The following is a 144,179-nucleotide window of genomic DNA, read 5'->3' on the forward strand; positions in this document are numbered from 1 at the left end:
GCAATTGGACATCCCTCTCACGATCCAGGACTGCTGGCTTCCAACTGCTCACCTGCCTGCCTTCCTGATTGCCCCTAACCGCTTCTATCTGCCAGCTGGATCACCCCTAACCACTCCCCTGCCAGCCTGATTGATGCCTAACTGCTCCCCTGCCAGCCTGTTTGCCCCTAACTTCCCTCCCCTTCACGCCTGGTCACCCCTAACTGCCCTCTCCTACAGGTCTGGTCCCCCCAACTGCTCTCCCCTGCAGGCCTGGGTCCCCCCCAATTTCCCTTCCCTGCAGGCCCGGTCAGCCCCAACTTCCCTCCTCTGCCAGCCTGGTCATCCCTAACTGCCCTCCACTGCAGGCTTGATCACCCCAACTGCCCTCCCTTGCAGGCCTGGTCCCTCCCAACTGCCCTCTCCTGCTGGCCTTATTGCTCACAACTGGCCTCCACTGCAGGCCTGGTCCCTCCAAACTGCCCTCTCCTGCTGGCCATCTTGGGGTGGCCATCTTGTGTCCACATGGGGCAGCCATCTTTGACCACATGGGGCAGCCATCTTGTGTGTTGGAGGGATGGTCAATCTGCATAGGATAGAGGCCTGGTGCATGGGTGGGGGCCGGCTCGTTTGCCTGAAAGGTGTCCTGGATCAGGGTGACTGTTCCCTTGGGGTGTGGGGTGGCCTGGGCAAGGGGCCTGTGGTGGTTTGCAGGCTGGCCACGCCCCCTGGTGACCCAAGTGGAGGCCCCGGTATCTGGGGTTTATTTACCTTCTATAATTGAAACTTTGTAGCCTGGCGCGGAGCCAAGCCTTCTGCTTACTCTGTGGCAGCAGCCATTTGTGTGGAACTTATTTGTCTTCTATAATTGAAACTTTGTAGCCTTAAGCAGAGGCCTGGGCCAGCCAGAGTGTGCAGAAAGCTTGGCTTCCTCCATTGCGGGGGGCAACCCTAGCCTCCTGCTCTTTCCAGCTCCGTGGCTGCTGCCATTTCTGTTTGGATTTATATATCTTCTATAATTGAAAATTTGTAGTGTTGAGTGGAGGCCTAGGCCGGCAAGGGCAGGTGGAAAGCTTGGCTTCCTCCATTGCCGGGGAAACCCAAGCCTCCCTCCTGCTCTCTGTGGCCGTAGCCATCTTGGTTGGGTTTATTTGCATATCCATTCCTGATTGGCTGGTGGGCGTAACAGAGTGATGTCTAATTTGCATATTACTCTTTTATTAGATAGGATAATGAAAGATTAGTTTATTACTGTGCACATGTGTGTAATATTTAGAGTTATCACCATAGATTTCTGTGCAACTTAACTCACATTATAAATAAAGGTCTTATTAATTTACAAGTTTTTAAAATTTATAAGTTGGCCAGTATCTCATAGCTAAAGAGAAAACCAATCATCCTTTGTGACATTTGATGAGAGTGTGGCATTTGATTTTCATTTGGTAACTTTATTCCCAAACATGGGTGTATCAGTTAGTGGAAAAATTAAGCCCTATAAAGCAATACATTCCCCTAGTAGGGCCTAGCACAGCATTTTATAAATTATTATATTATCTTTTTTTATCCCATTTTTGGAATCTTGTTTTTAAATAGCAGAGTATATAATTTTAAGTTAAATCTGATGAACACCACCACCACATTTTATAGTTGTTAGAGACATCACATTTTATAGTTGATAAAGGTACAGGACTAATAATTTCTTCACAGATGGGAAGAGGACATAAAAATTCAATTCACTGTTGACTCCTAGTAACATAGTAAGATGTTCAATTTATAGTATGTTTTCATAAAACAGAATTAGCTCATATCCAAAAAAACTAGATGAAGTAATTCTAAAACATATCTTTGAGTTAATTCTCTTTGACCCCATGTATGCTTGCTTTGGAATGTAACCTCTGTGAATTCTCTGTAAAATGTGCAAATAAAATGGAGTCATTGTAAGAATGAAGTTAGAAACAGCAAGCGAAATACTCTGTAAATGCTGAAATATTTTATAAATGTTATGTTTTATTTTATTTTTTTGTGTATATTGAATAAGATATAGAGATTCCTCAATTTGATTTAGGACTACTCATTTATAAGGAAGGAAAATTTCCCAGACTTACCACACCAAAGTAGATGAAATTTATAGTTCCTAAAGCTCTTGAATAGAGATATTACTGATTTACAAATGCCTTTCTTCTCTTCTTCTTCTTATTTTTTCTTCTTCCTTTCTCTCTCTGTCTCTTTGTCCTCCCCCTCCCCTGCTGGCCCTATCTTCTTCTCTTACACAAATCCTACCCTGAAATAGAATCCATTAAATCACTCATGAGAAGACAAAAGTAGTCCCCTAAGCTGAGACTAACCCACTAATACTCTACTGTGCAGCTACCATGGGTATTTTACTAGAATCTTTATGTTTAGACTTTAAAACATCCTTGTTTGAAAGACACTACAGATGCAGGTGTTTTCTCAAGGATGCTTACCCTGCTGATTATATCTAGAGGTTGATTTTAGTTCAAGTTGTTGTTACAATAAGAGCCTAAGGAGGCAGGTGAACAGGGCTGCTTAGTTCCTATAGCCAAGCAGTCCCTTAGCCTCTCTTTCACAGAAACGTGTGTCAGGGTAATCATTCATCCATTGTTCAAGGTCTGCTGGTCAGTCCTGGAACCTCCTGGCCCCTCATCAACTGAGTAGTATATTGGATTCTGCCCTCTCCCAAGTTACATATCTCTGGATGCAGGACCCTGTAATGCTGGTGGTCTTGATCCAGCATCTAGAAGGGTTCAGGAATCTGAAGAAGTGCTGTAAACTAAATAAGAATCCAGAGATGAAACATAATTTTGGAAGACATTTGGGGGCCAGAGGAGCTTGGCTGAAGAAACCAAGTTTTCTCTTATCTCAGGACCCATTGCTTTTTATTAGCACAAATTGTCCTAAGGCAAGGTAGATATACACTTCAAAAGATAGGGTTTGGTACACAGAATCCATTGTCAGATTGGAGAATTTGCCTACGGCTGTTCAGATGTTTGGCCAGGAGGAGGCAATAACATGTAGATTAAGATGCCCTCAGCTGTCTGGCAGAAGCAATCATTTTATGCATCCTTTTCAGGTTTGGTGAAATGCCCTCAGCCATCTCCAGATGATTCAGCCCTGCTGACATGCTGGAATTGGCTTCCGGCAACCCTGGAGAAAATCAAGCAACCAAGTGTGGCACAAACCAAGCCATCTTCATTAACTTGGAGCAAATCTCCATATGAGTTACTTTTCAACAAAATGGCCAAATTAAGTGTTGTGTTTAGGGTTTAGGAGAATCCTGGTTTAACTTCAAAGACTTTGATCAATCCACACTGAAGTGCACCACAGTGATAATTATGTAATGGTACTATGTTAAACTCATAGTTATTGATGAATAGTGCTTGAGCATCCTCTTGATGAACATATTGTGTTTCTCTTTCTTTCCTTTTTTTTTGGTAAATAATTATGAGATTGACCACTTACCCACCTCTAGGATGATTTTAGCTGTCATTCCTTCAATGGGATTGGGATTGTTGTCATTCACAAAGCTTCTTTGATGTTAAGGGTGCAGTCTTGGTAATGAGTAAGAGATTTGTTGCTTGTTTTTTTTCTCTCGATATATGACTCATTTAAAAAATTTTTACTTTTCTATTACAGTTGACATTCAATATTATTTTATATTAGTTTCAGGTATACAGCATAGTGGTTAGACAATTATATAATTTACAAAATGATCTCCCAATAATTCTCATACTCACCTGGCACTATACATAGCTATTACAATATTACTGACTATATTGTATATGTTGTACTTTATATCCTCTATTGACTATTTTGTGTACATATATCATTAATTAACCTCAATTTTGACCTCATCAGGACCTTGGTCAATCTATCAAGAAGCAGAGAGGCTTCCAAAGTGTTGATCAAATCAGGAGACTCTTTATTTTTTTTATTTTTTATAATATATTTTATTGATTTTTTACAGAGAGGAAGAGAGAGGGATAGAGAGTTAGAAACATCGATGAGAGAGAAACATCGATCAGCTGCCTCCTGCACACCCCCTACTGGGGATGTGCCCGCAACCAAGGTACATGGCCTTGACCGGAATCGAACCTGGGACCTTTCAGTCTGCAGGCCAACGCTCTATCCACTGAGCCAAACCGGTTTCGGCAGCAGGAGACTCTTTAACACATATGTGTGGACACAACATGTTTACATACATTTATAAATTTGTAACCAGGGAAATGTGCAGGTTTTACATATAAAAGACTGTTTTACCTTGATGTCTTGTATGTTGTATAAAACAAAGAGGTGAACAGCTTTCTTTCTTGGATACTTGAGATTTAAAAAGGTACAAGAAATATCAGACTAGAAAAGTAACATAATAGGTAAGGTATGGTTATTGTTTATAATGAAAAATTCCCGTACTTCTGTGTACATCTACATAATACTTAATATTCCTGAGCACCATAAATTATTAGCATTTTGCATCATAAAGTTGTAATGCATTGTTTGTGTTGGTCAGCTTCCAACAGCTGAAGGGAAAACCAATCATTCACTGAAGTGTTTATTTAATGGAAATTGGCTATTTGATTTTCATTTCAGTAATTTCATTTGTAAAGGTAAGAGCATAATAGAAAAATCCAGTTTTCTCTTCTGAATATTATATCAGTGTCATGGTAGATTTAAAATTATAGTATGGACCAAAAGAATGTAGACAGAAATAAGAAGTACATTGAATAATTACACAGATAAAATAAGAAACTTGGCAAGTGACTTATGTGACATGCAAAGCAGCTTGGCAAATGTGGTTGATGAGTGAAGAGGAAACTGGTTGTCAGGTTACGTCAGGAAAGGGATCTGCAGGAGACTGTGGGAGCAGAGGAGCTTGTTAAATAAGCAGAGTATTAAAACCATTGGGAAATTCTGAGTGCCATGGTTAGAAGGAAGCTGCAAGCAGATTTTACTAATTCATTCATTTATCTGTAGACACAATGAGCACCTCTGACTGTGCCTCTCACTGTGCTAGGCGGTCTCTGTCTCTAGTGGGATGGGATGGATATAAGATTCTGAATCTTGGGAGCTCTGAACATGGAGCAGAGAGGTAACAATTGAAACCATGAGTCAGAGTATGAAGATGGAGCAGAATAAAAGGCCAAGAGTGAGCCCCGAGGAAGCTCCAAAAAGGTCAACGAGTGTTAAGTATTACTAGACGAGTAGAACTTATAGAGTAAAAGTTGAGTAAAAGTTGAATGAGAGGTGAGAAAGTTGAGATGTTTGGATGATAAATTAATGGGGAAAGTGAATTCAAGTGAGAATTTCTTTTTTGTTTTGTTTTTCAAGAGGAGAGAATTGTGCAAAGGGGGAAATGCAAGAAGAGAAAGAGGACCTTAAAGAATAGGAGAGAGTAAGATTGCCTGGTGAAGAGGAGCATAGAAACAGGGTCTAGGGAATAAAGTTGGTTTTGGGAGGAGGAAAGATAGCTTAGGAGGTAAGGATCATCTATACTAATAAAAGCCTAGGTGGCCCTCGTGCCCTTACGTGACATCATCACAAGATGGCCATCCCCACGTCATCACAAGATGGCCACCACAAGATGGCTACAACAAGATGGCTGGCAGGGGAGGGCAGTTGGGGGCAACTGGGCCAGCAGGGGAGCAGTCAGCATCAATTGGGCCAGCAGGGGAGTGGTTGGGGGCAATCAGGCTGGCAGGCAAGTGAGTGGTCCCAGATTGGAGAGGGTGCAGGCTGGGCTGAGGGACAACACCCCCCCCCCCCCCCCCCCCATGCATGAATTTCGTGCACCGGCCTCTAGTGTAGACATAAATATGGTTGTAGTTTAGAGGATGGTGGTGCAGGAATTGGAAGTAATAGCTTGAGAGATAGAATGAAGTTGGGAAAGAAGCAGGAGGAGCTGCAAGAAGCAAGATTTCCTAAGGAAGAGGGTCACAGCTCTGGTTCTGATCCACTGAATGATAGACATCACAGGACGGTGGATAATGTAATCAAGGTGAATGATGGGAAGGTGGTCTTAACCAGTGATGGAGAGGAGTAATCTCCAGGGGAGGATGTTGGCACAGTCCAGGCAAGAAATAGCTGGTTAGTAACTGAAGATAAAGCAGAAGGAATCATTTTAAAAAATAAGAATATAATAGCAAGATTTGTCAGCTGTCCAATACAGTTGTCACTAGTCATGTGTGGCTACTAGCACTTGACATATGGCTAATCTGAATTGCACTGATATGCTATGATGTAAATTATGCAACAGATTTTAAAGACAACATGAAAAAATATTCCAGTAATACATTTTATATTGATTACAAGTTAAAATGATAATATTTGAGATATTTGGAGTTAAACAAAATTTATTATCAAAATTAATTTCACCTTTTCCTTTTTCCTTTTTAAACATAGCTTCTAGAAAATGTACAATTACATATATGGCTCATATTATATTTTTGTTGGGAAGTATGGTTGGAAGGTCAGTAAGACTGGGGTGGCCACTAGGATACAGAGTATTGGTACAGGGTAGAGCTGTAGAAAAACAATGATAAACCCTTTGTACCACATTTAATTTGAGTTGGTAATCAGAAATGCAGGCAGTGATACTTGTCAATGAAGTGCTGCCCAGCTGATTCAAGCAGCAGGCTCAGAATGCATTTCGTTGTTACCTGTCTGCTATGGTAAATATCTACCCTCTAAGTGGTACAACTGGAACAGGTAGTGGGTTGGTTAATGGAAACAAAACAAAACAAAACAGTGAAAGAAGAGATTATAAGCTGGTGTGGCTCAGTGCTTGGGCATCGACCTATGAACCAGGAGGTCACCGTTTGATTCTCTGTCAGGGCACAGGCCCGGGTTGTGGGTTCGATCCCCAGAAAGGGAGTGCAAGAGGCAGCCGATGAATGATTCTTTTTTATCATTGATGTTTCTATATCTCTTTCCCTCTCCCTTCCTCTCTGAAATCAATAAAAATATATTTGAAAAAACATAACGTGTCCAAGCACAATTTTAATAATTTCTTTTAACTTAAAACATAAGCATATACTCATCCATTGGTTGGTTGCTGGTTGTAGCAACATGGCCTTTTTAAAAAATCATAATGCATTTTCTATCATTATCAGTTTTAGTTTCTTCAAATTAGAGGGGCAAGTTTTTTTTAAAAAATAAAATATATATATATATATTTTATTTCAGAGAGGAAGGTAGAGGGAGAGAGAGGTAGAAACATCAGTGATGTGCTGCCTCTTGCACGCCTCCTACTGGGGATTGAGCCTTCAACCCCGGCATGTGTCCTGACTGGGAATCAAACCGTGACCTCCTGGTTCATATGTTGATGCTCAACCACTGAGCAAGACAGGCCGGGCCAAAGGACAGGTTTTTTAACCAACCTAAGAACAGAATCTAGAGAGACTTTGATGAGTTTTTCTCAGCCTTTCACTGTTTTCTCATCTATACCTAATTCGATTTTAAATATTAAAGTGTTTCCAAAAGCATTCAACTTTTTTTCCACCCTTGTATTTATCAGTTTACCTAAGTTTTTATTACACAGGTACAAGTAAAAGTGGTATGAACATTTTGGTGACATGCCTGACTGACCCTTGGTATGTATACAATGCAGTGATGAGAGAAAAGAAAGAAATGAGAGAGCCGCCCCAGCCCTGGTCAGGTACATGGGCATCCGTCAGTGCACTTCAGAGTGTGAACGGGGGTTGGCTAAGAGAATTTCTTCAGTGCTAGCAAGGAATGACAGGCACTGGTGTTTGGAGTTCAGAAGGCAGGAGGAAGGATTCTGAAGCGGCAATGCCTGGACCGGCACTGCAGTGGGCAGTAAGAGGGTACAGTGATTGGGGAGTTTGTCCCAACAAGGAGTGAAAGGACACAGAAGGCTTCCATCTATTGACCACTCCCTTCTCTTGTGCCCACCCCCTGCAGGCACTATTTCATGGAATGCTCAGTGTCCCTCATTTCCAGATGAAGTTATTGAGCAATCTCTGAAAACAATAGAGCTTGGATTAGAACGTTGTTCTGTTAAAGTTGAGATGTGAGAGAAAATAGAAAACACACCCTTTGTTTAAAGAGACAGCTGAAGGGCAGCACAGGACTTCAATGAATAATATGTTGTTTACGTGTGTACTTACTAGTTGATGCGGCCCCCCGAGCCACAAACGAGTGTGGTGACCTTAAACAGCTAACATGAAAAGCTTAGCCTTCCAATTTCTGAAGTTATTGGTTTTTAGCTACTCTGTTTTCTTTTTGTAGGTTTCCAAGGTTGCTCTTTTGGGCTTGATTTTAGAAGCATAATTATAACTCTGGTTCAAACTTCTGGACCATGTAATCAAACACAGGCTAGTCATGGCGGAAAACACACAGCTCTTAGCTCTGCCTGCATTGACAAGGAACATGGTTGGATCCAAATTCAACTGAGTGGCATGTCTTTGTAGTGGCAGCTTTCCCCAAAATACCCCCAAAGAAGATCCATGCAGCTGCGGGAAATGGAGACAGTCAGTGGGGATGGGAGCCAGCCTCTATAGCAGCATTAAAAAAAAAAAATAAAAATCCAATGAAATCATTTAAATATCTGGATCCTATTCCAAGAGAAAAGTTTTGTTTTTTTGTTTTTTTCCTGCCTGGTGGAACTACCAATGCGTTATTTATTTGTTTAGATTTGTGCTGTTCTTGAATCCAAATGGCACCTCAGCAAAATGACATCTGCTCCAGAGTTACTCCAGGAGCATCAATCCCCTCTAAAGGCTGGGTATTAAAGCTGTGAATGAATTTATATTTTTATAGTAACTTTGAGAGGGGAATGGAGATATTATCTCTCATGATCAGAGTTTTCTTTCTATAATAGGATTTAATCTCTTTCTTTTTTCTTTTTTTTTTTTTCTTGGAAGAAGGTTCTCCAGCCCTAATCAAGCTTCAGCTGACTGTGGTCCTGGCCAACATCTTGGTTACAACCCGGTAAGAGACTCTGAACCACCCAGATAAGCTGTTCCTGAAAGACTTAATACCAAACTAAATCCTTTGTCTATCGCACCCCCAGACTTGTACTTTATATATATATATGTTCTGGAAGAATCCAGGAACGTGCGTAAATACAATGAACAACAGTATCTGCAAACGGATAGAATGATTTTTTTAAAAAAAATTCTGTTAACCCTCCAAGTTAAAGTGTTCAGTTTGCCAGCCAGATCTTGTAATAAATGCAAACCCACCCCTTGGGTTTGTGTTTGAACTATCAATACAGTTATTAACGATGCACCATGAGGTGAAGGCCAGTGGTTGTCAATATTTCCCTTTTCTTTCTTTCTTTTTTTTTTTTCTGGAATATTCTCTACTTCTTGGTGCATCAAGATGGAAACCCAGGTCGGCTTGGACTAGATGTCACTTTAGAGGGCTCCACTCACAACCCAGGAGTATTTCCTCCACGCGCCAGGTCTTGGATTTCCCCACGATGGCCGTGTCCCCAAACCCCGTCCTCAGCTGTCATTCCACCTGGGTCGTCCCCGGAGCCATCTGGCTTCTGACGTGGTTCTGAGCCCACAGATAGCGCAGGCGGCCGCGCAGATTAGCATCCTCGGGCGGGCGGCCCCTCCTGCAGTGGTTTCTCCTGCGGCTCCCCCGGCTCGGCGGCCGGTAGTGCAGCCCGCCCCGCGGCTGCGCCCCTCTCCTCTGGGTGGCCCCCGCGCGCGGGCGGACACTCAGTCCACCCGGGAAGGTGAGCCGCCAGGAGGCTGCTGCGGAACCCGCCGACCTCCCGCAGCGCCCGCCAGCCCGGACCCGGGCGAGCAGACAAAAGAGGCCGCCAGCGCAGGGAGGCAGGGGCTGCCGAGGGGACGCGATGGCCGGGCGAGGAGGCCGGGCGATGCTGGCGCTGTGCGCGGCGCTGGCCGCCGGCGGGTGGCTGCTGGGCGCCGAAGCCCTGGAGCCCGGGGCGTCCGCGGCGGGCATGCGGCGGCGCCGGCGGCTGCAGCAGGAAGACGGCATCTCCTTCGAGTACCACCGCTACCCCGAGCTGCGCGAGGCGCTGGTGTCCGTGTGGCTGCAGTGCACCGCCATCAGCAGGATCTACACGGTGGGGCGCAGCTTCGAGGGCCGGGAGCTGCTGGTCATCGAGCTGTCCGACAACCCTGGGGTCCATGAGCCCGGTGAGCGCGCCCATCCCTGGAGGAGAGCGGCAGACGGTCGCACTGGTGGCGGTTGGGGGGCAGGAGGGAAAGGTGGGCCCTGGGGTGGCCTGTGGAAAGGGGCGTCTTGGCGCGGAAGGTGGGAATTAGGGGGGCGGATGGAGATGGGGATGAACCTGACCTAGAGCGCTGTGGCTTGCTGGGTTCCAGTCTCTGCTGTCCTCCGTCCCTTCCCAGCCCCCAAACCCTCCCCCAGCAGTTAGGCCACCTTTGGGGGAGCTTAGGCCGGAGAGGGTAGGAGCACGGGCTCGCCAACCCAGCGGCCACTCTCCCGTTGCTGTATCCAAGACCCGAGGGGATAACGGAATCCTTGCAGACAGGTGTAGAAAGCTAAGGTGCAGAAGGCAGGGACTTAGAGAAAAGAGGAAGAGTCGTTTATAGGTATTTCCTAATCTCCAGAGGGCCAGCTTTATGGGATTCCGCAGGCTCTCCGTACCCTTCTCTGCCTCTACGTGTGTATTACGCACAGGGGCACTGTGGATGCTCGCGGAATGTAAAGGATATTGGCAACATTGGGTGGTGGTGTGTGCAGACCCGGAGGCCTCCTCCCAGGATGGGAAAGTGGCCTTGACAGGCATTCGGATTTTGAAACTGGACTCGACCTTTCTCAGAAAAAAGAAATATTTCCATTTCCCCCGCCCCTGCTTTTGACACTTGGCAGAAGTGGTTGGTGACCAGGTTTTTATTTCAGATGTTGTTCCCTTATACCTATCTTATGCATGTCCATCCAGAGTATTTTAAGGCACGTTTTAATTTATGTTAAATGTGATTTATTTAGTATTTATTAGAGGTACTTAAAACAGTGTTCTTGGGGCTTTTTTTCATGTTTCTACTCTTAAGAGTTATAATAAGGCCTGGTTTTCTGATAGTAAAGGAACTATTAATTAATCTTGGCAGATTTTTCAAGGAGATTATATGAAAGCTCACATTCACTTTTGTTGGCTTGTTTCAAGTGTAGCAGTAAAAATCTGTCATAATATTACTGTTAGAATGCAATATGCTTTTGAAAATGAAAACAATACTTATTTTGCTTGAATATCTGGAATGGATGATTTGACAAGATTTGTAAATTTCTCTTTCAGATTGCAAGCTCTGTGAGGTAGGGACAGTATCTCCTAGCCCACATCTACACACAGCAGGCACTCAGTGTACAGTATTAAAAAAAAAAAAAAAAGATCAGTCATTTGCTGAATAACACACTATTTAAAAATATGTTCTATTCTTCATAAACACAAAATACACAGATTTAACTGGTTTTACAAAGGCGAACTCAGAAATGTTTTTACATTATAATTTCTTTATGATTTCTTTTTTTATGTATATCTTATTGATTTTTTACAGAGAGGAAGGGAGAAGGATAGAGAGTTAGAAACATCGATGAGAGAGAAACATTGATCAGCTGCCTCCTGCACACCTCCTAAAAGGGATGTGCCCGAAACCAAGGTACATGCCCTTGACCGGAATCGAACCTGGGACCTTTCAGTCTGCAGGCCGACGCTCTATCCACTGAGCCAAACCAGTTAGGGCTATAATATCTTTTTAAATGAAGTGAATTTTAAGTTCATGGAATTACTTATTAGTCGAATACAAAATGTCTAGTCATTTTATTTTTATTTATTTCATTATTTTTTTGAGAGAGAAAAACACTGATGTGAGAGAGACACATTGATTGGTTGCCTCATGCACACGTTCAGACTGGGGCAGAGGATCAAACTTGCAACCCTGTTATGTGCCCTTGACCAGGAATCATTGTATTTTTAAAGGTAGAAACTATTATGAACACTAAGTAATCATGAGGTTAATTTCCCTCCCACCCACCCCAGTTTTAAGAGGAGATAAGTAAGCTAGAAATCTTTGGGGAACTAGTGTTTAATAAACACAGTTCAACTGAGTAAATTTGAAAGGTCTTATTGGCTTTATCCAACAATTTATGAATTGGACAGCAGAGAGAAAGGAGCTCTGAGGAGCTGTACAAAATGAAGACTTCCCACAGAAGGAAGCGGGAACAGGGAAGTTATAGGCAAAAAAGGCGAGTTGGTTATTGCAAAGTTACTTTCCTTTAAGGGTTGGCAAGGGCTTATCAGGCAGTTGACCTAACTGGTGCTGATCAGTCAGGTGATTCCAGATTGACTGGTTTAAGATTCTATTTCTGAGAGAGCTGAAACTGTAGTTGTCTTGGTTTGCTGACATGAGGCTTAGCATAAGTGACTCCATTTTGGGCCTGTTGTATTATTTTTAACACTAGCAAATGGAGAGGTCTGATTAGTATATACGTTTGATAGTACTGGTATGCATTAACTTTTTTAGAAGGTTTTGGAGAAATGAAATTGTTCATTCTTAGATGGCCTTCAAATTCCTTTCAGATGAAGATATTTCAAGAAACGAGAAAGGAATACCCATACTTATTCTGAGGTAGAAATAGATGCTTTCCGTTTTTTTGAGCACCAGCACATTCTAGGTGGACCAGTTTCTATGGGATGTGCAGTGATACACAAGCTAGTCCTTGCCCTTTGGGGAACAGGGAATCAGGAGTTTTAAGGACAGTAGAAAGGTATGTAGGGCTGCAAGAACTACATGGTGTGGAAGGACTGGGTAAAGGAGAACAGAGACATTCGGTCAGGGGGATCTTGTCATTGAAAAGTGGATGACAAGAAAGTAGGAAATATATTTATAGAACGCTGACTATTGAAATTTACCAATTCCAGTGTGGTTCGTGTAGGATCCATGTTTTAAGTGCCCCCTGCTTTTGAAAGAGAGCAACTGCCTTAACTATTTTCACCTTATCAGTGCTGTTTTAACATGTGATTAAGCTAGTAGGAAGTGATATGTAGCTTGACAAATTCGTTTACTAGACTAAAACTTGATGAAGTTGCCCATATTCATTTTACCTTCCCAGTAAGAGAGAGGTATCAAGTTTGCTACTTTTCTTAATCTAAATTCTTTTTCTGGATTAAAAAATGTAGCTAATGTGTCAGGGTTTAGTTACCATAATAGAAAAACTCTCCCAAAACAAAACAGCATATTCGCCTAAAGCCCTTCCCTGCGGCAGAACTGGCAAGTGAGAGGTTTACTTGGTGAGATCAGTGGATGTGGACAGAAGGTGTTTGTTGATACCACCAGCTCTTGCTGAGCAGAAAGAAGTGCTCATCACCCTTGTTTGGTACCAGGCGGTGGTCCGAGCTTGAACTTATCTCTTGAGAAAGATTCATTCTCTCAGATATTCTACATGAGAATCATCAAAGGGGAAAGAAAATTCCATTTTGAATTGATCCGTGAGGATTCTCTGTACTTATTCTGTGATGACACCATGGGAATCAGCTTGATTCTTGACTAGCTGAATGTTGGGTCTTTGTTTTCATTTTGTATCACGTTGGAGGCCGGCAAGAATCTATTGGAGAAGGGTTGTGGGTATCAGCCATCCTCAGAAGAACTGCAAGTGGTCTTTGACACCAGTCTCATCTCCTCACATATGGTGACTCCGGACCCCAGATGTGGGACTGGGATGAAGACTAGGCTAAGATCGAGTCTTTGCTGTCAGACTGCCTCTTGGCTGATTCTGGGTACTCAGATGTGTTCCGTTAGATATGATACCTGCCAGGCCTCATCATGTTCCCCATTTTTCTTTATATTTTATACTTTTAAAATATTTCTACCCATAGGGACTTATGTGCTCAAACCCAAACATTTGCTCTCCCAGGCAGGCATGTTCGTCATTGCAATACTCATAACAAAAACCTTTTTTTCATTTATGTCAAAGCAATGGAATCCATGTTCCCAGACCTCTCCTCCCAGAGTTAAACATGAGTTAAGATTAATGTGTTTAAGCCTCTAATTCTTTTACTTGTAGTTTAAGATTGTTCCTGGGGAGTAAGTCTTATTTATAACTAAAATGCTATCTTAGGAACATTCTTTAGAGCATAGATGTTTCCCTCTCAAAGACTGGAATGATTATTTTGGACCTATTCCTCCCAAAATCTGTTAAAATTTAAAGTGTATGAAGGCCAGTATGCATTTGCCAAATATTGTGATGGAACATTTAATACTGGCAAAATTTCTATAAAACAAACAAACAAAAAAGAAGTGGGGATTTTGGTTATTTTATATGGCTTCTTTTCATACCAGATCAATATGTATTAGTGGAAAATGATTACAACTGAGTGACAACTTTGTAGTTGGTGCATAGAGATGTTAGAATCTGGAGAAGGATATAGATGTACCATATGTGGTCAAGATTTATTTTTAGACTCGAACGAGTCAGTGCAACTCTTGCCAGAAATAATGTACTTGATTGACTTGTGATTGGCTAACGGAAGAGAGAAAATTGGGTTGGCCCCTAACATTATATCCTATGCTAAGACAAAATAGGCAGCTTTCTATGGAAACTGATTTGAGAGGTGGAAATGGAATCACCTGCCAGCATCCTCCATATTGGCATAGCCTAGGGGTGAAATCCCTGCCTTTACAGTCACTTCCTTTGGGAAAGATATTTTTGACAAATGCAAAAATAGCCCATGTAAGGAGGGACACATAACCCAGCTTTTCTCAAAGTCTATTCAATGGAACATTAGTTCAGCTTGGTTTGATGCTAGCTAAACAAAGATAAATAGGTTTGTGTATTACAGTACTTATCAGAGCCCTTAATATGCCATTATTTGTTTCAGATACCAAGTCAGATGTATACCAGGTGGTGTTTTTTTTCAAGGAGCTTGTCTTGTAATTAGTGTTACACTAGTTTGAGAAACACAGTATTAGTTCATTATCATTCATTACCATATTATGAAGGATTAATGTAGTAATTCTTCAGCAGAGAATATCTTTTACAGAAAAGATATATTACAGAAAATTCTTTATATGTTTTCCTTTTTTTGCCCATAAAGTGACTTATGTAGGGCAAGCTCTTAAGATATGCTTATTGAATTGAGAACATAATTCTGAGGCAATAAGGCCTAGGACAGATAATTTTGACGGGAAAGATTAAAGTAAAAAATGCCATCCAATTCTTTTCTTATTAAGTAGCTTCATGCTTTTAACTTCTCTTTGCCCCTTTTTCTATAAAATACCGATACTTTAAAAACTCATATCTCATAGAGTTGCTGTGAGGCCAAAGTAGTATAGTACATAGGAAAGAATTTACTGAAGTTGCTTGCATATGGTTTTGAAGATGAGCTGATTTGTTACAAATTTTCTTCACTTTCAGTTGGCCTGGGAACCGTGCTCCAGGGTCCTTGCGTTGGTTCAGAGTAGGCCGCCCTGGCTGTGTCATCACAGAGACCTGCTGAGTGCTCACCTGTTACCGTGGTTTATTGCATCAGCCCAGCGGAAGGCCCAAAGGACTTTTACTCCCTCAGCACCGTTTCCTTGTTCACAATTGTTTGCCCTCTATTGGTTTTTAAAAGGAGGGCCATTGCTGCTTTTATGCGGTTTGACATCTTGCTTTGCTTTATTCAATAGGAACAGTGGAAGTCTTCATCATTATTTGATAATGTTCTTATGGTTGTCTCTTCAGGTTATTAAATAAATCTAGGGCAATTCCAGCGGCTACTTTGGCAAACTAACTTATTTTCTTTTCTTTTTAAACTTCTTTTCTTTTTGTTTTTCAAAATATTTTATTGATTTTTTTACAGAGAGGAAGGGAGAGAAATAGAGAGTTAGAAACATCGATGAGAGAGAACCATTGATCAGCTGCCTCCTGCACACCCCCTACTGGGGATGTGCCCCCAACCAAGGTACATGCCCTGGACTGGAATCGAATCTGGGACCCTTCAGTCTGCAGGCCGACGCTCTATCCACTGAGCCAAACTGGTCAGGGCTTAAACTTACTTTCTTAAAGAATGCAGGATGAAACTGCTAGGGACGTGACTAATTTATTCTTTTACGAACAGTGTAAGTGAAAGATAATTGAAACTGTCCTTGTCATCCATCCCTGATTTTCTTACCCCCGCTGGGGTCCTTTTGAGGCAGAATAGTGGAAGCCAGGGAGATCCCTGGGCAGTGGCCCTGTCCGGTAACGCTCTCTTCGTGCTTACACAGTTCTTTGAATAACTATAATGTAAAGGTTTACAGTCTATGCTCTGATGTCAGGGGATCTGAATTCAAATCCTTTTTCTTCCTACTTTTAACTAAATGCTCTTGGACAAGTCACTTAACTTGTAAGTACTGCATTCATCAGCTATGAAATGACAATAATGTGATAATTAAATGAAGTAGTAAATATAAAGTTCTTAATTCAATATGTGTCATCAATTACTATTATCTTTATTATGGCACTTTCCATTTTTGGTCTCAGTGTTCCCTCCAGTAGACTGTGAGGTTCTTGTGGTCAGGGATTGTATTTTGTTCATTTCTTTATCCAAAATGTCTAGTAGCATGCTTAAGACATAGTGGCCACTCAGTGAGTGTTTGTAGAATAAATGAAGTTTCTCAAACAAAATTGTGCATCACAAAACAAAGCTATATTGCAGATCAGTGTTGAATTTAGGTATGCTAGCATGGTAGAAGTTTGAAATAAGAAAGGATAGAAATAATGTTTTTCGTGAGTATATACTGATATTAATGTAATGAATCCAGTTTGCATAATGGAGAGATCCATCAACTGCTTGGGTTTTTAGGTTCAGTGATGTGCTTGCTGTGTTAGTTGTCTGTGTTAACGGCGCTAGTTTGAGGCCTTTTTCCTATTTAGTGAACATCCAAAGTGCCATTGTAGGAGGAGGTGTATTTGAAAGGTAGCCATGGGTCAAACAAGCTCCAATCTGAAACATGTTTAAATGTGCCCTTTCCTTCCCTTCTCGTTAATTACTGAATTGCTGCCAGTCCATTGGGCTGGGAATGTTTCTCTTTCTTTTGAAATTCAGGATATGGTGTTTTGTAAGCAATCCAGCAGTCCGCTCTTTCTAATAAAATGTGGCCTCAGAGAAGAGCCTGTGTGTATTGCCAGTACCTTTTATTATTTCCAAATGATTTATCTACATCTTTTAACTGTCTCCAATTTGTAATCTTTGAAGAATAAGGTGGCTTATGGAAGTATTGATTACGGGGTTGATTCTTAAAAAGAAATGAGGTAATTATGATAGTAAACCCTGGAACAACTTTTTACTGCCAGTACATATTTTGTTTTTGAGAAATCTGTTTACTATGAAATCACTGCTGAGCATGTGAGTTCTAGAATAATAATGTTATCGACCTCTGGTTCCTATACTGAGGCTTTGACAGGCCAAACTCTAAGTATGGACTAGTTTAAGGGTTTTTAAGAGGTTCAGGAGAATGGGTATGGGCAAGTTTGAATTGGAGGCTCTGGGAACTTGGCCATTTATAGTGGGGGGCGTTAGCACTGGATCTTCTTGGACAAAAGGCCTCTGGTGTTCAAGTTCTGGTTATGTCCTGGTCTTTGATTCTTCCCTCTGTGTGTTTGTGTGGGGAGTGAGGTAGGGGTGGTGAGACTCTGTTTCCTGGTGCAGCTGGAGGTCAAAGTTCTCTCTTTGGTGCATGCTCTGTCTGCATGATTTGTGTTTTTGTTCTGTTGTCTCTGAAAAACAACTCAGCATCTTGTTAGTGTGACATCATTTTGAGCTGGTCCTATGATAATAATACCCCTTATTTTTAAGATATTTGATTTCAAACAATGGATGATTATTTAAAAAATGGATGCAGAGCACTTATTTTTAAAATGAGACTGAATATAACCTTTACCAGGTGGCTAAAAAAATCTCTGGTTATCCTGTGGTTATGAGCGTCAAGGTAATTGGGAAAAACAACAATTATCTCATGTGTTTTCATATGCAGACAGCTACTCATATGTTCAGACTCCAAAATGATGCTGTTTGATTGGACCTACCCAATTACTCTTCCCATATAGTCTAAAGCAGTGGTCGGCAAACTCATTAGTCAACAGAGCCAAATATCAGTACAACGATTGAAATTTCTTTTGAGAGCCAAATTTTTTAAACGTAAACTTCTTCTAACGCCACTTCTTCAAAATAGACTCGCCCAGGCCGTGGTATTTTGTGGAAGAGCCACACTCAAGGGGGCCAAAGAGCCGCATGTGGCTCGCGAGCCTCAGTTTGCTGACCATGGGTCTAAAGTATTCCAAACCAGACGATCTTTCCTTACTATGCAGCTGCTATTCACTGCCATTGTGTAATTTTCCCCACAAGAAATATTTTCTTTCTAGAGCTCAATTCAACAACTTGCACAAATCATAAGCTTTGATCATGAGTTCAGGATAGCAGCACTTCAATGTAAAAGTTGTACTGTCACCTCCTGGACCAATGGCCTGAGTACCTCCCACCCCCACCCCTTTTCTAGCCAATGGGTAGTTTTTAGAACAATCTTTCTTATGACCATTAAAAATTTCTGTGTGGCAATCCAAGCTAAAATCAACTTTCCAATATGAAAAGAAAATGTAAGCTTTTGTCAATATAGCTAATACAATTTAATTTAAAGCGTATTTAATGAATATCCACTATGGATGTGCTATTTTACTTTATCTGTCAGTCACTCCTTTAGGCAGAGCCTTTGCATGTATCGAAATGTGTTACTTCATTCCTTGCCTTGGATTCACTCTTTAATGTACATTGAGCTTAACTGACACACTGCTTGCAGTCACATTTTGCAAACTAAAATGTGGTTGTTGCCCTTTTTGTGTTTTTTTTTTAATATTTTTTTTATTGAGGTATTATATGTGTACATATCTTACCATTACCCCACCCCCCACCCCACACCCATACATGCCCTCACCCCCCAGAGTTTTGCGTCCATTGTTTATGCTTATATGCATGCATACAAGTCCTTCGTTTGATTTCATAACTCCCCCACCTCTCCCTAACTTTCCCCCTGTAATTTAAAAGTCTGTTTGATGCTTTACTGTCTCTGTATCTATCTTTTTGTTCATCACTTTATAATGTTCTTTACTATCCATAAATGAGTGAGATCATGTGGTATTTTTCTTTCATTGACTGGCTTATTTCACTTAGCATAATGTTCTCCAATTCCATCCCTTTTTGTGTTTTAGGTACAGTGTTGGACAACTGATTTTAAAGTACAACAGTCCTATTGAAATAGCTTTATTTGTCTCAAGCACGGATTTTTATTTTTTTTTAAAGTTTATTGGAGGAAACAGTTCTTATTCATTGTGGGAACTCAGTAAATGTTAAGCCAAATTCCCCATATAATCAGCATCATGGGATCTAAGTTAACACACTTTTGGAAATTGTATTAGCTTTACAAAATCAAAAGGACCTTTATAGCACTCACACAATGAGAAATCCACTTGTTAAATGAATTTTCTCAAGAATCAGATTCAGCTTTTGGAATATGTTAATGCCATACAAAATACGGACAGAAAATTCTCATGTGAATATTGTATAGATGTATAGTGAATATACGCTATAGACAAATGGATTAACATACATATAGACATATAGATTTTGCCTAGGCCTTGATGATGGCAAAATAATCATGAGTAGAACAGTCATTTTAAATTATTTAAAATTTCAAATTGGTGTATTTATAGATTTCTCTCATATCTATAAAATAGCCTTCATTTCTCTTGTTTTTACTTCTATCCATAGCTTTTGTCAGGAATTGAAGAGTTTTTTTTCTTTTGTCTAAGTGGCTTGCTCTTTTTTAAAACAATATATTTTTATTGATTTCAGAGAGGAAGGGACAGGGCGAGAGAGATAGAAATGATTATGAGAGAATCATTGATCGGCTGCCTCCTGTACTGGGGATGAAGTCTGCAACCTGGACATGTGTCCTTGACTGGAATCGAACCCAGGTCTCTTCAGTCTGCAGGCTGACGCTCTATCCATTGAGCCAAACCAGCTAAGGCTAAGTGGCTTACTCTATTTAAAAAAAAATTATTTCTCAAAAAGTTTTTCTTTCTGGAAGTTTTCTTGGGTTATTGGCTTCTCTTACCATGTTCAGGTATTCTACCAGGGTTTTACGTATTTGGCCAAACTTGCCTTTATTTCCATGTAAAGATCCTAACTAAGGTATACCATCTAAGATAGGTTAGGACAGAGGTCGGCAAACTCATTAGTCAACAGAGCCAAATATCAACAGTACAACGATTGACATTTCTTTTGAGAGCCGAAAACTGCCTTCTGCGCATGGGCCACGAAGTTTCAATTGCACTGTACGTGCGCGCCCGCACGTGGTATTTTGTGGAAGAGCCACACTCAAGGGGCCAAAGAGCCGCATGTGGCTCGTGAGAACCTAACAGATTAATGTGGGCCAGCAATTTCTCCTCCTTCTCCTTCTTTGGCTTTTCTTCTCTTCTGTGGATATAAAAATAAGACAGTTATCTGAATAGCAATTGGAAGCCGTTGTCTGATACGTTTGCATCATAAACCCAAAGGATGTGATAGGTTCATTTACTCTCAACCATTTAATTCTGTAACTCTCCATCTCCTTATAAACCACCTCCAGGTTGGTCCTAAATTAACAACTTTTTCATACCTATCACAGGTGAGGAATTGGATATTATTTATCTTTATGGGGACTTAAAGATGTAGGATAAGTCTGCCCATTGTTGAAAAGAAGTGTTTAAAAGAAATATTAGGAATGTAAATTTTCTTGTTTTCTAAAATTTTTATCGCAATGATTTTAATTCTCTATAAAAGCCCTGGTCCCGGGTGCCAGAGGGAAGCCAGTGCTGGAAGCCGGGGGAAGGAAGGCCTATTCTTGCACAAATTTCGTGCATTGGGCCTCTAGTTGTTATATAAAAATACAACTGATTTCTGGATATTTAATTTTTATACTGCTACTTTACCGAATTCATTTATCAGTTCTAGTAGTTTTTTGGTGGAATCTTCAGTGTTCTCTATAAACACTATTATATAATCTGAAAATAATGATAGTTTTACTTCTTCCTTTTCAGTTTGGATGCCTTTTATTTCTTCTTCTTTTCCCATTGCTGTGGCTAGGACTTCCAGTACTATGTTGAATAAAGCAGAGTGGTGAAAGCAGACATCCCCATCTTGTTTCCGATCCTAAGTGAAGCATTTGTAGTTTTTTACTATTGAGTATGATGTTGGCTATGGGTTTGTCATATGTGGCCTTCCTTATTTTGAGGTATGTTTCCTCTATTTCCACTTTGCTGAGAGTTTATATCATAAATAGATGTTGAATTTTGTCAAATGCTTTTTCTACATCTGTTGATATGATCATGTGACTTTAATCCTTCATTTTGTTTATGTGGTATATCACATTTATTGATTTGTGGATATTGTCCCAACCTTGCATCCCTGGAATAAATCCCACCTATCCTAGTGTATAATCTTTTTAATGTATTGCTGGATCTCATTTGCTAATATTTTGTTGGCAATTTTAGCATCTATGTTCATCAGGGTTATTGGCCTATACTTTTCTTTCTTTGTAGTCCTTATTTGTCTTTCTCTTGCTGCTTTAAGATTCTCTCTTTGTCTTTAATCTTTGCCATTTTAATTATGATGTGTCTTGCTGTGGGCCTCTTTGGGTTCATATTATTTGGGACTCTCTGTGCTTCCTGGAGTTGTGTGTCTTTTTCCTTCATGAGGTTAGGGAAGTTTTCAGTCATTATTTCTTCAAACAGGTTCTCTATTCCTTGCTCTTTCTCTCTCCCCTTCCTCTCTCTAGAATCAATAAAAAAAAAAAATCCCAAAAGCCACACATCTCTTTGGATAAGGATTTTTAAAAAAGGAATTGAATATAGTAAATTTTTTAAAAATATATTTTTGTTGATTTCAGAGAGGAAGGGAGAGGGAGAGAAAGATAGAAACATCAATGATGAGAAAGAATCATTGATTGGCTCCCTCCTGCATGCCCCCTAATGGGGATTGAGCCTGTAACTCCGGCATGTGCCTTTGACTGGAATTGAACCCGGGACCCTTCCATCCACTGAGCCAAACTGGCTAGGGTTGAATATAGTAAATTTATATTTACAGTTAAATTTTTTTAAAAATATATATTTTATTGATTTTTTTACAGAGAGGAAGAGAGAGGGATAGAGAGTTAGAAACATCGCTCAGCTGCCTCTTGCACACCCCCTACTGGGGATGTGCCCGCAACCAAGGTACATGCCCTTGACCGGAATCGAACCTGGGACCCTTGAATCCACAGGCTGATGCTCTATCCACTGAGCCAAACCGGTTTCGGCTACAGTTAAAATTTTTAAAGATAATTTATTTTAGTGAGCAAATCTCCCTTAAAGGTGATTATAGAATTTGCTGGATTTCTAAATAGGTTAATATGTTTTGTAAACTGAACTTAAATGTTTATGGAAGGACTAGGATTTTGAATTTATAATTTATGATTCTAATAAATTGAATATTAATTTTTAAAAACCAAATTAATGTCCACATCTTTTCTATTTACCTAAGTCACCCTTCAAGGGGTGACTCTCAAAAAGCTTGCATTTAACATTAGTTTCAGCATATAGTGGATCAGAGCTCAGTTCTGAAAGCAGGGGTCCTGCTTCCTGTGAACAAATGTTGTTTCCAAATGCATGAGCTATAGCAGAGTTTGGAGGTGTTGAACATGTGCAAAATACCTGAGAAAAACGCCTTCCTCTATGTGTTAATGCATGGGGAGGATTCTATAGGCTTTCCTCAAATTAACTTTTTCAAATTATAACAACCTCTGGGCTGAGTGTTGCTTGGAAGAGTCACCTCAAATGCTTACCGGATCTTTGGTTTGTTCCAGTGTTCCACTGTCCAGTGTAGCATATGGGATTAATAGAGTTTCATGTTTTCATACATGTGAGTTACACACAATTTTACTGTACCTCTCAAACCCATTCAGCTCCTAATTTGCTCTCCAAAGGTCTCTGTGGACTGAGCTGGAGAAACTATATTATAAGAGTACATTAATTTTACTCATGTGTCAAAATTGGTCGGTTGTATGTGGAGGACAACTGTAAGCCTTGCACTAGCAGTAAGACCCATGAATTATGTGATAATATTTTAAATATTGTTCAGACCTCTTCTTTATTACTTCTAGACTTCTGCATATGCATTTTATAATTCATTTAGATTACTGGATAGATAAGAATTGGGGGCACCCAATACTGTCTAAATAAGCATTTTCCCTTCTCTTTTGACTCCATTTCAATTAGTACAAGCTATATCTTAAAAAATAACATGTAACTCTCAGGGACACCAAGTATTTTTCCTAAATAGTTTTAAAACTCTTATTATTTTCGCTGTTGTTATTTTAATATTGAAGCTGAACTGTTGGTTCTTGTAATTCTACGAGCTGTATGTACAGGGAGAGGGAATGAATGAGAGTGTGTTTCTTAAATTAATGTACATATGGGTGAGACTGGCCGGTATTTCCTCCACATTTCATAGAATAAAGGTCATGTGTTCATTGACTCTGTAAAGACAGTTGCATAAGCAAGCATATATATCTGCCAACATTGCCAAGAGACCAAGAGGCCCTCATTTGTAGACCATACCACATTTTCCATGATGTTCTCAGTTTTCAGACCAGGGTAATAAGCACACTCTATAATAAAAAAGGCCCCACTAACAACTTGCGAGTATAAATCTCTCTAATTGAACAAATTTCTAAGAAGTCTATAGACATTTGGAAATCAAATTCTGAGTAGTAGAGAGCAGTAAATGAAGTATATCTTCCATTACTATATATATTGTTATATTTATAGCTAATATCCTATATAATAAAAGCCTAATATGCAAATCAACCGAACAGCAGAACGACCAGTCACTATGACTTGCACTGACCACCAGGGGGCAGATGTTCAATGCAGGAGCTGCCCCCAGCCCCCAAACCCCAGGTAAGCCAAGGTGGGTGCCAGCTGGAGCCCCGCGATCGCCCCACCAGTCGCCCCACAGATCAGCCCCAATCGCTGGCCAGGCCTAGGGACCCTACCCGTGCATGAATTTTGTGCATCGGGCCTCTAGTACTTATTTAAAATACTAACCAGTTGCCTGCTTTATGTGTGACATTCTGCAAATTGAAGAGATACTTATAAAAAAAGAGCAGCAAACAACAGTATTTTACCAAGTACTTAATATGAAGGTATTGAGTCAAATTCTACAGGGAGTTGAGAGAGAGACCATCAGGGGAGGCCTTTCAGAAGGAGGGGGGATTGGAGCAGGACTTCAAGGATGAATCACATCTGAAAGTAGAAGAGAGAACTTCATTCTATGCCATAGAATATCATTCACGCTTCGTGTCCTTTTCTTCACTATCCCCAAAAGTGATGACATATAAATATTCAGTAAGTGTTGTGAGATAATTATATTACATTCACTTGTGAAATTTCTACCTTGTTGGAGAGAGTGTAATTTTTAGAGTGTTATCGTTTGGGGTAGATTTCCCTCATCATCAGGAGGATAAAACTATTAGGGATGGAGATTATGCTCACATTCTCCTTATATGTAAATGAAACATAGAATATAACATGATTACAGTATTGGTCAAATAATTATAAATATAATTATATTAAGCATGTAATATAATATGGCTATATTATATAGCATATAATTCTAATTATATTAAGGATATAATACGTATTATATTTCAATAAGCTGCAATTGATTACCAATACTTTCCTCCTCTCCCAGGTATATTTTTGAATACTCTCTAGTAAGTCATGGAGTAAAAAAAAGAGTTAAATAGTTTTGATTTTACTAGGCCAATCTCCCAGAGTTAAATATAGCTCCATCAGTGGTCTGTTTTGACGATCATATCAAAAACTACATTTAACAATGCAATAACAACACAAAAGATATGTAGTTTGAGTTACTGAAGAATTGCCTTTCTCCTGGTGTTGGCAGCCATTCCAGAACATTCCTCCAGCTGCATCTGCCTAACACTTGATCATGTACTGTCAGATGCTTTCGGGAGAGGAATTCACTATGCAGAAATATTTAGTATTTAACTAATTTTTCCAATTATAGGTTTTTGATTAGGGGAAATTTATTTTGAATTACTCCTAATGTTAAACACAATCTTCATTAGTGTTGTATAGACTTGTGAAACATTAGAATTATAGATTTTTCTTTCCTCGCTGGAAGAAGCACTCATTTAAAAATGAGTTGATTAGCTCTAGCTGGTTTGGCTCAGTGGATAGAGCGTCAGGCCCCACCATTTGATTCCGGTCAAGGGCACATGCCTGGGTTGTGGGCTTGATTCCCCAGGAGGGGGCGTGCAGGAGGCAGCCAAGCGATGGTTCTCTTTCATCATTGATGTTTCTCTCTCTCTCTCTCTCTCCCTTCCTCTCTGAACTCAATAAACATATATTTAAAAAAATGAGTTTATTAAATTGAGCTTCAGAGAGAGATTAAACACCCTGTCCAAGGTTGTGTAACGTAGGAGGTCCAATTCCTGATATACAGTTAGGTGTTCTTTTTAAAACGATTCTTATAGCAATGTATACCGATGGGGGAATAAATATAACTATTTCTTATGTGGCCCTTGACGGTCATGAACTATTTACATGGACTGAGTCTGTGAGGGAGTCACAGGAATGAAATTTATCAGTCTGTTTCTAATTCCTTAGAGCTGAGTCTCCACACCATAAGTTATAAATGGACATGGGTGTGCCGGAGGTGGATGGACAGGGCCTGGGGTGGCGACAGAGTGTTGGGTGGCAAAAAAATCAGGAAAGGATGGAAATAAATTACTTTAGCATACTCTAAGTATGTACAGGAAATATTATTTTTCTTGGCAGTAGAACCCACTCTCTAGAAAGAAACAAGCTTTTGTTGGAAGACTGCTCTGATGAAGTCTTTTGAGGCCTGGGCTGAGTAAAAAGGAGGAACATTTTCAGAGGCTGTGTGGAGAGTCAGAAGCGAGAAAGACTTAATGGCTGGTGGCATAACAGAAACTTTGGGGATAAGAGAAGTGTCGGATGGGGAGGATGGGGACGGCAGCTGGATTGTTGTGGATCGTTGTGGATCGTTGTGGAGTAGGTTACTTTGGAAGTGGGATGAAGTACTTAATTTTGTTTCAAGATAAGCACTGGTGCCCTGGCCGATGTGGCTCACTGGTTGAGCATTGGCCTATGAACCAGGAGGTCGAGGTTCCAATTCCCAGTCCAGGCACATGCCTGGGTTGTGGGCTCAATCCCCAGTGGGGGGCATGCAAGAGGCAGCCCATCAATGATTCTCTCTCATCATTGATGTTTCTATCTCTCCATCTCCCTTCCTCTCTGAAATAAATAAATAAAAAATATATATATATATTTTTAAAAAGGTAAGCACTGGCAAAGAGAGAAATTGTCCAAGGAAGTACAGTTGCACGTAAGTGGCAATACAATTAGGAGAACTTGTTAACAAAGATCAGCTGTGCACTATACTGCAGTGCTTCCTAGAATACATGAAGGCGATGTTTTGGGAATGTGAGCCAGACATCTCCCACCCCACTGACCATTTACAGTCAGGTCTAAGATCCCAGAGCACTTGGCATCTTGCTCCCCAGCATATGTTGTCAGTTTGAATCAAATAAACTCATGAAAAACCAGCCTTAGGTCCCTGAGCTGTGTTTTCTGAATTCAAACCCTGGTCCCAGGAGAACATGAACACTGGGAGAGGGCTTTGGAGGCTGTTGTGGTTTGCGAGGCTGGCTCAAGGGCTGTGTGAACCATGCAGGATGAATCATGTGTTGTTGGAGGTTAGGGGTGCAGAATATAAATAACTGAAACTGGGTAAGGTTTCCTTTTAAAAAAACAGTCCTTGTGTTGACTTTTTCATGTGTCTACATTAAATTTTAATGTGAAAAAAATTATTTGTGCTAAAGAGGGTTACATATTTGTTGAGAATGTTTCTAAACCAACAATCAGCACATAGTTTTTTAAAAGAACTTTATCTCCATATTTGTGAATGTTTTACAAAACACCTTATTGTGGTATTCTATTATATTGCATATCTAATAATATATAAAAAAGATTAACTAGCTATAGAAACTATACATAAAAAAGATTAACTATGGATAGGAACTACACCTGGAATAAAGCACCTTCTTAAATTATTAATACATAAAATACTGGTATGCATTATTATAAGAATTTCTATGAAATATATGTGGTCATTTTTTTTTTCCCATTTGAAAAACTCTACCAAGTATTAAGATGTCTGTTGGTAATTTTTAGTCAGGATATTGGTAAGCCAAAAAAAAAAAAAGCTAAAATCTTCAGGCTGATGTGAGAGGGTGTGTTCTCATGAGCAGGAAACAGTGGGAGCTGCTGCCATGTTCTTAGACATCCTCTCTCCTTGCTAATCATACAATGAAAACACTTGAGATAATTTTACAGTTAATTCAGGGTAAAGTAACTTTCCTTTGATTATCATGTTATTTCAGGTGAAAGTACTTGGTCTGAATTGTTCAGATAATTGCTCCAATTCTCCGTTTGATTTATGCATAGTCATAACCTGTGGGTGTTAATGAGGGTGGGAGTCCAGAGCCCAATCATGGGCGAAATCAGGAAGAAGGGGGCGGGGGAGAGCTCTAAGTGTGCCAGGGGTCAGTGAATAATACTGGTATTGATTTGATTGGGTAGTTTTATTAGCGGCCATTTCTTTGCCAGACTAATAAAAAGTGACTTATTAGGGTTGTTTTCCAAGTTTTCTTATTTGGATTAGAATAAAAGGAAAGAGTGTGGGCCAAGTTTCATTTCATCTTGTTTCTTGCATTCTGTTAAGTTATATACTCAGCTTAGAAGCGACATAGACAGCTCAGGATAAAACTTGAAGTCATAAATGTTGCATAGTCTATGTACTTCAAAGATAGGACGTGTTACTTCACATGTAGAAAATAGAACAAGACTCTTGGGAAATGTTTTTTAAAGTAAACAGTAAGAATTTTTGAAGCCATTCTTTGTCATTATATTTGGGATCATTAGCCTATAAAGGCATGAACATGCACATATATACTCACTTTAAATGGAGCATGTGTATCTTGGAAATCAAGAAAGTTAGAAACTGAGTATACATAAGTATTTTTAAATGGAAGGGCAAATAGCTTTTCATAGGTAGACCTGTTTTGAGGCGAGTGAAAAGATCTCGGCTACTTTAGCGAAAGTATCTGATCATCATACCTTGGAGGACACTGGAGTTTGAAGATGTGTGGCTCATTTCACTTGAAAATCCAATAATTTTTTCTGAAGTAGGTGTTGCTATGGTGACAGAATGCTTAGCAACTGGAGACTAATTTCATTGGTTGAGAGTCTGCAGACTGGCTTGTTGAGTAGCATTAATATGTTGCTTCTGCTCTTTTTTATTGAGGAGACCATCTGGCATTAGCCATATTTAAAGGTACAGTTCTGTTCCAGAAAAAATACCTGGTGACATACACTGAGGTATTAATAATAAGTTTTGCAGGCGTCAGTTATTTTAACTAATCAGTGACTAAGAGGTTCCATTTCAGATCACTGCCTAGTATAGCCAATTAATTCATAATTCTAGGCTTTGACACTAGGAATTAAAGGGTTGTACTTTTGAGCTTGCTTATGTTATACAAATTTAATATCCTAGATAGACACCTTTATGTGAGCATGCTAATTTGATGTGCCTAAAAATAAACCCTCCTGATAAACTGTTCTCCCACATTATCATGTCCATAAACCATATAGAGATGTATTTTTAAAATAATGATTACTGAGGGTGTTTCCTATATTGGAATATAAATAGTTGCCATTTTTTTCTTTTCACATGTGAGAATGATAAATATCCTGTATTTTCAGGTAAAAAATAAAAAGATGTCATCCTAGCTGGTTTGGCTCAGTGGATAGAGCGTTGGCCTGCGGACTGAAGGGTCCCCGGTTTGATTCTAATAAAGGGCACATGCTGGGGTTGTGGGCTTGAGGAGGCAGCCGATCAATGATTTTCTCTCATCATTGATGTTTCTATCTCTTTCTCTCCATTCCTCTCTGAAATCAAGAAAAAATATATTTTTTAAAAAGTGAAAAGATACCAATTGCATCTATTATGCAAATGATAACTATCCAAAGTAATAAATATCTGCTGTGTAACTATTAAGAGACATACCCTATTTTGAAGGAGCTTTCAATATAGTAGGGAGGGATAAGATGCATGTATATGATAATGGAGACAGAATATGGCAAGTAATTTAAGGGAAATGCAAAGTGAAGTTTGAGATTAAAGAATGGAAGAGGAGCCATTAATATGATACGAAGAGGTCCCTGTGGAAGAAGTGGTGCCTGATTGGCCTGAATCTTAGACAGTGTGGATGAAGAGAGGATTTTAGATGAAGCAGTAGCATTCATTAAAGTTATAATACCAACCATAATGCATTCCCAGTGAGTATGGCAGAATTTGAAAAATTGATGGGATATTTTTCTCTAACAAAGTGTATTTCCTTTTGGTGCTTTATCTGAATTTACTCCTTACCCACTATCTATATCTATATTGCAAACACTTTCAGGTTTGGTTCCCAGTGGTTGTGTCTACTTTTCTCATTCCATTCAGTTCATTTGGTTCAATTAAGTATCAGTATGGAGGGCAGACTATTTTCAGAGAGTTGACTAGACCAGGGGTTGAAGATACAACATATAAAGATGGTAGTATTTATTGAGAACTTACTATATATCAGGCTTTGTTTAATAATCTCTCCATTTCATAGATGAGGAGAGGCAACTCAGAAATGTCAGATGACTTGCTGAAAGTTATCAGGAGTACAGCAGGAATTAAAAAACCTTAGCCAAAACCCGTACTGCTCAAATATATCAGAGGTTCTCAAACTTGAGCCTGCATCAGAATCCACCCGGAGGACTTACTGAAACATGAAGTTGCTGGGCCCACCCACAGAGTTTCCGATTTAACAGCTCTAATGTGGGGCCGGAAAATTTGTGTTTCTAACACGCTTCCAGGGACATTGATGCTGCTGGTCCAGGGACTACACTTTGAGAGCCTTTGTAACAAGCTGTGATGCTTCCCCTGTGTGTGGCTCCTGAAACGCAGAAAGCTTTCAGATGAGGTGGAAGGAGACACAAGAGAAAATAATGTACAGTCAGTAATAATTGCAGAGGGCTGCGAGTGCATGGAGGAGAAAACATTACTTCTGATTAGAGGGTTGGAAAAGGTTTCTGGAGGAGACATGGGGATAGATTTGTTTATGGATGATCTCGAGTCTTTACCTTCAATTGGTGAAATCACAAAGCAGCAACTTCCCTTCTTATATTTATTTTGTCACAAATACGCCTAGAGCAGCTAAGCTCCTGAGCGCTTGAGCAAGCTCATTGTGGAAAGGTTGGTGGTTCTGAAGTGGTTAATGTGAGAAGTGCAGAGAGAGCTGCCAGCCTATGAAACTGAATACAAGAAAGTAATGTGAGTGAGGATGGTTAGACTCTTCTAAGCACTCTTCTAGCCACGGTCAGTTTCAGGGAATTGACCCCATTTGTATGAGATACTATAAGTAAATGGTGGACTTAATTTGGTGATTATTTTTGGCTCTGAGTTTTTCTTTTCTTTTCTTTTAAAAAAAATATATCTTATTGATTTTTTACAGAGAGGAAGGGAGGGGGATAGTCAGAAACATCGATGAGAGAGAAACATTGATCAGCTGCCTCCTGCACACCCCCCACTGGGGATGTGCCTGCAACCAAGGTACATGCCCTTGACACGAATCGAACCTGGGACCTTTCAGTCCGCAGGCCGACGCTCTATCCACTGAGCCAAACCAGTTTCGGCAGGCTCGGAGTTTTTCAATGTACACATGATAACTTGATAAGGAAAATATTGACAATGGCAATATATCACTGCTTTTCTAAGAGGCTGTGGAATCCTGCAGTGCATGTGGATGGGCCAGTCTTTGTTGAATTGTTTTATACTATAGTTTATTTTGACTTTATGCTCATCCAGTAACCTTCATATTACTGAGTTCTGTAAAATTTCATTGCAGACTCAGTATTAATGGGATATATATACTCTCAGGATTGTCTCCCAGTTGCCCCTCTTTCTGAAGTACTTTTGTCTGTCAACCATCAAAGGCTTTCTAATGAATTAATTTTACAAATCAGTGATTTGAATGGACCAATCTTGAACTGTATGAACAATTCACTCAGAAGAATAACTTCAGTTTATAAAGGACCAAAAAATAATAATCATTGAGACCCAGAGCTATGAACTGATCTCTTTCTAATGCAGCCTGATTATTAATGGTCCTATTCACAGCTGTGCCCAAAGTAGAAATCACACCATGCTGGGTGAGTAAACGAAAGAGACCAGTAACTCTCTCAGGTGCCAAAGACCCAGCTATTAATGGAGATTTATTTTTATTACACATTTGGAATGTTGTCATCCCAGAGGTGCTGAAATAGAATCTCAGTTATACTTAATTTAGGAGACAGAGGTTTTATAAGTTTGCAGCAATTAAAAAAATGGAAACAAAAGATAAAGGAGAGGGGACTGTATTTGTCTTTGCATTTGTTCCTTTCCCAAAATGGAAAGTAGAATAATTTATTAGAAGATATTTTAAAGTCCTAGCTGAGAACCTAGATTAGTTTGGAGAATGGGAAAATCTTGCTCCAAATTAATTTTCTTTTCTTTTATGGTGCCACTATGCCTTTTGTGTGTGCATGTGCACACACTGTGTGTGTGTTGGGGTCCCCTTTCTGTGGAATATTTCCCCCTTTTTCCTCCTCTGTGGAAAGAAAGTATTAAAACAAAAAGGCATTATTGAAAAAAGAGTTTGTCTTAGTAGCATAAAAGAGGTGCTATGAGTACTTGCTTATTTTTAAAAAAGTGGTCATTTTTTGGTCAACTTTTCCCCTTCATTCTTCTTCTCCCCCTCTTTTCCCTCCTTCCCCTCTTCCCTGCTTTTACCTCATTTCCACTTTCTCCCTTTTCATCTTCCCTTGATCCCTTGTTTTACTTAGTTTATCTCGTTCTGTGGTGCTCACAGTCAACCATCTGGTAGAGTACACTTGACATTCTACACAGTTGGTAAATCAGTGCCATATAGATTGCCCAATCATTGGCCAAGAATAGCATTGACCAATGAACATATCACCCCCTCCTTATTCTTCATTGAACCAAGATGAAAGCCAGCTTTCTTCTCTCTCTTTTTTTTTTTTTTTTTTTGGGGGGGGGGGGGGGAAGGAGGGGTATGGCCACTTGAATTCTAATTCTTTAGAATATGCAATGCAAACCTCCAGAGAGTATGCAGTGCTTTTCTCGTTGAATATGTAGATACCTGTAAGGGCCTAGGCTACATGGCAAACACATTTTGTTCATTTGATCAAATGGTTAATGCAATACTTGTATTCGGAGTGAAGAGAGTGCTCTGTTTACAGTATATGTTAAATCGTTTAGTGGATTCTGGTTCTGCTGGATGAAACACTACACCTGTTGCCGATGACTCGAAGTGAAAACCTTCTTTGCCAGGAGTGGGTATAAGAGCAGTGGTGAGGAAGAGTGTGGGCCTGGGTGCCTTTACATTCCTTCATGAGAATAAAACTATCTTTTTATGAAAGCACTTTCTGTCCACAAGGGAATAAATTTTTTTTTTTGAATCACTCATAACTTTTGGTACCACTGGCTGAGCTAATATGTTTTTGAATCTATACCTAAGGGACAACTTTTCCAGTGGAACAGCATCTGTCTACATGTGGAACAGGTTGAGGAGATTTTAGAGGGCATTCGGGCCCCAGCCAGTCTGAAAGCTAGGCTTTACAAATGCATTCAGCAGCAGAGGTTTTGTGTGAAAGGGTGAAGCACATTATAGAAAAGTTAAGGAAGAAACAGAAGAATGTCAACTTACTTTCATGTTTTAAAAAAACCACCACCAACAAAAAACAGATGTGTGGTTAACATAGGGACTGTGCATTTTAAAAGCATTTGTTTGGTGGTGAGGGAAATTTTAGACATTAAATACATTTTGTAATTATAGTGACACCTTGCAATTACATAATCCTTGTCCCCAAACTTCTCAGCATGTTCTCTATCTTTTTAAAATTTGAGATATAATAGACATAATAACATTCTATAAGTTTAAGGGTTACAATGGGCTGGTTTGACAGATTTATCTATAGCAATAGGATTACCACCCTAGGTTTAGCTAGCACCTCTGTCATGTCATATAATTGTCATTTCTTTTTTGTGGTGAAAACATTTAAGATCTAGTCTCCTCACAACTTAGACGTTTATAGTCCAACTAGTAGCCCGTTTGCACGAAGATTCGTGCAATAGACCTTCATTCACCTGGCTGCCTGCACCAGTTTTCTGCCGGCACCGGGGACCCAGGCCTTGGCTGTGGCCACTGCCTTCTGCCTTCTTTCAGGGTCGGGGCTTGGCCCCGGGCAGTGGCCTTGGGCTCAGCCGCACCCAACATCCCTGCTAAGGATCGCAGGAGCCGACCCGAAGTGGTTTCCTGTGATCCGTGCAGGCTCCCCGCTGGTGCCCAAGGCCGGGAAAGCCTCAGGCGGCTTTCCCGGCCTTGGGCTCCGCCACACCCCAACGTCCCTGCAACGGTTTCCTGGTGGGCTTGGTTGGTGGGCGTGGCTTGGGCATAGCGAAGGTGCGGTCAATTTGCATATTTGTCTATTATAAGGTAAGATATTGTTGACTATAATCACTGCTGTGGAGACTTCTTGCCTGTCTCTGCATCTTTATCGTATCACTTGCGACTCCCTTCTCCCCGCTCTGAGCTATTGTCCTGCTGAACTTGGGCCATGTAGCAAGACATTCTCTCTCTTGCCTTGTTTTCATGTTACAGATGCTGTTTCCTCTGCCTCAAACATCTCTCTTTCCCCCACGTCCTCATTTCCTCTCTTACTTTGTCTTTTCAAAGTGGCTAAATCCTATTTCTTACTCTTCATCTAGAGACGACCTCTCCACAACGTAATTGCACGTTCACTACTTCCTTCACTGGACTGGAAACCCCATGACGCTGTGGTCAAAGAGGGTTTGGAGGGATAAGGGGGTCACAGTTCTCTCCAGCACCAGCATGGCATTACAGAATCGGTCACACGAATACATTTAATCAATTAACAGACATCTTTTGAACCCCTGCTTCGGCTAGATGCTGGGCAGAAGCGTAATATAATGGAGGGTTTGAGTATAATCCAATAGCTCATAATTGATTTCGAGCGTCATCACTTACTACTTTTGAAACTTTAAGCCCGTTACTTAACCTTTCTGACCTTGTTTCCTCAAATAAAAAGTGGGGATCACTGCAATGGCTTGGAGCTTTTGTGTGGGCAACTGACTTATAAAGAGATGATTATGGCACATGCTGTGTTATGGTACAGGCACTACCAGAGGAGGGCAACCAGCCCTGCCCTGGGGATCAGGGAAGAGGCCATCCAAGCCTTTTCTTCTTCCTCAGAGCTTCTGGTATAGACGTGCCTAGAGATGCCTGGAAATTGGCCAGCAGTTCATCTTTCTGAAGAGTATAGTCCAAGATTTTTCTGAGCATGACGATAAAGCAAGTGATCTTCCGTTCATCAATATTTATGATTCTATTCTAAGTTAAATTATTAATAGCATCCAGAGAAATGTTCCATTTTTAATATGGACAAGAATGTTCACATTTTGTTTCTTAAGGATGTTTGTTTATAGCATACTGGGAAATATGTCTTAGTTTTGTTATTTTATCAAAAGATTTATATATATATTTCAATATAATAGCAAAATATAATCCATGAAGGCTTTAGAATTTTTGAAGCTATGTCATCAACATTTTAAGCTTCTACTGTCTCATTAGTTTTCCTAAAATAACTTGAGGGATGACTATTTTAAGAGAGCCTCTTCATCTATTAAATCGATCAGATGGATGTTTCTTGAAAATAGTTCTGTGTCTTTAGATACAATGTAGTTTATTCTAAAGAAAGTTTTTTTAATAACAAATAAAAACAAAGCTATGAATTTTAGGAATCCTATAATGAATAGGATAACCTGCTTTAAAAAAAGTTGAATTTAAATGATTTGAGTGTATTTGTACACAACTTAAAGCCAGATGTTTTTTATTTGAAAACCAATTTTTTTATGTTTCTAAAAATAATTTTTATGTAAGGAAATTAAAAACGGTGATGCAATCAGGAAGTTATGAACGTTTTCTTGCATAAATTGTGTGTGTGTAACAGCCTGAAGAGTATTTCCTTGTAGGCTACCTGGCTCCATCATTATGGTAGTTTGATAAAATCAACTAGTGTATGCAATTTGTCCAAATAAATATTGAACAAGAATAACTTAGATGATGTGTATATATGAAGTGAAGTAATTCATAAGATGCATCTAGAAATAAAAAATGAGCTTAAAAATGACTGCAGGGAAGCTGGTTATTTGCTTATGGTAATATTTGCATTTTGAAGTGAACTACAGTGACTGCAAAGTGCCAGATTGGGAGAGCAGGAAGCCATTAAAAAATAATTAAAACTAGAAAATAAGTTTTATAATCAATTATCTCATGATTATAAAGAACAAGGCTTTATAGTTGGCAAGTGGCTGTGTCTGAACCCAGATTCTTAAGTCCAAATCCAGGATGATCTCATTACAGCGCACACTCTTCCAACAGGGCTCTCTTCAATTTAAAATATCTCATTATTATAAATTAATTCCAACCGAATATGTTTAAATGAGACAGCAGTCTAGAATCTTTATTGCATTCTTAACCTTGCTGCTCACAAATCACATACAAGCACTATTAGTGAAAATGTTAATAGTGCCAAACCTCAAACCATCTCTGGATCACTGACCTTCAGGTTGGTGGAATAACCTTTGCAAGAAGGTTTTCACAGGTTTCCATGGAAGTGAGCTAATCTTCTTCTCCCAATATGAGGGCAGTGCGGGTGTTTCTTCCTGACACTTTGTAGGATCCATTTTTCTCTAAGGAACTTTTGTGTAAGAACTGACTTGAATTATCTTTCAAAGCTACTGCTACCTGGAGGGTAATTTTAATAAATTCTTTTATCATTTGGATTAAACACAGCAAAATGAAAGCAGCATTCTTCAGGGCCACTGTCACCATAACATTTAATACCTTCTTAGTATTATTTTCCCTTATAGTATGTTTTGGGACAATTAACAGTGACTAATACTTAAATTTACACCATGAGTCTAAGCTTATTGGTGAACGTTTATATTCCATCTCTCTCTCTTGTTCCCTATCATCACCTAATTATTTCATAACTTGAAAGTGTGTAATTTCAATTATGTAGAAATGCTTAGATCAAAATTAATACAAATACATTCAGAGAGTGTGACATACTATCTGCTTTGTAAGTAATATTGGAGAACTGAACCAAGCATCTTTATGCTGTTAAATACAGTCCTCAAAGGAGACAGAGCTTTTTGGTTGGTTGTTTAGTTTAGTTTTGTTTTGTTTAGGATCTAGACCCACCCGAAGTAAAGACTAAATGTAAACTAGAGAATTTGAACTTGGCTTTGGGTCTCTAGTTCTGGGCAAGGCATTAATGTTTTCTTTGAAACTTAGGTGCTGGCCTAGGTGAGAGATGTTCCCATCTGTACTACCTCAGCTCAGCCACCATCCGCACTCCTGTGCCAGCTCACCCATTACTTTAAATGAGAGCAAATCAGTGCCTTGAAGTAAGGAAGATGTAAGGAACTCGCTGGGCTCCTTAATAAAACTAAGCCCTGTCTTCCACCCTTGGTGATGGAGGGAGTAGGTGCATGGGGAGGTGTGGTGTTAACGGTATGGAAATTGGGAAACTGTCCAATTCTGTTTAATTTGGACTTTTTTTTTTTAAAGAGTCGATTTCCCTAAAAGTTAAATGTAGCCAAATAAAAATATTTGGACTAAGTTAAATGTGATTTCCTTGATATTATTGGGTGACATTTGATTTAAAGAGAGGTAGTCATTACTGAGCAATCTCCATGAGCCAGGCCTTCATATGGATTATCTCCTTTAATGCAACAATTTAATAAAGTAGGAATTGTATTTCCATTTTACCAACAAGCAAACAAACTCAAGGGATTAATTAACTTTAGAGTTGCAAAATTGACAGCAGAGCTGGTAGCTATTCATTCATTCATAAACAAATATTTATTGGCAGTAAGTGTTTTTCATAATTGGTTTTATGTTTTTTGATGGTAACAATTGTATTTCACTTAGAGCCATGATTTTATTTATTTTATGTTTAAAAGTAGTTTGCCCTAGCTGGTTTGGCTCAGTGGACAGAGTGTTGGCCTGCAGACTGAAGGGTCCCAGGTTCGATTCCGGTCAAGGCCACGAGCTTGGGTTGCAGGCTCAACCCCCAGTAGGGGGCAGGCAGGAGGCAGCTGATCAATGATTCCCTCTCATCATTGATATTTCTATTTCTCTTTCCCTCTCCCTTCCTCTCTGAAATCAATAAAAATATATCTAAAAATACAAAATTTAAAAAATTTCAATTACAGTTTACATTCAGTATTATTTTGTATTGGTTTCAGGTGTACAGAATAGTAGTTAGACCATCATATCCTTCACGAAGTGTTCTCCTTGATATTCCCAGTACCCATCTGGCACCATACATAGTTATTGCAATATTACTGACTGCACTTCCTATGCTGTACTTTAGAGCCATGATTTTAATACAAAGAAAGCTATGTAGAAAAGAGCACTAAATTAGGTAGATCACAAGAGTGCACCATTTTACTCATTCAAAGTGTCTGGGTCCTTTCATCATAACTTGAATACTTATTTGTCTTTTTGTTTAAAACCATTGAATCCCCAACCCCTGGAACAGTGCCTGGAGCACCGTGGGCATTTAGTAAATAATTTATAGTGGATGAGAGAAATTAGAACCATAAGTCGTTGTCTCTTCTGTATTCACAAAGTCTGACTTTTTTTCCTTGGTTTTGCATAAGGGACATTTTATGGAGTGGAAATTATGAAGGACTTGCAGGGTCAAATTCATGCACCACTGTGATAGTCACCGTGAGAATTGACTTCCTAGGGGAGCTTAAGGGTTTCTTGTCCTCCATCCTTTTACTCTAAGACAGATGGCACCAGTGCAGGGAGTCATTTCAAATTAATGGATGCAGGAATTTAATAAATGTCGTGGTACACAACACCAATATCATCTGCTACACATTTTGTATGAATGAGAACTTAGCCCACGGATTGACATTCAAGACCCATTGGGAAAATCAGGAAACACAAGAGTGGGAAGAGCCATCAGATGGGAGCAGCTATCCAAAAATGCACGAGGCCAGAAGGCGGTGTGAAAAATGCCAGACAGCAGACTGTGCAGAAAAATAAACAAGCCAACAAAAGTCCTATTTGGCCTTAAAGGAGGCAGATGGTGATAGGAAAGATTCAGTGAGGGGTGATGGTGCTAAAATCACCAGACTTTATAAAATTATTCATCTGTAGTTCAAGGTTTTGGGGGGGAAATGAAAACACTTTGCTAGTATTACAAGAGAGGGTGATGGTACAGAAACAGAATATTAAGTAAGGGTGTATGTGTGTCAGGATGCTGGAAATGTGAGGTGCATTATTTCATCAGAAGAGGTTTGGTTTGCTTAGAGATTGTGACCAAAATTACAAAAAGTGTTTTTGTTTTGCAAAAAAAGAGTTGCATTTGTATTAAATCTGTGCCTTTCACATTTTTTTTTTCATTTCACATTTTTGATGTAAGAAAGAATTCTCCTAAGAATGTTAATAGGTTGCTATGGTAGCAATAATAATTTTCTATACAAGACATTCTTTCTTTCCTTTTTTATTGCTAAAGAAAGGTCTTTGGGATGTAGAAAATGAGAAATAATAATGTTGAGGTTTAAGGTAAAGAATTTTAATTTGCAAGTTGAGAAAAAATTATAGCAGAGAAAACTGATTATATGGAATGGCATTAGGGGGAATTTGAATAGTATTCATTGTAATGCTTTAAGATAGATGCAGCTGAACATTTAGAATTGGGAATCATTTTAAAATAAAGGACCTAATTTTCTGTGCTTAAATTTTAATTCAGAACTACTTAGTCCATTTTCTCAAGGCAGTGTCCAGCGTAAGTAATCAAATAAGCCCGGGTTTATACAATCCTCTTTCAGACCACTGATGCATTTCTGCTTGAATATGCCTTTGATTTCATGCATCAGAAATATTAGATGCTTCCCTCTCTTTGTAAGTAGTCAATAATTTAATATATTGAATTTTTACTTATTTTAGTTGTTTTACTCAGATTTTAAATGATACTTAAGTATTGTATTTTAAGCTTAAATGAATAAAGTAAAAGGCTGGGGAGTGGATTGTATGGTGATGCTTCTGCCCTTTTCCTTGAGAACCGAAGGCAGAAAATCAAACATAAAATGAAAATTTGTTTTATGTTTCACAACAGTTTTCCAGACAGGAAACAAGCTTATGTATTCATATATTTTTAAATGAATTAGAACCATGAAATCTAGACACTTTACGTAAGTTATTTTATTTAATCCTCACAATAACATTTTTTACATAGTTATTATTATCACCCTCATTCTACAATTGGGGAAACAGAGGATCATATAAACCAAATCAGCGTCCTAAAGTCACACACCTAATAAGTAATGGCGTCAGGATTTGAACTCAGTTCCGTATGTCTCCCAACTCTTTCCATTACACCAGTGCTTCTTACATAAGGGCAAGGTTTTGCACATAAGATTGCTTAATCCCCTTGCCCATTAGACTACTTGTCCTTTGCACCTGTCCAGGGTGGTGCCCAGGCATATCTATACTGAAAAGGTTTCAGAGGAGGTTTTGATTCTAACTTTATTTGGGGACTGCTGTGTCCAAAGATTCAAAACTAACCAACCAACCCTGCCACCCAGTTTGTTTGGTACTAGGTAAAGATCTAAACATTATTTTCTGCAAGTTGCCAGTCAATTCAACTTCTTCCACTGAATAAAATTTTAAAAAATATATGTATTTTTTATACTTGACAGTATTGCCAATGTCCCCCATTTCCCCCTTCTTGACTCCTTCGCCCAGCCCCTACCCTCCACTCCTATCCCAGGCCTTCACCACATGAATAATATTTTTATTTTTATTTTATTTTTAAATATATTTTTATTGATTTCAGAGAGGTAGAGAGAGAGAGAGATAGATTGAAACATCAATGGTGAGAGAGAATCATTGATCAGCTGCCTCCTGCACATCCCCTACCAGGGATTGAACCCGCAACCTGAGCATGTGCCCTTGACCAGAATTGAACCTGGGACCTTTCAGTCCGCAGGCCAACACTTTATCCACTGAACAAAACCAGCTAGGACTGAATAATATTTTTAAACCACAGATTTAGGAAGTCTCTTTAAACAGGTATTAAGGAATATGAAAGGTTATTTCTGGGAGATAACATATATATACACACACACACACACACACACACACACACACACACACACGGTTGTTTCTTTCTTCCTGTGCTTTCATTCTTTTTTTTTTTTTTTTCTTTAAATATATTTTATTTGATTTTTACAGAGAGGAAGGGAGAGGGACAGAGAGCTAGAAACATCGATGAGAGAGAAACATCGACCAGCTGCCTCCTGCACACCCCCCACTGGGGATGTGCCCGCAACCAATGTACATGCCCTTGACCGGAATCGAACCTGGGACCCTTCAGTTCGCAGACCGACACTCTATCCACTGAGCCAAACCGGTTTCGGCTGTGCTTTCATTCTTTTCCCTCATTTCTATGGCTCCGAATGTGTTGGTGCCTTTTAATACATCAAAGGATTAGCTCTATCCTCATTCTCATTCTCAGATCTCACCTTCAGTGATATTCATGTTTTGTTATTTCCATCATTCCTTCTTCCAGGAGGTCTTCAGACTCATTTTATCATGTAACAAAAATGTCTTCTTCTATTTTGACTGAAAATGCATCAAAATGTGAATCTAGGAAAAGTGAAAATATTTTATATATCTTTTTTCTCAGAAAATTCAAGCTGTTTTGTTAATATTGATAATATACTTCTCATTATAGTCATTCCTATACAATTGTGTTTCTTTTTCAGAAAATCACTTTATTGAGATTTATATATTTATTAATATAACTAGTAGCCCTGTGCATGAATCCGTGCGCCAGTAACTCTCTGCAGGGCCTGGCTGCTCCACGTCCACTGCCCAGAGGCTCTCCGCGGCTCAGAGGCTCATCCGCAGCTGGGCATGGAACACTTGCCTCGTCGCTGGGACAACAATGCAAGCGTTCCACACCTGGCCTGGCCAGAGGCCCATCCGTGGCCGGGCGCCGAATGTTTGCCTCATCGCTGCGGTGATAAAGCAAGCATTCCGCTAGGTCGCTCACACTGCCCACTCTCAGCGGCCACCCCCCCAGGACTGGGGGACTCCGGCGGGGCTGAGAGGACTGGGCATCGCCATTTTGTGGCTATGGGCACCTCCATCTTTGTGATGGAGTGATGGTTAATTTGCATATTACCCTTTTATTAGATAGGATGGAAAATGACTCTATTGAGAACTGAGTCATATAGGAAAATTACAGTTCTTAACACTGCCTGACTATTACTTATTTCACCTTAACTGCCTAAGACTGGTTAAATTAAGCATGATCTTAATGTAGGAACTTATTGGGTGTGCAGTAGTGAAGTCAAAAATACTTTACAATCCCACTCTACTTTTTTATATTCCCCCCTACTAGGATTTTGAGACTTTTCATTGCTCTATTGAAAGATGTACTTTTAGGACCTACAAGCCTGGTTATAGCTCCTTGTCCTCCAGTGAGCAGAGAAAGGACTGAATCCTAATTTTGATGCCCCTTGTGTGGTTCGTCAGCAAACAACCTTTGCTTCTATTCTACACTTGAATTTGGCACCCTGCTGCTGTCCTGTGTGTCTTTCCAGAATGGTGAATTTGTTATTATTCTCCAAGTTTGACCAAAGAGCCCCTCACATTTGCCTGACACCCCCTCTGTCCTTCCTGCTTTTACATACACACAGGATCCTTGAAGTTTCTTTGTCTGCCTTAATATATATAGTTTTTGACCCAGGAAAGGACAATTTGAGTTGTAGTTGTAGAATATTCATTTAAAGTTTAAATTAAGGCTAAATATTTTGTGCTCACATTTTCATCCAGCTTATAAGTTAATATCTAGTTAATATCCTTTTGATTTGAAACCTAAGTTATATAAACAGGAAGACATATCTGGAGTGTGACTGCTTTCTAAAATAATGTACTCCCATTTTAATTAAAGTGCAATTGTGCATAACATTCCATTTTAACACATATTTCCCATTTTATTGTTTCTAATCTAATTATTTCTTTTTTTTTCATTAGTAATTTTGCTAGCAGTTTGTCTAGTTCAGCATTTTGCAAGCTGTTCTCAGAATACTAAAAAAAAAAAAAAAAAAAAAAGGCAAATGAGCTTGGGAAATTGTACAAGTACCCTCCTTGAGGACTCAAAGTCAAAGTACATATTAACATAAGAAAAGATCTAAGAAGTTTTAAACTGAAAGGGAAAACGTGAAGTCTATTTAATGTTTTAAAGAACTTAAAAGTAAAGAACTTATTTGTGGAGAGGAAGACATTTTCTTGGCACAGTTATTGATTTTTTTTTTTTTCTGAACACCAATTTGAGAAGTGCTGGACTATTTCATCATCTTCATTACTTGAAATAAGGTGCTTCGGAGCTTATATATGCAATTCATTATTTTATTTCTTCTTACTTTTTTCCTATATTTTAATTATTCTGTACTTTTTTATAGAAAACTTTTTATAATTTAAAAATAGTTTAGTTCATTTATTTTAATATTTAAAAGTGAAAAAAGTTAAAGCTATGACAATGTCTTTTAGTGCACCTTTGACTAATCCTAAAGATTTGGACATTTAGCAACCTCATTGCTATTTTATAAAAGTTTTATTTTTAATTATTTTCTTTAATTGTATATTTTTAAAGAAAACGTTAAATTTCCAGTTGTATGCGTCTTTAAAATTTGTGAATTTACAGTTTCATTGTATGGTTACTGAGATTGTGATCTATATTCTTTTATATTTGTAAAATCTATCAAAAATATTTTTCCAATTTTGTAATTAGCCATTATGTTTCATGTGTACATTAGAAGATAAATTCCCTGTTTCTAGATTATTGAGTTTAATGTTATTGATTAATTTTATATTTAAAAGAAACCTTCACCAACCTTTTAGTCTGCCTGCCCTATTGTGAAAACAGATTAGTCTTTTATATAACTGTGTCTTGATTATTTCCTACTTATACTTCCATTAAGTTTTTGCTGAATATATACTTTTCTTGATGCATTATTTAGAGTTATATACTCAGTAGATAGTATAACTTTTCAAAACACTACTTACTGCCTTTTAAAAAAAAGTCAGCTGTGTGTAAGTCATTTACATTTCTTATTTTATTTTTGGGTTTGTTTGATATGGATGCACATTTTCTGTGGGGTCCCTTCTTTTGGGTCCTTTCATGTCATTTTTTCTTTTGACATTATAACATAAAGACAGCCTGGTTTCCCATATACATGCCTTACTCATTGTATTAGTTTCCTGCGGGATTTGTGTAACAAATTACCACAAACTTGGTGTTGTAAAACCACAGACATTTATTCTGTACAGGTTTGGGGGTCAGGATTTAGAAATTAGCTCCCCTGGGCTGAAATCAAGGTGTTGGTAGAGCTGCTGCTCCCTACTGAGACCCGAGGCACAACCCCTTCCCCCCTCTTTGTTTCAGATGGCTGCTGATATTCCTTGGCTTGTGGCCACTCTCACTCCCGTCTCTGACTTGGTAGTTGCCTTGCCTTCTTTTTTCTGTTGTATGAAATCTCCCTCTTTATAATGATACATGCCATTGCATTTAGGATCCACCCAGACAATCCAGCATAATCCCATCTCAAGACCCTTCCCCACCCCCCCTTTTTTTTTTCTGTGTAAGGTAACATTCACAGGTTCCAGGGATTAGAACACTGATATCTGTTAAAGGTCCATTTATTTTTTCCAGCCCACCACTGAAAACAGACTCAAAAATGGACTCATTTATGCTAAGCCCCAGGTCACTAAACTTAACCTAATTTGGCTTTCCCAGAAATAGAATCTTAAACTAGTCAGTCAGGAATCACCTGATCAGCACTAGTGAGGTAGTCTGCTTAATAGACCCCTAAAGGAAAGTAAGTTTGCAAATGAATAGGCCACTTTTTTGGGGGGGGTGGGGGGGGGCTAGTATAACTTCCTTGTTCTTGCTCTCTCCTGCTTGGAAATTTTTCATTTGTACAGGATCTTGGAGCTCCTTTTTGTCTGCTGGGTAGGATGCTGGCTGATTTGAATCAATTTTTCTACAAATAAACTCTCAAATTTTTAACATGCTTCAGCTTATCTTTTAATAACACCAATCTTTTCTCTGTCTCTTAACCAATCATGTTAGTCTTCTCTCTTTTATTAGTTTTCTTTTTATTTTTTATTAGTTTTCTATTACTATATAATGAATCACCCCACAATCCCACAATCTGTAGGCCTGCAATTTGGGCTGGGCTCAGCTTGGTGGATCTTCTGTTAGTCTTATCTGAGTTCACTTAGAAGCTGGCTGGTTCAAATGGCTTCACTTACATCTGACTGTGCAGGTTGTGGTTGCCCAGCAGGCAGAAGGGACTGTACAAGCATGTGAAATCAGGGAGTTGTGATTCTTTGAAGGCCAATAATTTAACAATTTTCTGCATCTCCCATTTTTAATACTTGTGGAAATTCAAGTTTATACTAAAGTATTTCCAGAATAAGTATATTGGAAAGATTCTTTGTTCTTTTATTCACACTTTAAAAAGTTTAAACTCCTCTCGTTACCAACACTTCAAATGTATAAGAAAGATTAAATGTATTGATATATTTTATATAACATGTAAGAACAATAATAAGCAACCTAGACAATTACAAGGAGTTGCAAGTGCTTGTTTATGTTGTGCTTGTTGTTGGTTATTTTTTCATGCTGTGAATAAGATTAATAGGTAAGACAAATTTTATGTTTCACATTTAATCTCTAGGGAAGTCATAACAACTGGCATGAGGCCAGCCATTATTGTGTGGGAGTCATTCTGCAGGTAAGTTTTATGCATCTGGAGAATTTCTGGTAGATTCAAAGCCAGTTTCAGATGGCTGCTAATATTCCTTGACTTATGGCCACTGTCACTCCAGTCTCTGCCTTGATAGTTGCGTTGAGTGAAAATAGCAAAGAAAAATAGAAATAATGCTGTTACTACTGTGCTCTTCAGAATGGATTGATTCTAGTCTTTTTAGTTTTCTACCAGTTTTTAATAGCTACAGAAATCACAAAGCCTAGAGGTAGTTTTTATTAAAAAATTGCTGCTTGCAAGTAACCATATGTGGCCAAATTGATTACATGTGTTGATGCAATTTTTGGAAGAAGTAATCTTAGTCATACTTTCTACAAAACCTTCTTGTTCTCTGAGAAAAATGTCACTTTGGGAAGTTTGCACAAAAAATTTTTAAAGCAATGCAAACAACATGTGATAAAAAAAACATAAAAAATATTTTTTTTGTCCTAATTCCAAATCTAAGTGCTTATGTGGGATTTCAGAATGATGTTTATAGATATGTTCCCATTTCTGTGACATTTTGAAGGTAACAGACTAAAAGTGTTGCCAATTAATACTTAAGTGTCGTCATTTCTAGCACAGATCCCAAAAGGAAGAAGATAAGGACTTTCTGAAATTCACAGTATGATTAATGGTTGAAACTGTCTGGTAGTAAAATATATAGATTTCACTCCATGTTAGTGTTTGAAAAAAAAAAAGTAGATTTATATGAAAGTGATTTTTATTTATATTTAAAATATGCCTTACAAAAAAAAAAAGAAAGAAAGAAAATTAAGTTACTTAAGGATATATGCTTTTTAGGCCTACTAAGAAAGAGTGAAATTTAGGATGAAGAAGGAATACAGTATTTCAGAAAAAGCAAAAAGAACAATCAGAAAAGGATTCAAGTTAAATATTTGGATTTAGTGTGAAGACCCTAAGGTTAAAAAATGCTGGCACAGCCCAGAGGAAGCTGAGAACTGAATGGTCCTACAGACAAAGCCTTTGTCGCCATCTCCTTGTTACTGATGTAGCAGCTTGCCCTACCAGAAGAAAGGCTGGCCTTGCTAGTTGCTCATGACCAGCCCTATGCTCTGGCCTTTTCCAATAAACTTGCCTCACCTGCATGGAGACTCTGTGATCATTTATTCCAAAGCCAGCTCTTCAGCCCCAGCCCCAGCTCCCTGCTGAGCCTGCTCACTGGGGAATGGAGCTGAGCCATTCCTAGTGAGTTTTCCACATGTTCCCTGCCTTTCCCCAGCCTCCTGGCTTTCTTGCCTTAGACCACTTTATCTTGACCTGGGAGCCATATTTGTACCAAGCTTGAGGAGCTGTGGTTTCTCCCTGCCTGTCAGTCCTGCTCAGGTAGGACTTCCCTGTTCTAATGTGATAGCTTTGTTTTCCACCGTTCAACTTACCTGGGTTGGCTTCAGCATTGGCTTTTGCATCTGCTCCTTACCAGCCTGGCTATGGTTTTGGCATGTTAATACTACAAAATCACCCTTGCGGGGGGACAGGGGGGTGGGAGGGGGCGGGGGGGAAGGGAAACAACTTGCAGAACTGATTGTCTTTCTGTGTAAGAGAGGGAAGAAAAAAAGGTAGAGAGGGGAAAAATATCTGTTCAGGGCACTAAGGTGAGTACTTTCCATATATAATCTCTGTGTTTAATTCCCATAACTCTCCGTGAAGTAGGTGTTAATATTTCCCATCAAGTAAGGACACACAGTTAATATTAGGAAGTGTTTTTCTGACAAAGGCCATGCTTTTTCCTCAACATGCGGCTTCCTCACAGGTTTGAAACATCTGAAATGGAAAGGTTCTGCTTTTTCCGAATACCATACCATGGCAGTAACTGGGCTTAAGTACTACTGAAGAACTTGGAATTTGGGGTAGAGATATGTGAAAGATGATTAGATTTTTGTTTGAACACGAAGACATTAAAATACGATGATAAAGGGTGATAAAGATCCTGGAGAGTAATAATCATGGATACATATATGAGAAAAGATCTGAAGGGAAGGAAGAATATTGAAAGCTTTACGGAATAAAGTAGACATGTCTATCTGTTGTATAGAGGACACAGGTAACAAAGGCAAGAGAGATGAATGTAGTAAGTAAAAAAAAAACAAAAACCCTTTCCCTTTCTCTCCTGCTTCCCCCACCCCCAAGAACAAAGCAAAACAAAAATGAAGCAATCACTGTGAGATAAACATAGATTTTAAGTACTCAAAAACTTGAAAGCTGATGGCACCTGTGTTCCTTCATCTGGTATTTTGTGAGTAGAGCTATATACAGCCATTGTGTTGTGCACAGAGGATAGTCACATGTTCCTGATGGATTATTCTTATTTGTCTCTAAAGTTCCGGGCCAGTTCCTGTTCTGCCCCATTAAGCCTGTTTATTCTTTTTTGTTTGTTTGTTTGTTTGTTTGCTTCAGTGGCCCCACCATCTCCCAGCTGCTCCAAACACAAACCTGGGAGTTACTCTAGATGCTTTCTTCTGCCTCACCCCAGTATCACCAAGCCCTGTCATATCTACTTAATATTTCTCACATCTTACCACTGCCTTCCATGAACCCCACCACTATTCTAGATCAAGCCAACGGCATCTCCTGCATGGACCACGTAATATCTCCCTCCCTCCCTCCTTTCCTCCCTTCCTTCCCTCCCTCCCTCCCTCCCTCCCTCCCTCCCTCCCTCCCCATCTTGGTCACACCAGAAGGCAGCAAACTTTTTCTTTAAAGAACCAGATAATGAATATTTCTAGCTTGGGCAGCCCTACAGTTTCTGTCTCAACTCTGCCATTGGAAGGGAAAACACATAAACAAATGGTATTCCAGTAGAACTTTATTTACAAAACAGACAGCAGCAAGGTCTGATGTTTCTGAGGACCCTTGCTCTACACTGGGGCTAGCGAATTGTGTTAGGCCCTTACTTAAATCTTTTTAAGTGCTTCTCATGGCTCATGGGAATAAATGGGTAATGTTTTGGTTCTTTATTCTGCTTCTCTGGAGCCCTTTCCTCCGTGATCATTCCCGACCAGTCCTACTGGCCTTATTTCTTCCAGATCCTTGAACGCTTCAGGTTGCTTCCCGACTTGGGGCCTTTACACGAGCTGCCTCTCCCTGGAAAACTTCACTTTCCTAACTCCCACTCAAACTTTCTGTTCTCAGCTTAATGCCACTTTCTCAGGGAAACCTTCCCTAGTCTTCCTAAAAGACTAATATAGTTTCCTGTGCTATATTCATACTTTAAAAAAAATAACTTTTATCTCAATTTTAATTGAATAAATATTTGTATGATTATTTCTCTAACATTTAGCTCCTTGCTAAACTGAAAAGTCTGAGGGTCAGGGAACACATCTGCAGTTCAGCTACGAATTCTTAGCAACTAATCCTACAATTGACTATTCTTTGCCTACATTTGACTATTCTTGACCTTCAAAAAAAGGCAGTTTCATGTACTTCAATCTAATATTCAGTATTTCGTACCCTCTTTCTTATAGCTCCTTGTTTCTAGTACCTGAAGAGCTCAGTGGAACTCACGAACACTGATGTGTGGTCACAGTGCCTACTTGGCTTATGTTGCATTGAATGTTGTATTAAATACGTTCTTGATGGATCTGAGGTCTTGGAGGGAAGAAAAAGGGGAACTTGCCAATAGGGTGGGAGCTGGAAGAAGAGCCTGCAGCAACACCTGGTAACTGAGGACATGATAATAAAAGATCTTTGGAGTTAGTTGGCTAATACTAGAGGGAAAAGATGGAAAAGCTCAATTAAATGAAAAAGCACTTTGATTTTGCACTTAATGGCTTTCTGGTAGAATTGAAATGGTAGTGCCTTCCAGGGTACAGGGAAAAACATACCTTGGAAAATAATTCAGAGAAACAAGAGAAGAAAAGATGAAAGTTTGAGTTTATGTTTATAAAAAGCAGATATGTAATTCATTAGCAGAACATATTATAGATTATTTAATCATAAGACCTAATTATACATATGTTGTAATTTATTAACAATCCTTGAATGTTTTGGAAAATAAAATGAATTTTTCCTATAATAACAGCATAAATCTTAGCCAGGTATGCAAGAGAAACATAAAGTAATATTACCTATAAATTTGAACCTCATTTATATACCATATATGATACTATGTGTACTGCCATTTATTCACTTTGATGTCATGTTCATTAGATATTTAAAATATCAATCTGTGCCATTTTACTGCAAAATCTTTGTCTTTGAGTCTTTACTTTCCTTCCTGTTCTGAATCAATTTCAATTATCTTTTGCTCCTCTATCTCCATTATCATCTCCCTCAGTGTCAAGACTATCAGTCTCCATGTTGCTAAATACAATAGTAATTGCATTCTCAGTTGACCATGTTGATTATTCCTTCCTTCTTAAAACAAACACTTTTTACTTGGCTCCCAGGACTTGGTTTCTTTTTTCTTTCTTACCTCATTGGCTGATTATTCTCTGCTGGCTTTGATAGTTTCCCCTTAACTTCCCAGATTCAAATATTCTAGGATTCTTCTCTGTCTGCACACATTTCTTAGGTCATTGATATTCAATCTTATTTGGATCCCTATGCAGTAAAAAATACATTTTACCACATTCCTGAGTACACACACTCACACACCCCTCACAAAACAATTTGCTGTATTCTCTTCTCTTTTCTATTTTATTAAACATTTTTCACAATTGTTAAATTGGTTTCACTACTCAATGAGTCACAGCTTTCAGTTGAAAAAAGTATTTTCAAAGTGGAATCAGAGTTTCATGAGAACTAGTGTTTTATTTCTTTGTTAACAAACATCTAGAGTGTTTTGAACAGAACTTGCTTCCTTCTCGTTATATAACTGACGGTATATAGGTATGACCATCTTTCAATGCCTCAGCGAGTTGTACTGCTTCCTAATCTTGGATCAGCTTCCAACATTTTATCCTTTGCACTTTCAATGTCATGAAATATCTCCCCAACTTCCTTTAATGTGAAGAGTTGTGTGTGTGTTTTTTGCCAGCATCACTTCCTCTAGGACACCTTTATCCCTTTCCTCATATTCTCATTTCCTGCTTTCTGTCCGTAAGTTCCTCAGGTTGCCTATCTGGTTTCTCAGATGGTAGCAGTGTATTCCAACTATTAGCCATTTCTTCTATAACTCCATTTGAGTTCACTTCCCGCATTATCACTTTCCATTTCTTTGCTGCAATTTCATCTTTGTTGGCCAATTCTCTCTTTTAATGATCCATTTCTGTAAAATGTGTATGTGTTTATCACTGTGAGATAAGAAGGTAGCACAATTATATGCTTTGCTGTCTGGCTTGAACCTAATGACAGATGTGTGGTCCATCACCAACAGAGGTGACATGACATGATTGGTCACTAATTATGAGATCAGGGCCATCAGCCACATCTATTATTTCACGTAGTAATTTGTGGACTGAAGAGCTAGCAGGGATGTTTATCCTTGATGCAAATACTCATATCTAATATACTGGTTACTGAAATTTGAAGCGGGTTGCTGGGGGACTGGTGTTATTTAACTAGCCTGTGGTAGCTGACATTCATTAATGTTGGATCTGTGCAAAGCAAAGACTGCCTGCATAACTCCAGCGGGAATTTTCTCAGAACTTGAGCATGATATATCTTAACTTGAATTTCTTATAGGTCGTTTAAATTCACTATGTCCAAAACAGAACCTCAGAAGAACAGAGATTCACCAGCCAGTCCTAAATAGAAGTAACTAAAATTCATCTTTAACCACTCTCATTCCTCTAAGGCCTTCATACATTTTCTTCTAAAGGACCATATAAGAATTGTTGTTGGCTTTGTGGTAGTGCAAAAGCAGCCATAGGTACTACATAAATGAATAGGTATGGTTGTGTTCCAATGAAACTTTACTAAAAACAGGGGCCAGGCCACAGCCTATAGTTGGCTAAACCCTGATGTAGAGTATTCCAAAGATTTTGAGGCAGGGTTATTCTTGAATTATCTTAGACATAAAAAAATCTGTTTTTCCATAAATCTTTGAGCTGAGGAAAGCACTTTCATGATCCTTTTTAGCATATCCACTCTAACTTTAGCAGCCCTATGAGCATCTCCATCTGTAACATCCTGTAGATACAGAAGCCCATTTTCTCTTACCCCCTTCCCATGGGCCTAGAAAAGATCTAGTCTGTAGCCTTTGTTTAATATTTCCTCATGTCTTAATGAGTATTATTAAGTCAGACTCCTGGCTTTTGTCCTGAGGAAAACATTTGTGTTCTTTTATTATAGCATTTTCCACCCCCCCCCCCCATACTAAAATAAGCTTTGGGACTTTTTCTGAATCCCTTCTAAGTTCTGACTGTTCTTTGATTTTGTAACCTTGGTTACAAATCTAAGTGGTAATAATTCATAACTGCATATCATAATTGCAAGAAAGGGATGCTTTTGTATGGAGCCAGAATAAATACCTTTTAGTTGTGTGGACACTGGCAGTTTTCAGAGAACACCCTGGCACAGTGAGGGCACCTACTTTGGGGATAGGAAGATCCAAATCGGGGTCCAGTTTTGCAACTCACTGGCAAAATGATCTTGAGCAGGTCACTTCACTTTATATCAGTTTTCTCACCTTTGAGGTTATGAACACCAAGTCTGCACAATCTCAGAAGCTTGTGGTAAGGTAAACTGATGATCAAATATGATAATTATATATGTAAAAACACTCCATCAATTGAAGAGCACTTTATGAATATAATAAGTTATTTTTTTTTTCTACTTGCTTCCCTTAATCTTTATATGCTATAGGTTTTGGTGTACATCGAGTACTCACTTTGTTTCTCTACAGTTTACTATTATTCCAACTAATAGTTGCCAATTTACATTTTGAGTAAAACCAATTCAACTACTTTGCTCCATGGGAACCACATATTGGGAGGGGTGTGCCCTGTGTTGTTGTCTGTCGTCAGTCCTGTGTACCAAGTTAGATGGCATGGTCACCACATAAAGTTGACTTCGTACCTGAACTATCAAATGCCCCAAGGGCTTACCCTCCACTGGGGCCTGTCTCATACCTGCTCCCTTAGTACCCGGCCTGCTCCCCTTCTTGTCTGTTCCCCAATCAGGGTTTGCTGACCTGGCTGCAAATGAGAACCTTAGGACAGTTTGTTTCCTAAGCTGAGGGTGAGAGGCCTCTTCTGCTCCCAGTCCAGACCCCTGCCCATGTATGCATGGAGGTGAGAGATGAAGGACCTTAAACCAGTGGCCCCCACAGACCCTGCCACCAGATGTGCCTGTAATTCCAGTCCTCACGAAAGATGCCACGCTGCATTTGGGAGTTTGGTATTGTTATGTAACTTCACCTTTACAGCTCTGCCTCAATCAGGTTCTCCAGATTAGTGTATGGTGCTTTAATCTGCTTAAAACACCCGAGACGTTTAGTCTGTTTCCTATCAAAACACATTTAGAGAATAACATTACGTATTATTGGGCTAGAGTTTTCCAAAACCCAGCCAATTTCCTATTTAGTCTATTTTAGAGATAGTGCAATGTAAAATGGAGTTTACATTTGGTCTTTTTTTACATAATGGTCTTTTTTTGCACCTCAACTGAAGTACTATTATAGAGAAATTTAGGGATTAAAAAACCCCTTCATTTAGACCTTTAGTGAAATTGTAACCTTCACTAGGTACTATTCTTTACAACTTTTTGTATTCAAAATTGGTCTGGTTTGGAAGCTTTCATAGCTCAAGTGATTATTTATGTTGGATACTGTACTGAGATTCTTGTAGCAAGTGACAGCCCAGCTCTAGAGAAAAAATAATGTATTTGGTTCACAGAAATGACAGGTCCCAAGATAAAGCTAGCTTCAGGCATGGCTGGATCAGAGTGAAAGTGAGACCCCCAGGACGTGGTCATGAGGATTGCTGTTCTCTGTATTGTCTCCTTCCTCAGACATGCACTTCTCTTAGAAGGATCATTTCTATAGAAATCCTTAATTGAGTCTTACTGGCATGGCCTGGGTCACATGCTTCCTGTCTGATACAAAACCCTGAAGCTCTGGATCCCTGCTGCAGACATACAGTGGCCACAGCTAGGAGGTGCTGGATCCCTTGCATTCCTGATTTGGTTGTTTATCTGATGGACAGTGAAATTGGTTTTAATAGCTCAAATAGCATAACCAAACTTAGAATAAATTGAAACAACTTGGAGAGGAGGTGGCTCATATATGTCCTGAACTCCTAAAGAGGCCTGGTTACCAGCACGTGGTAGACCTTAGCTGTCCTGTGACACAGGACATCACATGACTCAGCCCCATTTGGCTAAAGGACAATGTCATCATTTGAAAGTCCTGTCAGCACCTGCCTCTGGAGCAGACCACTGTGGTCATTTTGACCAAACCACTGTGGTCTCCTCCATATGCACTAATGCTATTTTCCAAGTAGCAGTCGAGGAGCAATACCTATAACTTTCAGGGTGGGCATTTTCCATGAGATACTGGTTTCAGTTACTTCCAATTACTTATCCCATAATAGTTGGGTTTTCTTTACAGATTTAAAAAATTTTCCTTTGGCTCTGAGTTCCACTGAAAACTTTGGGTTTGATTTTCATCCTCAGTTGCTAGAGGGCTTTGGTTATGGTCAAGGACCGATAGGCATTTTGACCAAACCTGAACACCTCTGTTGCTGCAATTCTATTGCAGCTGACCAGGTTGTGTGTATAGATGCATTCAAGGCGACTTTTGTAAACGCTTCTAATCATGATTTGTCCTTTCTCCTCCTAAAAAGGGCAGTAAGGAGCCCAGCTTGTGTGGCTCAGTGGTTGAGCGTCGACCTATGAACCAGGAGGTCACAGTTTGATTCTGGTCAGGGCACATACCTAAGTTGAGGGTTTGATCCCCAGTAGAGGGCATGCAGGAGGCAGCTGATCAATGATTTCTCTGTCATCATTGATGTTTCTATCTCTCTCCCTCTACTTCCTCTCTGAAATTAATAAAAAAAACATATGTATTTAAAAAGGGCAGTAAGGAATGCATTCCATATTTTGTATAAAATCTACTCTTTTTATAAATTCTTATTATTGAAATAGCATTTCTGGTTTGGCAGAACTTTAAAACATTTTCCGCACTAAGGAAAGTTTCTTCCCACAGCAAAACAATGAGTTTTTATTCAGAAATATAACTGCAGCTTGTGCTAGTGTGTCCACAGTACTATTTCCAGATTTCCTTTTTCTGATGTTCCTCAGACTTGTCTTCTGGAGATGTAAATAAACTCAACATACAGGGAATTCATGCCCAAGTGCCAAATTTGGTTTCCAGATTGTAACAAAAAACAACACAAAACAGACAATGAGTTAGACCTGTGATATTCAAGATCATAGCCCCACACAGTTATTCAAATTTAATTAAAACGAAGTATAATTAAAAACTCGATTCTCAGATGCACTAGCCACATTCGAAGTACTCCGGTGTTACTCTCCTGATCAGCACAAACACAGAAACTTGCCACCACTGCAGAAAGTTCCACTGGGCAGTGTGTTTACGGAGGATTGGCAGACCTTGTATAAACACTCAGCTTTATTTTCTGGTGAAAATGCAATTGAGTCAACCTCTAGGAGAATCCATTCTATTCTTTTGAAGAAAAGCAATGAAACCTAGAAGTGGCACAACTGTCCCAGAACTCAGAACCCAAGATCTAGGAGGCTTTAAGTTTCCTGAAAGTATGATCTAAGTCTACTTTGTTTTCCATTATACCCCCTGGGTCTGGCACATAGTAAGCACTCAGCACCTGTGTGAGTGAATAAATGAAAGAGCTCAGCAAAGATCAATTAAAGGAACCTAATTGCAAAAAATGTGGGCTTCTCTTGGGATTTGGATCGTTTTGAGTGCTCCCTAAAACTTGAGAAGGAGCAGCAAGTGAGAGAGTCGTTGGAAATGTCTTATATGTAAAAGTCATAACAAAGAGTAGAGCAGATGGCATTTGCTGAATGGTTCCTTGTTTTTCTTCTCTTCCTTCTTCTCTCTCCCATCCTTCCTCTCCACCACCATCATCATCATCATCATCATCATCATCATCATCATCATCATCTAATAGCTAACCTTACTGGGCATTTATTACATTCAAGCCATTATTCTAAGTGCTTTTAATAGATTATGTTATTTGTCCCCCCAATAAGCCTATGAAGTAGGTATTATTACTATTCCTACATTAGAGTTGAGGAAACTGAGGTACAGAGACTAAATGATTTGCCCAAAGTCTCACTGCTGGTAAATGATGGAGCATAGATACAAGTCCAGCTTGTCCAACTCCAGAACTTGCATTTTTTAACCACTAGGACAGGTACTGCATCTCTTAAGTTGGCAACCTATTTGGGTTTGAAACTAATTAGAAAAAGAAATAACTGCTGACTGAATTGGAGCATTGGGAGTTGATGAAAGCCTAGTGGGGGAGACAGGGCACAGTCATTGCTGCCACTGGCTTCTGTTAGTCTTTGTTATACTTGCTGACTCTAATACTCTCAAAGTTCCTGCTACCCCAGCCATAGCCTCTCTTCCTACCCTCATTGCATTTCCCCTCTGGGGAGGGAAACCTCTGGTGAACAGAGGGATTCAGCTTGGGCTGTGACAGTGTTCAGTGGCACCAGCCACATGAATTACAGGACGGCTGTGGCAACTGGAGAACAAAATCCTGTTATTGAAAGCTGGATAACTTTCTCTAGTCACTTTATTTTAAAAATTGTGGTAAGAACACAACATGAGATTGACCCTCTTAACAGAAATTTAGTGTATGGTATGGTATTGTTAGTAGATCTCTAGAACTTATTCATCTTGCTGAATAATTGAAATTTTATACACGTTGATTAGCAACTCCTTATTACCCCCTATCTCCAGCCCCTGGCAATCACCATTCTATTGTTTGCTTTTTTGACTAGTCTAGATGCCTCTTGTAAGTGGAATCATACAGTATTTGTCCTTCTAAGATTGGCTTATTTTACTTAGCATAATGTCCTCAAGGTTCATCCATGTTGTCACATAATGCTGGATTTTTTTTTCTCTTTCTTTTTTAAAAACATAAGGCTGAATAATATTCCATTGTGTATATATACCATATTTTCTTTCTCCATTCATCTTGGCTATTGTGAACAGTACTGCAGTGAACATGGGAGTGCAAATGTCTCTTCAAGATTCTAAATTTAATTCTTTTGGATAAATACTCAAGAAGTAGGATTGCTGGGTCATATGGCAGTTCTATTTTTAAGTTTTTGAGGAACCTCCATACTGTTTTCCATAGTGGCTGTACCATTTTATATTCACACCAATAGTGTACAAAAGTTCCAGTTCTCCACATCTTCACCAACAATTGTTTTTTGATTAAAGCCATCTGTCCATGCTATAACAAAATACCACAGACTAGGTATTTTGTAAACATTTATTTCTTAACTTCTGGAGGCTGGAAGTCAGAAATCAGGGTGAATATTTTATATTTTATTTATGTTATTTATCCTTTCTACTATTTTGTTGTTGTTGTTTGTGTTTTCAAATATTAATTTGCTTATAGTTTTTAAAATTCCCCATTCCTATTTTCTTTTGGCTGATTTTTGTATTTTCTTTGGATTTAAAAATATAAAATAAATGACAAGAAAGTTAACAGCTTTTAAAAGTAGTAGCAATAACAAGTTAGATGTAGTAGTGGAAAAATATTCCTTTCACATTTCACTCAGGAACAAATTTAACAAGAAAGGTGCAATTCATATGTGAAGGGAAATGTACAACTTTATCGATAGGAGTTGAGTCAATGGAATTGAATCCATATGTTCCATTAAGAATGTTTTTGACAAGATATCTCAAAGCCTCCAAATGCAGAATCTTAAATAGTTTTAAAAGAATCATGAAAAAAATGACAAGGTTCAGTATAAAATTTTACTTTGACGTTTTGGGATTGTAGATACTATTTACTTGGGGTACATATGAAATTAAAAATGATTAGTTAATGGTAATTTTTAATTTTTTCATTGAACCCAGGTGATTTATATTTTATTTAGCAAAAACATTTCAATATTCATTTTACTTTTGAATGCTTATAGAATATTTATTTAAATTAACACTAAAGAACCCCTAAGGGAAGGGACAGGTGAAATATTAATACAAACTAATAAATGTATGTAAGATCAGAAATCTGTAGTCTTTTTTTTTTGGGTGGGGGGAGTGTGTATCTGTCTAATTACCGACGCGACCTTATATGAGATTTTGTCCACCATTTTACTACCTTCTCCTCTTCACAGAAAAAAAATTCTCTAAAAGGCTTAGTCCTGAAGAAATAAATCAAAGAGTAGCAGAAGATGGGTTAGATGGAGTGGAGATAAAATTAGAACAGTTGCAATCAATAAAAATCTTGAAAATACTTGAGTGAGAGAACTATGAATAAACTATGATAGTACACATCCTATAAGAATCCATGATTACTCACAATTTATTCATAACTACATTAAAAATGCAGAGCTATGCTTAATTATTTAAATTTTTTAAGTTGAATTTAAAAATTGAGAGGAGCAATACACTTTCCTGTAATCTGAAGAGTTCTGAAGCATTATAGGGATACTTCAGTAACGCTGTAACATTCTACCGTCTTCTTGTATCTAACATTGGATTCACTACACATTAGCAAATATTTTTGGGGTTCATGCATTTTAACAATTGTAGTGAGTCTTAGACCTGAGATCATAGCAGCCTCCAAAATTATGCTGGCTGTGCCTTTTGGTAGGCAGGCACTCAAGTTGGTTTGAGTGAGCCAACAATAGGAAAAAGCACTCAGGTTTCTAAAGAGTTTTTATTCTTTACAAGTCAGTGTCTCTTGCTCTCTTTCTCTGCCCACTCTTGGTTTTGGAAGTTCCAAATAGTCTTTTCACTTTCACAGAGTGCTTCCCAGGCAAGCAGCCTGGTCACCCTGGGAACTTATTGGGGCTGCAGGCTCTCAGGCCTCACGCCAGACTGCTGAATTGCAACCTGCATTTAAAAGGATCTTCAAGTGATTCAAGTGCACATCAAATTTTTAGGTACCTGCCATATGGGGTAGGGTGACACTAGGCTGATATTCTCTATTCTCCTGGAAGGATTGCTTAATTTTTCAGACCCACTTAGGTTCCATATCTCTTTGAAATTCCCCTGGTGTACCTCATTATCCTGTTGGAATATGTCTTGAATAGGGAAGATTATATTAACAATGTTAGTTATAGGCAATATAATATCCATTGATTTGATATTCTTTCTATCTATTATCTATCTATCTATCTATCTATCTATCTATCTATCTATCTATCTATCTCATTTAACCCTCTCAACAACTCAACAAAAGAGATTTTAGTAATCCAATTTACAGAAAAGAATACTGAGACTAGGGTAAGGGATTATTTGCTCAAAGTTAGATATACTCTGTTAGAGCTGAAATCAAACCCAAGTCTGTTTTACCTAAGTCCATGCTCCCCAATCCTCCAACTTTAAAAAAAAAAAAATGCAGTGCTATGTTGCTGCCATACTTCTGTGTTTCATTTGCAGTCTCCTCTTTGTCTGGGATCAGAAAACAAGCCTGTGTGAGATACGTACGTAGACACTGACAGTAGCTGTGATTTCCCCCTTTCCTGATTCTGACATCTAAATGTCTAGTATAAGGTTTCTTAAGTTTGTAAAGTCTTCACATAATTTGGTGGATTTTTTTTTTTTTTTGCAAATGTGAAGGAAAAGAATTCATAATTTTGTTTAAATCAAATTCTCAGAAAGTCTATGACCCATAAATTGTTAAAACCAGCACCGTAGGCAGTCTGTATCCCAATGACTTTAGGCTGTTGGAATTCCATCTGTCTGCTGATGTCATTGAACTTCTTCCCACACTAGACTTTCCCTGCACTTACCACCAAAATCATTCCTTCTCAGTCCTGGAAGGGCATCCAAATCACCTCTAGATCCTTTAAAAATACAGATGTTCAGGTCCCTTCTCAGACCTTTTGAAGCCTGATCTCTGGGAATGGAGCTCAGAAATCTGTATGAATAAGAAGCACAATGATTCTGACATAGAGTTATAAGCACAAGTTTTTGTAAATTGGATTGAACAAAACAGGACACTTCATGCATGTCCTGGTGCAGAATAATCCGGTGGGAGACCCAGAGTAGACCCAGGCCTCCCACAGGGATTCATCACCAGCTAGGGCCAGCCTCTATTCTGCTAAGGCCTGCAGAAAGCCCCACAAGCATCTTTTGGCCCTTTACTCTCCTTCAGAAAGATTCTATGGCATTGCCTACTGTTTCTGAGACTGGTGTATGTTTAGTGCTGCAAGTCTTTAGTTATGATGTTGAAAAAAAAAACAAACATCCTGAAGAGGTTTTGACAAATTAGCTTGACATTTGAGCTGTTTTCTTCCTGAGAGAATGAAAAAGACAGTTCTATGGAGTTTCTGGAAACAGATTGTTCAACTAAGCTTTCGCATTGCTGATTTTGTTCTGGATAGTCAATGCTGCTACCACTTTATCTGCTTAATAGCAAATTGAAGTTTTTCTTTCTCATTCATTCGTGTCTGCTGGAAATGCTTGACATTTTCCACCCATACAGGTTCTGATGACATCACTGTTACTCATCCTCTCATCTATTCACTTTTGTGATAGGATGAGTTGTTCATTCTTGGGCATAAAGAGAGATGACTGCTGGAAATGGACTTGTGGTTTTCCATTACTTTTTGTAATTGTGACTTGGTTCACTATGATGATCTATCATTTTCTCTTTGTTTCAAAGAACTATCAGAATTGTCACCTACACTTACTGAGAACTATGGTTTGTTTTGACTCTTTTGCCTTTCTTTTCCTCCCTCCCTCCCTCCCTCTTTATTTTCCGCTCATCTCGTGGGTAGAAGAGGAATCTATTTTTATAACCATACCTACCCTCCTCCCTTGTTTATTTGGCCTCTGGAGATTTGAATTTCTTTTGGAAACATGCTCAGTGTTTTAGGCTGCGAAGATGTGCTGAAACATGAGCCAATTAATGATGTTCTTATTGACAAGTTCTCGAAATTTGCAGGGTTCATTCTGCAAGAATGATTTACAGGCTATATGTTAGAACATCAAACAAGTGGAAACAATTAGTAGCACTAATGTCTGAACCCCAGGCTTAGCACTGAGGGAGGGAGATGATTGATTAAAACACCCATCTGTTCCAAAGATGTTCCCAGCTTGCTTGCCTAGTTGTTTGTGCATCAAATGGGTTCAGCGATTGTGCTGCTTGTCTAGCTATTTGTCTGTTTCTCAAAATCATTGGTTGTGTGCATATTTACCATGATATGTTTGAGAAATGGGGTTTTATTTTTGCATACTATAGATAATTCAGCAATGTGTGTAGTACATTATATGTACTAGGAACATGTATTTTGCAATTGTCACCAGTTCTAAGAATTGTGTAATCAGTGAGTTAAGTACATAATTTTCAAATGAGTGAGTGGACTTATATTTTGGCAATAATTTGATGTTAGAGAAAGAATAGGTTTATCTGAATGTGAATTCATCTCTATTTACATAATGAAAGATGGGAGCATTCAGTTACTATAATCAAGTTCTTTCTTTTTCATCCAAATCATGAGGATGTACAGCAGAGGGAATATCATTAACAATATCACAACAACTTTGTAAGGTGACTTATGCTGATCTCTTTGTAAGGTACATAAATGTCGAATCACTATGTTGTACATCTGAAACTAATATATAATATTGTATGTCAACTTTAATTTAAAAAAATTCTTTTCTTAAAATACCCTTAACCTGCTTATTATTTTCTAAATAGCAATGCTATACTTATGTAGAATTTCACAGTTCTCAACTCACTTTCACATTTAGCTAATTTTTCATTAGATATTTTCCCTCTGCTGCTTTCTTCCCATATGGAGGTTGTTGAATAATTGACTCTAAGATTTGAAAGGGAACTTGAACATTTTCTGATCAATAACTTTACCCAATGGCCAGCCAGTCAGCTGCTTCAAGACTAGAAAACATTCAAGAGACAGACGGGCTGACTATTGGATCAAATAAAGGAGTGAAAGAAAAATTTTCCTTTTTATGGGAAAGGCAGACAGTATTACTTTTTATTCTTACTCCTTTACTTGACTGTTTTTTCTAGGCTCAGCCTATTGGGCCTGTAGCCTTCTGCTTTAGGGACTCTGGTCACTTTAAAGCTGTTAATTCATACCATTTGGGGGCTTTACTAAGCTACTAGTCAGCTTCAAACCTCACTTACATGCTAAGCCTAAAAGGTGTGGGTTTCTGCGGGTATAATTTCCTTAGGGGTTATTTTTTGTTGTTGTTCGTTTGTTTTTACTGATTTAGTTATACATAGTTGGGACAAATTAAGAGTTACAAGTATGGAACTTCAAATCATTTGCCTGCTCTGGTTTGGAATTTATTGAATCACCTCTGACTTCAGTAAAATTTTGGAGCTTGTTTTTAAAAACTTGTAAGTTATTCTTATCTTGTTCTAATGAGAATACAGATCCAACCAGGTTCATTAATTATTCTGTGATACAGATGAAAAAGAGAGGAACTCGGCCCACCCAGGCAGGACACGGTTTGTGAGTTGATTATCATTTAGCAATGGTTTGCTTGATTGTGTGCCCTGGGATGTGACTGGAAACGGGATAGTTACACAAAATTGTGGAAAAATTGATGCAACAAGGTAAACTGTGCTTTCTGAGCCCACACTGTGCACCCTTTGCAAGTACTGTGTTTCCTCAGTTGCAGGATCAGGAACTCAGGGTAACTGCTGTGTAAAAAGGAAAATGAATTAGATAGTGAGTGAGGAAAGTAAGATGAGTGTAAAAACAACCATCCTCAAATGTACTGACAAATAGTCCTCAATGCCTTTTCTTCTGTTGCTAGGAGAGAGATGAGCCGGTACGTGTGCATTACCGACTGCATCCACAAGGAATGACGCACCTGCTAACGCTGGGATTTGCTCTCTGTAGACTTTGTAAACAGGCATGCCTGCTGTCATCCATTTAACAACCTGTTGTAAACTCTATTTGTATAGCCCCAGGAAAGAAAATTAAGTGTTGATGAAAAGCTGTCACTCCTTTGTTAAGTAAATTGAAGTAAAAATGGACACAGGGAGGCTTATTTCAAGTTCAAAGCCTTCAATTTTATGTCATTTTTCTGAAGGCAGTCTCTTCGGAACCCTTTGTGTAGGCTTTACAACAAAAATAGCCTAGGGAGCTGCTTGCCGAGAGAGGTTTTGTGGTTCTCTCGTGACCATGGAGATTAATCTTGTTCCTGGAGAATCAGCTGTTCACAACACTGCGGCCTTCATTCCCAAAGGAGGATTTCCAGTCCTGCCTGAGAATGTCGGATACATCAACAAGCACCGAGTCCTCTCAGTATTCCGCCCGGGGTACGGGCTCCCTGACACTAACTCAAGTCCCTTTTTAGTTATTCATTTATGCCCTTCCCTGTTCCAGAAAAGTGTTCGGGCACCGGGGCCGCACCTGCATCCCAAGGGCGTGCTGTACTGTCAGGCTGTGGGGAGGATGGGCTTAAAAACAAGACCGTACATTTACCCTTTGACTCATGAATTTATTTAATTGCTACTTTTTGTGTTCTTACTATGTTTCCAACTCTATGCTGGGCATGGAAGAGACACCAGTGACCTAAAATAGCAACCATCTCTGTACTACTAGACCATAGTCTTGGGATAGGGAATTAAACAAGAGACCACACTGATTAATGTGTATTTTCAAACGGAGATATTAAAAGTATCAAAGGAAGTGGATTTAGACTAAACATACTCTGAGAAAACCATATTTATCCATGATCAGAAGCATGTGGGGTCAAAATGTGTGTATGGGAAGAGCGCATCATAGGCAAGAGAGCATCATGTTGCCGGAGGAAGTGTGGCTGAGAGATGGAGTGGGGAGGATGGTGCCTGAGGAAGCAGGGAGGTGGATCAGACATGACCACGTGGGACTTACGTTGTGATGTACCCCAAATCTCACAAAGGACGCCTCAAAAAAAGGTCGAATTATGGAGTCATTTATTAAAGGCCGGCGGCATAGGAGGGGCTAAAGCTCCAAATCTCGCAGCCCCGAACAGCTTGCCACATCTGGCTTATATTGGCAGAATATCACAATGGTATCGATTACATCTTTGGGTCTGGAATGAAACCTGTTTCGTGAGCAAGTTAGTTATCTAAAGTATCTATGAATCACTGAGTCAACAGAAACACATTATCAATTTAGAATAATTGTACTGTCCAGATTCCGGGACCACTGAGACAACCGGAATGCATTATCTGTAGCTACTGAAGCAATTTAGGGTCTGTTCTGATTCCAGGACCACTGAGTCAACAGAAACTCAGTTATCTGTAGCTACTGAGACAATTTAGGATAATTGATCTGTCCTGGGTCCCAGAAGAATGTGCTTCGATGACCAGTGAGATCACAATCAATAGGACATTCAAACCATCATCAGTGGAGTATTGGGATAGCATACATAAGTTCAGAAAATCAAAATAACTTTCTATTGTTTTAGCAAACAAATAAGTACAGAACCCAAACAGCAGTTTCTACCTGAGATGATTGCTACCGTACTTCACTTAAACATTTTTTTTTTTTTGGAAAATATATTTTTTATTGATTTTAGAGAGGAAGGAAGAGGGAGAGAGAAATAGAAACATCAATGATCGGCTGCCTCCTGCACGCCCCTTACTGGGGATTAAGCCCTCGACCCCGGGCATGTGCCCTGACCAGGAATTGAACCATGACCTTCTGGTTCATAGGTTGACGCTCAACCACTGAGCCACATTGGCTGAGCAGGAGTTAAAAATCTTGTAGAGAATTTTGGGCTTTATGATAAATGCAAATGAGAAGTTAATTGATGGATTTTTAGGCCTTAGAGGGGGCCCAATGGGGGCTGTGTTTGAAATGATAACTCGCTTTGGGAGGGCAAAGTATCAGAAAGGGGCCACAGAGGCCATAGGAATATTCCAGTTTAGACTCTGGAAGCCAGTTGTTTATGATCCAACATTCCTTCATCGTTGCCTTACTCTTGAACATTGTTCTGTGCATGTCTGTGTCCTTCAGACCCTACATTCCTTGAGTTTAGGAATGCTGCTTTATTTGCTTTTGGGTTCCTTGTAGTGTCTCACACCAGAATTTGAATATACTGTATGCATTCAACAAATGCTATAGTTGATCTGTAGCTCTTCTCCATCTCACAAGGCCTGTCAGTAGGCTTAAAAGAATACAGCCCATCTATATTTTAGCGATAGTATTATCTAGCGATCTAATTTATTCCTACACATAATCTAGTCTTCTCTTGACAGTAGTCCACCAAAATGTGGAAGACAAAGATAAAAATACCCTTGCCTTTTCTTTTGCTACCTCATATGTGCCTTGCATTTTATTTCCACATATTAAGTTCTTCCATAAAATGACCTTTACAGTCCTATCTTCGTGTCAGCCTAAAGCATTGCTATTGTCATTATTATTTCTATCTCCTCACAAATACAATAGACTCATTGGGAGAGATTTGTTCCTGAGGCCACTTTCCTAGAGAGTCACAGAAGCAAAACCATACTGGAAATTTCCTGAATCGGAAAATCAGGAGTTGCAAACGTAATTGAATAAAGTAGGTTAGGGAGTGGTACTCTCTGTGGCAGAACTGGGAGAGCAGGAGTTAATCCCACAGCATTGGCATTCAAATGCAGACCACACCTTGACAGCCATACAAAAAACATTAGAGGGGCTATGTGACTATTAAAGATGTGTTTTGTGTTTTGTTTTGTTTTTTAAATCCAGAGAAGTAATAGAAAATTGTAGTGTTCCCATCTACTCTTATGGGTTGTGGGCCAAGATCTTTTGAGTGACCGAAGCTTCAAAGCTGTGTTGGATCAAGTACGTAAGGGAGCAGGACCAGAATGCCTCCAACAGTGCAGTCTTCTCAGAGAACTGCCAAGCGGGCTGTAATGTTCCTCTGGCTACGAGGACTCTGTTTCCTTTCACAATGGACTGCTCCAGTTTCTCCTGCCCCAGTCAGATGAATACAACCCAGTCAGGGGAAGGTATAAAGCATGCGAGTTTGACGAAACGAAGAAGGTTCTTAGGACTTTTGAAATCAGAAGTGAAAAAACATCTCTCCTCACACATCTCCTGGGCAAGTCTCAGGGAGGTGGTTATAGTAGAGAGTTTCCCTGAAGTAGAAAACGAGGGCATATAAACAGCACTGATCCTGCTCCCATCTGATTCTTAGAAGAAGAAGATGAGCATAAGCTCAGGCTGAGAGGTCACGCAGGGCATGGCTTTCTGTGGCGAGCAGTCACTTAAATCACACACTCAGGATTCTGATGCAAAGAACATTAAGTAAAAAGGTGAAAGATTTATATGTTCTGAAGAGAAACACTAGAGTGCAAAGAACATTTAGATAATGTATTTCCAGGATAAAAATAATTCCAACTTTAATATATATATATATATATTATTATATATTATATATATATAATATATATTATTGATTTCAGAGAGGAAGGGAGAGGGAGAGAGAGAAACATCAATGAGAGAGAATCATTGATCAGCTGCCTCTGGCATGCCCCACACTGGGGATCGAGCCCTCAACCCAGGCATGTGCCCTGACCAGGAATCTAACTGTGACCTCCTGTTTCATAGGTTGACACTCAACCACTGAGTCATGCCAGCTGAGCATTTCTAACTTTTTTTTTTTTTAACTCAGGTGAGCAGTCCTAGTAGTTTTGTAGGTGGGCCCTCTTTCCACTGTTGAGATTGGATGAAGCAGAAAGGAGCGGAGCCACAGGATTCACTGAGGTTGCTCTGCAATTTTATTTCTCTCCCTAAAAGGCAATGGAGAGCAGCAGAAATGGGTCACTGTGACTTAGGTTTGAATTCTGGGCCCTTCAGCAAGACATCCTCTTTGGGCTGCATTTGTACAAAAGGATAATACGATATCTGTCTTCCACATTTTGGTGGACTACTGTCAAGAGAAGACTAGATTATGTGTACTAAAGCACCTCACAATGACAAGATAATGTCACACAATAATAATATTAAAATAATTATGGCAAACACATAGCACTTGTTATTTGCCACGCCCTGTTGTAAGCATTTACACTTACTATTTCACTTAGTTCTTATAGTCACCTCATGAGGTAGAATCTGTCATCTGATCTACAGATGGGTAAACAGAGCCACAGAGCTGAAGTAGGTTGTTCAAGGCCAGCCAGTAAGAATTGGTGCTAGGATTTTAATCACATAGAAGTTTAATCACTCTGGTTAAAAAAAATAAAAAATGTAGACTTCTAACTAAATGAGAAGATAAGCATTTGAATCCTAGCTTTATGACTGTGTAACTGTGATCAGGCCTCTTAAGCAATCAGAACTTCAGTTTGCTCATCTTCAAATAGCGATGGATAATAATATCCACTTTTAGATGTTTGGGGAGGACTAAATAAGAAAACATGCAAGTTCAGTGTCTAACCAATAGGAGGCACACAGTGTGTTATTATTCGTTATTGGGGAAGCGGTGGTGTATTTGTCTGCTCCGTCTGCCGTAAAAACATATCACAGACTGGGTGGCTTAAACAACAGAAGTTTATTTTCTCACAGTTCTGGAAGCTAAAAGTCTAAGATCAAGGTGCCAGCTGGGTTGGTTTCTGATGAGATCTCTCCTGGCTTGCGGGCATCTGCCTTCTCCCTGTGTCCTCACAGGGCCTTTTCTCTCTGCAGCTGGGAGAGGTGAGCCCTCTCTCTATGCTTTCTCCTCTTCTTGTAAGTACACCAGTCCTGTTGGATTAGGGCCCCACCCCTATGATCTAATTTAACCTTAACGATCCTCCTTAAAGGTTTTATGTACAAATACAGTCACATTGGAAGTTAGGGCTTCAACACATGAATTTGGAAGATACAATTAAGTTCGTAAGAAGCAGGTGACCAGGGAGAGAGAAATAGAAGAATAGAGGGGAGTTTGGAGTATTTTGATATTTAAGGTCAATTTCTTTGGCATCAGTTCTGGAGGGCAATGAAGTTGTCAGCTTTGTTTAATAAACTAGTAGATATATAATATTGTTTGCACTGTATGTCATTTGCCTTCTAATGGGTACTATAGAAAACATCTCTATACCGTTTTATCTTGTAGGTGAGCCTGAATTTAAATACATTGGGAATATGCATGGTAATGAGGCTGTTGGGCGGGAACTGCTCATTTTCCTGGCCCAGTACCTGTGCAATGAATACCAAAAAGGGAACGAGACAATCATCAAGCTGATCCATAACACTCGGATTCACATCATGCCTTCGCTGAACCCTGATGGCTTTGAGAAGGCAGCATCTCAGGTGAGTATGAGCCAGCTCAGAACAAGCACGCTTTCTTCACTTTGTATATTTGTACACATGGGCTTATCTACAAGTAATGCACTCACATAAAGCTTACACACGGTGCAGTGGGAGGGTATAAGTCATATGTTTTACTGGTAAGAAAAAAATTCAGAAGGTAAGAGATGATGGGTAAGAGTTTCTTCAGCAGAGATTGCGAATGAGAAATCAGTATTTAATCCATCTTTTGTTTGTGTTGTTAAAGAAATCACATCTACTCCTCCGTTTGTGACTAGGTCAGTTTCCTTCTAAAACTCTACAAGTAAAAAAATAAATAAGTAAAAGAAATAAAACTCTACAAGCATGAAAATACCTACTGCTCTGTATTGGAGAATGATACCATCACTGTATCTCAGTGATTTTCAATCTTTTTTATCTCATGGCACACATAAACTAATCACTAAAATTCTGCTGCACACCAAAAAATATATTATATTTTTTGTTGATCTGACAAAAAAATAGGTATAATTTTGATTAATTCACACTCGACGGCAATTGTTATGTTGGCTGTTGTCATTTTTTAAATTTGACAATCTAAGGGAAAAGAGGTTAGTGCACCTGATTAGTCAGGTATTGTATATTTTAAAAATTCTTACAGCACACCAGTTGCTGTGTCTGAATGAATCGCTGCTGTGTCTGAATGAATTGATATCATTGCGCCCTCTACTGAAAACAAAGAAGAAATATGTTTTTGGCCAGATCCATGGTTCCCTGATGTTTAATCCTTGTCTGTCTGATGAATAAAGTAAAACAAAACAAAACAAAACAAAACAAAACCCCTCCTACCTCTAAAACCCTTCCTACCTTTAAAATTAATTTAAAACATTTTAACTGTTTGAGAAACTGGAAAGTAATGATTTTTTAAGAGAAGATATATGGTAAGTGTTCTCTCTTTGTTTGGACAGGGACATTATATTTGCTGTTTTCTACACTTTGAGATAATTCTCTTATATACGAGAGCATATTAAAGTATATATTTGGTGTGTTTAAAGTTAAGAAGTCAATTTGTAACTTAAAAAGAAAAGATCCTGTGACCTGACATTATAAGAAACGCAGACTGTGAATTTCTGTAAATAACTATAACAATGATATATAATTTCTAAAGTTATGAGAGAAGAATTATAGTAACACAGAGAATTAAATCATCTAATATTTTAAGGTGATATTCAGAACGGTGAGACAGAATGGACAAAATATGATCAAGTTATTTTCTATCTTATATATTTTTATTCCTCATAGTCTAAGGTATCTGAGCTTATATGACCTCAGGAATATGGAAATTATTTATAGCTTGATATAATTTAATAGCAAAAAAATCTGCATTATGGAATATAACTGAATATCTTAGAAATTTATTAAATTTCCAGGTTATACCATTAGTGAAATGAAGGCCTTAAAGTTGAACAGAAATTTCTCCAACTAATAAAGCTCTAGAACTTTTGTTCTAGAGCTCATGTTTTTTTTCACGAAGACTGTAAGAGGGAAGTATTTATTAATATATAAATAATAAATAATTAATGTTAAACTCATTTTAAGCTTCTCATCTTATTTAGTAATTAATTTTTTTAAATATTTAAAAATAGGTTGCTCTTATTTACAGGGGCCATAAATATTTTATTTAAACCTTACTAGAGAGTGGTATAATTTGAAACACACGTCATCTATTATCAGCTAATACATATTGAATTTGCAATTTGATGATAAATATCTTTTAAATGCTATTATTATTGTTAACATTTAAAATATTTATTGAAAATATTTTCAAAATAGCCATAACAATTATTTTAAACCTGATTCCTTCATGTTTATATCAATAAAATAGTGAAAATGCCATTATGGGAGGATATTGTTGAAATAAATAATTAATCTCAATAAATTATTTTAAAAATCATTAATGGAGACCTTAAATACATAGCAACAATAATAGTAAATAACTGATGATTTTTCTCTTTGGTTTTTTTAGCCTGGTGAACTCAAGGACTGGTTTGTGGGTCGAAGCAATGCCCAGGGAATAGATCTGAACAGGAACTTTCCCGACCTGGATAGGATAGTTTATATTAATGAGAAGGAAGGTGGTCCCAATAATCATCTGTTGAAAAATCTGAAGAAAATTGTGGATCAAAACACGAAGGTAGAGAACGTGTATAGTTTTCTTGGGTTCTGTTGTCTAGACTAATGAAATATGTTCAAATAACCTCATTATAATTGAAGGACGCCAAACCTTCTGAGATGGTTAACTCTGCTGCCAAAGTCAAGGCTGCAAAGACTGGAGCCTTGATACTAGTTTTGCCCCTAGAATCTGGCAGGGTAGCTGGGGGGTGGGGAGTGAAGGGTGGGGATAGGAGAGTGGAACCCAGTAGTGAGTGTCTTAGAAAGCCAGCATGGCCCTTTCAGAGTTACTTATCACAACATCTGATTGGCTCCTCCTGCAGCTTTTTATCCACACTGTTGATCTTCCTTCTTTTCCAGAATTTTATCCTCTTTTGCTTTGCACAGCTCCACTTTCTCCTACCTCTTCTACTGCCTTTCAATTCACTATTTGGTTTCTTTCTCTGCTTCTTCTACCTTAGCTTAAATGCTGGCTTTCAGGGTCCCATCTACTACCCACCTACCTTTCCCTGGTTTCCTGCGCCTGCCGTGTCTCCCAGATTCATATGTGTAACTCCGACTCACCTGAGCTCTGTTTCTCAATCTTACTTGCTGTGGAGTGTTTCTGTCTGGTGGCACCCAGAGCCTCATGCTCAGCCTGAGCCAAACCAAATATTTCCCCTAAGAAAACACTATTCTCTCATTTAACCATCGTAGTCAAAGACTTCAATTTTTAAAATTGGCTGTCAGCACTCACCAGCAATTAGTTACCAAATTTCAGTAATTTAACCTCCCTAACACCTGTCCAGTCTTCCTCTCCTGCAAATTCTCTCTGCTGCCCTGGTCAGACCATCATTTGCTCTGATGGCACAGTAGCCACACATTCTTGCTTTGGGTTCAGCCTCTCCCTACTCCACTCAGTCTTCTTGGAATCTTCCAGAGTGATGGTCTTCACACAGATTGTTGCTCTATGTCTTTAAAAACCTTGCCAGCTCTCCACTGCCCAGAGATAAAGTAAAAGCTCAAAATGGCAGAATTGCGTAATGGTTTAGCATGGAGACTCCGCAGGCAGCCACCTTGGTTCAATCCTGGTTCCATATTTGCTGTGTGGGTGTGGGACAGTAATTTAAAAACTATGTGCTTCCACTTCTTCAGCTGGAATATGGAGGTGTTAATAGTATCTACTTCATAGGGTGGTTATAAAGATTGAGCGAGTTACTACATATAAAGTATTTGAGGCTAGGACCTAGACTACTAGTACTATTACCATTTTGCCATCATTTCTCAGTGCTCCCTGATACGTACGTCAGGCTTAGATGGACACATTGACATCCACTAAACATTTGGTGCTTCTACAAACCAAATTGTTTGAACATTGTCTTCATTTACTTGGGGGAGAGGGAGAGCCATCTTGTAGGAAAGGCGAGAAGTGCTGTTGGCAGCTCCCAGTTCCCCTTCCATTATTTCAGGCAATTCTGCGCTGGCTTAGCAACTGCTCCGGTACCTTTCCTAAGTGAGAACTGGGGAAGTACAGTTTCCCCATTTTCTCATCGTTCCAGGACCTTTTGGGTTTCCTTGGCCTCTGACAGCTGCCGGTAGATGCACTCGTTAATCTGGCTCTGATACACCATATACTTCGGTCCACAACTCCTTTTTGCTCCCTAAGCATACGCTTTTCTATACTTTTATGTCTTTGTATGTGTTCCAATGGTCTAGAATGCTCTTCTTTTACTCCCATGTCCCCTCCTCTGGGAAGCCTGCGTCTGCTATTCCTGACAGATCCTGTTAAGCCTCCCTTTACGTTCTTTGTGTGCACATGCTTCCGGTATGGTGCTAATGTTACAGAGAGCTTTATTACATGTGCAATGTTACAATTGTTTTGTTTATATAGTTGTTTTTCCCTTTGATTCTAGATTTCGATGCCTGGATTGCAGGAATTAGGATTCATTTTTGAGTCTAACACGGGGTAGGCTGAGGGCCTGTTAGGAACACATGCCATCCAGCCTGGCAAGCAAATCACAGTATCTGAAAAGTGTGGCCACTGAAAACCCACAGCTGGAGTTCCAGACAAGCATTCATGTGTGGGTGGGACACTGGGTGGAGGATCCAGAGAGAGGCCGTTCCAGATTGTTGGTCTGAAATTCCTGAAACTCTCCTGCTATGTTTAGGATTTATTCCAGAAACCTGGGCTGAGCTTACAGGTCAGGAGACTGGCCTGGGGACCGGGCCCCCGGCGGCTGAGGATTCTGGCAGCACCTGCTACATTCGGGGCGACTGAAACATTCCTGCTTCTGAGTCACAGATACATTTGCAGTTTCTCAGCCCCCTAACCATTTTGGGGGGAGAAGGAGGAGCTGGACAGGCAGAGGGCTGGGTGCAGCTGGGGTAACTAGAGGTGAAAAGAGGGCATGCCTGTGCGATGAGCTATGAGGCTAAGACAGAAATGAAACACTTCGTGGAAGCCCTGTGCTGGTATCACCCCTCAGACGCTCTGCATGGCTTGCATTAACCTGCTGACGCCGTCTTTGTTAAATCTGAGAAATGAAAAAAATAATCCCTGTCATTTACCATAAAAGAATCGTGACATAAACTCATGTTGACAGGACATTTGTGTAAGTGCTGTTGTTATTCAGCCAGCGCGAACTCCCTCTTCTCCCTCTGAACCTACACCAGACTTACACAGGCTGTACACTAGGTATTTTTTCTCCCCATATTTCTAGCTGAAGCAATACTTATTTAAAAGATGCATGTTCCTGGTGCTTTTAAAATATTAAAGCTTTTATATTGAAAATCTCAGTGCCAGTACTTCTTGGTAAGGGTAAATTAAAGAGAAATATAAAAATTAAGTTTAGCCTCTTGTCTGGAACAGAAGCAAGATTTGTTTACATTACATGGAATCTTCAGACGATACTGGTTCATCTTCTTTTTCCATTTTTGTTACTGAGACTGAGAGAGTGGTTAGACCCAGCCTGGTACTGGGCATGGTAAACAGTTCATTAATGTTATCATACATCCTCCCTTCCCGCTGCCCTCATTAGGGGAAGTGATTACAGTGGTTTTTAAATGTCAAGGTTTATTTATGTTTGGGGTGCTAGGAATCAGGGGTCAAAAATGCAGGTTCCTGTCCAGTCCCACTGAGGAGGTCTGGGGTGTGGGTGCTGCAGGGGTGGGTGATGGAAAGGAACCTGTATTTCCACCCGGTTGTTCAGATGCTCTCCTTGCCCTTCTGGCCCAAAGGCTCTCTTGTTCTCCTGGAGTTCTTCTCACTAAGTCATCTCTCATCTGCTCTTGGGCCCTTCAGCCAGGTCACCTCCACTGCCATCTGGCCTCCCTCAGTACATGAGCTGGGCCTGAATTGCTTGGAACAAAGTGGCTTAAAATAAATAAAATAGTTTTGTTAAATTTATACTCGTCTTTAATGGCTAAAGTTGTGGAGGAAACAGAATAAATATGGCTTTAATATATTTTAAGAACCAACGCCGTCTAATTGTAGAGCCTAACATTTGAGCTATATTTACAGTCTTTAAATGGAAGCTTTAAAAATAGGTTGTATTAAGGACTCGATCATGGGATGCACCAGAAGCTTCCCTATGGATCACATAAATGCATAATTACAGCACCTAGGGGGTCTCAGCACTCAGTCAGCCTGAAAGACTCTGTTAATATTCAAAGAGAAACGTAGTTTAATTTACCAAATCATGGAATTCACTTGCTAGTTTTGAGCATACCGATAGAGTGTGTATTAGCAGCAGTGTACATATAAGAACTAACAATAGGCCAAACCTAATAGCTGCACATGACTTTGTGTATTCAGGATTGCATCTTTAAATTTGTTTCAAAACACAGTTTCTTTCAAGTGTTTTTTTACACAAAATTAATATTTTATTACAAACGAAAATCTAAAGCAAATATAAATAAGGAGAAAAATAACCTCTTAGTCTTAAATGGTTACCATTTACCTTTGGGTATGTTTCATTTAAGATTATTTTTAATGCACGTGTCAACCTAAAAATATATATAGAAATATGCCAGTAAAGCCTTGATTTTATTGTTTTTTAAATCAAAGAATTACTTTGGAATTTGAGAGTCTTCCTAGTTGCTGTTAAAAACGCATCACATAAAAAGATCAAGCTTTTGGCTCCAGATTAATTCTTTGATAAAAATTTCTTTCCCCCTCTGTTTTGTTTCCAAGATATGAAAGATTGTGCATCATTGAAAAGACAGCATGAAGTCCTAAAACATTTGCCTTTGTTTTAACATTGAAGAGGAACATTTCAAAGTAAACTGACATTTTACAGTGAGCTCTGAAAGAGACCCAGCCTAATATTTTTTATATGTTTAAAGTAATTGAAGAGGATTAGAACAATAGTAAGCAAAAATAGGAAATAAAACCTACCATGTTTCAGGAGTTGAACCACCATAGAGAAAGAACTCCGTTCTGTGGTGTTAAAACAGAAAATTCAACCGAGTAAATTTGAAGGTCTAATTGGCTTTATTATGAAGCAATACATGAATCAGGCAGCATCCCATCTAGCCAGTGGAAGCGTGCTCCAAGCGGTTGTACAAAATGGAAGGTTTTTAATGGGAAGAAGAGTGGGGCAAGGGAGCTGTTAACAAAAGAGAAAAAAGGTCTAAAAGAAAGATTACTTTTGGGGGAAAGGGAACAGCAAGGGTTTTTTATCATGCAAATCGTTTCTTCTTCCTTTGCATACTGGAGAGGGCCCCTGGGCAAATAACCTTTCCGGTGCTTGGCCAGAAAATTCCAGACTGGTTGGTTGATTAAGACTATATTTCTGGGAGAGGTTGAAATAGCAATAGGTCAGGTATGAAATCTAGGTTTGGTTTCATAGGCTTTAAGTGACGCCACATTGGGCCTGTGATTTTATCTTTAACAGGGTTCAACTATTTTCTTTTCTCTTTGTCTTTCCTTAGCTATTATTAACACTGAAACGTCAGATGGACATATTCCAAAATTTATAAGTGACCTGCATGCTCGTTTTCAAAGAGAGAAAAGCTGGCAGCCCACAAAAGTAGAACTTGTGAGGAAATTGAAACACTATTAAAATATTTTTTTTATTGTAAAAAAGTCCGAGGAAAATAGAGATGGGGATGCTGTTCATACAGGAACTCTTTTTCTTTTCTATGAAAACAGCCACAAAGTGGTTGACCAGCTTTTGTGTTTTTTTTTAAACCTTTCCTATATCTTTTCTGTCAAGTGATCTCACCAGTGATTACCAATTTATAACCCTTTTAATCTCTAACGTTTAATACAGCTTGCTCCTGAGACCAAGGCTGTCATCCACTGGATTATGGATATTCCTTTTGTGCTCTCTGCCAATCTCCACGGAGGAGACCTTGTGGCCAATTACCCCTATGATGAGACTCGGAGTGGTAGGTATTCTTTCCGCTTCTCTACTTGGTTCAAGGTTTACAGTTACTTTGCAAGGCTTTGAAAGGTGACGTTTATAATATTCTTTTAAGGAACTGGTCATTGAGTGATTTTGCCTGTAGAAATACATATGTTTATCAAGAACATCCCCTAACTATTTCACGTGGCATTGACTGATAGATCCTCCCTTCCCCCAACTGATGGACAGAGTATGACGCAAACTCCACCTGCAGCCGGACATTCCTGAACACCTTATATGGACTGTACATTGAACCACCAATCAGCACCTGCCATGTACCCTAAGCCCCCAATTCCTAAATCCCTAGGCCCCTAACCATGTACCTCACATGAAATCACCAATCAGCGTGTGCTGAGTGCCCAAGCCCCGTCCCCTCTCCCTCCCCTTAAAAGGCACTCTCACCCCGGCAAGTTCGCTCTTTCTCTCTCTCTTCCATTTTCCCTTCTGGAAGACGGCCTGGCAGGGTGATCTCCAATAAAGCCTGTATCCTGGTATCCCACAGTCTCCGGCCCTCTATTTAATCTTTTATTGACCATATATATTTGACAGAAAAAGATGTAACTTAAAAAAAAAGTTTAGGTGAAGAGAAATGTAATCTTGACAGAATACTCAGATGGGAGAAGGGAGGGAAACAGGGGTCACGAACGTGGGTCACTCTTGGACACTGGCACCACGGAGAAATTACGGATGTGACATGGCTCTGTGTACACGATGGCTTACCAATGGAGGCAGACTTTTGGTGCTGACCAGGGCCCCTGTGGAGCCCCACGTGTCTCATCGGCCTCTCACGCGTTTGCGTTTGGAACTGTTTGTGGTCTGTCAGGGAGGGACATGGTGCTTTCATTTCTCTCGGACATGCTTTCGTTACGTTTCAGGCACAGCAGGCTTTAGCCAGATAGATATTTTCACCTTAATTTTTCTTACTCCAGGAAATTTCCTGCTTTGGGTTGATTCTCACGGCCCTCTGAAGAGTTAGCTCTTTGCGAACACAGGATGGTCGTGTTAGAGATTGGAAACTGAGTTTTGAAGAAAGTCTTTGGTACAACATCGTTAAAATGTAGAGATTTTTGTATTATGTCATTAGCTAGGAAATGTAAAAGCCTGGCATATTTTATGATACATGGATCACAATACAGTGTACTACGAATACTATTTTTATAATACACATGGGAGATTTTTTTAAAACTTTAAACTCAGATACTGTAAAGTATGAGGGTGGTTTATAGTGGCTATGAGGTTAGTACAAGTACATATTTAAAAAATCAAAAACTTTTTCCATTACAGTTGATATATAATATTATATTAGTTTCAGGTATACAAGCCATTGATTAGACATTATGTAACTTACAAACTCATCACCCCGATAAGTCTAGTACCCACCTGACACCATGCGTAGTTATTACAATATTGTTGACTGTGTTCCCTATGCTGTACTTCACATGCCGGTGACTGTTTTATAAATGCCAACTTCACAAATACATTTTTTAAATTAAAAATTTAACAATAGAAAAATCTCCTTTACTGTTCGGCCAGGTCCAGTTTACTGTAAGCTTATCACCTTTTCTTGTGAAGCTTTGAATTCAGACGCAGAATGGACATTCCATCAGATTTTTTACTTTGCGGTATTAGCAGTGGAAGTTAGATAACCTAAAAGCTAAGTGTCATTGCTGATACTTAAGCCTTCATTTCTTTCCCATAGGGATGTGGCTGAAAAAATACACCAGGCAAGAGGTCAATACTGACTCACACTTTGGAAAACAGGCAGTGCTCCTTGGTCTGTGTCCATCTCTTCAATCGTGTGCGTTTATTTTCTAGGGAGTGCTCATGAATATAGTTCTTGCCCAGACGATGCCATTTTCCAAAGCTTGGCTAGGGCATACTCCTCTTTTAACCCATCCATGTCGGACCCCAACCGGCCACCGTGTCGCAAGAACGATGATGACAGCAGCTTCGTAGATGGGACGACCAATGGTGCGGCTTGGTACAGCGTCCCCGGCGGTGAGTGCCCATTCCCCTCTTTGCTTGTGTGATGGGGGCTTATGTATAATTACCGTTTGGATTGAGAGACTCTCCAATCCTTCTCCGTCACTAAGAAATAGACTGAATCTATAATTCACCCATTAAAATTAGTTTTCTGCATGAATAATTGCTGTGTATAGTTTTGTTTTTAAAATCAGTATGCTGATTGAAGAGAGATGGGGCATGAACTAAAGATGTCCATTGGGAAAATATAAATTGAATACAGTTAATTACCCTACGTTTGAAATTCTGAGCTTAATGAATAAGACAGCATCCTGATTATGTGTTAGTCATGCTTTGACTATAGGCAAATGTATATTTTAGAGGGCAGGCTTTGACCTTTAGTATATGCTGGTCCACACACTTTTTAAAATTTTATTTTAATGATGGGATAATGGAGACTACTTGATGTGGGATATTTATTGTATATTCACTACTGTTATAACCACTGTTGGATCAGGAAGCCCTTCACCTTTTATGTGGTCTGAAAAGGGGAAAAGCCCATGTACAGCATACTTCCTGGAGGACCCACCTCCTAGAAAACCATTGCAGCTCTCGTGGCTCCCTTTGCCCTAACATGGACTTTGCAGAGATCTCATTTTTCTGGCTGCTCAGCCCAATCGCAGTTGTGTAATACTTGCCTCTACCGAGGATGAGTGAAATGTAAAAACTGATATGTTTTTTTTCCTCTTTGCCTAAGAACAATATTCTACAGCCCACCTGGAAATGAATAAGATAATTAATTAGCATAGTAGCAGCACTACCTAATTAAAGGATTTTGGTTTGCTTCTTTTATTAAATTGTGCCCTGAGAAAACATTCTTCCTGATTTCTTTCTCTTCGATATATGTTGCAATTAATATTTTGCACCAGGTCAGATCAGATTTAGCACATTTCCCCCCCATATGGCTTGGCAAATAAGGTCTATGTCAGATTTTAGGATTTAGACTTTGTCAAATATATCAAATGGGAAGTAATTTTACATTTTGGTTTTTATAAAATTTAGTAATTCCTTTGGAATTACCTTTTCAGACAAATAGTACACTGTCTACAAAATGCCAAGTAATCTAGATCAGTAAAGTAACAATCCTATATAATAAAATAATAGAGAAACATGCAAATTGACCGCACCTCCGCTATGCCCATGATTGGGCCTGCGAGAGGCTGGGGGCGGGACTCCGGGTGGCCTATCTGGCCGTTGAGAAGACCAAGATGGCGGCGCCCAATCCTCTTAGTTCGGGGGTCCTGGGGAGCGATAGCAACCCTAGAGGGGCGTGGCCAGGCACAGCCAGCAGCCTCCCTGGGGTCCCGGGACCCATCGCGACCCGGGGGGGCGTGGCCGGGCACGGCCAGCAGCCTCCCCGGGGTCGCGGGCTCGATCGCGACCGGGGGGGGGCGTGGCCGGGCACGGCCAGCAGCCTCCTGGGGGTCCCGGGCTGGATCGCGACCGGGGGGGCGTGGCCGGGCACAGCCAGCAGCCTCCTGGGGGTCCCGGGCTGGATCGCGACCTGGGGGGGCGTGGCCGGGCACGGCCAGCAGCTTCCCAGGGGTCCTGGGACCCATCGCGACCCAGGAGGGCGTGACCGGGCACGGCCAGCAGCCTCCCCGGGGTCCTGGGCTCGATTGCGACCCGGGGGGGCGTGGCCGGGCACAGCCAGAAGCCTCCCCGGGGGTCCCGGGCTGGATCGCGACCCGGGGGGGCGTGGCCGGGCACAGCCAGCAGCCTCCCCGGGGGTCCCGGGCTGCATCGCGACCTGGGGGGGCGTGGCCGGGCACAGCCAGCAGCCTCCCCGGGGGTCCCGGGCTGCATCGCGACCCGGGGGGGCGTGGCCGGGCACAGCCAGAAGCCTCCCCGGGGTCCTGGGCTCGATTGCGACCCGGGGGGGCGTGGCCGGGCACAGCCAGCCGCTCCCGGGGCGGGGTCCCCGGGCGATCGCCACCCTCGCCTAAATGGCTGGTGCTGAGAGGGATCAATGGGGCCAGTGGAAGGAGCAGGTGGTAGTTGACCACCGAGGCCATCTGCAGCAGCCGGATGCAGAGCTGGGGTCCATGTTCTCCAGGTTGGCCTCCGTGGGGCCCGTGTTGCACCCATAGTAGCCGAGTGGGCATGCTGGCATAGTAGCCCCAGCATGAGGCCAGCTTCCCAAGCCAGGCTGCGGAGGGAGGGAGGGCCTCTGGGCTGGGAGCACTCCCCCACCCCAGTGGACAGGGCACATAGAGCGAGCAGCAGAGAGCTACTAGCGGTGGTGGGTGTGGTGGCCTGGCTTCCAAGAGGCTGGCTTCAGCTGCTGTGGCCTGCGCTGAGGTGGCTGGTGGTGGGGGCAACTGCGTGGGCGCATCTGAGGCTGGGGCACTGGGAGACGTGGGACTGCAGCCCAGAAAGCGAGGCTCCGGAGGACCTGGTCACCGACCCCCGGCATTGAAGCCGCCTCCTACAAGATGTATCCTAGCCTAGGTGTGTGGGAAGCAGGTTCAGGAACCTCTCCCTTTGCGGCGCCAGAGCCCAGGCCTGCCAGCGCCCCAGAGGAGACCCCCACCAGGATCGGGGGCTTGACCAGTCTCTAAACCAGGGTGGCCATTAGCCCAGGCCTGCCAGCACCCCAGAGGAGACCCCCACCAGGATCGGGGGCGTGACTGGCCTCCAAACCGCCAGTGACCCTAGCCCAGGCCTGCCAGCCCCCCAGAGGAGACCCCTGCCAGGATTGGGGTCATGGCCGGCCTTCAAACTGTGGCGGCCCCTAGCCCAAGGAGGCCTCCTGGCCGAGGACACCTGAGTCTGTTCTTGACCTAGGGCTGGGCTCTCCCCGCAAGGGACTCAGAAGCCGCCAGAGTCTAACTGCCAGTCTCTGGGAGTGCGTCCACTGTCCACCAAAAAGTAGGGCCATCAAAGCATTCAGTCTCAGTGCAGGCACGGGTCCCTGGCTGACGGGGTGGAGGCCAGACCAAAACAAAACAGCAGAAACACCCTGCCCACCTGGGCGGGTACTGCTGTAGTCCACGTGGCCTGGGCAGTGTAGAAAGCGCTACCTTCTCCCAGGTCCTGTGCTGGCACCGCCGCCTCGCTCACCCTCAAGCCCCCCTGAGTCCTGACAGCAAAGTGTGTGGGGCATTCTGCAGGAGTTGTGCCGTTCTGGGTGCTTTTGCCCAAAGACACACTTTGGGATGAATTCAGAGCCACATCTCATTTCCCATGAGACTGGAAGAACCATGTAAAAGGATTTTGACAAAAGCTTTCCACATCTCTGTTTATTCTTTTGAATCCATAAAACGACCTTAAAAAAAGCATCCGGGCCACCTAAGAAAGAATGCACTTTCTGGCCAGAGCACGCAGGATTCTTTTGCCCAACAGGTTAAAGGGAGCAGAGCTGGCACAGTGGGAATGGCCCTGGTGCCCTATGAGGAGACCGGGGGAATGGGGTTGCCGAAATTCCATAAGCCTCTTGCCACCTTCTCCTTTGCAAACCACACCATCCAGATCCACCAGGACTGGAGGCAACTGGGAATCACAGCCGTGATTTGGGACATGGTGAGCAAATCTTGAGGGGTCTCTGAAAACATCTGCAATTGATTATAAGACTGGTCTTTATTTAAAAAGAAATAAAAGAACAGCTTTGTTGAGATATAACCCATATACTGTACATGTCACCTAAAGTGTACAATGAACTGGTTTTTTAAAGTAAATTCAGAGTGGTACAACCATCACCATGCTCAATTTTTAAATATCTTCATGACCCATCCCCTCCAAAAAAAACTTCTACCCATTGGAATCACTTTCCTGATCATCTTCCCCAAAATAGATTGCACTTTAAAGGTGGGTAAAGGAAAGTTGAGGGAAGTTAAAACACTGCACAAAGGATATTGTAAGATGACAAAGCCCAAAGTGAAGATCATGTGTTTTCTTTAAAAAATATATATTTTTAAAATTTCAGAAAGGGAGAGGGAGAGAGAGATAGAAACATCAATGATAAGAATCACTGATCAGCCGAAACCAGTTTGGCTCAGTGGATAGAGCGTCGGTCTGCGGACTGGAAGGTCCCAGGTTCGATTCCGGTTAAGGGCATGTACATTGGTTGCTGGCACATATCCCAGTGGGGGGTGTGCAGGAAGCAGCTGGTCGATGTTTCTCTCTCATCGATGTTTCTAGCTCTCTATCCCTCTCCCTTCCTCTCTGTGAAAAATCAATAAAATATATTAAAAAAAAAAAAAAGAATCACTGATCAGCTGCCGCCCACAGGCCCCCTACTGGGGATTGAGCCCGAAACCCAGGCATGTGTGCCCCTGATCAGAATCAAACCTGGACTCTTCAGTCCACAGGCCGATGCTCTCTCCATTAAGCCAAACTGACCAGGGCCATGTGTTTTCTTCAAGTTCTGCGTGGTTGTAATGGTCCCCAAATCTATACTAATAAAAGGGTAATATGCTAATTAGAGTGGTTGTCTTCCGGACATCTTTCCAGACAAAGCCGCAGTGGCTACAAAGGCCAAGGCTCAGGCAGCCATAACCAGCTGCAGTGGCAGCAGCATTGGGGTTATGGGGGTGGTGCCTCCAGAGGGAGGCCAGACTGGGGGCCAAGGCACAGGCAGTTTGGGGTGATCAGGCTGATAGGGGAGGGCAAGGTAGGGGCAATCAGGCTGGCAAGAGATCAAGGTAGGGGCGAGCAGGCAGGCAGGAAGTGGGGTTAGGGACAATCAGGCAGGCAGGCAGGTGAGTGGTTAGGAGCCAGCGGTTCCGGATTGTGAGAGGGATGTCCGACTGCTGGAAGTTGGACATCCCCTGAGGGGTCCCAGATTGAAGAGGGTGCAGATTGGGCTGAGGGGCACCCCCCCCACCCCACCCCCAGTGCACGAATTTCGTGCACCGGGCCTCTAGTCCTATATAATAAAAGCCCAGAGACCGAACGGAGGAACGACCACAACAACTGGTCGACCAGTCGCTATGACACGCACTGACCACCAGGGGGCAGATGCTCAATGCAGGAGCTGCCCCCTGGTGGTCAGTGCACTCCCACAGAGGGGCGCAGCTCAGCTGACCGGGATGAGTGGCTGCTCCTGCGGTGAACTCCAGGCTGATGGGCAGGAACCCACGCTGTGATCGTTGCCTCCTCACCCCAGGCTCCTCCTCCTGGTTTTCTGCTGCCTCCTCCAGATGCCCACAGGCCACGCAGCACCAGGCTCGCAGAGCTGACTCCGGAGCCTGGCAGGCGGGTTCATGGCTGCTGCAGGACTGAGGCCTACTCTGCCGCCTCTCAGTGCTGTTGTCCCTGGGCCCCACCCCAACCAGGTCTCCTGGAGGGACAAGTGCTCCAGCTCCACGGAAGATGCCGGACCAGGGAGCAGCCACTCAGAGGGCAGGTCCACAGCCCCTTGGCTGGCCAGGATGAGCGGTGCTCCTACAAAGGGCCCATCCCCACAGGCCACGCCCCCCACCAGTGCACAAATCCCATGCACTGGGTCTCTGGTAATATTAATAATAAGAATTATAATAATAGTCAATGATTATGTCCCACAATAATCAAAGAGTCACAAAGATGTGACTTTCTTTAGCAATCTATGCAGTGAATAAAATCAGTGTCTCGGGTCAGGTTTTCTAGAAGCTAAACCTGAGACAGGGATTCGGATACTCATAATTTGTTGAGGGGCTGCTTTTCAGGAAAAGCCCTGTATGGAAATGAGGGAAGCAGGGTGAGGAAGGAGATAGAGCTGAACAAGGATGTGGTCTCAGGGACAGTCTAACCTTGGCCTGAGCCATTGGGAAGAAGGCCTTAAGCATAAGTCACAGGCAGGGTATCCTGCCTTGAAGCCAGGGGACCTGCATTCGGTGGCTCCGTAGCTGTGACTCATTGATTATGCGATCTTTTTTTTCTTAATGTAGATATTTATCACAATAAACTTCTCTCTTAGGACTGTTTTTGCTTTATGCCATAACTTTTGGTATGTTGTGTTTCTATTTTCATTTTGAAATGCCGAACTTAAACTGGAATGCGTGGTTTTTCCTCTGGGCAGGATGCAAAGGTGATTTCCCGGGTCCTTGTCCAGGTGGATTCTAAGAATGAAGCCACGGCCAAAGGTGGTATAGGAAAAGGTGGAAATTTATTGGGAAACAAGCACAGACTCTCACATGGGGAGGGGGAGAGAGACCCACCAAGTCCCTCTTTCTTAGGTTTATAATGGCTGCAGTTCTTTGTGTCTTGGTATCTCCTCTGATTGATCATTATAGCAGCTTCAGAGCTCAAACCCCACGTGGGGTTCACCTCTTCTCCCTTTTGTTTTTCTACTCCCTGTGGCCTCCTTTATTCTGTGAGTGTCTTCCTCTCCCTTGTTCTGTGAATGTACACCTTTCGGCAGCTCCCAGCTTTGCAGCCCTGTGTTTCTCCCCATAGGCCCCCTAATTTCTAAAACTCCTTAAACCTGCCTTTTTTACCCCCCCAAACTCCTTTCATTTTGTTCAAGATATTTGGTTTTTCTTTTGATTTCCTCTTTGACCCATTGGTGGTTTAGGAGTATGTTTACTTTTCTACGTATTTGTTAATTTTCCAGTTTTCCTCCTGTCATGACTTCTAATTTCATACCATCGTGTTCATAAATGATGTTTGCTATGATTTCAGTCTCCTTAGTTTGCTAAGACTTGCTTTGTGACTCATCATATGGTCTATTCTGGAGACTGTTTCATGTGTGTTTGAGAAGACTGTGTATTCTGCCACCTGCTGTTGGATGGTGTGTTCTGTATGTATCTGTTAGGTTCATGTGATCTCAAGTATAGTTGGAAGCCAGTGTTTCCTTATTGATTTTCTGTCTGGGTGATCTATCTACCATCTATCTATCTATCTATCTATCTATCTATCTATCATCTATCATCTATCTATCATCTGTCATCTTTCCATTGTTGAAAGTGGAGTGTTACTAGTTAAAAAAAAAAAAAGGGAGAAGCATCAAAATTACACCTAAACTACTGAACATCATCATTCAGAACAACTTGAAACCTAGTTGAATGAAAAACCTACAACTAAGGGTTTAAAGAAGCCACAGGCCCTGGTGCATTAGCTCATTTGGTTAGGGAGTCGATCCAACACGCCAGGGTTCCAGGTTTTGTCCCTGATCAGGGCACATACAAGAATCAACCAGTGAATGCATAAATAAGTGGAACAACAAATCAATCTCTCTCTCTTAAATCAGTTTTAAAAAAAGCCACATTGAGACTGGCAGAAGGGACAGAGACATAGAATGGGGCTGTCCTTCACCCATGTGTGGCGGGTAAAACTTGGGAGGGATATCTCAGCCGCGGAGGTCCCCCCTGAGGAGCGAGGGGTCCCAGCCCCACACCAGGCCTCCTAGCCCAGAGTTCCAGAGCCAGGAGGAGAAGTCCTTATAATGTCTGGCTGTGAAAACCAGTGAGGGGTGTGGCTGAGTAGGAAGAGAGCTGCTGGAGTCCCAGGCATTCCTCTTAAAGGGCCTGCATGTGGGCTTTGTGCGACTCCCTCCCTCTGAGCTCCAGCGCTGGTGCAGCAGTTTGAAAGGAACCAGGGACATATGGGAGGAACTTAATTGTCTGGCATCAGGGCAAGAGCTGGGGTGGAGGCAGCTTTCTGCCAGATGGAAGTGCTGGCAGAGGCCATTCTTGCTTTTCTGAAGCCCCGGCCCCCATTTGGCCACTCTATGCCTTTGACTGGAGAATTCAATCTATTTACACTTAAGGTAATTATTTACAGGTAAGGACTTACCTATGCCATCTTATTGTAGCTATAGGTATCTTTAATATTTTTGTCCTTTAACCTTTAAACTAGAGTTAAGTGATTAACACACCACAATGTTACAGTGTTAGAGGATTCTGAATGCTCACCTCCACCAGTGTGCGGTATAGTTGTGAAGGTTTTTATGTTACTTTGGCACTGAGCTGTGCCACCTTGGAGAAGAGGTGATGCAGGGAAAGTGAAACTGTTCCTTTGACCTTCGTCAGTGCGTCCACTCTTGGATGTTAGGTTTGCTCCAGTGGCATGCTGGGACTTTTTCAGTGACTCTTGGACTTCCACAAGGGCACTCTATTCCTGGGTGATTGTCAAAATGGGTGTTCTTCGGGGAGGGAAGGCCGTAGAAAACGCCTATTTTGCCATTTTGACGCTGTCACTCCCCTGTGGTCTTCTTTGATGCCGACTCCAGCAATATGGAACGTGGCTGCTGCTTGAGCACCTTACAGCAGCCGGGCGTTAAGCTAAATGATTCCTTAAGGAGCTGAGAGAGTGTGTGCTTCAAAGGCGGTCACAACTTCCCGAGTATGTTGTTCTGGCCTTTATGGTAGGTGGTTTTCCTTGTGGTTTCCCAAAGGCTCCCCAAAAGGCGCTGCTTGGTGTAGCTTTTACTTGGCTCCCAGTTCAACAGAACAGCCTGTGTGAGTTTTAGTCACCTCCTGCGTGTTGAGACTTTCCATTTGGTGTTTTGGCAGGAATGCAAGACTTCAATTACCTGAGCAGCAACTGCTTCGAGATCACCATGGAGCTTAGCTGTGAAAAGTTTCCACCTGAAGAGACTTTGAAGACCTACTGGGAGGATAACAAAAACTCCCTTATTAGCTACCTGGAGCAGGTAAACACAGTCGCCAGTGTAAAATGGAAAATGTAAGAGCCTTTAAACCTGGTGTACAGTAGTCTCCTAAGAGGAGCCCAATCTAGGGGAATCCTTCCAACCCAGAACGAGGACACGACACTTGGAAAATGTCTCAGTGGTGGTTCAAATAGGCTTTCATTTGTTATAGGGTTTGTGGTTCATGCATGTTCACTGAGAATTGATTAAACTAGAGGGTTGTGGAGAAGTGAGGTAAAACTCTGTTTTCATTGATATTGCTCTAAGCAGGGGCAATCCTAGGACCACCCTCCACCCTGATCACCTTTGGCCTGTCAGGCAGGACCAAGACTAGAATGAGGTAAGTGAGGTATCTAGGATTTAAGGAGGCATTCACTCTCAAGATCATGCAGGAATGGGATCAGCATGTAGGAGTGAGTGCATCCTTAAATTTTGTGCCCCACATACCTCACTTGTCTCACACTAAACTCAGCTAAAGGTGAGGTAATCATAATGATACCTTACATTGATTGGGGATTTATTATCTCCCAGGCATTCTTCTAAATGCTTATGTGTAGCAATTTATTTAATTCTTACAACAACTCTATGAGGGAACTTACATCATCATCATTTTCTTCTTTTCCATCACTATCATCCCTGAATTAAAGATGAGGAATCAGGGCACAGAGAGATTACACAGCTTGCCGGAAGCCACTCAGCCCGAATCTAGGCTCTCTAGTTCCAGAATCACTATGCCGTATTGCCTCTCGACATGATCTTCACCAGAGAGTCACTGATGTCGCCATTCCAATGGGATCTGTACGGAATGTCGGGGCATCTGTCAGAATAAAACCCTGCACCTACCCAGGCCAGTCCCCTGCCAACCACACCTCTCCATGGGATGTAGACATTGGCACCAGGGGCAGTGATGGTGAAAAAGACCTAAAGACTCTTCCTTGCCTGCAGTGCTTATCAGTTTCCAATTCCATTCTGTATGTGGCCATTTATACCCAAAGTCAAGTGGAGTGATGTTAGTTTCAGGTTCCCACAGGTAGTCCAGACTAATTTTAAAGTAATTTGACATAAATAAATGCTATTTAAATAAACATGTAGCTATTTGTATATATATATATATATATATATATATATATATATATATATATATATATGACATGTACATATGAACCCAATGTATTTAAAAAATGTAAAGTCAGCTTAAAAGTTCTTTTACATAGATCAAATATCTGTACAAGAGGCCTCACCAAGAGGGCCTACCATGGAATAGACCCACTGCTGCCAGACAGTGATGTTCAAAAACACCCTAAACAGGGTGTTTTTGGTCAATGGAGTCCTGCTGCATGCTAACATAAAAAGGTATTTTCAACAGCAAAACAGGATAATTAGCCACATTGACTCCGGAACAACCTTGGTGGGGACCCTTGTAGAATGTCTCCTTTGTGGAGAGTTGTATTTGAATGGATCTTCTGAGAGCAAATACATTTTAACTGAAAAATGTATTTTGGGGGTAGAGGAAATAAGACGAGGCTATTTGGTGTGCTTTCCACTTAGGTATCAAAGAATGCCTCCTTAATACAATGCTTTTCATTTCATATACATTTTTTCAACAAAATTTTATTGAGCTATTTCTTTATCCTTGGCTTCCTGTGAGGCACTGGGGCTAGTGACTACCCTGAAGAAGGCTTCTGTTAATGAGGTTCAGAAACATGATTACCTAAATACAAATGAGGGTGATAAACGCAAAAATAAAAGTGAGCTGCAAATAACCGGTTTGGCTCAGTGGATAGAGCGTCGGCCTGCGGACTGAAGGGTCACAGGTTCGATTCCGTCAGGGGCATGTACCTTGGTTGCGGGCATATACTCAGTAGGGGGTATGCGGGAGGCAGCTGGTCGATGTTTCTCTCTCAATGTTTCTAACCATCCCTCTCCCTTCCTCTCTGTAAAAAATCAATAAAATATATATTAATAAAAAAGAACAAACATTTAAAAAAAAAAAAAGTGAGCTGCAAAGAACAATAGCAGTATAGAGAAAGGTCCCTAACTCAGTTCTGGGGCATGGAAAAGGCTTCTCGGAGCGAGACTGTAAGATTTACTATAGTTAATGCCAACATGATTATTACTCTGATCAATAATTAAAGAATGGATTCAACTGCTGCTTAAGTCCTTTCTTAGTTCTTGAGAAAAAAATGCAATATAACACAAAATAAAACACAAATATGTGCCATTAGGAAAGAAGAAACATTTTGTTGTATTTATTGTTGCAGGTGGGCATGCATCAATTCATCTAAAAGCTCTATCAATTTATATAGAAACAACCTGGAAAGAAGAGGGACCAGGAATGCATTCCTGTTGTATGCCACTTGGAATGAGAATTTGGCCTGTCCACAGATTCACGTGATCAGTGGCATCAGTGTTAGGGTGTGAGCTGTGTGGAAGCAGTAGGAGTGGTATTTACAACAAGCTCATAGGACACTCCAGTTAGGGACTCAGAGTCTGGTGAACGATCAGTGAAGACTGCCAGAAATTTTGTATTGAAATAGTTTTCTTGACAATGAAACAACATGGTGGTGATTAATAATTTGAACACCTGGGCCTAAAATCTAAGTGTGGACTAGTTTACAACTCCTGGAAAATAGGTGATTAGGAGATCTAATTCCATAATTGGTTGAGAGGAAATTTCTTGCAGAGTTTTAAGATACTCTTAAGAGTTTTAAGGGATGTTTGCAGGAACTGGACTTGTATAGTTAATTAGGGTAGATCAAGCATGTCAAACTCACGGCCGCATGCCTCATTTAAGGCATGCAGCCTGCCAGCCGTGAGTTTGACATGCTTGGGGTAGATAGTTTGCTAACTGAACTCACTAGCTTTGGAACAGTTTAGTGCGGGGGCCTGATGCGGCGGGGGCCAAACATGGCGGGGATCTCCCTTTTCCGTGTCCCACGCGGAAAGAGAGATGAACGAACCGGTCCTAAATGGAGGCGGCCAGGGATTGAGAAATAATAGAAATAAAGGAGGTAACACCAAAACTTAGGATCAAAGGAGCTTATCTGCATTCTTAACTAGGCCCCAGCATTACTGGATTTACATATCTAGACCTGCCCCTGCTGACACCTGGGCTGCTGTGAAGTCAGAACTGATTAACATGTCCAGCCTTATTGGGGAAGCATGTTCCCAGGGCGCGGTTCTGCCTACACCCTGAGTTCAGCTGACAATAATGAAAAGAAATGCCCAGGTACCTTCCAGGCGGCCCTCTACAGTTTAGTTCTCAAAATTCCCGAAGAATTTCTAATGGGCAGGTGCTTCAGAATCATCTAGGTTCTTGTTAAAAATGAATCTCCTGTCCCACCATCAAAGCATATTCCCTGCAGGGTAGGACCCCCCCAAAATTTCCACTTCAACAAGCTCTTTTGTATTTAAGTACACAAGGGTTTCATAACTACTGATGCCAACAGTCCCAGCAACTATGGGGACTGTTTGTTGTTGTTGTTGTTGTTGTTTTCAGCCTCGGTTGAGTAAAATGCCCTGGAATCTGAGGAGAGTGCATCATAGAAGGAACAAGTGTACTAAATAGTTTCTGCAGTCATGAGGACAGTGTTCACGCCTGTGACTTCTTATGCAGAGGCCGTGAAGTGACAGGGTTTTCCCGTTTGCATTCACGTGGGGTTGTGACAGTCCCTAGCCCTGTCATTGAGATTTAATTACTACAGTGAATTTTTTTAAATTTTATTTTTATTGATTTCAGAGAGGAAGGGAGAGGGAGAGACAGAAACATCAGTGATGAGGGAGACCTACGGTGAATTTTTTTTAAACCGCAAAGTTGTGGCTCACGATTGGCATATAGAGACATTTACTTGTTTATTTGTTAAGCCGCATATTGTAATATATCTTGGGTTGAAGAAGCTGGAAAAAGTCAGGTCACAATTATGAATTGTGTATATTTGGGCCTAATCCAGGTGAATTATATGTTTTAGAAGTGATTGACTTATCTTCCAAAGATGAAATTTAAGCTTTTCATTTCTCTAAGGTTTATAGCATTGATATTAGGATTATAGTGCTTCAAGATGCATGAATTCATCTCCACAGTTTTTCTGGTCCCCAGTGACTCTTTCACCATGGGAATGTCACTCAGAAACCAACTTTTTATGTTTCAAGTGACTACATTTCAATCTGTTAATTTTGGTTGGCTAATTCATAACTCAGTTTTGGGGAAAAAAATCATCGATTCACTAGATACTAAAAATGTTTATTTATTTTTTTAAAATGGATTTACTCTCGCCTGGCTCATGTGGCTCAGTGGTTGAGTGTCAGCCTCTGAACCAGGAGATCATGATTCAATTCCTGGTCCGGGCACATGCCCAGGTAGTGGGCTTGATCCCCAGTGGGGGGCATTCAGGAGGCATCCAATCAATGATTTTTTCTCATCATTGATGTTTCCCTCTCTCTTCCTCTATGAAATCAATTAAAAAAAGAAATAAAGAAAAGTAATTATAAAAAATGTGTTTGCTCTCTAATCACTATACTGATTGGCAATAAAATTAGCATTTATTATTACCAACAACATGCATGTATAACTTTTTACCATTTCTAAATTGCCTTTAGAGAAAAGAATTACGTGTTGCTTTTATAGAATTTCAGAGTTTTTTTATTTTTGTTTGCTTATTTTGAGATCATAGTAAGAATATTTCTATTTGTGGAACCAGTACATATACCAAAATATAAACTTTCAATTTCAACACATTTTTAATTATTACATATACTAATTGTATAAATTTCATTTTAACCGAATGTACTTTTTTTAAGAAAGGGGGTTCCTATGATCTATTGCTACCTAACAAATCACCCCCAGAGGTTGTGGCTTAAAACAGTGCCAGTCACTTTATTGTCACTCAGGGTTTTTGAGGAGCCAGTAATGTGGGAGTTGTATGTCTGGGCAGTTCTGACTGAGTCTCTCTGTGGTTGGAGTCAGGTGGTGCCTGGAGCTCGGGTGGTGGGGACGCTGAAGCAGCTGGGGCTTCCTGAGCGCCTCTCCATCTTCCTGTCAACTCAGGCCTCTCCACGTGGTCTCCCTTCTTAGGACTTAATCTGGGCTTCCTCACACCGTGGTGACTCCAGAGCTTTTTTGTTTTTTTAATAGAACATGCAGAACATTTGCTGATAACCAGGGTCATCTCTTCCATAAAACATTGTACCACTGACAAATGTATTCTCTGTTCATAAAGGGATACGTGAGGCTTATTCTACTTTCTGTAAGGAAATATTCCAATGTCATCCGTAGCAAAAGGAAAATCATTTTTCTGGGCCCAGATGGAGAAGTAGCTGAGCATTTGGAAGGCCGGGACATACGTTGTTAAGTAATGAAGCTGAATTAACATTTAATGTTCCAGAAGCAGTGCTTTCTCAAAAACCGGAAGTGATGATCACTTCCAACACACACTTAGTTGAATTATCATTTAAAAATAAAGAAAAAAGCTGGTTTTGTAGTTTGCATCGCAATAGCTCGTTGATGACTGCACGTTAATTCAAGGTTATTATTCTCAATAACAGCTCTTCTATTTTATTTCTAAGAAGTTTTCAGTTATGAAGTTTATTGATCTTTCATGCCACTTACTTTCAACCAAAAACAATACTGTTCATGGGTTTGATGCCAAAGTAGTCGTAGTATATATAACTTTTTATCTAGAATGAAGAGGTAGTAATGTTGTAATTGTCTTGTTAACTGATAGTGACCATATAAGATAATCACAGGTAACTACATTTAAAACAGAGAGAAAGTAATGAAATATGCTAAGACCAGAACTATTTTAAAGATATTATTTTTTTTTGTTTTGGTGGTTCAGAAGGTACTGAAAAATCTTTCCTTGACTCAGAACAAGATCTCAATTTTGAGGGCATTACTTCTCATTTGCCCACTTGAGAAAAAGCAGATTAAAGAGTGCACAAAACATTCAGTGGCTTTTTGAGCATGCTTTGGGAACCTACAGTATTTTGTTAGAAAAGAAGGAGGTGCTTGATATGAGATGGACTTTTAGGTCATTTTCTGATATGAATTTTCTGGGTGTTCTTGACTCTCACAGGTACACCGAGGAGTTAAAGGATTTGTCCGAGACCTTCAAGGTAACCCAATTGCCAATGCAACCATCTCAGTGGAAGGAATAGACCACGATGTGACATCTGGTGGGTGTTCTCTGCCATGATCTGAGGCTCTCGTATTATATACAGGAGCACAATTACTTATCATAATTATAATTCTTATGCTGTTCTAAGCAAAATAATTAAATGCTTCATATCTCTTTACCTTCTCTCTCTCAGCTTTAATCTAGTTAAATTTCCTTAGTGGAGCAACTCAGGCAGTTACCCAGGCTGGCTGCTGCGTTTAAAAATTGGGGTGCAGCAGATGGCGCCCTTCCCTCAGGTATCTCACTGCAGAGCTGCAAGGTGGTGCCATCTACTGGAGAGTCTTTGTTGTTGGTGAGGCAAAGGAAAATGAACCCGCTAGCGTTAAAATACCAGTGCCTTTATTATTTCTCTTAAGAAGAGGTGCTGGCCCTGGCTGGGTAGCTCAGTTGGTTGGAGAACCATCCCGATACACCAAGTTTGCAGGTTCAGTCCCTGGTCAGGGCACACACAAGGATCAACCAATGAATGCATCAATAAGTGGAACAACAAATCAACGTTTCTCTCTCTTTCTCCCTTCCTATATGTATATGTCCCAAAAATGTATACACAATTTAACAGCTGATAGCTCAAGTTTGAAAATGAGATGTATTTCAACAAACACTGCCTTATAATTATTCAAAGTGTGTGTATATACTTTTGGACAATATATATCTATATATCTACATATATCTATATATCTATATATCTATATACCTATATGTCTATATAACTATATATGTTGCTAATGAATTGTTCATTAGTGGACCTGAGGAGGGAATGAAAAGAATAGGAAGAAGATAACTGCCAGTATATTGTGCCTCTAGGATTTCTCATATGTTTCTTCATTTAATCCATATAGTAAATCAAGACCCATTCAAGGTTAGAAAATTAATCATAAACGACATCTTTTTCCCGGCTTTACTAAAGTCCTTATTAAAGACTGCCTTTACATAATCTGCCTTTAAATAACCTGCTTTTAAATAATCCGACAAAGCTACTAGATCAAAGCACAGGTTGTTACAGGATTGAAGTCAATGTTAGTTGTTTCGAGGTTTAAACCACATTTCAATTTTCCCAGTTTAGACAAAATGATATATTTTCCTGGAAAACTTACCTATTACTGTCACTGACATTTATCCACTCATTTTAGTTTAACTGTCATATGCTGGGATCTTTTCAACAACTGAATGAATACCTTTTAGCTATAAACTCTTCACATATTTCTAGGCCTTATAATTAATTTTTAACTTATTTCCCAAACCACTTTATCCCATTACCTCTTTCTTAACACCCACATTTATAACTTGTATTTTTGAATCCTTATTTATTCTCTAAAACTTCATTTATTAATGTAGTCAATAATCTGTCAACGCACTAAGAGCCAGCACACCTTTCCAAACTTACATGAGAATCTGCACTAAGATATTGGCCCCTTGGCCCCAGGAGGCCGGCTGTTGAAGATGGCACCCGGGCGTCGATCCCTTCTGGCCACAGAAAACCCCTCCTATCTGTTACCGCTGGTGTGCCACACAGACCTTAGTTTCTCTGCATTCAGTGATGTGGAAGTTTTAGTAAACTCTAACTTAGGGAATGAACCTAGGCAGAAAGGAATAAAAATTGAGGCTGGGTTTTGGGACACCCCAGCTATTGGAGGGCAGGGCGATGAGGAGGAGCCAGCAGTGAAGTCCAGGGCAGAGAGACGTCTCTGTGCGCCGTCCTGGAGCCTGGGAGTGTTTCAGGAAAGAAGGAGTGCTAAAAAGTGTCAAGCAGGCGAGCCTTGTGAATGAGCCCGAGTGGCAGATCTTGATGAAATCTGTTTCTGTGGGGAGGGAGGTGGCAGCCTGCTCCGGGAGGCCCAAGAAAGGATAAGAGGAGAGAGCTTTGCCGAAACCGGTTTGGCTCAGTGGATAGAGCGTCGGTCTGCGGACTGGAAGGTCCCAGGTTCGATTCAGGTCAAGGGCAGGTACATTGGTTGCGGGCACATCCCCCGGTGGGGGGTGTGCAGGAGGCAGCTGGTCGATGTATCTCTGTCATCGATGTTTCTAGCTCTCTATCCCTCTCCCTTCCTCTCTGTGAAAAAATCAATAAAATATATTTAAAAAAAAAAAAAAAGGACAGAGCTTAGAGAGTAGTGACCAGTCTTCTCAGGAGCTTTGCTATAAAGCAAAGGAGATAAATGAGCGCCCGCTGAAAGGAGATGTGGGGTCTAGAGGTAGATGGGAAGGGATGGTGACGGGGACTTGTTTTTTGCTGATTGTTTTCGTTTTCACAGTGAGATAAGAGGTAAAGCACGGGCTGAGAGTGCTGATGAGGCTGTCTGAGCCGTGTTAGGAAACAGGAGGAAGTGTGCATTGTTCCAGGGACCTTGCTGCTCACGATGTGGCCCTCACCGGCAGCTGGATCAGCTTCTCCCTGGAGCTGGTTAGAAGTGCAGGATCTGAGGCCTCACCCCAGAGCTAGTGAATTAGAATTTGCATCGGGACAAGTCCCCCAGTGATCTGCATTGACCTAGGGAAATGGAGCCTGACAGACTAGCAGGGAGGCAGGCCAGGCCCATGACCTGCGCAAGGTTGGCGTTTATGAATCAGAGACAGATCAGTGTGGTCACGTGCCTTCTCCAGCTCCTTGCACCCCACAGGGCAGGCGTAGAGAAGAGAGGTGCAGGTTATCCAGGGTTGGCAGTTTGCCAGACGTGTATCGCCACGCAGGAAAAGCAATGACTTCGAAGGCCTATGGGTGAGAGTGATTGTAGTGGTGGGCCATGGAAGCTAGTCCAGGTCAGGAGGGAACTCCGGGTACATGGAGAGTGAGCGAGGGGGACATGTATCTCAGCTTAAGAATTCTCTGGAGAACTTGCTGAAAAGACCGCCCCTAGACGGCAATCCAACCAACAGACTCGATTTAGAAATCGAAATGTCTACCAAGTGCCTCAGGGATTCTGGTGAGACTGTCTTTGGGCCACACTTTGTGAAACACTGATCTAGACTCTCTGACCTTTAGGTCTTCGCCCGGGGATCCGTGGCAAGAATAAAAAGATGCTCTGACCCCACCACTTGGGGGCTGTGTATGTCTTTTTAATCTGTGTTAGTCCTGATGTGATTATGGAGAGTCATTATCGTAGGAGACTTATCAGACGATTTAACATTCCTATCTGTAAAATGGATAGGGGAACTGATGCCCTCTCGAGAGTTTCTCACTCTTCAGTTAAAATTAATCGCATTCCATTAATAACTGCTTTAGAAATGGGAATAAAAGGAGTTGGACTGAGGCAGACTGGGTACTCCTCCGCTGGTCTTACTATGCATTTCACATGTGTGCCTTGTGATTTGACATTTTGTTTCCTTTACAGCAAAGGATGGCGATTACTGGAGGCTGCTTGTACCTGGAAACTATAAACTTACAGCCTCGGCTCCAGGCTATCTGGCGATAACAAAGAAAGTGGCGGTTCCTTACAGTCCTGCTGTTGGAGTAAGTAATCACATTAACAGTCAGGATTTATTAAGCACTTGTGTGTGCCAGGCATAGTTAAGTGGCTTTTATTCAATCTTCATAGTAACGGTCACCGTTGTCTCAGTGACGCTCTCACTCAGCCCGGCCCCTGCCTCGGCCATGGCTCAGGCTGAGGAAAGGGAGGGGATGACATGCACTTCCCTTGCTCTGTGTCTCTTGATTCTCCATGGACTTGACGAGGACGCCTAGTTCCCAAGGAGAGTTGAGTTCCTGGGCCATTGGCCTCTGTGGTGGTTTGGGGATGAGTGTGCTTCATTGGTTTCTCTGGCAGATTCGAGATTCTGGAAAGCAGAGCCTAGTGGTTTGGGATGCCAGGACACTGAGCTGCATAGGAGGAGAAAATTCAAGGTTGACAGGAGAAGCGCACTGAATAGTCAAAGGCAGAAAATTAATCATAAACGACATCTTTTTCCCGGCTTTACTAAAGTCCTTATTAAAGACTGCCTTTACATAATCTGCCTTTAAATAACCTGCTTTTAAATAATCCGACAAAGCTACTAGATCAAAGCACAGTTCAAACATAATGGTTTTGGATTGTCTTTCCCCCACTCCCCGCAAAGTATCTTTTATCATGAGAGATTTTTTTTAGGGTATACTTTAATTCAAGCGGCTAAATTGAGCTTATCCTAAAAGCTCTGTGATTACTCTTTTTTAAAAAAATTCATTTCAGCTTTTAAAAATACATATGCACTTTGCTAACAATATATTCCTGATTTTCTTTTTTAGGTTGATTTTGAACTGGAGTCATTTTCTGAAAGGAAAGAGGAGGAAAAGGAAGAATTGATGGAATGGTGGAAAATGATGTCAGAAACTTTAAATTTTTAAAAAGGGTCTAATTAGCTGCTTTTGTTCTGTACAATGTAGTCTGATGTAACGTGGCCATTTTCTTTTAGAGTTTGTGCAGTTAATTTTTAACATCGACTTATTTTCAATCATTTAAATATTAATAGACATTACTTAAAATAAATAATTAAACTCTTAGGTAAAAATACACTAACTTGCTCTATTTCTTCTTATATAACATTCATTTTCCTACACATATTATACAAGGGATTGTAGAAAAAATTTAAGTGGTCTGGCCATCTTAGGCTTACGTACAATATTCCATGTGTTATTTACAGTGCAGAACTCTTTGAGTCATTCTAGCTTTTAAAAATTAATGAATGCCTTTTAATATAATTGGTGACAATGTCACATACTGAATGCCATTGAAAGGTCAATAGCTACAGCTTGGAGTTGTGAGCACTATATTGAAACTATGTAGTTCAGTATAAATTGTCATTTGTCTCTTGTGCTGACTAGCTATATAAGCATGATCTTGTTAATGCATTTTTTGATGGGAAGAGAATGTAAGTGGTTAGCAAGAGGTTTTCTGAAGGGAATGGAAATTGACTTCCTGCTTGTACATACAGGGGCTATACTGCTATACTCTACTGCCTGTTAACATTCCTTTGAAGTTTAGGTTCTCTCTTGGTTGTAGATTGGCCCAAAATTTCATTCTAAATGAATAAAGGTTAAAAATCAACATCACCCCCATGGTTTGTATTTTAATGCTCTTATGATTTTGGTCTAGAGTTGTGGTCTCATGATAAGAAAGGATTCCCTTGGTAGTGGCCTCTCATTTGAGCATCCTCTGCATTTTCAAATTTATTCACTGACTGATATCTGCCAAGCATAGTGCAAGCTCCATGTCTATTATTGCAATGGACAAAAGGTTCTGATTCCTTGGGTCTTATGGTTCAACTGTGGCCACAGATTTTAAGTATACACACAAATGAATATGTAATTATGAATTGTAATGAGTAAAATGACAGGAAAGAATAGTGTGTAGAGAAAAAGAATGTCAGAGCAACTTAAATAGACTAGATGGGGTGACTCAGGGATGGCTTCTGATGCATATAGGCCCAGACCTAACATATGAGTAGGTGTGAGCAACGCAGAGTGACTGAGTGGAGGGGTGTCGTGTGTGTGCATGTGTGTCTGTGTGTGTTGGTTTAGTTGATGAGTATTTCAGATACAGATTTTTTTTTAAATAGCATTAACAGTTGTAATAATAGACTCTTGAATACATAGCAGCTTATGCACAATAGAAGTATATTTCTTACTCAGGTAACTGTACTGGGCAGAAGACGGAAATATGACTTTTACATACACTGTGTAGAGACCTCTGCAGTCATTGCAGAAGAGGGAAAGGAAGACTGAAAAACCAACAACTGAGTTTTCATTGCCTTAGCCCGCAGGTGACACATACCAGCTCTGCTCACATTTCATTGGCCAGGACTAGTCACATGGCCTCTCATAACTGAACAGGATGCAGCAGGTATGGTGGGGGAGGCAAATAGAATGTATGTCTAGGACCAAGTCAACTATCGGTTCAGCTGTTCCCATATAGTCTTGTCCTTGCAACCATTTGTGATTATATAGGGCTTGAAAGGTCCCCACTGCCCTGGTCATGCTCTCAGCCTGCTCTGAGTTAATCTAATGAAGGGTCTAGAACTGAGTACTGTTGGGAAGGAAACTTCCCTTATTGGTCAGTGTTTCCGCGTTGAAGGACCTCCACTGGAATAAGACTCCTGGCCTCTAGCCCCACTCCTGACACGCCTTACAGAGGTCAGGTGATGACAGATGAGTGAATTGGGGGAAACAACTCTATCAAAGGACTGTAAGCTTCCCCTTCCCCAGTGTTCCCTGCCCCAGGCAGACACAGCTCCGAAGTCCCCTGGGTGCTGAGGTAGGCTCTGGGCGTGTGTGCAGGAATGCAGGGAGGGCTTGTGGGCATAGAGTATTAATCTTTGGTCCATAGATCAAATGTCATTTTCTCCAATTAGTTAATAAATAAAGCTGACAGTTTAACCTCTATTGCTCTCCTGTGTCTTATTTTTCAACTGGTTCTGAACTCACAATGGGAGAAACTGGCATTTTCTGTTGAATTCCTAAAATCTTTTAAGAGGTATAACACTTTAATGCTTTAAGTGTGGTGTTATTTTGTTTGTTTTGTTTTGCAAAAGTAAGACGGGCCAATATCTCTCCCTTTCTGAATACAGTACTTCTCTTAATACAGTCCAAGATGATACTGACCTTTTGGAGGTTTTGTCACGTGATTGCCTCATATAAACTTAGCATAAAATGAAAACTCTGTAGTAAGGCTTTTGCTTTGATTTGAAACTAAAGATTAGAACAGACAAGAACATGGAGGATCTGAGGGCTCAGGATTAAAGTGATCTGGATTATGAGCAACAAAGCTGAATTGTTTTAGGTAACAAAAATCAGAAAGGGAGGGGGCTGGGCAGTTGATTTTAATGAAATAATGAACACATTTTGAACTTTGCACCCTCTCTCTTCCCAATTGTCAATAAAAATCAGACACATTGCTATGGAAAGAATAGCTTATTTCAATTCACATTTTGATTTTCAATGCACATAAATGAAGATAAGTATTACAGGAAGGGAAGCATGAATTTTTTTTTTTTCCAGGGCAGCAAGATTTTATTTTTATCACCATGAAAAAGACCTTGGGAAGTGTGAACTTTGATATTATTTTATTTGCACAACTTCTGAAATCTTTCCATCATTGGATGTTGTGGGAGGCTTAAAAACCATTATTTGTTCCAACGTATGACTCAACGTCTCTTTTCCCAATTCTCGTAAGGATTGTCTTCTGTGGTTGGGACTAGATGGCATTTGGAGTTTGTGCCTCGGAAATGTCAGGATAGAACGTGCCTGGACTCTTTAGACCCTACCTTGTCATATACTACATCCTAGTTTTGCTGTTCTTAGTAAACATCATTTTAGGTACTTACAAAAGTTCTGATTCTTTACCCTTTAATTTTTTCAACTAGAGAGTCAGCCTATGAGTCAACTCAATCATAACATGGGTTTCTAGGGCAGTGCATATTTTAGTTTTATATGATTCATTGAAATTCATGCAAAATTCCCCAAGAATTGGTGTTTTTAAAAGCAGAGCAAAGGTTTGGCTCAGCCTGGTGAAGGGTGATCAGTGCAGCCCACCTATAATGCCTCACAGGAAAAATCACCCTGATGAAGCTTGTTGGAAATTTCCATGAAGCCAGCGGCCATGGGCTGGCTTTGTCGGTTGTTGCACTTTGTTCTACCTCTCCTATTTTTTAACCTATCTTAGCTGTTTCCGCATTCCATTCCATCCCCTTCCTTTTCTTCCGTTCATTTTATTTTGGAGATTTATTCAGGAATTACTAAATATTCACCGTGTGGTCACTACGAGAGAGTAGACTAGCACACCACCATGATTTCTGCCCAAGGCCATCATCACTGGAATCATCATCACTACCGTCACCATCACCATCATGGAGCATGTGTCTTGTGCTACACTCTGTGCTAGGTACTTGAAATACAATACTTTTTTATTTTATTTTTTAATCCTCACCTGAGGACATTTTTCCATTGATATTTTAGAGAGAATGGGAGATAGAGGAAAGATAGAAATATCGATGTGAGAAAAACACATCAATTGGTTGCCCTCTGCACAAGCCCCAGCCAGGGCACAGGCCAGGGAAGAGCCTGCAACCAAGGTACATGCCCTTGACTGGAATTGAACCTGGGACCCTTCGGTCCACAGGCTGATACTCTATCCACTGAGCCAAACCGGCTAGGGCTGCAATATTTTGAAATCCATTTATAACACTAAGATAAGGAAGTATTGCAGCATTACTATTTAACAGATGAAGAAACAGACTCAGAATTTATATTCCTCACCTCACAGCAAGTAAGTGGCTGATTAAAATTTCTGTTTGCTTGACCCCATTTTCAGTTATAAAATAAATAAGACCCGGGAATGTAATGTACAGCATGGTGACTGTATTAATAATACTGTATTGCATATTTGGAAGTTCCTAAGAAGTTAGTCCTTAAAAGTTCTCATCACAAGGAAACATTTAGCAACTATGTATGGTGACAGATGTTAACTAGACTTATTGTGATCCTTTCACAATGTACACGAATATTGAATCATTACATTGAATATTTGAAGCAAATATAATGTTATATAGATATTTATCAATTTAAAAAGATAGAAGGTGGAGGGACTTTGCCCAGAAGTTCTGGGTAATTGGATGTGAATGTCTATCCACAGATGTTTGTTTAATGAATGAATGAATGTGTGTTGAGAGGGGAGGGAGCACACAGTGCCAGGTGAGCAGCATACACTTGAACAATGATGTTCCAACATTAACCTATAAATAAAATCAGAGCCTTAGCTACAGCAAGCAATCTGGCACATTCAGAAACTTACTGAGAAGAAAACACTTACTGATGAAATAGACATACATATCACTCCCTTTTTACTTTACAAACACTTAAAAATGACCAACTGGAATTGTTACAAAACTGAGAAAAATAGCCTTGTTCTCACATTTATTTTCTATATAATTTTTCAGAATTAAGCTTACTGGCTCTGGGCCTTAAAATTGATCTGGCTGAAATCTTCTTATCCATAGATTTAAGAAAATTGACTAATAAACAGCTATTTAAGGAATTCCTAAGAAATCACAGTTGGTTACCATAAAACAAAACATAACACGTACAAAAGATGTAAATCAGAAAATGATACGGCGACTTTTTTGAGTAGCAGAATCAGTGTTTGAGTTAGGTCTCATGAGTTTGAACATCACAATAATGCATTGTTCTTAGTGTGCTGATTAAATGCCTTTTTCAATTTTCCAGTTCACCCTCTGGCTAAAAGTGCCGTTTCGTCTATCCCACAGTCACACTAATATTTATACTGCAAATTCCTGAAAAGTCAGCCCTCACGCTACCAGGCCCACTTCCCTCCCCTGCTCTGGCCATGTCGCCATCTCAGAGCCGCTGCCCGCAGTCCTGGCCGACAGCTACCCTTTGCTGCAGAAACGTCACTGCGGCCTTTCCTCTGTGTCTATGTTAAACCCCAACTTTGAAGAGCAAGATGGTGAGGAAATCGCCTTGAGCCTAACCAGGGCTTTGTCAATGTGTTGCCATGGCTTCTCTGTTGTGGGATTTGGGGGGTCTGGTTAGGGGAGATTATAGCAGTGGGTGGTGCAGCATATTTCGCTTTAAACCTGCAAGATATTTCCTTGTGCATGAAATGTACAGAGGCCTCTCAAAGCCAAGTATGCGTGTAATTAACTCCGAAAGCACCAGTGTTAGGAGCACACCTCAAGGCCCGGACCGCCACGTGTGCTCCTGTCAGGCTGCAGGGGGCGCCCGCGCCCACGCTGAGCAGATGTGAAAAGGAGGCTTAGATGCTGGATGTGCGGCTGAGTCCTTTGCCAAGTGGGTCCGCAGGCTCCTGCCCACACAAACTCGGCGGTGTTATCGCCTCTTCCTTTTTTCTTTGTCACCCACGCAGCAGGGAGAACATGCCCCCGGCCATCACAGCGCAAGACTCTCTAAGCGCCAACTTCCCAACTGGGGCAGCTGTGACCCCGTCCGCACCCGCTGCACGTGGCCTGCTGCTCATTGGCTGCCCTGCCCAGCGTTGACAGGTTCGCTGGGGTTGTTCACAAACAGGAAAAGCAGAAAGCCATTTCCCTCCCCCTCCTCCCCTTCCCCCCCATTTAGAACTCACTTTCAACCCAGTGTCATCATTTTTGAGTTTTTGCAACATAAAATATGGGGCCCGTTTCTCTTGCATTTCTCCTTTTCTGGTTTTCTGATCAGCTGTCCCTCATATACATTTTGTCTGCCACAAGCTTCCATAACTTCCCTTTGCCTGTCCTCTTTCCTTCTCTTCTGCCCTCTCTGTCTTCCTTTGCCTTCGTTCCCCCTGGCCCTCTGGGCCTCTCCGCACGTCAATTAGCCAGGAAAGCAGTCGAAATCAAGCAGCGTAGACTCTTCTTTCTCCTCCTCCCCGCAGGCCCTCCCTCTGGAAGGGCCTTCCCGGGAAAGGGCCTTCCTTAGCCCCAGCCTCTCTCTGGTCAGCTTGCTCTGGAGAACCCGCTTGACCTTCTCCACAACCTTGTAAGTCCCCCAATCCTGACCCTGACCCCAAGAGCCCAGGTCCTCATTCTGGAATCTGCCCTGCCTTATCTGAAAGCAGGTCTCCTGAATGAAACAGGGTCTTCATAAAGAGTTACGTTGCTTCTCTCACTATTTTTTAAAAATATATTTTTATCGATTTGAGAGAGGAAGGGAGAGGGAGAGAGAGATAGAAACATCAATGTTGAGAGAGAACCATTGTTTGGCTGCTACTGGGGATCAGCCCACAACCTCGGCATGTGCCCCGACCGGACTCGAACCCGGGACCCTCAGTCCTCAGGCTGACACTCTACCCACTGAGTCAAACTGGATAGGGCGTCACTATTGATGAATATGAGACACTGCAACCAAATTGATGGGACGTCGGGAAGGGTAAACTGAGACCAGGCGTGTGGTAGAGAAGAAGGCGCCGGGACCCGGCTCAGAAGGCCTACCTGCGCAGCAGCTGCGACTTGTTGAGCCTCCAATGGCAGACCAGGTGAGTTCGGCAGCTTTTAGAACCTCAGCATCCTCGTGCTTAACTAGAAAACAGCATAGTTGCTTTAAGACATTTATTAAAATGGTATTGATTAAACCATCTCATACGTCTACACGTAGGAACTTCCCGTAGCATGCAAGAGAAGGTGAAAATGGAAGCACACTAAAGTCTTGAGCTTTGGTTGGTGAGTATATTTTGATGCAAGTACACGGTGACTCAGAAATAGCTCTGTACTGCCAGCAAATTCTGGACATACAACGTTATGACTCGTAAAATGTCAGTAATGTTGACTCCCTGAGCAAGACAAGCAATCAAATCTTAAACATACTCCCTCCACCGCCACACCCCTCCCGGGGTGAATCCGAGGAATGTAATGAAGCAGCAGAGTCTGATGTAGCAGCTTTGGGGGGAGAGGAGTCAGTGACAACTGGCACTGATAACACAGGGCATGGCCAGGGCAAGAGGGAGCAAGGCGGTGGGGTGGGGGTGCTGCCGTTGGTGGCAAATCTGCAGCGTGGGATGATGGTCTGCGTCCAATCTATCCTTCTGATATAGGACTATCTTCCTCTTCTTCCTCTCCCTCTCCACATCCGTCTCCATTTCTACCTATGTAGCCAGCTGTGCCCAGGAGCTGTTAGCACCTTCTCCAGTGTCTACCACACCCACTGGGAGTTGGAGGGACCAGGGATGGGAGAGAGAGGACAGGCAGGCAGGTGATGCCACTTCTGCTTTTGGCTACACTCTGTATTAAATAGACCTGCTTCTTTTTCATTTTTAACAACCTTGTGTGAAGAATGCCCAATTCTTAGAGAGAGCTGAAATAAGCTGTCTTGAAACGTCGCTTACAGGGCATTTTGAAATACGTTTCCTGCTTACGTATCAGAATAGTGTGGTGTTAAAGAACAAATGAGATTGTGTGAAAAAGCTACTGTGCTGTTGATCTGTGTGAGATGACGATGACATATATTTCCATACAGATGTGTGCCAAGTCATAGCAAAAACAGTTAAGATGCTGTCTGGGGAGAAATTGTGGAGAATTGCTTGGGAAGAAAGTATTTCTGAATTTTAAAAGGGATTTTTTCTTGTAGGAGGTTATTTTGCTAGAAGACAAAAGCAAATGTGTAACAGTATCCAGGTGAGAAAAAGAGGCTCTGCCTCAAGCTGCTTGGTGGTAACACGTTGCCACAAATATTCTTCACTGTATACATGTTCTTTGTAGCGTTCAGGTCATGTGACCTTTTAGTTGTAAAATATTGCCATGTATGTAAACTTCTGGTAATTTTTGAATGTCAGACTTTGTCCTGTTCTTGCAATTCTCTCCCCTTGTTCCCCCGCCCCACTCTGAGCCACTGTCCTTTGAAGACCACCATTTAGGAGACAGGAGTAGGCCAGGGGATGCTGGTCAGCCAGTGAGTAAACATTGCAGGATGCCAATATACACTTAAGCCCGCAGCAGGCCTCTGCTGTATTTGGTGCTTCCCATTTGCTGGAAGCCACACTTCGGAGGGAGTTCCTTTCGCTCTTCTTTTCTCTTCCCTCCACATGCACTCATCCCTGGTGATCCCCAGGAAGGGTGTAGCCCAGTGCAGAGGTCCAGGTCACCGTAAAACGCCCAATGAATGCTACCTAGTGCTTGCCTCGGGCTTATTTTGGCATCCTTTGAGCAGTGAATTAGAGTAGGTGTGAAAAAAGCCCATCACAGAATCGGTCAGGCAAATAAGCCTGGGCTGTGTCCGCAGGGCCCAGGAGAAACGACGGAGGCACAAGGTGAACTCAGGTTGCGGCCATCGGAGGTCACCAGGGAAAGAAGACGAACACTCAGTACTCTTAGCCCAGCCTGTTTAGATTGGGTTTGGCCTGGAATCTTCCGTCAGAGTCCAGAGCCCATCTGCTCCAGCATTTGTGCCCTCTGAGCTCCAAGACCAACAGCAACGGGATGGAAGCGTGGGTGCAAGAAGCAAATCGCATGTGAAATCGAGGGGCAAAGTTGTAGCTTTTATATAAGGGCCGGGACTTGGCTGTTTCACGGTTGTTTTTAAAGTTTATTAGTGCATAGACTTGGGTGAGAGAAGTGGCTGTTTTTCAACAGGCATTTGCACGCTACAGAAGTAGAGCCCTCTCCCCGTGCCACTGCGGCCCGATGGGCACTGGGCACTAGGATACCTGCCAGTGCCCTCTGCTCAGCTCCGGTTGCCCTGCTCTACAGCACAAGGGAGGGCCCAGCGCACAGACTGCTGTTTGGGACCATGACGAGTCCTGAAAGGGCACCGGCTCCAGGCTAGGACGTCTCTAGGTTCATTCCAGGCTCAGCCACTTCGAAAATGTGTCATGGTGGGCAGGCGGGTGACTGACTCTCTCGGAAACTTAATTTCTTAATCCAAAAGCAAAAACACCCCTGTTTGTCTTTTTTAAGAATGAGAATGAGTGGAGGTGAAGTATGCAAACATCTGCTTGTAAACGCTGATTGATGTATTTTTTTCTGGACAGACTCATGATTTATGGAAAGTAGCCTTCTGCCTTTTTAAAACAAACAAATGTGTTTAGAGAACTATGTAATGAGCTTAAAATAAAATATTAGAAACATTTCTTGGACACATGAGTAGTGAAAACATATAGAATTGTTCTGGCCAAACCAAGAAAAACAAACAAATATAGAGTGGAGATTTTTTTTTTCCTTTTTATTTACAGAATAAGGAACTGGAGAACAGAAGCCTGAGTGTGTCTTGTAATGACATTTGGTAGTTCAAGGAAAATAAGACTTCCATTTAGCATTTAGTTGCATATGCTTAGTTGCTTTGTTTTTGTGGAAGAGGATTTGGGGTTGGTTTTTGAATTTTTGTCTAAGATCAGAATTCCATTTTCCCAGCCATCTCAGGGAGTCAGGAAATGTCACAAGAGGGCAAACTCAGAAGTGAGGTGAGAGGGTTATTCTGGGGCGAGGTAGTGGGGGGATGCCTGGCCCCCGAGACCCAGATGGTGGTAATCGAAATGATAATCACAGTGGTAATAATCATTATAGTTGTTATTATTGGAGAGGTTACTGTGTGACAGGAAACGTGTCAAGCATTTCCTACATTTTCTTTTCCTTTCCTTCCCCAAGCAAACCTATGGACTTGTTTAGATCTGTCTCACAGGCGGGAAGCCAAAGCACAGTTTAAAACGCTGTTAGTGAATGAGTGAGAAGTGGCCCGCGTTTGCCGTCCGGAGGAAGAAGTAGTCATAGCCTTTCAGCGATGTGGCCTTACAAGCTTTCTCCAATGCCCCTCGTTAGGGTTAATGTGCATTTGCTCCTCATTGTTTCTGCAGTAACAAATGATTTCTCCACCTTACATTCCCGGAATATTCCGTGAGATCAGGGTTTCCCAGCCTCAACACTACTGACATTTTGCAATGGATAGTTCTTTCTTGTGGGGGGTGGGGTGGCGGGGAGGGCTGGCCTGTGCACTGTAGGGTGATTAGCAGCATCCCTGGCCTCTATGCAATAGATACAAGGAACTCCCCCTCCAAGTCTGACAACCCAGAATATCCCCGCCATTGCCAAATGGTTCCAGGGGACACCCTGGCCCTGGCTGAAAACCATTGCTTTAGAAAAGTCTTTAGAAAATCTCCTAAGATAACCACAAACACGTCACATGCCTTGTGGTTATAGGAACATCTTGTACTGCCTAGGCACTCGTCAAACAACAGGGCGAATACTCACGACAGGGCCCTTTCCATTTTAAAAAGATAACTCATCCCTCCCGAAATCCTTGCTTCTGGAAGTCTTTCCTCTGACGCACAGTGACACTCGCACATGGACTCTGAAACAGGATCTGTCATCTAGTGTGTGCACAGTCTATTACTTTTCTAGGGCTGCTGTAAGAAATGACCACAGATTTAGATGGCTTAAAACAATAGATATATACCATGTCACAGTTCTAAAGACTAGAAGTCCCAAACCAAGGGACAGGCGGGGCCCTGGCCTCTCCCAAGCCTTTAGGGGAGGACCCCTCCTTGCCGCTTCTCGGTTGCGGGCAATCCCAGGCCTCTGTAGTCGTTTAGCATTCTCCCTGGGTCTGTGCCCCAATTCTCCTTCTTATAAGGATACCAATCATTGGGTTAGGGCCCACCTCATCCAGTAGACCCTCATCATAACTTAATTCCATCCGTAAAGCCTCCATTTCTAAATAAAGTCACATACACAGGTCCCAGGGATTAGGACCTGAACATGTCTTTTTGGAGGACACAATTTGGCCCCCAACACATGGCATATTCCCACATACACAGAGCACATAAAGAATCCTTGCACCAGCCACTTTCCGTTTATTCCAGTTCTATTCTCCATGTTCACGCTCTGTTCTGAACTGCTTCTGTGACCTCCTTTGTTTTTAAACCTGCGATTAGGTGACGCCAATGGAAGGCGTCAAAACTGGAGGTGAGGAGGAATGTGTTTACCCCCTGGGCTACCTCCTTGCCCTGGTGCTGTGGGTTGGCTGTCAAATCCCATAGCTCCTGCCCCCTGGTTGTCACCATACAGCTGCTCTCTCCTGTCCATCCCCCCGCCCTCGGCTCAGGGTGGTAACAAGAGGCTCTGCTGCTTCTGGCCCTAATGCGACAGCATCCTTGCTGGTTTCCTCAGGTCTGTCCACCTTGTTACACTCACCTCCTGAGCCAGGGGATGTGCCTTCTGATCTGAGCTATTACAATACTAAACACAGCAACAGTTTGCCTAGAAATAAAGTCTGCACCTGCTTCTTGAAATGACACACAAACACTCTGTTCCAAATGCATTTCCCTACCTTTCACATGAGCAGGTGAAGTTCCCGACAGGTTGGCTCTGGCCCCCCCCCCCCCCCCCCCCCGGGGTGGAGACACGCCGTCTTCTCTTGCTTGGCCTGTGGCCTTTGTGGGGGAACCGTCTTCGCCCTCAGGAGCAGCTCACCTCTGCCTCTGCCCCTCGGTTTTGCTTGTGAAACCTCCTCTGCCCTTGGCCGCAGCAGAGCACAGATGAGGAAAATTGGTCTCCTTGTCATTTGGAACCAAACCATGGAGAGCTTATAAATCATTCATCAAAACGGCAAGGAGTGGCACTGCTGGGTTGGCCCACAGCAGCCTGAGCCTTGCTCGGTGCATTAAGCAGCTCTCTATGGAGGGTAATGTGATGTCGGAGCCTGGACTCGGTGGCTCCCCCCCTCCCTCTGTCCTTCCTTCTGTGAATGGACATTGTGCCTTGGGTACCAGGTCTGGATTGCATCTGACCCCACTCATTGGGGCCTTTCAGGAAAAGTACTGGCGAAGCATGGGGGAATGCCAGTCTTGTTGATGGTAAAGGCAGCCCAGAAAAAAATATTCGCTTTCTTCTTTCTTCCTCCTTTCCTCATTTGTTTCTCACTTCAAAGGCAAGTGAAGGAGGAGTGTGGGGGCAGGGCTGGGAGAGGGGAACTTTGGGAGGAGGAGGGAGAGCACCAGGCCTTGGGGATGGAGGGAGAGCGGTGGGGTTTGGAGGTTTTGCAGCGTTGTTGGCCTGTGCAATGCTTGATTGCAGACACCTGGCTTGATGGCAGTGTCCGGGTCCCGGGGCTTTTAAGCGCACCTCTCTCTCCCTCCCCTTTCATGTCTATTTGGCCTTGTGACGGCTGTGGTGCTGCACAGGGCCTGGTGGAGAAGAAGCAGGCGCTGGCTGTTAAGACTCAAGGGGAATCCTTCCCCCTCGGCTGTTCAGCCGGCTCCCTGGTGCAGGAATGGGAGCAGAGCTTGAGGGCACTGCCCACCGGCTGGCGGCTGGCGGCTGGCACTGGGCTGATTCTCTCAGGCCTCCAGGGAGTAAAGAAGGCCTCTGGGTCCCTGAACGCATAGAAGGCCTCAGGGGAGCTGGGCTCTCACGCTTACCTGTCGAAGTATTGTATATTCTCAAAAGAATCTTTGAAGCCCTGGTCACATCCTGATAAACCCATCATAAGTTAAAATCATCATAAGACAAAAATACATTTAAATGCACCTAAGCCACCAAACACCACGCTTAGGCTAGCCTACTTTAAACGCGCTCAGCACACCTACATTAGGCTACTGCTGGGCACTTACCTTGAGTTTCATCTCAAGAGTGATTGCCTTCTTCTCGCCAGAAGCAGGAGACCCAGATGAATGTTTTGTAGACATGATGGGATGTGAAAACACAAAACACCAAATCCAAAAAATGCTGGCAACACACTGCGCTGGAGAGTATCGGTTGTTTACCCTGGTGTTCATCTGGTTCACTGGGGGCTGGGCTCGCTGCTCGCATCATGAGAGAGTATTTTACCGCAGATCACGAGCCCAGGAAAAGATCAACATTTAAAATTTGAAGTACAGTTTCTACTGAACGTGTATTACTTGCACACCATTGTAAAGCTGAAAAATTCTAAGTCAAACCCTCATAAGTTGGGGGCCATCTGCATCAGCCAGCCTTGAGGCTGAGTTCAACCTTGAGGACAACTAATCATTCATTCAGTCAATCCCATCTGTGTAACAGTCTCAATAAAATCTCTGAACATATAAGCGTGGCTGAGCTTCCCTGGTTGACAATACGTTGTGTGTATTGTCACACACCGGTGATAACAAGGTAACATGTCCTAAGGACAACAGAGCTTTCACATTAAAATCTTTTCGGACTCTGCCCTATGCATCAGTTTCCTTGCTGATTTTAGTTTGTACGTTTGTCCTGTACTAAACTATAACCACGAATATAACAGCTTTCAGTGAGTTCTGTGAGTCCGTCTCTCAAATTGTCATACTTGTGGGTGGTTCGGGGAAGCCCCAAACACAAGTTGGTGTCAGAAGTGAGGGGGTTCCTGTGTGAACTTTCCCCTATAGCTTTTTTTTTTTTTTTAATTTCTTTATTGATTAAGGTGTCACATATTTGTCCTCATCCCCCCATTCCCATCCCACCCCTCTCCCCACGCATGCCCCAATCCCCTGTTGAACTTAACCGTTGGATAGGCTTATATGCATGCATACAGGTCCTTTGGTTGAACTCTCCCCCTCCCCCCACTCTCCCCCTACCCTCCCCTATCCTCCCTCTGAGGCCCGATAGTCCGATCAATGCCTCCTTGCTTCTGGTTCTGTTCTTGTTCCTCAGTCTATGTTGTTCATCATTTCCCCTAGATGAGCGAGATCATATGTCACTAGATATATACTAATAAGAACTGAATGTGAGACAAGCAATAATATTTATGCTGACAGGCAACTGAATCAATCTGTAGCGAGCTTCCCCCTGGACCAACAGTTCTTTTGAGACCAAATTTCAATGTCCAGTAGTTCCTTATGTGTACATGTCAGCACTGACCCCTCAGCTCTGGATGGTGGACAAATGGTGGTAATGGAGGTCCGACTCCCTCTGGTTTGGTCTCGGCCGAACCCAGGGGCACGGCGTCACCCGGACTAAGGGGCACGTGGCCTCACCCATACCCAAGGGGCGCGTGGTCTCACCCGGGCCTGGGACCCAGCCTCACCCGGATGGATCCAGGGGCGCACGGCCTCACCCGGACCCAGGATCTGGCTTCACCCGTACCCAGGGACACTTGGCCTCTCCCAGACCCAGGGGCACGTGGCCTCACCCGGGCTTAGTTGCACAAGGCCTCACATGGATCCAGGGACACATGGTCTCTCCCGGACCCAGGGACGCTTTGCCTCTCCCAGACCCAGGGCCACTTGGGCTCACCCGGGCCTAGGTGCACGAGGCCTCACCCGGATCCAGGGACACATGGTCTCACCCGGACCCAGGGACGCTTAGCCTCTCCCAGACCCAGGGGCACGTGGCCTCACCCGGGCCTAGGTGCACGAGGCCTCATCCGGATCCAGGGACACATGGTCTCACCCGGACCCAGGGACGCTTGGCCTCTCCCAGACCCAGGGCCACTTGGGCTCACCCGGGCCTAGGTGCACGAGGCCTCATCCTGATCCAGGGACGCATGGTCTCACCCGGACCCAGGGACGCTTGGCCTCTCCCCGACCCAGGGCCACTTGGGCTCACCCGGGCCTAGGTGCACGAGGCCTCACCCGGATCCAGGGACACATGGTCTCACCCGGACCCAGGGACGCTTGGCCTCTCCCTGACCCAGGGCCACTTGGGCTCACCCGGGCCTAGGTGCACGAGGCCTCACCCAAATCCTGGGACACATGGTCTCACCGGGACCCAGGGACGCTTGGCCTCTCCCAGACCCAGGGCCACTTGGGCTCACCCGGGCCTAGGTGCACGAGGCCTCATCCGGATCCAGGGACACATGGTCTCACCCGGACCCAGGGACGCTTGGCCTCTCCCAGACCCAGGGCCACTTGGGCTCACCCGGGCCTAGGTGCACGAGGCCTCACCCGGATCCAGGGACACATGGTCTCACCCGGACCCAGGGACGCTTGGCCTCTCCCAGACCCAGGGCCACTTGGGCTCACCCGGGCCTAGGTGCACGAGGCCTCATCCGGATCCAGGGATGCATGGTCTCACCCGGACCCAGGGACGCTTGGCCTCTCCCAGACCCAGGGGCACGTGGCCTCACCCGGGCCTAGGTGCCCGAGGCCTCACCCGGATCCTGGGACACATGGTCTCACCCGGACCCAGGGACGCTTGGCCTCTCCCAGACCCAGGGCCACTTGGGCTCACCCGGGCCTAGGTGCACAAGGCCTCACCCGGATCCAGGGACACATGGTCTCACCCGGACCCAGGGACGCTTGGCCTCTCCCCGACCCAGGGCCACTTGGGCTCACCCGGGCCTAGGTGCACGAGGCCTCACCCAGATCCTGGGACACATGGTCTCACCCGGACCCAGGGACGCTTGGCCTCTCCCAGACCCAGGGCCACTTGGACTCACCCAGGCCTAGGTGCACGAGGCCTCATCCGGATCCAGGGACGCATGGTCTCACCCGGACCCAGGGACGCTTGGCCTCTCCCAGACCCAGGGGCACGTGGCCTCACCCGGGCCTAGGTGCACGAGGCCTCACCCGGATCCAGGGACACATGGTCTCACCCGGACCCAGGGACGCTTGGCCTCTCCCCGACCCAGGGCCACTTGGGCTCACCCGGGCCTAGGTGCACGAGGCCTCACCCAGATCCTGGGACACATGGTCTCACCCGGACCCAGGGACGCTTGGCCTCTCCCAGACCCAGGGCCACTTGGGCTCACCCAGGCCTAGGTGCACGAGGCCTCATCCGGATCCAGGGACGCATGGTCTCACCCGGACCCAGGGACGCTTGGCCTCTCCCAGACCCAGGGGCACGTGGCCTCACCCGGGCCTAGGTGCACGAGGCCTCACCCGGATCCAGGGACACATGGTCTCACCCGGACCCAGGGACGCTTGGCCTCTCCCAGACCCAGGGCCACTTGGGCTCACCCGGGCCTAGGTGCACGCGGCCTCACCCGGATCCAGGGACACATGGTCTCGCCTGGACCCAGGGGTGTGTGGGCTCTCCCAGACCCAGGGGCGCTTGGCCTCGCCCGGGCACGGGATCCAGCGTCATCCGGGTCCAGGGGCACTTGGCACACCCGGACCCGGATTCCGGCCTCACCTGGACCCAGGGGCATGTGGCCTCACCTAGACCCAGGGACGTGAGGCCTCACTTATACCCAGAGGCGTGTGACCACACCCGAGCCCAGAGGCACGCAACCCCGCCCGCACCCGGGTCTCAGCGGGGCCCCGTCTTCCCGATCCCAATTCCTGCCGGTCAATCCCCCCTCAGCAATTCCCCTGGCCATCCTTCCAGAGCTCCAGTATGGCTGCTGCAGAACTCGTCGGGCGGCGGCTCGGCGAAGCTCCGGTGCACCCGGTGCATGGCGGTGGGCCGGTCTGGCGTCGCTGCGTCGGCCCTTGGGTCTGCATCGGTGGCCGGTCGCCGAGCATGCGCACCTGGCCGCTTCCGGGGCGTTGAGATTCTTGACGGACTCAGAGGTCAGCAAGCGCGGAGTCTCCCACCCCATGTCTCATAGGGGCTCGTCTGTCCGTGCTTGGCTGCCAGTGGAGCCGTCCCCTCAGTCGGAGACCGCCGGGGGAACTGCGCCGAGCACGTTCCAGGCCGCTGTTGTATCGCCTGAGCCATAGTTATTTTGTGTCGCCTGTGCCGTAGTTCTTAAAGTGTGGTCTTTGGGTCACCGGCATCAGCATCATCCCACATACCCCTCTTTTATTCTAGTTGTAGAGCATCTACTCAGCCAGCCCTATGGTGGTCTTGGATGGTGTCTGCTCTGCTCTCTTGTCGTAGTCTCAAACTTGTTGTGGTAGGCTACAATCAGGCTTCCGCCCTATGCCTCCATCTTGGTCCTCCTTTGTATAGTTAAGTCTTGATTGTTGTTGGTGTCACTGGGGGGGCTCTCTTTGTCTATAAAGGAAGAGTTGCTGTGCAGGAGACACGTTTATGGGCCGGGTCTTGGTGCAGCAAAGCTTTGGCGCTCACTGAATATTCCCGTTGAATGTGTCCCTTATGCACGTGGTTGAAATCTGGTGTCATCTCCCACAGACCACTAGATGCCCTCGTTTCTGGGTCTCCAATGGGGTGTAGATCAGTTACTGCCTTAGGCACTCAGCAAGGATTACAGCAAAAACTGTAGTTTCTTCCTCCTGTCTGAGTGGCCCTGGAGCAGTCCGACTAGAACAGCAGTTTATCTGGTCCGCTGCCAGAGGGCAGGCCACCCACATGCATAAGCCGTTGCTTGGGGCGCAGGTGTGCCTGCAAGACTTGCGGGGCAGGTCTTCAAAACGTGCGGGGCAGGTCCCAGGGCGGGGCGGGGTCTCAGGGCGCCAACAGGCCATGGTGCAGCGAGCCGCGATGGCTGTGAGTCTGGTCCTTCTGCCTTCCACGTATCTAAGTCCCCTCGTTCCGCACTCCAGCGCAGCAAACACTGATTGCTGGGCGCACCTCCGCAAGAGTCCCGCCTCTCCCCGCAGGCATCTGGGTCTCCCGGGGTTCGCCAGAAGATGGATTTCAGGGTGATGGAGAGCTAATCTCCCTTAGGTTTGGAACAAAAGCCCCTTTCCCCCGCCACCAGCCAGACCCACGCACCTCCACACCTCATCCCCTCCGATTTCGCTGGGTGCGAGGCAACAGAACAGCCTTTAACCTCCGCCGCCATCTTTTTCAAACTTCTCAATTTGTACTTCTTAATCCCTTCATTTCAGTCAACTCTACTGAAGTCTAGCGCCGCCGGGAGGTGCACGGAAAGGGCGCCCGGGCCTCCGTCCGGTGCGCGGTGCGCGCGTCCCGCGGAACCAGGCGCGCGAGGGCCGCGCGGCTGGGACGGGCGCTGGGCGGCCGCTGAGCTCCAGGCACCGCCATCGCCGCGTTCTGGACGTCGCCGCCGCGGCGTCCCCCCCAATTTGTACTTCTTAATCCCTTGATTTCAGTCAACTCTACTGAAGTCTAGCGCCGCCGGGAGGTGCACGGAGAGGGCGCCCGGGCCTCCGTCCGGTGTGCGGGGCGCGCGGCCCGCGGCACCAGGCGCGCGGGGGCTGCGCGGTGGGGATGTGTGCTGGGATGCCGCCGGGCTCCGGGCGCCGCCGCTGCGGCGGCGTCCCCAGCATCCCGGGCCGGGCGGCCTGCAGGGGCGGCGGAGTTGCGAAAGTGAATGAGTTTCCCAGGGTTTCTCCCGGAATGGGGTTCAGTGCAATCGGAGCCGGTGCTCAGCGCACTCCGGAGCCTTTATCTCCTTCCTGCCAGTGAACTCCGGCCAGGTCATCAGCCGCCCCTTCCTCTCCGGTTCCATCCTCCCCGCAGGCGCGTGTGCTCGTGTCTCCGCCTGTTTCTCCATACCTCAGGCTTTTACGGCTTCCCCGACTGTCCCCGTGGCCTTCTCCTTCCCCCCAGCTGTGGGCATTTCAGTCCACCAACTTTCCTGTGGTTCTGGATGATGTCCGTTCTGACCTCTAGTTGTATTTTTGAAATTGTTGTGCCCGGCTGCAGGTTAGGTGTTTAACCTATGCCGCCATCTTGGTTTCTCTTTCCCCTATAGCTTTGTAGTTGGACTCTGACTCTGCAGTCAAGGTCAAAAGTCTTGGGCAGACTATGCCCTCAGTTTGCCTAACTCCATGTAAGTAACCTGCCCAAAGAAACCAGGGACAGACACAAATGGAACTTAAATGCTATAACACAAATGCAGATAACCACTTATGTAACACAAAATGCTGTTAATAATTTATTATAATATATTCTATCAGGAATATACCAACTGGTGCAGAAATAGCCAAAGCATCTTGCAGGGACAGCAGCGGCAATCGGAGCGCCTAGAGAGCGGGAGGAAATTGGGAGGAGTCAGTCTACTGGGGGAGGGTGGATGAAGCAGCAAGATTGAGAAGGAATAACAGAGATCTTGGAGTTGAATCAGTTGGCATGGGGCAAGCACTGGGATGGTGACTCATGGGTCTTAACCTTTATTCGTCTTCAGGCAGAGCCTTAGCTGTACTGAGGCAGTGCTTCCATCCATCAAGAGCAGAGGTGGCTAAGCCTTCTCTCGCATTTCACCCAAGAGCTCCTGATCCCACCTCTGATAGTCAGAGACTCCAACGTCAAATTTTTTAAAATATATTTTTATTTATTTCAGAGAGGAAGAAAGAGAGAGAGAGAGAGAGAGAGATAGAGAGAAATCAATGATGAGAAAGAATCATTGATCGGCTGCCTCCTGCACACCCCACACTGGGGATCGAGCCTGCAACCCATGCATGTGCCCTGACTAGGAATCGAACTGTGACCTCCTAGTTCATAGGTCGATGCTCAACCACTGAGCCACGCTGGCCGGTCACCATCCAAGAGCTCTTGAGTCTCTGGTGCTCAGAGACTCCAGCTTTAGATTTTAAGTCGCATTTCCACAGGCTTTGTCCTACGCTAAAGCAGTGGGATGAGTTATGAGATTCAACTATCACACCTACCTTTTCTCTATAGATTCTAAATTGTTGCTGTTTTTCTCCTGAGATTTCAAAATTCCAGGAAAAGGAGTACAGCTGCAATAACAACAGAGTTCTCACCTTTTAGCTGATGTTAGATGTTTTATGGTGCAGTGAAGCAATCACCCTGGACAAGTTTCAGACTGCAGAGTGCCCAGGAGCACCGGGAGGGTTTGTGTTCAGTCACGCCATGCTGGTACTTCAAAGAGAACAACAGACACATAATCCTCCATAAAATGTGCTGCAATGTTCTGCTTAACTGTAAGGCTTTCCCCAAAGCCACCCGTTGAACCGTTTTGACTACCTTGAGCGGTCCATTTAGTGGCTCGGTTAAAAGCAAACATTTGAAGGAGTTATTTGCTACATGATCCAGTAAAGAGCACCTTCAAACAATCAAGGCGGCTGGGTATGTGGTCCTGGCAGTTAGGAAAATGATGGAGGAAATTGAATCTTTGCATGCCCACTAGGTACCAGCCACTTTTCCTCCTTTATTTATCCACATGACAACCTGCTGAAGTATTATTAGCCTCCCCATTGTAGAGATGACAAACTGAGGCTCAGGGAGATAAAACAACTCGCCAAAGGTTATAAAAATGGCAGAGAAAGCACTGAAACACAGACCTTTTTACTACCGAGTCTTTATCTTCCCATAATTCCATACTGTCTGCCAGTTAGAAATATAATTCAGAAATATAGCATACCTTGGGTCATCCCAGGGGACTTTTTTTTTAAAAAAGATGTTTTTATTGATTTCAGAGAATGGAAGGGAGAGGGAAGGAGAGACAGAAACATCAAAGATGAGAGAAAATCATCGATTGGCTGCCTCCTGCACACCCTCCTACAGGTGATTGAGCCCACAACCTGGGTATATGACCTGACTGGGAATCAAACCATAACCTCTCAGTTCATAGGTCAACACTCAACCACTGAGCAACACCAGCCAGGCCCAGGGGACTTTTAATTTAGAATATAAGTAAGAAATTCTGAGGTATGATTTAAACTTTATCTCTGATTTATGTGATATATATGTATGTATATTTCCCACAAATATATAAATATGTAAAACAAATAAAATGTACATATATAATTTCCCCCTGACCTTGTCCAAATGTGTAGAATTCAAATAAGTTTAACACATAGTCACTAAACATAACATCCAGTAATTTTTTCTCTTTTTCGTATGAAAGATGGATTCCAATTTATAAACTGCAATGAAGGATTAGTTCACTTATATTTCCTTTGTGTGTTATATAGTTTACAGCCAGAATTGTGTTGCATTATCTCTTGAATAGGAACATATTATATATAATATGCTCAGTGTTTCACTTTGAAATGGTTTCTGCTCTATGATATTTTTGTTATGTGTTAGTAATTGGCAACCTAGAGTGGCATGCTAGGTCTGGCACCATATCATTCCACCACCTAGACCTCGTTAGAGTTCACATTCAGGCTCTATTTCTGGACTTCACCGAATCCTTTCTCTCATCTAATAGATACCTAATGTACCGTATGCTATCTTTGGACTAAAAAAAGATGTCTTTCTCTTGAAAGATTGAAACTTTAGTCACACAACTCTTTGTCCCCAAAACTTCTCCAGGTGCTGAGAAGACTACACTGAACCCACAGACCCAAATCCTGTCCTCAGGGGGCTTGTGTTCTGGTGGGACCCTCCCCCATTAAAACTTCTATTGTTGAGTATCTTAGCTGGGTGTGAGGCAACTGGATGATCAGATTACAGCATGCCAAGGTAGGATGTGAGTGATTTATAGGAAGTCTTGGCTTTACAAAGGCAACTATTAATTTAAATATCTCTTTGATGAATAACATGTAAGATATGTATCTATCCTTTTCCCTTTTTGCCTCCTGTGAGATGAGGCCTTTTAACTTATAATTAGAGAAAAAAAAATAAGCTTTACAGGGATATTTAAAATTAGACTGTCATGTTATAAATTCTAAAATTAAAGGCTATTTTCAGGAATGTTTTTACTTTTTCTTCTTTACATGTACATTGTATGTTTCACGTGGGTACCACTCTAGTTCACACAGCCAGCACGTGCCGAGAGGAATCTCAAACCCAACCTAATTTGATTGTAAGACTGTTTACTTCTCTCAATGCTGGCTGCCTTTCTACACACCTATGCATAGTTTTCACACAGTGATGACTCTTGGTGTAAAAACCTGAAACTTAGTGCCAGCTTGTTTTGAAACTTGCAATGGCAAGAAACAAGAATACAAAAGAGATATCCATGTGGCTCTCCGTCCAAAATGGAGACAACCTGATAGGGGTTTGTCCCCATTTAAATGTATCTCTGTGGTCACCACTGGGGCCTTTTACACTTGTTGCTCGCTACATATCAGCAGTATGTAAGTTAAAGAGCAAGTCAGGCCCAGGCTGGCGTGGCTCAGTGGTTGAGCCTCAACCTATGAACTAGGAGGTCACAGTTTGAGCCCTGATTCCTGGTTTTGGGTTCAGTGTGGGGCGTGCAAGAGGCAGCCGATCAATAATTCTCTCTCATCATTGGTGTTCCTCTCTCTCTCTCTCTCTCTCTCTCTCTCTCTCTCTCTCTCTCTTCTCTCTCTCTCTCTCATCTCTGAAATCAATAAAAGTATACTAAAAGAAAAAGGGCAAGGCAGCCCTGGCCAGTTTTGCTTGGTGGTTAGAGTGTTGGCCTGTGGATCAAATAGTTGCAGGTTCCATCCCTGGCCCTGGTGGGGGCGTGTGGGAGAGGCAAGCAGCCAATGTGTCTCTTTCACATGGATGTTTCTCTCCCCCTCCTCCCTCCCTTTCACTCTCCCTAAAAATCAATGGAAAAAATATCCTCAGGTGAGGATTAAAAAAAATAATTATAAAGAGCAAGTCAGATAGGACTGCTGCTGAGAATAGAGACCTCCAGATAACCAGATAACTTTCCTGGTTATGTTATGTTAACATTTGGCAAAACAAGCCCCCTCTCCCCACACACAAACCCACAAGAAAACAAAACAGAAAAACCCTCTGCTGCTGTCACTTTTTCCTGACTTAGATCTGCAGAGGGCGGCTCTCACACAGATCCTGTGATGCCAAATGCAAATCTTTGCCTAGGTGTAAGATTTCAAAGAGGGGAAGCGAACGCCTTTGGGACAACTTAATAAATTACTAGCGATTTGTTTTTGTATATATCGGTGCTCTTCTAATCTTATTAGGAAATGAAACAATCTCTTTCAAATCGCTGCTGGCAAATTTGAAAATAACCAATGGAACAGAATAAGCGAGCACAGGTATTGCTTCCCTTCCTGAAGTGGTATTAGGATCTCTTACGGTCCTTCCGTTGGGTTTGGATGTTGTTAGCAGATCATTATCAACTTTATCATAGGATCTGTTTCCAAATGGTTTAATTGAAGAGGCACTGTCTTGACTTGCCTACAAAACTACAACTGCAAAGGGAATTGGGGCAACACATCCTGCTTTTCTCAGGTGGGAACCCTCCGTACAGGTGTTCAGTAAAGGAGACCTGGCATGGCCATCAAACGTGGTGAAACAAACCAGAATTTCAGCTGCAGCCTGGGATTCGCAACCCACGTTACTGCTTTTGCACTGACTGACAACATGCTCCTCTGCGTTTTGCTAGTATTGTAAGCTAATGGTTTTATTGCAGAAGCCCAGACTGTGAGGTGTGAACATACCGGCATAGTTTACTATTCTGGTCAAATACAATTTGTGATAAAATCTGATGTTCATGATATGTAACTAAGCGGTGGAATAATTAAGCACAGCTAATAACCAATACCCATAAATGACATAATTTGTGTTAATTTACTGAGACAAACTCTATTTCCACATTTCTACTCATTTTTTTAAAAAAGGTTTACTGTATTAATAACTAGTTCATACTTTCTGCTTGGTCTAATATATGTAATGTTTTAGCATCATATCTTTTTTTTTTTTAATTTCTTTATTGATTAAGGTGTCACATATTTGTCCTCATCCCCCCATTCCCATCCCACCCCTCTCCCCACGCATGCCCCACTCCCCTGTTGAACTTAACCGTTGGATAGGCTTATATGCATGCATACAGGTCCTTTGGTTGAACTCTCCCCCTCCCCCCACCCTCCCCTTACCCTCCCCTCTCCTCCCTCTGAGGCCCGATAGTCCGATCGATGCCTCCTTGCTTCTGGTTCTGTTCTTGTTCCTCAGTCTATGTTGTTCATCATTTCCCCTAGATGAGCGAGATCATATGTCACTAGATATATACTAATAAGAACTGAATGTGAGACGAGCAATAATAGTTATGCTGACAGGCAAATGAATCAATCTGTAGCGAGCTTCCCCCTGGACCAACAGTTCTTTTGAGACCCAATTTCAATGTCCAGTAGTTCCTTATGTGTACATGTCAGCACTGACCCCTCGGCTCTGGATGGTGGACAAATGGTAGTAATGGAGGTCCAACTCCCTCTGGTTTGGTCTCGGCCGAACCCAGGGGCATGGCGTCACCCGGACTAAGGGGCACGTGGCCTCACCCATACCCAAGGGGCGCGTGGTCTCACCCGGGCCTGGGACCCAGCCTCACCCGGATGGATCCAGGGGCGCACGGCCTCACCCGGACCCAGGATCTGGCTTCACCCGTACCCAGGGACGCTTGGCCTCTCCCAGACCCAGGGGCACGTGGCCTCACCCGGGCTTAGTTGCACAAGGCCTCACCTGGATCCAGGGACACATGGTCTCTCCCGGACCCAGGGCCACTTGGGCTCACCCGGGCCTAGGTGCACGAGGCCTCACCCGGATCCAGGGACACATGGTCTCACCCGGACCCAGGGACGCTTGGCCTCTCCCAGACCCAGGGGCACGTGGCCTCACCCGGGCCTAGGTGCACGAGGCCTCATCCGGATCCAGGGACACATGGTCTCACCCGGACCCAGGGACGCTTGGCCTCTCCCAGACCCAGGGCCACTTGGGCTCACCCGGGCCTAGGTGCACGAGGCCTCACCCGGATCCAGGGACACATGGTCGCACCCGGACCCAGGGACGCTTGGCCTCTCCCAGACCCAGGGCCACTTGGGCTCACCCAGGCCTAGGTGTACGAGGCCTCACCCGGATCCAGGGACACATGGTCTCACCCGGACCCAGGGACGCTTGGCCTCTCCCAAACCCAGGGCCACTTGGGCTCACCCGGGCCTAGGTGCACGAGGCCTCATCCGGATCCAGGGACGCATGGTCTCACCCGGACCTAGCATCATATCTTAATCATAATGACCATCGTCATCAAAACACATAGCTGACACCTATAAAAAGGAATTCTGAACTTTGTATCTGGGAAGGCAGGGGAAGCCGGTTGATGTTGTACAATGAGGACAGTGAGGAGGCTCTCTGGAACTCGGAGCACTGTCCGCGGTGCAGGTATTGAGTACTCTGGCCCTTCAGGAAAGAGGCTTTGGTCACCCTATCAGTTAAGGACCCCAACTGAGGTCCTGGTTGTGGGCAAACCATCATGGAGTTAGAAATGGGAGAAAGAAGTTGTAAACATCAACCAGAGCCCCTCCTCCAGCGGACATGCCGGCCTTGCCACTCAGTCCCCAATAGAGGGCGTGCAGCAGGCAACCGATTGATGGTTCTCTCTCCCATGGATGTTTCTCTCTCTCCCTCTCCATTCCTTGCTCTCTAAAAATAAATAAAAACATTAAAAAAAATAAAATAAAATTTGAGGTGACTTTGAGCAGTGATTTCCCATCTTTCTACTCATCTTGCTAGGCCTGGCAGCACTGCTCGTTGGTTAGCCTGCTTTCATTTGTGCCGTAAATACCAGAAGGCAGGGCCTGGGGAGCTAGCAAGGGTCCTTACACGGAGGTTGGTGCGAGGCAAAGTGAGGCAAGGCAGGTAGGAAGGGAGAGATCACAAACGGGCAGCCTTGTTCGGAGCTTGTGGCATGCACAGTGCGATTCCCATTTGTCCTGGGGTGGCAGCCCTGGGAGTGAAAACGAAGGCACTGAATCAAGGGAAGTGACTTTAGCAAAGAGCCCAGGTCCTACCCGCCAGGCTGCTACGGCAGGGTGAGTGAGAGCCGGCCTCCAGCCCAGGCCAAACACAAACCACCGCCGTGCTTGCACCTGGACATTTCCTGAACAGAGTACCAAGTAAACCATTCGGCGAAGTCAGGACTCGACAGTCCAGTTTCTAGGCCTGCATCCGAAATTCATTTGTGATATTTCATAACAGCTGTGGCAGCGGCGGCAGACGGAGGGCGCAGCTGGAAGCTCGGCAGCGCTCACTTGGCTTGGAAAGTGAAGCCAGGACCCGAGGAGCCAGGAGGGTGAGGACGTCCCAGAGACGGCTCAGCGGTCACAACACAGGGCTGCAAAGGCGTCGCATTCATTTGGTGTCAAGTACTTGGGAGCATTCATAAATGCTTACACCACTGGATGGCATTTCCTTCCCTTTTTGTGCCTACGATGGTGATGAGTCAAGGGGAGCCCTTTAATGTATGTTTTATATGATCGCTTGTATTCTTCCCTCCAGAGGATGAGTTTATGGTAATAAATCCCCGCTACAGACGTGTGCCTGCATCCAACCATCAGCTGCCTCCAAGTCTTTGCCTTACAGCAGCGATTTTCAACCGGCGTGCCTCAAGGATTTTTAAAACATGCAGTACCTGCCTGTTTAGTCCGGGGCACTGACCTCTTTTCCTTAGGTTATTAAATTAAAAAAAAAAAAAATGACAACAGACAATACAACAATAGCTGTCTGGTATGAATGAACCAAAATTATACCTGTTTCTTTGGTCAGATTGGCAAAAAACCTATTTTTTGGTGTGCCACAGAATTTTTGTAATTAGTTTATGTGTGCCATGAGATAAAAAAAGGTTAAAAATGGCTGCCCTAGGGGCTTGATTTTCATGCTCTTGATAAATACAGGAGAAGGGGAGATAAAGATGACATTTAATTGCATCCTTCATGATAGACATTTGGTGCTTTAGTTATGTAAATTCTGGGTGCAGGAAACAGAAAACATGCAAAGGCCAGTCATCACTCATGACCTTGAAAAACCAAGCTTTTGATTTAGTCAAAGTTGGAAGGCTTCTTTGCTTTCTCTTCTCGACAGGACTAGGATTTCAGCAGCAAAGCAGGGATTGTGGACAGTGGAGGACAGAGGCTACACATCTGCAAATCAGCCGTCCAGTGTAGGAGCTCTCAGACGCCTGAGGAATGTGGACATGCCGGAGAACAGAAGTTCTACGAAAGTTAGTGGTTATCTAAGAGAAGCGGAAAGAAGCGAAGGAGTCAGGAAGCGCTGTACTCAAGTTCCTGCTCTGCTTAATATCTTGCCTTGTTCCACAAGGCACCGCGGACTCTGCACGGTCAGGCCTCATCTTTATTGCTCTCCTGGCGTGCTGCACTGAAGCCACTCCATCCTGTCATCAGTTCCGTTTCTAGAACACGCCAGGCTCCTGCCCACCTGAGGACATTTGGTTGAGGACATGCTCAACTGCCTGTGATGCAGACAAATTCACACCTGCAGATTTCCGGGAGATCCACGATTACGACTTTAAGATTACTTAAGATTTGTGTTTCATGATCTCACCACCTTACCAGGACAGCATCTATTTCTGTTTTAACAGTCCTCTTTCTTTTTTAAAAAATATATTTTTATTTCAGATTTCAGAGAGGAAGGGAGGTGGAAACATCAATGATGAGAGATAATCAATGATCGGCTGCCTTCTGCATGCTCTCCCCTCCCCGCCCCCGCTGGGGATCAAGCCTGCCCTGACTGGGAACCAAACCGTGATTTCCTGGTTCATAGGTCAATGCTCAACCCTGAGCCACGCCACCTGGACAATAATCTTTTTCTTGGGAAGGTTCTCTTGCTGTGAAAACGAAGTCATTGCAGCTGATTTTAATCCCTCTCTCTTTCATCCATGAAACATCTAATAGGCAGTCACCATGTGCTAGGTATGGTGCTAGGCAAGGGGCTGTCCACGGCCTCTCGGAGACCATGGGGCAAATAGATCACAAACCAAGGAGAGTACAGGGTGGCAGTTTCTATAACTGAGGTTTGTGGAAAGTGCTGTCATGAACTGGGCGTGGGAAGAGTGGAAGCCCTAATGGAAGAAAATCTGTCTGGGCTGTAGGACAACCATTGCTCTATTTTTTTTTTATTGTTTAAAGTATTACATATGCCATTTCTGCAATAATCAAGGCATATTTACCAAAGAGTCTAGGAACCAATATCAGATACTAGCTAAATATGCACACTGATAGATTTTAAACTAAAGATGAGGCTTGAAAACTCCCCTTTCCAATGAAATGGTAGACTTTTCTCTGAGAAATGGGTCAATTCTTGTGTTAAAAAATCCTTATTTCTGAGGAGTTAACCAGTTTCTAAAGGAATTTATCATTGATGACTTTTAAGGGGCATTTATATGCCTTCCATACAACTGATTATGGTTAGTATTCATTTATTATGTATTCATTCGCAACAGATATTGTTGGATACCTTACTAATTCTCTGTTGCTCCATGAGACATTACTCCAAAACTTAGTGGCTTAAAACAGCACATTTATTATCTCACAGTTTTTGTGGGTCAGGAGTTTGGCCTCATCTTAACTGGGTCTTCTGCTCCTGGGTCTCTGAGGCTGCAATCATGGTGGCCTGATCTGGATGCCCAGTAGGGGAAGATCTACCTTACGCTCAGTTATCTAGTTGCTGGCAGGATTCAGTTTCGCAGGAGGTGTTGGATTGAGGTTCTCAGTCCCTCGCTGGCTATTGGTGATGTCCCATCATTTTTTGCTGTATTCTATTCATGATACGCAAGTTACTAAGTCCAGTCCAGAACTGTCTACTACAGATCTCTACTGTATGCACCAAATAGAGTTCATTAGGAAAATACACATTTAAAAATCCATAATTTCTAAACTTTTCTCAGATTTATTTATTCCCATTTATTTATTTGTTTGTTAATCCTCACCCAAGGATATTTTTTCCATTTTTTAAAAATAGAGAGACAGAGGGAAGCATTGAGAAAGACATATTGATTGGTTGCCTCCCACATGTGCCCAGACGGGGGTGGGGTGGGGGTGGGACTGGGGCTGGGGAGCGAGCTTGAAACCGAGGTACATGCCCTTGACTGGAATCAAACCCAAGATCCTTCAGTCTGCAGGCTGACGCTCTAACCAGATGTTAGCCAGACAAGATGATTTTATAGGGGCACACTAATCCCTTTTCGTTTATATGAAAAGTAATAAGTGAATGTACTCCAAGTTTTGTATCATATATATATATATATATATATATACATATGCACATATATATATATACATATATAATTTATTTCTGTGTTATCTTTATAAATGAATGTGGAAATTGTTGAGAAAAAGATGAAGCAGATCAGACAAGTCACCTTTATTATACAAAGTAAGTGTGGTGAGAAATGAAAGGCAAATAAACTAGCAGCTTTGGCCTATTTGCCAAAAAAATAGATTTCCTATAGATTTAATAATTTTGTGAAGTGTACTATGGTATATTCAGTATATTGTAATCTTGAAAACTTTAAAAAAATTATCCACAAAAGCTAGGCATTTCCAGGGTAGTGTCAGTTGAGTGTGATAATATGAATTTATTACCAAATAATATAACTTCATTATTTTATGATTATAGTTGATGCCAGAAAATATTCAGACGTATTTGTATTCACATAGCACAATGGTCTTAACAGTTCATCTGTGTTTAACTGGATAGGAAAGTGTTTGAGGTCCACTGGGTCTGAAACATCCCCAGATTGCTACTACGTCAGAGTAGAAAAAATATTCATGGGTTACATCCCTCCAAATAGGGCATTTACTTTGTGAGTCCAATTAAAGCAATTTATAAAGCACATAAAAGTTGCCTATTTGGTACAGGGTAGAAAAATATAAAAATTTATTTTTATGCTGCAACATGTCAGTAGCAAACACTAGTCTAGAGGGGCACTCACACAGCGGGTTGTCTGGGAGTGGATGTCTAATGGAAAGAGACCTTGACAGGCTGCGTGAGTTCCTTTACCTTTTTTTTTTTTTACCTTGGGCAGCTGTTACTTACGTTCAGTTTGTGCAGGTGAGTCATACACATCATCGTCACTAGGTGGCAGCATAACACCAACGAAAAAACGAGGAAACCCTATTTTCCCCACTTCAAAGCAGGTTTTATGTTTTTATGCTATGATAGCCTAAAGAAAACTCTCTAGAGAGTGTAACTGTATACTAAGAGTAAAAAAAAAAAACCCCCAAAAAACTACACCTAATGTTTTTTAAAGTGAAAAACCAGATTGTTCTCAAGAGTGAAAAATTGTTTTAGTTCTCTTTTTTTAGCCCTCAGAAAATTCAGGTTTGTATCTTGGTTTTTCTATTTTAAATAAGGTGAACTAATCTTGTAACTTCTTTTTTTCTTATTCTCAAAAGAAGTTTTGTTACATCTCAGATACAAACAAACCTTTGAAGAAAGATGACACCGGTTTTGTCATAGGAAAGGGAAAAAAACCCCACTCCAACCTAAACATCCCCCTGTACACAAACAGCCCTGCCTGCCTGGCTGTATTGAGGTATAAGCAGAGTATACTTGCCTTAGGTCCTTGTCACCTACTCGGTCCTCATCTAGGCTTTCAGTTTCTTCCTAATGGCCACAGAATTCCTCTATTGTCTCATCAGGGCACTTCTTGGAGCAGGTGACCTGTTTGTAATACTGTCAGGAACATGGAACTGGAACTAGGACTGAATTCTAGCTATTTCTTCATCTAGTTCACTCATCAACAAATGTGAGCATCTACTAAGTAATGGGCATTCTGCTAGTTGTTGGGGGATGAAGACACATTCTCCGTCTTCATGTTACTTATAATCCAGCAGAGAAGAGAACAATTAAGTAAGCAACCTCACAATTAAAAAAGTGACCAATTATTATCATAAGAAAGGCTACAGAAATATACAATACCACGTGATTATATAATGGGAGGGCTGACTTGATTCATTCCACATATTTGTATATTCACTGCCTATTCAGTGCCGGGTACTGTTCTAGGTGCTAAGGATTCATTAGTGGACTAAACTGAAAAAGATTCTTAATTCATATGAATGTCTATTTTAAATTGAATTTATTGGGGTGACATTGGTTTGCAAAACCATACAGGTTTCAAGTGTACAACTCAATAAAACATCTGCACACTGCACTGTGCACCCATCACCCCAAGTAAATCTTTTTCTGTCCCCCTCCCCCCGCTTTGCCCACTTCCACCTACCACCCCAATCCCCTTTCCCTCTGGCTAGCTCCACACTGTTATCTGGGTCTGTGGATTATGATATATCTTTTTGCTTTATCTCTTCATCTTTTTTCATCCAGCCCCCCAAACCCTTGCCCCTCTGACGACTGTCAGTCTGTCCCATGTATCCATGCCTCTGTTCCTATTTTGTTCATCAGTTTATTTTGTTCATTAGATTCCACATGTAAGTGAGATCATATGGTACTTGTCTTCCTCTGGCTGGCTTATTTCAATGAGGGTAATAATCTCCAGGTCCACCCATGCTGTCTTTTTGACAGCTGTGTTGTATTCCATTGTGTAAATGTACCACAGCTTTTTTATCCACTCATCTACTGATGGGCACTTGGACTGTTTCTAGATCTTGACTATTAATAATGCTGCAGCGAACATGAGGGTGCATATATTCTTTCAAATTAGTGTTTCATGTTTCTTCGGATGTATTCCCAGGTATATTTATTTTTGTTGAGGGACACAGACAATAAAATAAGTTAATTTTATGGTACATTTGAAGGTGCTATGGAGAAATGTAAAGCAGAGAAGGGAGAGAAGCAGGACTGAGGAGGAATCTGTGATTTTAAATAACTCAATCACAGAGGTCCTGACTGAGAGGGTGACATGCCTGGAATCCTGAAAGAAAGAAAGGGAAGGTGTAGGCAGAGTGTAGCAAGTGCAAAGGCCCTGGAGCAGAAATATATCTGATGAGTGCAAGGAACTGCATGGAGGCTGAAGTGGCTGGGCAGGAATGCACAGAGGTTTGGGGGACTTGTTCAGAGAGGTAATGAGCAGCAGATCATGTAGGGCCTTGTAGGCCATTGTAAGGTCAACTTGGACTGACTCAGGGAACCACAGAGGGTTCTGAGCAGAAATGAGACATCAACTTATTTGTGAGGGGATCACTTTAGCAGTTGTGTTAAAAGCAAATCTTTTAAGGGGTCAAAGAGAGAAGCCAGGAGACCAACCATCCAGGAGGAGATAACAGGAGCTGGGACCTGGGTAGGCGTAAGTAGCAGAGGTGTTGAGAAGTGATAGAGTTCAGGCTGATTTTGTGGAGATGACAGGATTTCCTGATGGATTAGGTGGGACTTATACTTAAAGAGAGGCGTCATGCCCTAACCAGTTTGGCTCAGTGGATAGAGCATCGGCCTGCAGACTGAAGGGTCCCAGGTTTGATTCCAGTCAAGGGCATGTACCTTGGTTGCAGGCACATCCCCAGTAGGAGGTGTTCAGGAGGCAGCTGATCGATGTTTCTCTCTCATCGATGTTTCTAACTCTCTATCTCTCTCTCTTCCTCTCTGTAAAAAATCAATAAAATGTATTTAAAAAAAAGACAGGAGTCATGGATGACTGCTAGGCATTTGGCCTGACCATCTGAAGGACAGAGGAGCCATTCATTGTCATGGGGAGGGCTGAGATTGGGTCAGGGTTTGGGGGCAAAGATCAGGAGTTCAGTTTAGGATGTGTCACGTTCGAAGTGTCTGTGAGTTATCCAAAGATAAGTATTTTGTTTCACGTGGTATGGGGCTGGAGGTATAAATCTGGGAATGGTATTAAAAGTTACGAAGCTGGATGATCGAATGACTTAGTCAGGGATGTGTGAGGGGGGACAGGAAGTCTTTTTTGAAGAAGTGAGGCTTCAGCAGAGATCTGAAGGATGAGCAAGTTAGCTGGCTGGGGAGGAGGAGGAAGCATTCTCTCACCTCAAATTGCATCACTAATACCTCAGCCCAGCAATACAGTCTAATTATAGTTCCCTACGGTGAGAAGGAAGCTTTCCTTTAATAGGTCTAGGAGCTTTCAAATGCGCTATTAAAGTAGGTGGAAGCCTAGGATATTTCCTCATAGTTCTTAAAGTACGTCATATAAACATGAGGTGTGACCTTTATCACTGAAAGTGACTGTGACATTCAAGTGGGGAAGCAGCATAAGTTTGAGGGTAGTTGTCACCAACTGGTGATGGCTGTACATTGCTCCCTCACTGGAAACAAAAGCATTCTGGGAACTTAGCGTGTGCTTGTCAGGAGATAGTTGGGGAGGCAATTGTTGCTGAGAGTGTGGGCCCTTGAGACAGACTGCTTGGGGTTGAGTTCCACCACGGCCACTTACAAGCTGTGTAACTTGAAGCAAGTTGTTTAACCTTTTCTGTGCTTTTGTTCTGCCCTAGTATAGCAAACATAAAGCTAGTTTTGCCACGAGGATCAAATGAGAATGTGATAAGTTACTCCAAATGCTTGTAACATAGTAAGGCTTCAATAATAGTAAGTAATTACACTTTTTACGCTGCAAATCACCATGGAATTAGCTTTTAAGATGAAGAATAGAAAAGCATCAGACGTATTTCTGGTTAAGAAAAATAGACCAATCCTATATAATAAAAGGCTAATATGCAAATTGTCCCCTCAACTGGGAGTTTGACCAGGAGTTCAACCAGGGGGCGGGGCCCCCCACTGGGATCAGGGGCGAGGCCGGCCCACTAACCTCCCACATCCCCTCCCCGCAGCCAGCCAGGCCCGATTGGCCCCAATTGGGGCGTGCAGGCCAGACCCCACCTGTGCACGAATTCCTGCACTGGGCCTCTAGTTGGATAATAAAATACCTACTTGCCCTTTATCATGGTTTTACCTAGACTCTCATGTAGTAAGCCTGAAAATAATATGGATGTTTACTGAGTACTTACTGCACCTGGAGCACTGTACATATATTTTCTTAGTTTATCTTTACCAACCTATATGGTAGGTAGAATTTTGTGGAGAGCGGCTACAGTGTTTGGACAGGTTCAAGCCTTGGACTAATGAGAGGGCACAGTCCTCTCATGGCCATGTGCAAGTCCCAGCTTGGAGGGCAGGGCCCTCCCAGCATAATTATAGCCAACAGCTATAGTTGTAAGCTTGAACCTATGGTCCAAACATGTGGCCCCACGTGTCTGAGTAATGGTGGGCTTGATAGAGTTCAGGTGCATGTAGTTGAGTAGGATTGAAACCCACGAGAATGTTGTAAACATCTTGATCATGCCCTTACTTTGCCTCGTGGCACCTGCTATAAAATAAAGACACAGCTTGTGGGCGTTGTCACTGTCTCTCCACCAGAGAGGCAACATCCCACTGAGACCCAGCTTTCATTCTCTTGTCTGTCTTTTCTAAGCCTGTCAGCCGCCCCCACGCAGGTTCACCCTTGGCCGTGCTGGCGCGGCACAGAATTTACCTTAATTTATAGATCAGGAAGCTGCGGTTGAAGTCCTAACTAATGGAACAAAGCTAATGAGCGGCAGAGACAGGATTTGAAAGAAGTGGTCAATCTTTCAAGTTCTTCAAACCACCCTCCTAGCTTTCTCTTGCCACAGAATGTTTTTTTGTGTTTTGTTTGTTTGTTTGTTTTTTAATTTCCGTGATCACATCTGAAGCCTGCTGCTCACGAATGAAGGCTTTAACATAGCAATTCCCCTACCTGTCATTTCAAATGTTAATATCGGCAGATATACTTTTTTATTTTTCTCCCAGAAAACAAGGTACATATGTTTTCATATTTGCTTCCAGAAAGATTTTGAAATCTGGGCAATTCTCTCATATCCACCTAGATTTTGAAACACAGCCAAACCTTTAGGACATGTGGACTTGGCTGACAACACACCATTTGGCTGAAGCCATCGATTAGCTCCATGATGACTGGAGAAGCCGAGCCAGGTCTTTCTCCGCTTCAGTTTCTACTGTCAGTCCCGTCACGTGCATACCAGGGTGGCACTGAGTAATGACAACGGGGCCCTTTTTAAAGCGTTTAGGTTCCAGAAGGATTGGCCTGGGATTCAATCTCTATACCTCCACTGGACTTTTATGTTATTATTCTCTGCAAACGTCATTAGCTCCCTTCTGAAACTAGCCCAGAGCCACATCACGGGCCCCTCCCAGGCGCTGCTGGAAACTCGCTTAAAGTAGGCTCTGCTGATGTCACTGTCACACGGGAAGGAAATGCTGTCTGTACACTAGTTTGCTGTTCTTCTTTGTTTCATAAGTACGCCCAATGCTCAAAGCATGCAGAACTTACAGAGGCACTTTTTTTTTTTTTTTTTTTTGCTAGAGCATCTTGATTCTAATGTAAAAGCAAAATATCAAGTTGCTTATTGCCTGTGAAATTAGAAATTCTGGGTAGATTCTCATTGGTTAGCTCTGTGTGTTCTTCAGACAGGTTTCCAAGAAACCTCTCTGGGGCCTAGAAGAACATTACTCTGCTCACATTTTTCTTCTAGAATTACATGTTTCTGGGTCCCAAGAGACCATCGTCTGGAGTACATCCAAATCATCGTGTGCACGGTTCTTTCTTGACCACAGTTCCTCCAACACAAATCAAATTTAGAAGCTTCCTATAGTTCCAGATGGTCTGATTCTGCACATATCTAATTACCATTTCCCACTGGAATCCGTGCCAACTGGGGGCTGAGCTTCTGCCCAAATGACACCGACTCTCTCCCTAGTACGTTCCAACTCCTGCATCTCGCCTAAATGACTGAAATGGAATGAAAATGTTCGCTTTGTTTACAGAATTCCTGTCTTCAATTTACTTTGTGCATTCAACAGGAGAAGCAAAAAGGTCCTCTACATTTAAATTGTTCAAAAGGAAGAAATCTTTAAGTGGAACACAGCTAGGTCTTTGAGATAGCTTTATTTCTGAAGTTACTCTTCCTCCTCCTCTTTTTTTCCTATTCTGAATCAAAGGTGTTCTGAGCACAGATTGTGCAGTTAGTAAGTCCCACACATCTGTGCAGCATGGACTATATTTATTGAACTCCGTTAGCTATTATGAGGGATATAAATATGAACACAATTCAGTTCTACCCTCTAGGAATTTATAGTGTTTTTTTTTCTTTACAGAAGCAAATATGTTCAAAACATGATATAATACTGCCTGTCTGTGCCACAAGGATTAAACAATGCTTTTGGGAAGAGGTTAAGATCAGTGGTGGACAAAAGACTCCGTCTTTAACTTGAGAGTGCTTTTCTTCTTACCTAGTCATAAAGAATCTCAAGAAGTTATTTGATAAAACTAAAAATAAAAACCTGTAACATAAAACAGCATGTCATGTGTTTTCATAGGATGTGATCGTATTTTGAACAAAATGCTCATGGGAGCAAGCATGGAGGCACGAATCCACCTGAGAGCACCTGGTGCACGTTGTGGAGGCAGCACCACCTGAGCTGGTTTTGGTGGGTGGGGATGGGAGGGAAACCCTGGCAGCAGAGGGCAAAGAGCTCATGGGAAAGTTAAGGGTATATTGGGTGGTAGTGGGGTATGAAGTTTGGCTGAAGAGCAGAGTGAGTGAAAGCAGGAGACAGAGGTTGACAGGTAGGTAGAGCCTTATCAGGGAAGCTCTTCAAAGTCAATACTATTGTGATGAATATGTATGGTGCTGGGAGGGTGCTGGATTTGTCAAGGTTGGGATGGGGGGATCAGTTTGTGAGTTATGTAGATGTCTAACCACTATGCTATATACCTGAGACTAATATAATATGAATGACAACTTAATTGAAAAAAAAAAATCTCCCTTACCAAGGTCAGTTCATAAAGTCTAGAAGAGGCAAATGCTTTTTCAAGTTCACAGATACCTAGCCAAAGGTACAGGGATCTATAATAATAAAAGTATAATATGCTAATTAGATTGGACAGCCAAATGACCTTCCAGATGTCCTTCCGGACGAAGCTGGGGCTGCGAGGGCCGAGGTCAGCCATCGCAGCTGCGAGGGCTGAGCCCCTTGCACGAATTTCATGCATCGGGCCTCTAGTAGTAATATAAATGACAACTATAATTGAAAAAAAATTAAGCAAAAGTGTTTAGATTAATACTCTCGGTCAGCAGCTTCCTAAGCCAGATCTGCAAAGTCCTGGTCCCATGAGATGTGCTGAGTGTGTGATCTACATATTTGAAGATTCATTATGGACATTAAAATACTCAATAATCTAATACAATTCCTGCAGGAATTGTTTTACTGAATTTAACCCAGCATTTCCAGAGGCTTTTAACCACAGAATCCTTTGAATAATAATCATATGGCAGGAAGTACCTTAAATCTACAGAGAGTTAACACTTAGGCAGCATAACGACGTGCTGGGCACTGTTTTCTGTGTCACATTTATTTGCCCAGTTACTCCTATGACACTTTGTGAGGTAGGTGGGTAGGTGCTGTTATTATTGTCCTCATTTCACATGTGGAAGTTGAGGTGCAGGAATGTTAAGAAATATGTCCAAGGTTGCAAGCTGGTAAGTAGTAACTCTGGGACTTGAACCTGAGTGGTCTAAGGGGTCCATGTTTTTTAATCAGTGCAATTTTAAAAACACCTCCAATGCTGTGAGGCGAGTGAGAAACTCTTGAAGGTTTTTGAGGAGGGCAGTGACATGCTCATCGTTAGATTTTAAGAGGAGAGGCTGATTGCCTTACAAAGCCTTCAAGGATGAACAGGTTAAATCCATTAGTAAGTTATTTTTCCTTATTTTACTGTGAAAAAATTTAAACCCACAGAAAAGTTAGAAGAGCTGAACATTGAAAACCTGTATACCTAGCCTCTAGATTCAACTGATAACATTTTGCCATATTTGCTGAGCTTTATCATCATTATTGTTTTAGAAGTTTAAATTATCCCAATTTTGGTTAATAGGATCCTTCTCCAGTCAGCCCAGGAGCTTTTTGACATGTTTCCATCATTCTTTGAAAATTTTTTTTGTTCTCTGGCCAATAAAATATCCAGTTAAAGCTGGACTTTTCCTGCCCCAGACCTGGAATCAGCTACTTCTTGAAGGAACCAAAATTCATTTTGGTGGGTAAAGGGCACTACATGTGCTCACACTGAAGGGGTATCTAGTTTGCACTAAAAGCACATAAGATAGAATCCCACTAGGATGTCTAACAATGTCAAAAAGTGGCACTCTGGCCTAAATTTCTGAAGAAATGAAATTAACAAATTCCCTTTATTTCTATTCCTAATGTGTATAACGTGACCACACAATACTTAGGACATTGTATGTGCCCTATAATTTAAAACTATAGATTATGCTTGTTAATAAAAGAAGCATTAGTAATATGAACCAGGGTGAGAGAATAGATCTTAAAAGTTCTCTTCACAAGAAAAAAATTTTGTAACTATGTTTGGTGATGAACATTGCTGGACTTATTATGGTGATCATTTCACAATATATACGGTGTCAAATCATTGTCGTGCACTTGAAACTAAAATAATGTTGTATGTCAGTTATACCTCAATATAATAATAATCTACACTAATAAAAGAGAAAGATGCGAATTGACCATACCTTTGCAACGCCCACCAGCCAATCAGGAATGAGTATGCAAATTAACCCAACAAAAATGTCGGGTTAATTTGCATATGCAGGTGCTGAGCGGTCAGGGACAGGATGCTTGTGTCGTCACCATGGCAACAATGCAGGTGTTCTGCACCGCCCCAGCCGCTCCGGGCCTCTGGGCAGCGTGGGAAGCAGAAAGGCAGCTCTGGGCCAGAGCGAAGGCAGTGCTGGCAGCCAGGGGAAGGAAGGCCCATTCTTGCACGAATCTTTGTGCATCGGGCCTCTAGTAATAATAATAATAATGATAATAATGATTATAATGATGTGAACCCTTGAAGCTACATCAGATATTGACATGGATTACATGGATTATATTTTGACACTAACTTTATCATCCAATTTATATTTTGCTTAAGCCCATTGTAAAATTAACTTACCTTCTTGGATTTCACACTGACCAATATAAAGCAATGGGACAAAATATGCCTTTACAGTGGAGAGATCTGGCAGTGACCACTGGACCAAATGGCCAAGCTTGGCATTGCAAGAATGGGCTGGCCTAATATTTGGTGCCCTCTGGTGTGATGTAGTGAGAAGTACTCAGCATCACCTAGGTGGGATCCTGGCCAGAAATGTTTTGTCTAAATCTTCTCCTGAGGAACCATCAAATAAATTCAGAAGAGAACATTTTAGAGAACAAGTGGCCTGAATTCCTCAAAGGATTCAGTGTCATGAAGATCAGAGGAAGGTGAGAGGAGACTGCAAGGGTGTGACATCAAGTATAACGAGAGTTTGGTTAGATGCTGAGTTAAAAAAAAAAAAGCTATAGAAGACACTTTATGGACAGGTATGGCAATACGAGTTTGGCTTAGCTGTTAAATCTTGTTATTAAATTAAAATTTTAAAGGCTGGGTAATGGTGTTGGGTCGTGCGAGAGAATGTCCTTGTTTGTGGGAGATATGTACTAAAGCATTTAGGGGTGAATTGTCTTGTTGTTTACAACTGACTTCCGGATGGCTTGGCAGAAGGAAGTATTTGCAGGTAGCTCTGTAGAGAAATGAAGCAGGTGCAATAAGATTATTAATAGTTGTTATATTTAGGTAAGGGGTAGACCCATGTTGATTGTATCATTCTTTAATTTTTGTGTGGACTTGAACTTTTCAAAATAAAAAAGATATTATCTGTGGGAATCATTGGGAGAAACTATTTTCCACCCAATTTTTATGCCTCTTGTCTTCCTACTCTTCGTTATCACACTGGAAGTACAGGTTCTTTGACTTGTTAGTTTCATTCCTTGTGCGGAGTTTAGCTCTGAGGACATAGACTCGCCCTATTCCCAGCAGTGATGAGGCTGTTTCAGAGACAGCAAGTTTAGATTTTTAGGATCCACTTTCCTTTGGGACTCTTCTTGATTAATATGGGAAGTGACAGCAAGGAACTTTGAGAAGACCTCGGTTCTTGTTATTCTCTGCAGCTGCAAGATTGGGTTCCGGAAGGCCAGTAAAGAAATGTGATAAAGTATGTGGCATGTTCCTTATGGTTCAGGGGAAGGCTTAAAAGATCTCTGGAATGGGTAGGAGAGAAATACCTTGAGACTTTTTACATGCATGTCTTTTAAATCCATCATGTCAGTGTATTTCATAGCATTTTGTCAGCCTCCTTTTGGTGACAGATTTGGCAGCCTTGACAAGGTAGTCATGAATTTTGAACTACTTGCAAGGGATGTTCTTGGGTGCCCTTCACACAATGAGAGATGGTAGAGAGGAAAGAAAGGGGGGGTTATTTTTTTCATAAATTTTATTTCTCTGAAGATAAGATAAAACTCAAGTCACAGTTTATAGTTGTCGTAGATCTTTTGAAATACTGACTAATTGGTAAGTAACAAAACTTCCTTAAACAATTGTTGGATGAAGAAGGAGAAGATGTGGCATGATAGGATTTTTTTTCTAAATGGAGTTTTTATATTAAAATGAGTGATATAAATAATGAATTACTTTAATTGAATACCTGCTATGTGCTTACATTTATATATATATATACATGTACATGTACATATATGTATATTTCAGAAAGAGGAAGGAAGAGGGAGAGAGAGAGAAATATTGATGAGAGAGAAACATCAATTGGCTGCCTCCTGAAAGCCCCTTATTGGGGACTGAGCCTGAAACCTGAGCATGTGTCCTGACAGGGAATGGAACCAGCGGCCTCCTGGTGCACGGGTCAATGCTCAACCACTGAGCCACACCAGCTGGGCTGTGCTTACTTGTTTCTTTCTTTTTTGTTTTTGTTTTGTTAATCCTCACCCAAAGATACTTTTTCCATTGATTTTTAGAGAGAATGTAAGGAAGGGAGAGATAAGAGAGAGAAACATCGATGTGAGAGAGCCACATCAATTGTTTGCCTCCCACACACACGCACCCTGACCTGGGGCAGGGATTGAGCCTGCAACTGAGGTATGTGCCCTTGACCGGAATGGAACCTGGGACCCTTCAGTCTGCAGGCTGACGCTCTATCCACTGACCCAAATTGGCTAGGGCTGCGCTTACTTTTAATACAACAATTTGGCATTCTTTTGTTACATTTTCTTCAGAAACTTAAGAATACTTTAATGACTCTATCTTAACCTTTTAGATGTTTCTATAAAGAGAGAATGTTTAACTTTTATGTTTTCATTGAGTTTAAGAAATATTTGGGGGGTTATAATTCTGATAAGGTTTTGGCTTTCAATTTTTTTCACCAAGAGCAATGACACAGCAGATTGAAAATTAATGATGGTTCAGAGGGAACTAGCATTGTATTCGCCTGTCATTGAATGGATATGCATTGAGTATCCACCATGTACTGGGCACTGTGCCAGTGCAGCTAGAAACACAAGAGATGGCAATGCCTAGAGTCTATTTGGTGACTAAGAGTGACACAAGAACTCATGTTTGGAGGAACTTGGCTGTTTCCTGCTCTGATGGTGTCCATGGCCTGACATTACTATTCCCTTTTTATAATATATTAGGTCCATGAACAAAAGAACTCTAACCAATCCCTTCTTGGAAAGTTCCCATTTTGTCTCACACAATTTATTGGGGGAAATGAATTCCATATGTTTAGTAAAGTTCTTCCAGAACTACCTCCTATATGGCTCATTTTTAGTATTTGGGGATTTGGTGGTTTGTGTTTATGGTCAACAAATGCACGATCTTCATGACTTTAATGTCTTTTTTAACACACACTCCTCTTCAACCATTCTGTCCTTCAGATGTAAAAATCTTTGTCTTCTTAGTCCATCATAATTTTCACTTTACACATGTGTGAGAGGGGTTGACAATGCTGAATACCATTAGCTTTCCATCCCAACCCTGTTTTCTATGGAAAAGAATGTGTAAGCTGTCACTGGAAAGTAGGTGAGAGAAATCTTTCTTTCCTTTGAACAAAAATACGTAAGTATTTACAATTAACCTTGCAAAGTTCTAGATCAATCACCCAGGACTATTGTCTCACTTATGGAGACTGGCTAGTGGCCTTCTCATGAATGATCATCTGTGATTACGGAGTGTGGCCATCCCAGGAGTCTGCTTTCCCTGTGGGATTCAACACCACTGATCATTTCAGTTGCTTTACATCAGCCATGCTCAGAAAGTCTCCATGGGATAGGACGCAAACTGCATTCTCATTAAATTTGTTCTAGTTCCATTATTAACAGCCCATGGTCATTTAAGTATTCGTAATCATTTCTTCCTCAGTAACATGCACTTTATAGGAATAACTTTATAGGTTTATCTTTCATTTTAGAAAAAGAAGACGGGCTTTATTTGGAGCCATTCAACCAGTGTTGGGCGTAGGCAATTGGTCAGGTTTTCAATCTTCTTCGCCAACCATGTTTCACATCTGTTTTTCCTCTTACTTCCTTCCTTCAAACCTTTATTTTAAGCCAATTCTTTGACAATAAAATTGCATGTATGGATTTAAAAAGCTATTTGCTTTTCTACTTAACATATTTTAATTTTTGATGTTATTTTCTATTCTCCACTATTATTTAAAATAGTTTTATTTCACTCAATAAATGTGCCACCATTTAATGCCACATAGCTGGACATTTCTTTCCATTGCTCACTGGTTTTGTGAAATTTATTGGGGTGACATTGGTTAATAGGATCATATAGGTTTCGGGTGTGGATTTCTGTTACCAGATCTCTATATTGCACTGTGTGCCCACCACCCAAAGTCAAATCGTCTTCTGTCACCATATATTAGTCTCCCCAAACCCCTACTTCCTACCCTTTCCCTCTGGCAACCACCACACTGCTGTTTGTGCCCACGAGTTTCAGTTTTATATCCCACATATGAGTGAAATCATATGGTTGTTAGCTTTTCCTGCCTGACTTATTTCACTTAGCATAATATTCTCAAGGTCCATCCATGTTGTCGCACATGCCAGTATTTTGCCTTTTTTATCACTGAGTAGTATTCCATTGTGTATATGTATCACATCTTCTTTATCCAATCCTCTATCACAGGACATTTTGTTTGTCTCCATGTCTGGGCCACCATGAATAATGCTGCAATGAACATAGGGGTACATATATCTTTCATTGCTCACAATTATAATAGCATTTAAATAAATATTCCTTTAGCTAAAACTTGGATATGGAATTAGTATATTAAAAGTAGGCACATCCTAGCTGGTTTGGCTCAGTGGATAGAGCGTTGGCCTGTGGACCAAAAAAGTCCCAGGTTCAATTCTGGTGAATGGCATATACCTAGGTTGCAGGTTCTTGCCCAGACTGGGCCCTGGTCGGGGCATATGCAGGAGGCAACCAATTGATGTGTTTCTCTCACATCGATATTTCTCTCTGTCTTTTTCTCTCTCTCCACTCTCTAAAAATCAATGAAAAAATACCCTCAGACGAGGATTAAAAGTAAATAAATAAAGTTCTTTGTCAACATATAGAGAAGATTAAAAAAAAAAGTAGGCACATAATTAAGGTTTCTTATACATGTTGCCAAGTGTTATTATGTGAGGCTTCACATTTCTTCTCACACCCTCCCCCACCCCACTATAAAACTAGGCATTATAAAAAAAAGTCTCTGCTTGCATAAGATGTATTAAAATGAAACACAGTTGTTTATAATTGTATTTCATTGATTATAATCAACATGGCCCCCTCCCCACCAGAGCTGTCTGCCTGAGTCAGTGTTTATATATAAAAAAGGGACACTGAGTTAATACAAATAAAATGACAGAAGGACACTGCTCCCATCCTAGGTTTGGGAGAAAAAGGAAAGAAAGTGGGTTCATCAGAGGCTAACGGGGACCAAGTGAAGCCGGCAGGAAACCTCTGAGTTTGGGTGCTACCTCATTCATGATGGTAGCTCAGGAACTCAGAGGAGGAGTGCGTGGAAGAGGTTTCAGACCTCCGACGGGCACAGCGAGGTGGTTTCTGCTGAAAAACTGAAGACTGAAGCCAACTGCTGTTGCCAAAGTGCGAGGCTGTCGCTGAGGCAGGGTCGGAGAGCAGCAGAGAGGATTCAGATCCTTATTTCCCCACCTTCCCGTTTCCCTGTGTGCCCATCACCGGCAGAGCCTACTGTGGCCGGATGGAAGGGCAGAAACGTGGCTTGCAGAGTTCAGCTCTAACGTCACAAACAGGGAGCAGAAGGGCAGTGTGGTGGGCAGAATTCAAAGATGGGCTCCATGATTCTCACTCCCGGGTGTACATGCCTCGTATATGACTCCTACCCTGGAGTGTGGGCAGATCCTAAGGATGTGATGGGACAGTGGGTCCCTTGGTTAGGTTACATTATATAGCAAATAGTGATGGAATAGTCACTCCTGTGAGTTCATCTACACTAATAAAAGAGTAAGATGCAAATTGACCATACCTTTGTGACACCCACCAGCCAATCAGGAGTGAGTATGCAAATTTACCCAACAAAGATGGCGGTTTAATTTGCATACGTAGGCGCCGATTGGCCAGGGGTGGGACACAGGCATTCTGTACTGCCCCAGCTGCTCCGGGCCACTGGGCAGCGTGGGAAGGCAGAAAGGCGGCTCCAGGCCAGAGCGAAAAGGTGGCTCCGGCTGGAGCGAAGGTGGTGCTGGCAGCCAGGGGAAGGAAGGCCCATTCTTGCATGAATCTTTGTGCATCAGGCCTCTAGTTGCTACATAAGACTCAGTCACAGCTGACTGGAGAAGGACTGGAAGTCCGAGAGGCAGTCTCTCCTGCAGCCTAGAAGAGAGCAAGAATCCAGCTGTGAACTGCCCAAAGGGGCCACATAGCCAGGAACTGCATGCAGCCTGCAGGAATTGAGAGTCCCTGGCCAACAGCTAGCAAAGAAACCCCACAAGGACCTCAGTCCTATAACCACAACCTGCCAATACAGTAACCTGGAAGAGGACTCGGAGCTCCCAGTGAGAACCACAGTGCTGCTGACACCTTGACTACAGCCTCGTGAGACCCTGAGCGGAGGATCTGCCCCGACTCCTGACCAGGCAAAATGTGAACTAATCAATGGGCGACACTGTAAGGCACTGAGATTGGGGTCATTTGTTACACAGCAATAGACAACGAATATTGCTGTGTTTGAAACTGAAAGATAACAGTGTAATAACCTGAATATCTATTTAATTTGTAACCATAGAACTAAAAAAACCCCACCACAATTGGTATCTCAGATAATAACCTGGACAGAGCAGGCCAATTCAGTGTGGTTGGAGGCTGCTGATATTCAGACTGGATATTCAAAATGTAAAATCCATGGTGTGTAAATGCTAGCTGTGCTGCCAAGATATTAGAGATGGAACGAGTTCCACAGGAGACCCAGGAGGAAGGGAAAAGCTGCTCTGAGCGTGGGATGCAAAGATGAGGTGAGCCTCTCCGGGGAGGCAGCGCTGAGTGCAATGACTCATCCTCGATTTTCTTAAAGCAGAGCAGGAAGGACTTTGAAAAGCTGAGGGATCTCTTTCTTTTCAATGGAAGGTTATCCAGTCTACCAGGAAAAATGTGCATACAAGTCACTGCTGCAATGTCCATGTTATACGAACACCATTGCCAATTTACCAAATGCTTCTGAGCTCATTGGTGTCATAGGAGAGAGGAGAGAAGTGGCGGGAGGAGTAAGAGAGAAAGCCTGCCGAGCATCATGCAGGAGATGAGGAAGGAAGGAGGAGTGAGTGTGCGAAGCTGCGGCATGGCCCTGAAGCAGTCTTGGCTACCTGAACAGAGCCTGTCAGCGGAGTCCTGAATCTGAATCGGGCAGCGAGGACCCCACTCCACTGCCCCAGCTCAGTCACTGGCTGGTAGCCTGAGGAGAGGATGGCCTCAGGTGAAAATTCCAGCCGATTGGAAGATGTCACAGTTGGAGGCTGTCTGTCCAGCTACCTCCAGCCCAGAAACTTCTAGAAGGGCGATCCCAGCGGGAGGACGTCCACCGCCAACACAAATACCCTTTGTGAAACTAATTCAACATGCAGTTACCCCTGGGAGGAGTAAGAAAGCCGGGAGGGCGGCACAGTTCCTCATGGAACTAACGCCCGTGATGTGGGACAGAAATTATGTAGTAAAGAAGCACTGCACTGCCTAAGCCGTGGACACAGACAACGGGGAGGTGAAGGCCTGGGGAGAGGGTGGGGGGCGGGCTAGAAGGGGTCAATGGGGGAAAAAAGAGGGTCATATGTAATACTTTCCACAGTACAGATTTAGTTAAAAAACAAAAAATAAAATTGGCTTAAATATTGAAGAAAAAAAAAAAAAAAAGAACACTGCACCGACTTTGGTGAACATTTCTGGAAAGAAGGACATGTTAGTCTCCATATTGATGATTCAAACCAAAAGTCTTAATCCCCCTAATAAAAACTGAATTAGAAATTAGAGCCAAGAGCAAATTCCTATTTTTAGTTAGGTCAAATAAATAAGAACTGCTTCTGATCTTACTTGGGTCTCTGATGAGCTGAAGCAGAAAGGCCTGCTGATGCAGTGCATTCTCATCCCCAAGCTCAAGTGCAGCTGCCCTGAGACCACAGTGGTCAGAGTCCTTTCTGACCTTAAGAAAAGAGGAAGACAGGGTCCTCTGCTCAGACTGCGGAACCACACCCAGAGGACAATGAAGCAGCGGTTGATATTAGTTGTGGCTGAGAGTGGGACATTGCAAATCTCCCAAAATTAAAATACTTACTGTTTCTCTCATTTTACCTTTACCAATAATCACTTTCCTTGGGTTCTGTAACTATGCAGAAGGGGTATGTAAGTGGGAGGAACTTCCCAAGGGGAATGTAAAAAAGCACTAGTGATGCTTGTTTATTAAGCTGAGTGGCATTGAAAAATAATAATTATATGTATATATACTTTTTTATATGTGTGCTATCTCTCTCTGTCACACACACACACACACACACACACACACACACACACACACACACACACACAGATGAACAGAAAGACATGTGGTAAGTGGCACCGGGAGCCCACAAGGAGCAGGATGATTTATGTATCAGGATCCCAGAAAAAGCTCTGGAATTTGAGGCACCAGATTTCTATGAAATATGGGTTTGATGGATAGAAGTAAATATATGAAAATTGACTAAGAGTCTTTATATGGAACATTTCGGCCCTCAGATCTTTCCCATACCTGGTACAGCCAGGAATCACCACTCCCAACAAAACTCTAGTTGCCCCCATGACCTCTCCACATACATATATTTTCCTGTCAGGAGAGAGATTTATTCTTCAGAAAATGTGAGTAAGCCAGGGTCCAGAATTAGAATTAGGGAACAGCATAGCTGATAACAAGTATATGAAAAGGACCTTAAAAAAAAGAATTAGAGAAACAGTCCTCAGAGACACTAGTTAACTCCTTCCCTTCCCTCACACCTGCCCCCTCGGGAATTAAATTGAATAATTTCCCTTTGAGAAGAGAATTAGATTGGCCTAAGAGAAAAGGCTGGGTGATACTGACATTTGGGAGTCCCCTCTAAGAGAGATTTTAGCCTGATAACCCTTTCCTGAATCTACCTATTGACAAACCAAAGCACTTCAAATTGAATTTTAGCATCTCACCCCACTGTTAAATGTAAATTCTGAGTAATCAGTCAAGTCTCTATAGAAAGATAGGAATCAAAACATTCAGAAGAACAGGCCTTAAAGAAGAGAGAGCTAATGTGAGTAACAGAATGGAACTAAAACCATAATTAAACAGAAAAGCTGTTTTCAGAGAATATTGCTTTTGTAAATGAGAACAGAACAATAAATACAAAGTTTGGAAGCAAAACTTGGGGAAATCTTCCATTATATAGAGTACAACTGCAAAGAGTTGAAAAGCAGGGGGGAAACAATCAGAATACTGGAGAATCAGTCTATGAGGCTGAACATTTCAATGAGGGCAGCTCCAAAATAAAATAAGGGAGAAAATGAAAAGGAGGAAATTATCAAAGAAATAACAAAATTTCCTAGAACTGAAAACGTGTTTTTTTTTCTTCCATTTTGCAATGGTCCATGGAGTGTCATTTCAAACACACACACACACACACACACACACACACACACACACACACACACACAGTGACATCATATAACATTTTAGAATCTGAGGGGGTTGGGGAGTGGGAAGTGAACAGCCTAAAAGCTTTGGGAGAGAGAGAAAAAGAGACACAAAGAGGAAGGTCAAATACCAAGCATCAGCAATCAGAATGAGGTTGGACTGCTCAGCAGCAATACTGGATGCTCACAACCATGAAGACATGTATTGCACATAGAAAGTCAGTTGATAATATCAAGAATAGAAAAAAATAATAAAAGAGCACTAGACACACAGAAGTAAACAATGTCAAGTTAAAACGATCAAATGATTTGCATGTGGTTGCCTGAGGGAGTGGACTCAAGGATAGGAAAAGAGAACACAGCTCTGAGACTGTCCTGTTTTGTTATGACATGGCTCAAACGATGGATATGTGTTCCTGTGATAATCCATACTAATCATAGAGAAATATGCAAATTATCTGTTATAGTGTCACATCACAACCGGATCAGCAGGCTGCATCCCCACCCTCTGCTCAGGCAGCTGAAAGGCCCAGGGTAGGATAGGATACACTTTGAG

The 144,179-nt window shown here is 42.2% G+C and overlaps 1 protein-coding gene and 1 long non-coding RNA gene across 2 annotated transcripts; both read left to right on the top strand.

The window, feature by feature from the left end:
* The first annotated feature begins 9,608 nt into the window (after positions 1-9,608).
* On the top strand, positions 9,609-96,748 carry CPE (carboxypeptidase E). The gene is made up of 9 exons (XM_008144281.3): positions 9,609-10,130; positions 67,233-67,429; positions 69,432-69,599; positions 74,830-74,947; positions 76,780-76,962; positions 85,419-85,558; positions 91,627-91,726; positions 95,058-95,176; positions 95,945-96,748. The coding sequence occupies exons 1-9, from the start codon at positions 9,824-9,826 to the stop codon at positions 96,041-96,043; spliced, it is 1,431 nt and encodes a 476-aa protein (XP_008142503.2). The 5' UTR covers positions 9,609-9,823; the 3' UTR covers positions 96,044-96,748.
* LOC129149454 (uncharacterized) lies at positions 38,771-46,204 on the top strand. The gene is made up of 3 exons (XR_008556351.1): positions 38,771-38,852; positions 45,041-45,097; positions 45,914-46,204. It is a non-coding gene; the product is annotated as an uncharacterized LOC129149454 (long non-coding RNA).
* Positions 96,749-144,179: the final 47,431 nt, after the last annotated feature.

Source organism: Eptesicus fuscus, chromosome 6 (assembly GCF_027574615.1).
Source record: "Eptesicus fuscus isolate TK198812 chromosome 6, DD_ASM_mEF_20220401, whole genome shotgun sequence".
Lineage (NCBI taxonomy): Eukaryota > Metazoa > Chordata > Mammalia > Chiroptera > Vespertilionidae > Eptesicus > Eptesicus fuscus.

What these genes read in the sequence shown, in the direction of transcription:
- CPE (XM_008144281.3), top strand. Translation starts at nt 9,824, where the DNA reads ATGGCCGGGCGAGGAGGCCGGGCGATGCTGGCGCTGTGCGCGGCGCTG. An exon ending in TTGTGGATCAAAACACGAAG is followed by an intron (nt 69,600 to 74,829) that starts GTAGAGAACGTG and finishes CGTTTAATACAG; the next exon opens with CTTGCTCCTGAGACCAAGGC. An exon ending in CTATGATGAGACTCGGAGTG is followed by an intron (nt 74,948 to 76,779) that starts GTAGGTATTCTT and finishes TTTATTTTCTAG; the next exon opens with GGAGTGCTCATGAATATAGT.